The sequence below is a fragment of the Musa acuminata genome, chromosome BXJ3-4 (assembly GCF_036884655.1).
Source record: "Musa acuminata AAA Group cultivar baxijiao chromosome BXJ3-4, Cavendish_Baxijiao_AAA, whole genome shotgun sequence".
Taxonomy (NCBI): Eukaryota; Viridiplantae; Streptophyta; class Magnoliopsida; order Zingiberales; family Musaceae; genus Musa; species Musa acuminata.
Genome location: NC_088352.1, coordinates 41,340,082 through 41,456,062, shown reverse-complemented (window position 1 = coordinate 41,456,062; position 115,981 = coordinate 41,340,082). Strand labels below are relative to the sequence as shown.

The window sequence follows — 115,981 nt, the reverse complement described above, 5'->3', positions numbered from 1 at the left end:
AATGAGGAAGATTGTACGATGTGCTGGCAGATAACCCCTTCTTGGGCCTTTGTTCTTTCTTCATTAGATGCTGCTCAACAAAGTAGAAACACAAAGCAACAAATTTGATGATAAAATTGTGAAAATATCAAAATTCCTAAAATACAATACATCATAAAATAAAAATAAAAATAAAAATAATATATAACATATTTTATGATAAAATATAAAATAACAATGAATCTTATTAGTTATTGGAACTAATTTAACGCATCATTAATGTTATTAGGGACTTAAGACGTGAGTAATCGAAAAGCATATCTACGGCAGACTCAAAAGTTAAGGTTCCTTCCTTCCTGCTGTAATCAACCATCCACTTCCAAGTTAAGATGCCAAGCAAAAGCTTGGCATCGATTCCCTCCATGGATGGATGCTGCGGCTTTAGTGATGCCGAACTTTATGCGTTATATTTCATGTGTTGTACCCCCAAAGAGAGAGCTAACATCCTGCAGAGCCATCGACAACAAGCAAGCTAAGCAACGACCATGGCGTGGTTCTTCGCGGAGAGGAGAGGACCCCAATGGAAGCATGGATGGAGAGAGCAAACACTTGCCTCCCTCTCCCTCCCTCCCCCTCAACTCATCGCCATATTCGCCATCGTCATCCTTTTCCTGTCCGTGTCGTGGTACGGGGACTACAAGACGCAGGTGCGGCGCACCGAGACCAGCTTCAGGTTCCTCCTCTTCCTCCTCCCGGCCGCGCTCATCGTCGTCGCCCGCTACGTGGTGAGGGATAGCTGGTTCGTGTTCCGGCTGCCGCGGGCGCGGCGGGAGTCGATACATCCGGCGGGGAGCTCGCCGTGGGGGGTGTTGCTGCTGGTGCTGGTGCTGCTGGTGATGGTCTCTTACCAATCTTCCTTCCACGCTCAGTGGTTTAGGCCACTGTGGAGGGTGGATTAAGCCGCTGCAGAGAGGTGAATCCAAGTGTGTGTAGGGGATCATGTTTTGCTTAAGAGCTAATTAAGTTTGCATCTTGACGTGCAAATCTTGGAACCAATGGTGTTTAATACATAAATAAATAAAAAGGTTTTGTTTATGCTTCCCAACGGATAATTCATTTGCCAATTCTTAATAATTTAAGTGTCCTAACAAGTTTTGATTAAAAAAGAAATGATCTTCCACAATATTGATCTCCTCTGTTCTTTTTATTAATAATAATACAAGAAATCGGAATAACAATTTCTACCAATAATTATCTATTGTTTGTTTGAATTTAGAAACACACAATATGTAAATACTTAAAAAATTATTAAATACTATTATCATAAAAAAAAATTAAACTGATATACACAATTCTCCCAATTAAGTTCATAGATGATTTGTTTAACAAATATTTAAGATTATACACAATTCCCCCAAGGAAACATCAAGGTAGTCAGAGTTCAGAAACGAGGAAATCACATCCGATTTCGTAGTTCCGTATGCTACAATCAATATCACTGCACTGCTAGTTAAAAACATGCGGCTTAACATTTCATAGAAATTAAGTTTGATCTGACACCATCTACATGATCTCATTATACAACATGTAAAGACCCAACTAAATATAATATTATATATGATATCATTGACACCAATGTATTTTTCCAGCTTAGGTCATTATCCAAGCTAGCTTATGGAACAATGCTTTTACGACAAAAAACCAACAAGGATTGGAAGAACATATTTGGATGCTGCCAAGCTTAAACATATAAAGAGATGCCTAAAGAACAGTGAAAGGTATGCCAAACTTGAGCCGTGAAAAAGATATCTAAAAAGAGATGAAGAATAGCATCAAGGCATAAGCCGCAGCGGGCAACTTTTGCTGTTGGAATGCCCCCCACAAAGTATCATATCAAGCGCCAACACCAAGATCAAGGATATGGTTTATGGCTAGATCACTCGGGAGCAGTACTTTTAACACTTTGATGTTACTAACACCAAGATCAAGTATGCACAACCAAACAAATGCATTGTCTTATCTTCTTTTTCATATAAATACAGTTTGATGTTACTGACAGTACCTTAAAAGATAAGACACGAACCATAAGCAAATTAGATAAACTTAATTCCTTCAATTATGTTACTGTTCTATAAGCAAATTAGTAATATTCTACATCAGTCTCAACATGGAGAAAATTGAAGGATTTTAACAGTAAGTCCTTACTGTATCAACATCAGGATTCTTTGATCCAGCTATGAGTAACCTTTTTTTTTGTTTATTGTCTCGGTGTGTGCATCTCAGCTTCACAAGTACAGCTTTCCTCGTATCAGCCCAAAGAAAGCACTTTCTAAAAAGTAAAAACATAAATAAAACCATATTTCTTATTCAGGTTAGGAGTCCTGGATGCTGGATTGGAGAGAACAAAAGTGAGTCAACCAACCTCAGGTATTAGCCGTTTTCTGCACTGTCATAAGCATTAGATTTGTGTTTAGGTGTAAAAGTAAAGCCTTCTGGAACCTTTCCAAGCAACATCTCAGATATCCGAATCTGCACTTTCCACAAAACCAAGTAAAGAATGAACAGCAAACAATCTGCAAAAAGTTAGAATGGGAATTAAACTCCATACCCAGTCAGCAGCTGAATCAGAAGCCATTAGGGTCTCAAGGTCATCTCGGCCATAGTAGCTGGGTGGTCTCCAATTTAAACGCTGTGGAACTACATCTAATAGGCCCAGTGGAATATAGCGGTATGTATAACTCAACCATTCCAACAGGAAATGCCTCGTTGTCTCCACACCTGGAGCGCATCAAATATGAACATGATATAATCATTTGAAGCAAACAAATACAATGTAAACACATGGATATACATGTTTACTAGCATGTAAGTGTCCAAATTTATTAAAGAAGAATTAAAGGATGTCTAAACCAAAATATTTAAGTGAATCTTTCTTTTACTTCAGCTTAATGCACCATGTTTACAGTAGCATGAAGCCAACCACAAACTCAAAATGATAACAATGTGGCAACGAACCATCTACAAACAACATAGTCATGCAGAAAAGTCAAAGTTGTCACACATGATTACCCGAGCGCTTAGGTTAGAGCCGCAAATATGCCCCAGAAAATCTAGGCAAGCAATGCCTAGACCCATGTACAAAAGAGGTCTAAACAAGAGATTCTTTTCTAGCATATTTACTGATCATTTTCCAATCTAATTGCTTCTATTCATTCGGACCACATCATTTGCTTTTGAGTAAATTATAACACCGCCATTTATTTTTGTTAATCATTTTATACTTAAGCTTAACTAGACATGTAAAATGACATTATTACCCCTTAGTTAAAGATGCATGCAACAGTTGTTTTAAAAGCAAGTTTTACTGAAATATCATGTTTTAAATATTAACAAAATTATAAAAAGAGAAAATTTAAAAGATACAAAGAATCTAAAAAAGAGCCCAAAAAGATTATGAAAAAGATATATATCAAATTGCTAAAGATGGGGAAAGAAAGTGTAAGGATTTATACAATATTAGATGCATTAAAGATGAAGATCAAAATATACGTATTAATGATAATAGATTAAGGAAAGATGGAGAAATTATTTTTATAAATTATTTAATAAATATTCCACATAGATATTAAATTTAACGATAAATAATAAGGGACGAGTGGCTTGGTTAACTAGTTTATTTAACAAAATCATAAGATTCAGAAAGATGTTTGATGAATAGAGAAATAGTTTTTTAGTATCAATTTACAAGAATATGAGTGATATACAAAATCATTCAAATTATAAAGGAATTAAAATCATAAGCTATACTATGAAACTTTGGGAAAGAGTTATCGAAATGAGGATAAGGCTTAAAACAAATGTCTCTGAAAATCAATTTGGTTTTATATGAAGAGCAACTATAAAAACTATTTATTTATTAAGATAATTAATAGAAAAGTATAAGCAAAAAGAAATTACATATGATTTTTATTGACTTTGAGAAAGTCTATGATAATGTTCCTAGAGATTTATTATGATGGGTTTTACAAACAAAATGTGTATCTACTAATTATATTGATGTTATTAAAGATATGTATGCTAATGTAGTTACTAGTGTTAAAACTATAGAGAGTGTGTCTAGTGAGTTTCATATTAGCATAGGATTATATCAAGGATCAACATTAAGTCCTTAATTTTTTACTTTGATAATGGATGAACTTATTAATCACTTACATGATATACTTCCCTAGCATATGTTATTTGTTGATGATGTTGTCTTAGTTAATAAAAACCTAAATGAAATTAATTATAAACTTGAGCTATAGAAACAATCCTTAGAAACTAATGATTTTAGATTAAGTAGGACTAAAACTGAATAAGCAATATTATTTCTGTTTATCTCACGACTCATGTTTGTCATTTATTGAAAACAAAGGTTGTAGGATATGTGAACATACATACAGTCTCTCAAAACTGAGAAACAGCACGATAATATATGTATAGAATGTCCCAGTCTTTGTGGTATAATCAACATTGCCAGCTTGGTACCTCTATAATTGAGCGGTGGTCTGCAGCAAGTAATGTTCAATATGACTCTTTCATAAAAAACATAATCAATACAAATCTATCTCAAAATTGCATATCAGAATATTTACTTATAAAGAATGAATTAATTTGGAAAGTTATAAGTTCTTATTACCCTACTCTCTTGAGTGTTGCATATGAGATTGGTTTCTTTTAGTGCATGAAGAAGCATACCTTTAGTATCGGAGCCCCAATGCTGTAGGCCAAATCGAACAAAATCTTTGAGGATATTGAATCGCTCCCCGGAACTAATATCCCAATGTCTTTGTTCCTTAATCTCAGTAAATATCCAAGGCTGTGATGACAAATGTCTACAAATTAGTGGCATTAACGTGGAAACCACAATAGAAAGATATAGATGTCAATTGTTAATGAAAAGTTAGCACAAGAAGAGAAACCTTGATTAGAGCCCCTCGAGCAATCATGCACGTAGAAAGCTTGGGACAGTCCAATGTGTGTTTAATCCAATCAGTATATGAGAAAATATCACCATTTCCTAGAACTTGCAAACTTTCTGGGGCTTTTTTTGCACATTCATAGATATAATCCCAATCAGCAAGCTTGCTATAGCGTTGCTGTCGTGATCGACCATGTATGGTCAGTGCACCGGCTCCCCAGTTAGATATATCTGAAACTAGAGAATCAATGCGATTTCTCCCTTCAAAATAACCTGTTCGCACCTGTGACATTATCAGACAAAAGATAAGGTAAAAACCAATCCATGTTATTAATTTATTCTGGGATTAAAAACTTTCATACTTCAGATGGAACACATCATAAAAGCAGGATTGGATACTTGTGCACCTTAACCGTCAAAGGTTTAGAAAGTGTAGAAGAAGCTGCTTGAATAATGTTCTTCATCCGCAATGGTTTCGTGAGCAGAGCAGATCCAGCTTGCTTGTTTACAACAATATCAATTGGACACCCCATATTGATGTCAATAAAATCAACTTCACATTCACGATCTATGAGCTCAACTGTACGTGCTACCGTATCAGGATAAGCTCCACAAATTTGTACTCCAAATATGTCCTCCGACGAGTGCCGCCTTAGCAATGCCCATTCTGAAGCTTGCCCCTAGTACCACAAGATATCTTAGTTGCAAGAGAACTTAATTTTCTAGAGAGTATATTCTATATCTACTCCCCTAGTGGGAAAAATATGCTCCAGTTACTTGTTACACCAAGGCATGCTAGTTCTAAATGTTAGCTAGATTTAGTTGACGTATACATACCACTTGCGAACAGACATATGGTCTTCAGGTGAAGGAGATGCTATTATACTATGTAAAAATATGTTTCAGCTATCTAATATGCTTCCCAGAAAAATGGATAGATATAGGAGATGTAAGATGGAAGGGTTCAGCTATCACATGGCAAATTCATGTTACTTGTAGTGAACATGCATATGTTTGTCTTACTTCCCAATTTGCTCACCAGGGATACAGATCTCATAATCAAGTGAGAGCTATATGGGAAAACATCAGTTTAGGGGCATATTGTTATAAGACAACAATAAAAAGAAAAAACAACAATACATTGATGATATCCAGGAATTTTCCATGATTAGGACTGAAAAACGAATATACAGATTTCTATCATATTAGCTACAAGTATGGAGAATAAATAGATACAATTGAAAATTAGAGGGATATCAAAACCAGCAGGGAGAAATTTGAATTTGTCAAATTAGAGGGATATATGATAAAGTCTTTATCATTATTTATAGTATCTGATAAAGTCTTTTAAGTGTCCATTTATCTCGCCTTGTACGATTACTAGTAATTGTTTCATATTCTTCTAACTACACATCTGTAAAAATTTTCCATATGTATTCTTAAAAAATGCAAAATGATTGTGACATAAACTTCATCAGCTTTCCTAGTTCTTAAAATGGCTCGGAGTCCTATGCATCTCCAACCTTGTGTTTTGATGGGTTTGCAAAATATGATTTAGCATTATACACCTCCAAGAGCAAGAAAAAATCAACAAAGATTAGATCATATTAAGCATCTAATAAAAATTGAAGTCTTAGAAGGCTCACCTGCAAGAGATTTGTGCACATAGCCATTTCTCCACAAGTAATATCAGCACCTAAGGCTTTGCAGATCCTTCTGAAGGGAAGATTTCCAACAGTAGTCAGGGGAGCAAGGTATAGCTTCCCTCTAAAATCAATGAGCTTTATTTCCCTTGCATGTGGTTTCAGACTCGGATCATCTTTGGAGGAATATAAATTATCAGGTGAAACATCTTCAAGCCCATTCTGCAAACAGCTATCTTGACTTTCTTCAAAGTTTTCTGCAAGGCATGTGTCCGACCAAATTCTCGTTATTAGTTAAACCAGGCACATTACTCAGGAGTTGATATTTCAAAGCTCAAAATCATAGAGCATAAGTTGTCAAGCATATCATTACTAGTTTTAGGAGAGCTGTCAATTTTATCAGCTTGACTCTTTGTCTTCTTCAAAGGTCTTGAATCATCAGAGATAGACCCATTATCCAAACAGTCATTCTCTAGACATGTTGTGGGGGCTCCAAGGCTGCAAAGCATCTCTTTGTTGTCATCCAAGTGAATATTATTTTCTGGGTGATTTTTCATGTGATCCGCTCCTGAGTTTGCACGTGCACCATTACCACGCTGCAAAGTGGAATAATGAAAGGTAAAAGGAAATAACAGAATACTCTTTTGCTATCAGAAATAACTGTGACATAATAAACAACTTAGGATATGAATTCAAGTTTCTGATATACTAGAAGTTGTGGTTCAGTCTCAGTAGCTTCTGGTTCAAAGTCAACATCAATATAACAGGAACTAGAAGTAGAACCAAAATAAATAGCTTAGATGTTCCCATGCTGCAATCCTGGAGGATATATTTTCAGTGGCTCCATGATGCAGAAATAGACAAACATTAAAGATATAATATAGTTAAACTTTTAGTATACTCTTCCCGGTTCTAGCAACCTATCAGACATGACAGTCACAACATTTTTGAGACCTTTTGCAAGAAAAGATTAAAATAGGTAAGAATTTCTCCCAACTGGCTTGTCTTTGCTGCAAGCACTACATTCAATTTTTCTAGGGACACAGGACGTGCATCATGATTATTCAATGGACTCAAAATGTGAATCGTTAATTTAAGAAAATGCTATTTGAAATTCAAGTAGTAATAACTTACAGAAGAGTATCCAAATTGGTTATATAACATAATTTAAACCCTATAAATATACACCTAAAAGAAATAGAATTCTCAATTGCAAAAATATTCTTTCTAATTCAGCAAGATGGGACAAACCCGTTAATATTACTTCATAAGGAAATGAAAGATCAACATTGGTTCACCAAGTTACGTAAAACTGGAAAATAACAGTTTTGATCTCAGAGATAGAACCAAAAACTCAGATGTAGCCAAGTACCAGTACGACAATAATACTTTCTAAGAAACATAAAAGAAAATAAAATACGAATTTGACCAAAAATAAGGAAAAACAAAGAGCTTTAAGACAAGATATTATCTTACAATTTGTTTATACATAATGGTGATGATGTTGCAAAAATGAAGTGCTTTTTCCCATGATATTACCTACCTCAAGGCCAAGGAGTTTGAGCTGAAGATCTGCATTTGGAAAACTAACTTTGTTCTTCCACAAAAGCTTCTGCAAATCTTTGTTTAGGCTGTTGACTTCAGAGCTCTTAGTAGCAGGTACCGCCAACTTTAAGGATGTTTGTTGTCTGTGTGTACTGGCATATCTACAAGTTATTCCATAAGGACAGAACTCTTCAGCGCTGACGAACGGACATGCCCCTTCTAGGTCAGGTGGTTTCTGTATGCAACAGCATTACATCCATTGCTGACACAGTATGTACATAGTAGTGGTAGAAGATATGGTAAAAATGGATATGATAGTAGAAAAAACATCGAGTAGTATACCTCTGCCAAATAGGCATCCATGTCATGGTTGAAGCGGCAATTACCACGATAAGGGCATGCATCAGCATTGCCACTTTTAGCTACTTCTGGACAGATATTTCTTGTGGACTTTTGCTCCTAAACATTTTTCATAATAAATATAGATTTTCAGATACAACGCATATGCAGAACTAGGAATGAACAATGTAACAGTAAAAAAATTATAATATGTGTATACAAAAGTTGAAGTTAATTAAAGCAAAGTATAGACTCAAGAACATTAAAGAACAAGAGATTGGATAACTAAGGTTTTAATAGGAGGGAATTGAGAAAGAGACTAATCTATAATTTTAGATATATAATGACTTCACCAAAGATTCTCGAGGGTAAAACATATGAAGCCCAAAAAGATACCCAACAACAAATAAAAATTCGACAAATCTACAGGGTACTCCATCAAATGGAGCAAAATTCATAATTAAATGTAACCTGTTAGAATATTGATATTTTGAATTATTTGCTTGTATCAATGTTTGGAACTTTGGATGTGTCAATTATGATACTTCAAATAATTATTAGAAAATCGGACAATTTTAAGCATGATTTCAAATTTCACCCAGACCGGTATGTGCCAAGGGATATTTACCAGTACATGTTTCAACCGGTGCCATGGACCCAACCTGCCTGGTCCAATCTGGTTCATTTTTTTAAGTTAAAGGCTCTCTCTCAAGCCTGGCATCATCCGCCACTGGCAGCCCACTCACCGAATATTCCTCTTCATCTCCTCCTCCTCTTCTTGTCCTTCTCCTCCCCCTTGTCGTCCACCAATAATACGCTGATGTACCATGCATTGGTAGTGTTGATGCGTACTTGACCCATATCAATCCAACCAATGATAGATACGAGGTGTGATATCAAACCTTCGAATCATGATTTTAGGAGACTTCAGGCATACTTCACGGGAGAAAATTGTTCACTTTGAATGTTGACATATTGTTTATAGAAAAGATGGACATACAATCATATTGTTTGATTTTCTTATTAAGCACTAGATCAATGATGTTCATTTGGAATCTCCTTCAAATTCTCGAAGTATTATGTTATTGAGGCTTTTTTTTGTTCGAGTAGGTTTGAGAATCTAGTCTATTACATGTTATTATTTATCATGATTTGCAACAACATATGCTAACACTACAAGGATTGTATTATATATAGTTGTCATATATGTTACTGCCATATTCATATCGTGTTACATTCTATTTTTCAAGAATTGGTGTAATGGTGTATCACACTCATGTTGTACCAGGCTATTAGCACCTTATACCTAAATTCATACAATACAAGAATAAAATAAATCCTACAAGTATTTGCATGAATAAAATGTGTGAAATTATGAAGATGATTCTGTAACTATTTTATAATCATCTGCAAAAACTCATAAAATGATCAAAAGATTCACCGTAATAAAACATAAATTGGAGTTTTCTGGATAAGAAATTGTGAACTATTGATGTAGTGTATATTTAATCTTAACTGAAACTCAAATATAGATAACCAAAAAGAGCAGGAAACAAGTTTGACAGCATTCTATAGAATAGTAAAAACTTAGCATAAGCTTGCTAAGGCCACCTTAGGTTTTCATACAAAAAAAGAAGCAAAAACAGAATACATGTAACTTCAAAAGCATCAGTTGCTCATTACTGTGACCGCAAATATAAATTACAAAGAAGAAATTGACCAAAAAATATTCATAGAAAGAAAACTAAGTATAACAAGATGGACTCTCAATGGCCACCGACAGAGTCTAATACCAGAGGAAACTAAGATGACCAATAATGGCCAATGTCACATTTGAAAAACTGTTTTCAAGACCCAAGTCATAATTACCATTTGATATTGAAACCTGAAAAACAAAAACATAGGATTTATGCCTATACACCAAAACTTTGTAATGTTCCTCTTAATAACTAATAAAACACTAGGGCACAATTTGCAGATGATTCTTACTCTAAAGTTCAAGCCATGTTGAAGATCTATATTCATGGAAGAGCATTTTTACATAACTAATTAACAGTATTATCCATTTTCAATTTCATTTACAAAAATAGTTTGCTACATGGTATACAGAGATACATGATCAGTTAACGAGCTTTATACATCCTAAACATAAAAAAGTGATAACAAAATAAAGAAAAATTATACACCATAAGCTCGTAACGAGTTTCCGATCTAACAAACAAAACCACCAAAAAGAAAAACACCAACCTGCTTCCGCTCTCTCTTGAGCTGCCGCCGAGATTTCTTCTCCTTGACGACAACGTTGGTGGAACTGCTCTTCTTCTCGTTGGAGCCATCCTCGACTCCAGAATCGACGGCAACCGACCTAGAAGGCGGAGGACGGAGGTACTCGGCCTTAACAGGGGCTATTGCTCTGGCTACCAGATCCTCCGGCCTCGGCCGGGTGGCGCCCTCGGATTCGAGGGTTCCCACACTCTCCGAGCCCTCCTTGGCTGGTGCGGCTCCTTCCATGAAGACGGCGGAAGGAGCTTCGGAATGGCTTCAGGTAGCAACCGCGAGGGACGGGGTGGGCGAACGGCTACCACTTCGTGGGGTCACGCAGGGTTTCCTTCGTGGGCGGAATCGAGTAAAATCACAAGTTTGTCCTCTAGTACTGCAAAAAGAAAACCCATTTTCCAAAATAATAGGGTTTGGGAGGTTTACCGGTTTAACTACGGAGGAAAGCATCCATTGGGTATTAGAAATCCAAGGGCTAGTTGTCTTTTAACGTCTTGATCCTTATAATTTAAAATATTATATTAGCATCCCTAAAGTTACGAAAATAAAATATTTAGATCTATTTATTCTAACAAGATCAATTTTATGGACGAAAACATAAAATTAAAAGGTAAAAAGGTACTCTTAACGTTCGGTGGCTAATGACGACGACGGTGGCATCGGTGGTGACAGACGACGATGTTGTTAGCATCGACGTCGACATAGTTGCTTGGTCGCCTATAAGGTCGACTCTCATCGTGATGTCACTTGCCTCCATGAGGAGTGTGTCGTCGACCTCATCGCTGCTCACCCCGTGTCGCTATGCATCTGCGTCAACACTGACGTAGTTGCTAAGCGACAATTATGTCGGTATCGATACAAATGATGGTGACCACTAAGGTGTCTACGACGAAAATGGTGGCCGCCTCGCTATTGACCCGTTGGGCAGATCCCAACCTCGACCCCTCCCCCTTTGCATCCGTGTCAACATCGACGCCGATGTTGAGCGACCACCGCCCTCCGATCCATGCTCCCTTAGCAAGCTTTGTAACATATTCGACCACCTCCCCGACGAGTGGTCTCTACTATTGGACAAGACCATTACCTTCGCCCACGCCTCCCTGATCATTTGTAGCACTTCCCACATCGGCGGTTGCTTCTCCGCCTCAATCGCTACGTTTGCTAACATAATGTTTAGCAATGTTATCAGCCTCTCCTCAGATTCCTCATTCCCGGATGACCTAGGGTCCTCACTGGAGTTGTTCCACTTCTTCTCCCGCATGGAGTGGACCCATCAAGAGGATGTTAGCACCATGCTCTTTCATTAGATCCTAGAAAGGAGTCTTCTCGGTGAGGAGCTCTAGGAGAAGGATGCCGAAGCTATAGACATCGAAGAGGTGGTGAAGGAGGGCTTAGGAAGGTAGGACTTAGGTGCACAATAGAAGAAGGAGGAGGATGTGGTGGAGGAGTGGGCGACGAGATTGTGGGGTGAGGCCGAGGGAAGGAGGAGGGATGGGATGAAAGCATAGCCAGTGAGGTATGACTCAAAGTCTAGGCCAAGCAGGACGTTGGAGGGCTTGACGATGGATGAGTAGCTCCGGTGGAGGTAGAGGAGGTTGATGACCACATCCTCTGCTATCTTCAAGCATGACATCCAGTGCAATGGCCGCTCGACATCTACATCGACGTCGACGTAGATGCAAAGGGGAGGGAATGAGACTAGGATCCGTTTGACGGGTCAATGGCAAAGTGGCCACCATCTTCACCGTAGACACCGTGGCGACCACCACCGTAGATGCAGAATAGCATGGGGCAGGTTGATGAGGTCGACAGCGCACTCCTCTACCTCCATCCACGCCTCCTTGATCATTTGTAGCACTTCCCACATCGATGGTTGCTTCTCCACCTCAACCGCTACGTTTCCTAACGTAATGTTATTAGCCTCTCCTTGGATTCCTCATTCCTGGATGACCCGGGGTCCTCGCTGGAGTTGTTCCACTTCTCCTCCCGCATGGAGTGGACCCATCGGGGGATGTTGGTACCATACTCTTCCACTAGATCCTAGAAGGGAGTCTTCTCGGTGAGGAGCTCTAGGAGGAGGATGCCGAAGCTATAGACATTGAAGAGGTGATGAAGGCTTGGGAAGGTAGGACTTAGGTGCACAATAGAAGAGAGAGGAGGGGGTGGAGGAGGGGGGCAGCGAGGCTATGAGGTGAGGCCGAGGGAAGGAGGAGGGACGGGATGAGAGCATACTCAATAAGATGGGACTCAAAGTCTAGGCCAAGCAAAATGTTGGAAGGCTTGAGGATGGCGTGCATGATCAAAGAGTTGCTTTGGTGGAGGTAGAGGAGGCCGATGATCACATCCTCTGCTATCTTCAAGCATGACATCTAGTTGAATGGCCACTCGACATCTATATCGACGTCGACGTTGATACAAAGGGGAGGGATTGAGATTGGAATCCGCTCGACGGGTCAATAGTAAAGTGGCCACCATCTTCATTGTAGACACCGTGGCGAGATGCAGAGTAGCGTGAGGCAAACTGATGAGGTCGATAGCGCACTCCTCATCGAAGACAACCAAGCAACTGTGACAGTAGTCGGCATCAATAATTTCGATATCATCATCCACCATCAAATATTAAAATTATATTTTTATCTTTTATTTTCATGTTTTCATCGATAAGGTAAATGGGCATAGATATTTCACTTTGATAATTATAGGATATCAATATAACTTTTTAAAGTTTATAAATGGAAACATTAATGATAGCTGACTAACACTATGTAATTAGCCCAAAACCCAAAGATATCCCTAATCTTGCAGTTCTTGCAAAGTTCCCTCTTAAAACCGGTTTCAACAATAAACTATTGAATTCGATCGGACCACTGTCTTCCTTCCACCCCAAGCAAGACGCCTACTCTCCACATTAGTGCATGGAATCTTTTAATGTGCATGCTACAAAAGCATTGGGATAGTCATGTAGATGAATAGCATGAATCAAACTTAATTTCCTCGTGCACTAAACTATTTAAATTTTATTTGAAGTTTCACTTTGAGATCAATATTTTGGAACCAATCACAACTTGACACACACAGAATTGCTAAGTCAACATAGTCTTTTCTGCATGATTGGATATCCAAAATTTTCTTTCAAAGCTCATATCAAACCTCATCTTTAACTTGAGAAGCTTTTGTTTGGCGTATTCCCTGAAACTAGTTTTACATGTAATGTTTATTTATTGTGAGGAGCAAGGCTTTGAGCGATTAAATAGAAGAGCATCCAAACCCTTAACACACGTTGACCTTTAGCAAGTCAGCTAGATCAGATTGACTCGGTGACATGGATCGACGACCATTTCCAACACCAACGCACTTCAGTGTTTCTAAAATAGAAAACTTTTTCTCCATGCAAGCACGCTCTTCTTCAGTTGATTGAAAGCATTATTGCACATTAATTCAACCCACATTGCTTCTGATCTGTGATGCTATCTATGTTTTCAAAAATAAAGGAGGTCATATAAGAGATAAATCTAAAATGTGAGGTTTATTTAGATAATCATGTTCACATACATATACAGTTATGAAATTTAGTTCATTTTATACCTCCTGTTTCTTGAAAATTTCGAAATATTTTACTATTTGTATTCATTGTTTATTATATATAACGTTTCTTAAAAGTACAACATTTTAACCCATAAGGCATGGTTAATGTTACAATTAACTAATAATTTTTATTATTATTATTCTTAGGGTCCTCTCTAGTTCAACCATCCTGAGTTTGCTGTACGGATACCTCATTCAATTGAGTTTAAATGCTTAGAATAATTTATCCATCCATCTTAACACCCTGTTTTGACTCAGCACTGATAAAATTGAACTTCATTAATTTAGTATAAGTTTCCCTACATTAAAGTTGATTATACTTTAAATATCGTAATCTTCCTTTGTCCAATGGACTGCGAAGTTGACGCATGTTCCTCACTTGAGTAACAAAAGAACAACCATTAGGCATTTTAAGGTGCTAACAATTGAATATCAAAACCCATCTCGCTAACAAAAGAGCAACCATTACGCATTTAAAGGAGCTAACATTGCTGATGAATATTTCACATATCATTGCAAAATCCTCAGATGGAATCCCATTTTAGTTACTAATAGTTTGAAAAAACACATTCAAACAAACCATCATCCATTTCTGCACACTAAAAATAAAAATCTGGGACGAATACTTGGGACAATGCACAATAAAAAGCCACCAAAGTTGTTCCAACGGTACACACCCTGCTAATCCAAAACTGGTAGAACCATACGTGAATTACATCCAATTGAGCAGCACCACAAGTGAATTAGAGACCTCTGCATTCTTTGCATTCCAAGTCACATTATGATCCTACCATTGGCAACGAAAAGCTATTTCCAATGCATAATTAAGCAAAGGCCATAAGATCCTTGATTTTGAACTGAAAATGAAGAAAAAATGAGACACTGAACCACTTTTTCAACCTGTCATTACAATTTTACTGCAAAAAGTGCAGTTTGCAAAAGAAAACATTTGCATTACAGCTTCAAACATCTCTCTACAAAAATAAGAGAATATCACCAGGGCCAGATTGGTAGCTTTGAATGGATCATTGAGAAGCTCAAGGACATTCCAATCCTCATCTGCCAAATGTAGTGGCAACTGCTTCCGGGATAATCTATCAAATCTAATAGTAACAAATAATAAACATTATGGTGAACTTCACTTCCAACTCTAATCTATAAGATGAAAAATTAACTCATACAACACTCAACAGCTTCATACCTCAATAATTTCTAAAACAATGTAATAAATGACCTTAGCTTCCTTGAACTATCAATTGCACTGTGAGTCCAGTCTTGGATTATGCTTGTGGGTGGGTATTCAGTGGCAGATCAAACAATTTTGAATCAATGATCACCACCAAACTTCTACGGCCATGTCAACCAACAGCATGATCAGTTAAAAGCTGCAACCCAGCTATCCTTCCACTATTTAAGGTTAAAAGAATCATGAAACAAAAATCAAATTGCTTGCCAATTCAGATTTGCTCTTAAAAATTTGAGGAATCTGGGCTGATCCCTGTTTCCCTGACATCCATCTTGGACTCAACTCCAACTCGCTGATAGAACAGGACATAGGCTGCTGATTTCTTGATTTCATTTTCGTTTACAGGGGAAACATGACTATCATCGAAATGAAACCAGCTGTCTTCTTCAAGTAGCTGTCAAAAGATGAAACCTGATTAAAAAGTAACTATAGGTAGCATTCACAATTTTAGCAGATAAAGTTTGAATTGAGATTATTATTTTCAGCATCTATGTCTTAAGAAAAAAAGATGCAACTAATTATGATGCATTACTCTGAAGCTAACTCAGAATTCAATCATGCTAATGAAAGAAAAATGGGAAAGGACCTTACCTTTGCAAAAGCAGAGTAGTGACCCCCACCTAAGCCACCATAGTGGTTGCTTATTGCATAGAGTTCATAAACAAGAGAACTTGAAGCACTTTCCCTGTGCCCAACATATTTGCTTAAATCAAGGTTATGTACAGGGAAGTTCACAAATGTGTCAAGTTTGTTTTTCATAAATCGGCTGTAAGAAAATCGTTTCAAGTGAACAACCAAAATATCGGGCAACCTCCATAAGTCAAGCTTCTTAGTTGCCTGCCTGTGTTCCTTGCACCTAGGGCAGTACCTAACACAAAAAAGGGAAAAATATTATAATTATCCAGAAAACATCAAATAACTTAAAAATCCTAATGCAGAAAGAGAACCAACCACATATCATCAGGCCCTAGAGGTTCTTCTTTTATAAATGCTTCCAAGCATGAATATAAAGTGATTGCCTCCTGCCGAGTTTTCTTTGACATGAAACCAGACTTGAACACTTCAGGAAGATCCTCAAGGAAACTGAAGTCATAAATTTCATGCTCTCTGTCTGACCAGTTCATCACCACCTTTAGACGAGATACAGGAACAGTATAATCAACATCAACCGTACTTCTACTGATGACCTTCCCATCTGCCAAGGCAAGCTGAATGTCAGGAATACTGTTATGGACCTCTTCTAATTCCATGTCTGATGTTGACAAAGTCTCTTCTGAGCACTGAATACCATTATCCGAGAGTACAATAGAATCCAGGCTTGGCCCAGAGCCACTGTCTCTGCTACTCTTGTCCCCATGTGACCATGTAAGTGCATTTGCTCGCAGCAATGGAGCAAGCACAGAAAGAACAGCAGCATGGATATCTGCTCCAGTTCTGGAATCCACTGACAAGGTTGTAACTAGTGGCGTTCCAAGAAGCTTCAGATGGGCACTATATCGTGGTTCTGATAAAAATCTGGAGAAAGAACGTGCTGGATTGAGTATTTCATGTTACTTTAAAAAAATTCCAACAAACTCTTCACTTTTGGGAAGTAAAATAATCAGGTAAGATAGTGCCCTTTTTTTTTGTTAAGAAATTTCAAGCATAAAATGACATTTTATCATGATGTAAAGTTTAATTAAAAAATGATGTAAAATTTTAATCAAATAATAAAGCCAAATCATTATTACATAGCACTAACCAGCAACCACGGAAATCAACAAGAATACAAATTATTCAACTATATGGCTCAGCATCATCAATATTCATATTTTTTTAACTTTTCAGTGACAAATAATTCAGATAATGATTCTATTTCATTAGTTATAAATAAAAGTGCAGCACCTTAGATTACCAAAACCATGAAAAGTAATAGTAAGCAAGCAGGGGCACGATGTAAGATAACATATGCAGATACATGCACATGAGGGAGTACAAAATCTTACCCTTCTGCTCTCCTATGCAATATCTCTAGTCTCAATAATTTCTCATGGTGTATAGGAAGTCTGTAAGCCACAATATGCTCTTCATCTTTTATGTTAGATAATGATTCAAAAGAATTCTCTAGGTAGCGGTATATACGGTTGCCATAAACCTGGAAATTGGCAAGATATGCATAATAATGTTGATTATCTCCGACACTTAAATAAATAGAGAAAAATGACCAAGGACAGCATCTTACCTCTGCCAGTACCAAGGCCTCAGTGTGCTTTAGGCATGAAGCAGTACTCAGTGCTTGAATTAGATCTTTGCAACAACCATTTTTTGGCACTGTCACAGTGAAAGGCATGGGAAGAGAGCTGCCATCACCACTAAACACAGTCACAGTGATCGTCCGGGTGGCAGTTGAAGGAAGTGGCAGCGACAAGTACATAAAAGGATCAAATGTCACAGAAACTTTGCTGCAGACAGGACATACCAATGTTGACTTATATTGGCCCTGAATCCACCATCGACAATGACACTAATTTAGCTTTTAAGAATAAAACACTAACGATATCTATTATCAGGATAAATTTTACCAGTACAAAGAAAGAACATGTTATATCAATAATGACCAAAAACATCGACAAGAAAGAGGCTATAAATTACTTTGACAGTGAAAATTAAATCACAATCAGAATATTAGCTCAAATGAAAAAAAGGAAAATTTTGTCAGTCATTTGTACATCACAAATACCATGAAGTACAAATTGATTGGACACAGATTGTACAGCAACTTTTAGAAACAATAGCTACAGAATTAAACTGTCATTCAACCAACATATTTCTTAAAAAATATCCTTAAATATTTAGGTACGAACTTGCATACATCCACAATACTAAAATCAGTCCGAGATGTCATTTTGTCAACATTCCTCAGCAAATTCATAATATGGATAATCATGGACCCTTAATAAGCAGAAATAACTTCTATATTCAAGTGTTGCTTCTATAAATGTCAATGTCTTTTCCAAATACTAACTGTGAAATCTCAAGTTCTAATAGTGTTCATGGTTAACATGAGAGTAAATGTCGATGGACAGGATATCAGCAAACATCAATTAGTTCAAAAGGAAAATAATGAAACTAGATTAACAAGCATGCTGCAACTGTATCTTCAAATAATTCATGATTCCAAACTAAGATTCCCAAGGAGAAAAGTACTTGTACAAACTACAAACTGACTGTAAAACCATGCCTTTCACAATCATTTGAAGTTTCAAACAAGAGCTCATAGCATATTCATACTATTGCTATAATATCTATAAAGGAGAGGCCTATTATAAAATTTCAAAAGCTGGAAGAAAAGATTTCTACTATAACTGTAAAATTGAGCCATAGGACTTGGAATGTCTATATGAGGATGATGAAAGGCAAATATTGATGATGAAAGCCACTGTGTATGAAGGCAGAACAACTAGACCAAATGCCATAGCCAACAAAGAACTTCAAAAGTCATCTATGAATAGTTTAACTAGAGAATTTGAATTTATTTAAAGACAATACTCAATGCAAATTTTAACGAAAACTTGGTTTGAACAAACTGAAACTAAAATATCTCACTTGGCAAACATCAACGATAATGGAGTCATTTCGAGCCTTGTGATTTTGCCAACATTCCTCAGCAAATTCATCATCTGGACGACCATCTGCATCTTTTCCTTCTATGTAAGGCTTGCTTCTTACACGGTTTAAATCTTCATGCAGACCATCCAATAGAAAGGCAAGAAGTTCCTACAGATAAAAGATTGAGTCAAAATGGTAATGTCAAAATAACCATGATTCACCTTACCGGTCCGTACCAGTGTACCGGCCAACCATTAGTATGATATGTACCGAACTGAAACGAGCAATACCGACACATGGTACATGGAGGCATGCCGATGTACCACCTATACCAGTCCCCTATCAAACCGGTACATTCCACTGTACCGAGCGGTATGCTATGGTACGATGAACCTTGAAAATAACTATTATAAAAAAATAAACCTATAATATCTTCTGGTGATAATATTAAGACAATAACTAAAAAAAGGAATTACAATCAGTTAACAGTCATAGTCTCCAGTCTCCAATCAGAAAAATAAAAAAAATGTACAGGTCATTTCAACAAGCAATTATAGATTCACGGATCCATTTCCGACAATAGGTTACTGAAATAAAGTCTCTCATATTATGGACTTGGTCATGAAATAGAGTTTCTTATTATGTGTCACTGATCAAATGCAAATAAACATTGCTAGTAAGCAACTAAAAGTGAAACAGTGAAAAATAGACACATTCACATAGTGCTATATATTTCATCAAAATGTTCACAAAGTATAATTTCATTTCACAGGTTCAAATGGCAATATCAACATTTGTGCACAACAAAATCATTGGTTTCCAGGCGACTGAGGAAGTTGAACCACTATGATGCTAAAAAGGCCTAGCAGGTGTTTCTAAATAAAATTCACAAAACAATCAACATAATAACTTGGTAGACCAGAATTGAGCAACAGTTTTTGCCTACTGTAAAGCATATGGTTTTTGCAAAATGTCAGTTTAGATTTGAAATAAATCACCTATCTATGCAAAGCTGATGATTCATACAAAAGCTAAGAATCATAAAATCCTTGATTAAGAACTATATGTGATTTGCATTGAATTAATGATTTACAGAAAGCAAGGTACAAGTTTCTGAAACCTAATTGCAAGAAAGAGAGAGATAGGAAAGGTGAGAAAGATGGTTGTTTTGTGCTTTTTAATGCGATCAAAGTTGGGTCCATGAACTGAGTGGTGGCCTTACTGGTTAGTTTACACCTAGTAGCCAAAGCCGAGCTGTAAGCCTAGTTCACAAGGATTACTGGGCAGTAACTGCTGCCCCAACCCTAGACCACTCATAAAGAGGTGGTCTCATCCTATCCTTCTGGACCAGTAAATATGTTACATTCTGGGTCCTGACAAAATTATATTCCTTGATCCAAACTACCCACCCATAATCACAATAAACTATCGAATGCTGAGTAACCTAACAAACAGTCTATCAAGCAAAATAACCACAATTATCATGTTCTTCAGTTGAAAATGATCTATACACTCAAAAGCTGAATTTGACACTGAATAAAATTTCAGACTACATATGCAGCAACCAATAGGAAACAGAGGCACTATGCAAGTTCCATGTCCCATTTCAATTTTGTTCTTGAAATACTTAATTTGATAACAAATGTGAATGCAGCTAAACATTCAAAATTTGAGGCAAATCCTCAAAATTGATATAAGAACATAGTATATTGATCATGAAGATGGTGGCACCAACCTGAGAATCATGTTGATTATATCCACTAAACTGAGGAGCAAACCGAGCAAGCTTTGCTTTAAATGCACGTGGTGCTACTGATGTCCGTCCTGATGACCATAACTTCCTTAGCAATTCTCCAAAAACAATTGCAAGTTCACCCTGTATGATCAAAACAGAAATTAAAAACTATATGGCAGCAACCATTTGATATCCTCTGATAAACATTAAGAACTCCTTAATGGAAAATACACAAAAATTATCATATGCTAAACAACAAGTTACCTACTTGCATTCCCAAGGGATTTTCCTTGTTTATCTCCTCACTGTAATCTTGAAGAAAATAATCAACAAGGGGAGGTGTATGCACTAAACACTGTAAGGCACTGTTCATAAAACAAGTATTGCCCAGGTTATGCAATCCTGTCAGTCCTTGACCATCAACCTTTATTCCATTATTCAAAACATCATCCCTATCTTCTGTGTCCCTCTGTGAAGAACTAAAATTGCCCCCTTCTAGAAAATTGGAGCGAAATCCAGTTGAATAGCTGTTAGATAACATAGGACCTCCAGCAATTGTAACAGAAGACCTTGAAGGTTCTAAAGGAACTAGAGCCAATTCATTTCCAGCTGAACTCATACTGACATTGGAAGGCCAAAGCTTATCATCTTGGACCTCCAAAAGAACCTGTGTGAATATAGGAATTAACAAAATGACTAACTGATTTGAATTTGAAGACAACTGGATGGTGCAGAAAAATGTCAGTGCTGTCTAAATTTAGTGTCAATAAAATAGCAATGGGAAGCATAAGAATTACAGCTGATTTCAGTTTTCTTAAATTAATTTAGGTGGCAACTTCTTTTCATGTTAATAATAACATAGAAACCAGAGTTTGCCTCAAGAAATATAGAATAAGGATTTCCATAATTATTGCACAAATGATCATATTCTTGATTTGTAAACAATTAGCTTATGAAATATGAAGTCAGAACATTATAGTGAACTAAAGACCAGAACTTTGTAAAGTACTAAAAGATAAACAATTTAGCATGCACTATCAAATGTCCATACAACACAATTTTACAGGTTATATAGGATTGAAGGTTAAGAACATGTGCCATAATGTCCTCACTATTTGAAGTCAGCACCACATGGATCTTTACCTGCCATTAAATTCTGCATAAAGCATATAAAAAATGATACCTATACTCATCCATATATGGACCAAATCCATTAGCTAGCCATGATCTAGAAAGTAATAAACACAACATCCTTACCTCCTGGTCCATAAGCAACTGAGCTTCCTCAAGAGTTTGATCAAAGTTGTTCAAAAACTGATGCTTAGTTTTGTTGTAATAATCCCAGATTGAAACCTTAAATGAGGAAAGAGAAAAGAAAGAAACTTGAGATATAAGTAAATAGATATTATTGATAAAGAAATTTTGTGATTCCACAGTCAGAGGGCATACCTTCTCCTTCTCTAGTTCAAGTAGCATGCAAACCATGTTGTAAAGCTCACGCACTGATGCCTGACATAATAAGCAATTGCAAGTCAGCATCCTGATAATATATTTGTGGTCCCAATAAAGTATAAATCTATAAGAAAGAAGATTATGAGTTGTTTATCTCCAATACAATGTCATTTATATTCTTACCATTGAGGCCAAATAAAGTTCTAGTTCCACTGACTTTCTAAAACAACCCACAGCAATGAACTGAAGACAGCTTACTTAATTGGGAAAATTCATGCCAGGAACTGTACAGACACACATATGGACAAAAGCCTAAATGCAGACATTTGGTGCCCAAAAAGGTCTATATACAGGCATCTGATTGTGCCTTACAATAGGAAGTACAGCCTGCACACAGAATGAGGCGCAAATCCTCTGCGTCAATATTTACGCTACTTATGTTCTCTTATTAAAGGGAAAAAAAAAGAAGTATATCTTATCCTCTTGTTCTGCAGCTAAAGTGGCATGGTATCTAGCACAGTTTCTAAACAGCCTATTGCATGAGGCATGCCTAGACCACTAAATATGATACACGCATATGTATTTTATCCAAAATCAATTCGAAGGAAGTATATAGTATAGCTCTAATATGTAGAATAGCATAATATGTTATACTTTTTATGCACCTGACATGGAAGTGTGTTAGTTGTCCGAAGAAATATGGAAAAGGACCTAAAAAGATCTTAATAAAAACTATAAATAAATATTTAAGTATTCTAAACTTAACCAAGCATATGATTTTTTATAGATCTCAATGGCAACAAAAGATTCATGTAACCGACCCCAAATAATTGGGACTTATGGTTTTGTTATTGTTGTTGCAATCAAAACAAATGGTATTTATAATTCTTTCCTTGACAAATCACCTTCTACATATCAACCCCTATAGAACTTTTGCAAATCAAGAATTGGTTTTCTTTAGTTTAAGTTTTAGTCAAATCAAGAAAGCCTCAGTTTAGATGATTTTTTTGTCATTTCAGTTAATTTAAAAGATTTTACATATAACATAAATTATAAATAACCAAGTATAAATTGCCAACAATGAAAATTTTAATGTTTAAAAATAAACAGATAAGAACATTTATTGCAAAGGGGCAATCAAAAAGTCAAGTATGACTGAGAATAAATAAAATGCATTATATTATAAATAAAGCAATAATAACCATGTTTTAGAGTATAACAGCCAATTTTACAGCTTAGTGACAGTTTATAATGATCGCCACCACTTAAAAATACTATTAAGTATTAAGAATCTACCTCAGTGCTGCTTCCGTATATTGTAAAAGCTACATTCAACCATAAGAAAATCCTTCCATAATCCAAAATGAAGAAATTCATAAGAGTAAAGATACTAGCATAAGTATAACATACTAGAGACTTGTTCCAACAAGTTTCTCTGCAAATTTTAACTCTTCTAATTTCTAACTAACTCCTACTTTGACAAATATTTCAGCACCACTCAAAAGAGGTTGGCTTCAAGCTTTCCTACCACCCTTTTTATTCTTCTAATTCCCTCCCACCACACCCTCTGACCAGAACCAGCAGGCCGCTGACCCACCTCAACCCTGCCCCAGAACACCCCATCTCCTTATGGTTCACAAACATCTTTGGCTGGGTAGCTTGACTGCAAGTTTCCAACCATCAGCGAAGGACAAAGAAGATGAGAATTACAGGTTACTATTTCTCCCGACTACTCTTTTCAAGTGGTTCCTGTTTCTTTCTACTTCCAAATCTACAGGTTGGTGTTTCTCTTTCAACTATCCTTTTAAGCTGCTTCCTGTTTCTTTCTACTTCCAAACCTGTATCAGCTTGTATCGCCTGGTGAATCACGGTATGGCAGTACATACTAATCCAACCAGCTATCAGTATAAGTTCAGGTACATTGAAAACCTAAAGAACCAATTTAGGATATATAAATTGTGCCCTGACAGGATCTTCATTGATAATGAAGATTGCATGTACAGAACTACTAAGGAAATTGATAGGAATATATGATTTAGCCTATTGTTGATGGCTTGAGCTTAGGCAGTTTGGATATTAAGACACACGTACACAACTATTCTGTTCTTCCTTAGCCCCTTTAAATATCGTCTTTAAACAGAAAGAATACGTTCCAAGTATTAAACTGCCATAACCATTAAGAAAAGTAAAAACAATATCACTTGTGTAACAAATTTAACCAATGAATAACATGGCAACAAAAAATAGTAAATTTATGCAAAAAGACTAAAAAGTCCATAAAGAGATTTTGAAAAAAAGAATTAATTTTTTTGAATAGTAAAAGAAAATTTTCATGTTGTAGTATAATAAAGTTAATAGCTTTCCTTATGCACATGTCATGTCTATAAAATTTAGCTAGTATCCCCGAAATTGAAGTTTCAGAGAATTAGAAAGCAAATATTAATCAACATAAAGAACAAAGACCAATATGAAACAGCTGGATTCAACCCCGATTGTGACTTGATCTTTGAGCAAGCTAGCCACCCATTTCACAAAGGAAGCTATCAAGTCCAATTCATCAAAAGTATAGCTTAAACAGCATAAAGAAAGACCTGTGAGATAGCTAATTCATCTAGGACTAATTTCAAGAGACAATACCAGCTAATAAACATGTCCCCAAGTCAAGAGAGGAGAGATCAATTGAAGATGAGCTTTTGGGAACCATTATCAAAAGAGGGACAGTCCTAACCAATACAGGAGGTCGGCTGATTTTCAGCTCTTTATGGACGATAGCAACATTGGGAACCTTCCAAAACATTGTAGCAAAGCTGATGATTGCAAGTCTTTAAAAGAAATCAGAGTTAATTTTATAAAATTTGATGAACTACGTATTTTAATTTATAATCCCCATTAAATACGAAGCTTAGAACACGCATCTTCCTACAAATAGAGATGCTTGCAAGCTCTTAAAGCTCTTGTTTGGATGTATATGTTTTCTTGCAATAAAGTTAGCCTAGCTATTAGTTTCTGCTAGATAGAGAAGGACTGAGCTTTTAGTTTTCCATGTAATGAAACAGTTATACATCTGCCTTTAGCCAACAACAACATTATCACATCCCATTAGCAGCGTTATCACATCAACAGTCAAACGGTAGCAAAAGCAAATCATTTGATAGAAAAGGTAAACAAGGGACTAGCACATTAACTAACAAGAAAAACAGTGAGTACACAAGTTACATAATTAAATGTCTAACAAAGATCTATGCAGATATGAACAAGTAAAATGAAAATATTATCATAAAAGCAGCCATCTAATAGTCTAATAAGGAGACAGCTCTTCAGAAACATATTCTACAGTAATCCAAACATAAACACTTGCACCTTTATTGCAGAATTTCCCATCCACAAAGACATCTTAGAGAAGACAACATTCAAAGAAAAAAAGTTCTTAAACACGGTGAGTTAACAACAAGATATAAAAAAACATAATAATGCAATGATTAACCTAAAGTAAAAAAAGTAGGAGATACTGCTCCGGAATAGGAAATACCATTCTGCTAATCTTTAACGTTCTCTGGGACTTGTCTCTTCCATCAACTAATTGCAAACAAAGAGGATAAACTTCTACATTGAACTTCTTGGTAATAAAACCCTCAGAAATTACTTTTCTAGGTAGTTCTGGTCCCCCTCGGTACCTGTTAAATAAAGTCCAAGCACCATTTACAAATAGTAAACCAAAGAAGAATACTAAACAGAAAAAATGTATATTCAATAACCATTATAGCATGAAACAAAACACTACCAAATGGAAGGTTATAGTTGATCTTTGTAAAATAAGAAAGTCTGGCGGCAATCAATGAATATCGTAGAATTGACATTAGACAGGTTATAGCATGACTCCTAGTACTACAAATTATATGTCGTGGACTGCCTCAGTTCCACGCCGTGAGGCCACAAAAGATAGATTCATGCCTCCAAGTATATCAATATTTCAGGCATATCATAGACAACTCCACTACCATGGTGCACAGCAATGCTTCCTCCAAAGAACACTTATATGCCATGCTGAAGCCACAGTTAACTGTTGGTAATATCAACTGACATTCATTTTCAATTTTTTTTGAGATACAAGGGGACCTTGGCTCTAAAGTATGACTGCTCCACTGCGATGAATTGAGCATTTTCGAGACAAATTATGTAAACAGTCTTTTGACATGGGGTTTTAGGCATGTACATCTAACCCTCTCCAGAAACACACAATAGCAGGAACCTCATGTTCTTTTTCCTTGTGGAAATGTGGCAACACTTTTGACCTCCCATTACAGACAGCTCTTCATATGACAGTTTAAGGACTACTGGATTAACCCAAAAGGCCAAAACTTCATAAACCACTTGTACATCTCAATGTGATAAGTGGTAACCTTTTCCTTGATCCAACCAAAGTCTCCCAACACCTACCATGTACATATGTGTATGCTCTTTGAATTTATCAAGCTACACTAATATGTTGTTAACCTTAAACTCCGAAAACAAACACCAACAAACAATTTTAAACATCTAATGATAACCTAAAGATAAACATCTAAACTACACTAACTTTGGCTTGCTGACTATACTTTGAAGATAATATTAATCTTTTACTTAAAGACTCTGGTAATGAACAACAAGCTTAATTATTCAGGGACATTTAAGAAGAAATACGTCATGGCCAATGCACAAGGCTCTCGTCAATGCTGGATCTAAAAAGGATCAACTTACGCAATCAAATGATATTTGATGATGGTTTTCCAAGAAAATAAAAGTTTCCCAGATGACAGTAGACAAAACAGATTCAACGAAAACGAAAAGAAACAACCAAATATACCATTCTAGAAGCTTCTTCCAAGCATCTTGCGGCACCAAACTGTAGTCTTCTCCTTCCTGCAAAGATCTTTTAAGATCCAATTCATTACCTTCCACAACTGATTCATTCAATAAAAGATTAGAATTATCAATCTCTCCGGGCCTACGAGGGATGCAAAAAATGCCCTCATTGGAATTGTCATCAGACTGGTCTAAATCCACATATTCTTGCCATTCCATCCACCATCTGCAAAAGCAAAACCCATATGTTGGTTCATCCTCAAAAACAATTGTTACAGTGACTCAAAACTTCAAACAAGAATGTAAAAGAAATATAATTAACAGTAGTATTCATCTTAAAGAAACATATATGACAAGATACATCCAATTCAATTGCAAGATATCAAAATAGTTTATAAGAACTAAGAAGCAATAAGTATAAGACTCATTTAAAAATGCATGGTGCATTAATTACATAAACATCACCTAACAAGTACAATTACTAAAGTGATGTACGTTTTTATCAAGCAAAATTTGGAGCAAGATCGCTACAAATATCTTACATGCTTGTTAAGAAACATAATACCAAATAAACCCAAACTATTCAACATGGCCAACAGATTCACTACACTATAGTCCCATTAATAATGACTGTTATCACCATGAACCTTTTCAAGCACATTAATGCACCATCGCACCAAATCTGAAACTCAAAGGAACTTTTGGAAAGTTCCATCTTTTTGACATTAGCCTGGGAAATTTTTTTCCTTGATTATTACTGTTCAAGTAACCATGATAGTTCCAAGGTGTCTCCAAGCCATGTAGAGCTGAAAGTTGAAATCGAGCATCCAGTGAAAAATCTAGCTCTTAATTTATCTTTTGGAAAACTGAAGCTTTAGATGCTAGTTCTCTTTCACAAATCAAAGAAAGACTACCCCTCACATTTCTTCCAACAAAGAAGTGCATCAATGGTATAAGATATGACTTCATGATGGCAGTAAAGTAGCTCCAGGGCAAATACTTCTATTGAAGTAGTTGTGCCCCAACAAGAGACACAAAGCTCTCCGCAATAGAAATTTGTGTGTGTCACAAACAAATAAAATCCTTCCATCCCCTTTCTTGTTGTGCCTCTGCCTATTATTTCTTTGGGAGGGTGCCTTTGCACCACAATAAGGTTACTCCTACATGATTCGAATATGAAAATAGCCTCTTTGGTGGCAAGAATAAGGTTGCTTGTATTGACCCTTCTGAAGCATTGCATTGGCAGAGGCCACATGCATCAGCCCCCCACCCCTCTGTAAGACAACCAGTCAGATGGAATCTCTCTGCAACTAACAAGATGCAGTCTTCTATTCTGATACATGGCATGACAAAATAAAAAACTCTTATATCTTTGTTTCTCCAAAACCCCAGCCACTCACTACCCACCTATTAGTTTCTACATTTTCAATGGGACAAATTCTTGTTTTTGTTTATATTCAATCGATGCAAGTATTTGATCCTAATTGTTTTATATACTTCTTAATAAAACTCAAGATCATCCTTAGTTTATTAACACACACATAGTAAAGAGAAACTTTTTTGGATAAGTATATAATGAAATGAAAATAAATATGTATATAATTTTGCCTTTTTTTTCATCTTACATCCGATTGTTATTACGTTAATGAAAATAGAACAATGAGTCATAAAGGGGAAGATGCCACATACCTAATTCCCTGTATCTACTATTCTTCTCGTGTACCTACTCCTATGTTTTCATCAGACAAAATAAAACCATTGGATATTTTTGCAAATCTTTTCAACAGCTAAAAGTGCCATGATAATGCATGATCACATATAATCAATTGTCAAGCCTTTGACATGCAATTGGCAACTTTTTTATATTTTTTCAGAATCTATCATAAAATTTACATTCAGGAATCACCAAATGATCTCGCAATTATGGATGTTATATAAAGCAGTCGGCACCTGTACGGGAAAATACAACACCAGCACAACTCATCTGACAAGTGAATCAAAGATCATAGTTATAAGATGCAAAATCAAGATAAAAATGTACACCCTTATCCCAAAAGACCCATAAACCTGCTTCGCCAGGCGGGTAAAGAAGACATCATATGCCGCCAGCCGTGGCCAATTCAATCAAATAACATCGAGCATATCAATGTTAAAAATGGGATCCTACAAACACAAGAGGAGGAGGAGAAGAAGAAAGCAAAGGAACTTGATTGGTTACCTATGCGAGACAAGGTAGTAGAGATCGCCTTCCTTGATACTGGCTTCGGAGGATCTGATCAGTTCCATTATGATATCTTTCTCTTCCGCGGGAGCGCGAGGCAAGCAGCTATCCGACGGAAAGAAACCCTCCGAATTAGGAATCGTCATGTTGAATACCACCGCAGTCGGAGCCGACGAGACGTTCGCGAAGGAGACGTCAGGGCGAATCAAAGACCAGCGGCAGCAAGGTATCGAAAAGGGCGACGTACGAAACCCTAGATCACAGGCAATCGCGAAAAGAAAGAGGGAGGTGGAGGTTGTTCGCGAAGATTTAAGAAGAAAATAGGGGAGAGGACGAGAAGCGATGCGAAATCCGCCTCCGACCCGTCTCCTATTTATTCAACGATCGATCCGCGGGTGGATGTGAAGAAACAAATCCGTAATCAAAGCAGTCGCCGAAATGGCTTTGGTCTGTTTTAGTCAATAATAATGACACGGAATGCTCTTCCTGCCGTCGACTCCTGCTCTTCATGTACCTGCCTTGTGATTGGAGGCATCAATGTCCACATCAGCTTCCCATGGAGAAAGCGGGTTTTGTGAAGCGGTACGACACGAAGCGGTGCAGTGTGTCGAAGTATAAAGTATTTCGGATACGAAAATACTTTTAAAAAAAGAAAATAAATTAAAATTTGTTTTTCTTTTCCCTTTTTTAAAAAGGCAAAAAAAACGTGGCGCCATGTGACCGCGTACGGTTAATTTTTGCGGACATTATTAGACCAAATGGGCTCATGGAGTTTTCTTTTATACCAAGCAATCACCGCTAATTCTCATTTAAATATAATCATAAATTATTATGCATTACATTTATTTAATAATGACTGTTAATAAATTTAAACTGAGTTAGCTTCTTCTTCTGAATTGGTAAAACCACTTATTATATATACCTTGCTATTAAATCTCATAACACATTTGATGATGTAATAAAATTTTTTTTCTAATTTTTATAAAATTATCTTTCAAATTTAATTATATTCATTGAATTATTGATTCACAATTAGAGTAATTTGTATTTAATTATTAACTACAACAAAAAAAAAAGCTATTTCCCATTGCTATTGATACACAGTTAGTTGTTTGGACAAATTCTAAAAAAAAAAAATCCTATTTTTTTACTTTTCTTGAAAAGTGTCTCTTATTATAAAATTTTACTAACAACATATTTTTTTTCCTAATAGATGGAAGACTCCTAGCGACTTAATCTATTTTTCCTAATTTTTCTATGGATCGATGCATAGGATAAATCGATACAGTTTTTTTATATAGTATTTTGAATAATAACAAAAAATAATATAATCTGTAAAAAAATAAATACAATATTTTTATAAAATTTGTAAAAAAATTGGTATTTTGTTACAATGTTTTCTTAGTATTGTTAAAAAAATACTATAAAATAATGTAAAAAACACTGTATTGGGGACAGGTTCACCCTATAAATCAGTTTATAATAAAAGAAAGAAAATGGATAGTTGATTGGTTGTCAAGTGAATGGTATTTTAGGTATTAGGTAAAAAAAGGGGGCATTGTTGGGGAATTATGAAAATAGGAGATATTTCCAAAGAAAAAGAAAAAAAATTCTTTTTTTATTTTTTTGTGTTAATAGCATCTGAAAGCAAGTTGGCATTTGAACACAATATTCGATAAGACAATGTGCAATAAGTCGTTTGAATATATCTGATAACATAATGATGTGATTTATGCTAAAGTTAGCATGATTTCGTATGATTTTAAGTGATGAACGAAATCATTATACAATTCTCTTAAAATCAATTGGTAAAAGAAAGAGCCATTAAATATGGTTTAGCAAACTTAATTAGGTACATTCGAACGTAAAGTGCAAAGCATTATAACGCAAGCAAAATACAACCTTATTAGGTAAAGTAGCAAATAAAGCAATAGGAATTACTTGTAGAAACGGACATGCGACGAGGCAGTATATTCCTCTTTTTTTTATGTAATCTATTTGAGATGAGAATTAAACCATAGTCAATTCGCATCGACAGATTTTTCTTACTATAAAATAATAAAATAAAAATCTAACAATAACAATTTCAATAAGGACCCACATGACATTGATTCGGTCTGGTTGGATTTGCCTAACTTATAACAACTTATAACAACAGCAATAAAATTGAGTTCCCTTTATAGATTTGCCTAACTTAAACCGATACTAAAATATAATTTTTGAAATTAAGTTGAGTGGAAGTAGGCACATCACTTCACTCCCAAATAATCTCACAATCCCTGCTATAGGAAAAGACCATATCCAATAACTTTACGTATCACATAAAATTAAAATATTTATTATTATAGATTCATCCTAATTGTTTGACACATCAAGGCTCCGGAGTCCCACGTCTGAGCTTAAGGTGATGTGTTGAGCCGATTAAGCATACAGGGTGGTGTCTAGTCTATGTTAGTGTAAAGGAATTATTTAACCGACTTGTCAAGTCGACGAGGCACTTAGTGGAGTATGATGTGTCACCAGATTGTCCACGTTTTAGAAACCTCATCGGCCCTTATTGTATTTGAATATGTAGAGGGTTGGGACAAAATCTATTTCTTAGAGAATAATCGGGTACAACAAGCACCATTATTTTGACTTTGAATTCATTAAAAGTTATGAGATATTTCATTGTTAGGTTCGGTTACATGATGGTTGAAGGATGTTTGATGGTCAGACTTAATCACATCATAATAAGATATGATGTTTTGCACTCAAATTCGATCATTTTAAATGAGGAACATTTCACAATTAGATTCGATTATATCATAGAGAGCTTCATGGTCGGCTTAGTTGTGTCATAATATATGATCAGCTTGATTGTGTTATAATCGGAGGATGTTTTATAGTTTGATTCAACTATATCATAATTGGTGAGATCCGATTACATCATGCTCAAAGAATACTTCATAATCGAATCCAGTCAAAACATGGTTGGAGAATGCTTCGTGATTAGATTCAATCACGTTATACTTAAAGAATATTTCATAGTCGGAGTCGATCATATCATGATTGGAGGATACTTCGTGATCAAATTTAACTGCATCATAGTCGTAAGATGTTTCATGATTGTTTTAGTCACGTGAAACTCAAAGGATGCTTTATAATTCACTTAGGTCATGTCCAACTTCCATTGCATCATTGTTAGAAGATGCTTCATAACATAATTTGAATATATCATAATTGGAGAATGTTTTATGATTGGATTTAACTACATGATAACAGGAGGATACTGCATGATACAAATTCAACCGCATAATGTTCGATGGATGCTTCGTGATGATCGGATTTGACCACATCATGAACGAAAGATGCTATATGGCTTAAGACTCCAAAAGGGCTCCCAATGGAATCGAGGGTTTATGCACTGTCACCTGCGAAGGGGCTATATGCATGGGACATGCAATCCCTTCTCGTAACACCCACAAGGACATGGTGATGTTATGGTTCCGAGCACTTGGATTCATCACATTGGACTTCACTGTTGATTCTAACTTGTGTTCTATTTTCTAATATTGCAGAGGCATCACGTTGTGACTATGGTGCTCGACCAAGCTCATGACACCTTGGCCACGATAATTGGTCCTTTTGAGAAAAGTGAGAAGAGCTCCACGATAAATTGGATGATACGAACTACCATGCGGGAGAGATAACCAGACTTCAAGCCAAGTTGGAGGAGTCAAAGCAACAACTCGAGGTGGAGCGATGACACGTGTAACATGCGGGAGAGATAACCAGCGCTCGTTGGGTGGTCAAGTCATCCTATGCGACAACTTTGATCACCTGACGAGTCATCAACTCCACTGGTAAGAAGGTGGTGCTCCAGCAAGAGGCAAAGTATTTGAGCCCATAGAGGAGGTTGAAGGAGCATTGAGAGTGAGAGGGGCCAAAGAAGCTGACAGGAAGGCGTTTTGTCTTGGAAATGAGGAGGCTCTAATTATTATTCCTTAGGAAGGGGTTCCCACCGAAGCCAAAGAAGCTTTGAATGCCAAACTTACCGCAATGCCCGAGACCAATGAATGCAATGGTCAACAATATCGAGGTGGTAGAGTTATACAGATGTGTAAGATCTGTAGTGCAGTTGGCAATTGATGAGAGAGTACCAATGTTGATTTCGGATCCTTCGAGTTGTTGTAAAGTCAACTGGGAAAGACCTGACTCTTAGATAATGAATCATATCACCCATCCACGTAGACCTCTTTTGAGTCTATGCGTGAGATTTTCGAGCCATTATTGTTTTTACAAGTACAACATTCTTAGCCATTAAAGATATTAAAATCTGCACATAAAGTCAACACTTAATAACTTACCTACTTCTTCTACAATAAGTGATCTGTGACATATGTTTTTAGTTTCTAAGAAATTAAGCAATGATTTGGATCGATGCTAAGATAATATTTGGCCACAACTTTGTCGATGCTAAGCATGTCACTGTTAAGATTTGGTAATGACACTTAGAGGGGCTGAATTAGTGCTTGTACAAATGTTAAACAAGTTTAATATTTCGATCGAGTAAAGAGCTAATTTATTAAAATATAATTAAATCAAGCAAATAACCACAAGTACAATTAGTGATTCGGTCATCCTTAAGTATATCTTATCTCGATCTCACTTTTGTCGGGGTAATTAGCTTTCACCGTTTGATACGTTACTTATAGGTTATTTATAACCATTTGTTTTAAGGCTTAAGATAAGCCTTACATTTAAAATAATCATCTTTATAAAGAAAAAACCTTTACATGGGACTTCACACAAACTAAATTTCTTACCTAAGCTTAAGAACTCTTGTGAATAAGTGACTATGTTCATCAACATTACGAGGTATTTATAAAAGGTCTACTAGGTGCCCTGTAAGCTAATCACGTATCATACGACACATATTTTTTTATTTATTATTATTTATTAATATTTTATCATTTTATCATGTATGTTGTATATATTCTAATATCAATGGATTTGTGCAATAGGAATCAGATCGTGATAAGATCACGATAATGAGATTAATTCATCTTTAAACATAGACCATAAATAATCTCAATCATAGGTTACTCGAGAGAGACATCGAGATAACCAAACAGAGTGATGTACTGTGTAGCCATCTATATGATGGAGGTGGCTAGTATAATAGCTGCTTATGTGGAGATACTAAGGATATAGTGTATGTGCTCATTGGAGAATGAGTTTACTGATTGATCTGCTCATGAAATACTAGATGGTTGATAATACTTCCTTGTTAGACAACTATTTTATCATCTCAATGATGTATCTGGTTCTTAGACTTGAGATACCAAGGATGCCATGAATGAGTACTCCACTCTTTCATTCCAAACTTGTAAGCCAGAAAGTTTCAGATCTAACATAGTTGGTCATCGGGAGTGACAACCAATCTTACAAGGGCTATTAAGTATCAATAAAGAATCATCTGCTCTCGGTGTCATGAGAGGAATATTTTATGTGTTCTTGCTCTAGCAAAATCCCTGACCAATGTCATTCGGATTGAGAGAGAAAGAGTGATTCGGGAGAATCTGATTAGAGTGAGACTCGAGTAGAAACCGTATGAGCTTGATAGCGCCATGCACGGAATACAGTCTCTAAGATATTAGATATATGAGAGACTATAAATATATGGTAACTGAGAACAAACATATCTAATGGGTTGGATTCTCTTGTATCGTATAGGGACTACGACATAGTGGCCTAATATGTCTATAGTCGATAAGTCGAGTGAATTATTATGGAGATAATAATTCACTAAGTTATGAGTTCTGATAGGTATGACTCACGGGCAACTCAATATTGGGCCTAAAGGGTCACACACATATGGTAGATGTTGTGATGAGTAGAGATTCAGATATGAGATATTCATTGGAGCCCCTATCTTATTGGATATTCAATAAACCCATAAATTATTAGATCTTACGGATAAGATCCAATAAGAGCCAATAAGAGATTATTGTGTAGAGATCCATTAATTCAAGAGACTTATATAGTTGGATGAAGATTCAAAGCCCAATAGGGCAAGATCTACTATGGTTAAGTTGACAAGAAATCTCTATAAATAGGAGGAAACCAAAGAGCTATATGTTAGATCCATTTCAGCTGCCACCTCCTATTCTCCTCTCTCCCTCTCCTCCTCAACCAACAGCCCCTATTTAGGGTGTGTGAACAGCAAGAAGGGCTGACTCCTTGTTCGCATGGTGCGTGTGGAAAGAAAAATTGTGCAGCAATTTGATGAGCGTTTCTACAGCTCTCGCTGTGTGGAACATCACTGGAGAGGAGGACAGTTGATCTTATTCATCCTCTCCCACATATATACAAGTTTTTAAGGATATATGATCTCTCTATGTAACACATCTTTCTTATATGTGTATGTTTTTATTTTACGGGTTTTTACACACCAATCTTCACACAACAATGAAACCTTCTTTTTCAATAAGAAATTCTAAGATTTTATTTTTTTATTCCTCTGTTATGCATGTGATGCTATTACAGATTTTCTAATAGGGCCCAGGCACCCAAGAACATGGAGTAAATCAAGAAAAAGTACCCAAAAATGTGAATGCAAGTTGTATTGCCAAATAGTCGAAATAACATTGCTCAAGCTCCATAGCTAGGGATGTGCGGTGCTAGTCATAAGTGCCCTATAAGTCAATCACGTGAGTGATGACACATGTGATATGACACAGTTTTTTTACTTATTATTATTATGATATTTTCTTACTTTATATTGCTTAGTGCATAAGCATATTGTGATATTCATGGATCTGTGTAATGAGAATTAGATCATGATGAGATCACGATAATGAGACCGATTCACCTTTAAACATAGACCATAAATAATCATGGTCATAAGTTATTCGAGAGGGACATTGAGATAACCAGATAGATTGATGTGTTGTATACTCATCTATATGATGGAAGTGGTTGGTCTGATAACTACTTATATGGGGACGCCATGACTATAGTGCAGGTGCTCATTGAAGAATGAGTTCACTTATTGATCCGCTCATAGAATGTTGGATGATTAATGATACATCTTTGTCAGACAACGATTCCATCATCTCATTGGTGTACCTGATCCTTAGACTTGAGATATCAAGGATGTCATGTATGAGCACTTCACTCTTTGATACCAAACTTATATGTTTGGAAGTTTCAAATCTAGTACAACCGATCATCGGGAGTGACATCCAACCTTACAAGGGCTATTGAGCATCAATAGAGGATCATCAACTCTTGATATCATAAGAAGAATATTCCATGTGTTTTTGCTCAAAAAAATCCTTGGTCAAGGTCATTTAAATTGAGAGAGAAAGAGTTCTTCAAAAGAATCCAATTAGAGCGAGACTCGAGGAGAAATTATATGGGCTTGATAGCACCATACCCAGTATATGGTCTATGGGATATTATATGGATGATGGACTATATGTACAAGATAACTGAGGATAAATAGATTCAAAGGATTAGATTCCCCTATATCGTTTGAGGATTGCGACGTAGTGACCTAGTATGTCCGCAGTCGATGAGTCGAGTGAATTATTATGGAGATAATAATTTACTAAGCTATAAGGAGTTTTGATATATATGACTCACGACCAGCTTGATATTGGGCCTAGAGGATCACATGTATACAGTAGGTGTTGCGACAGATAGATGTTCAGATATGAAATATTTATCGAAGCTCCTATCTTATTGGATATCCAATAAGTCACTGAATTATTGGATCCTAGAGATTCAATAAGAGCCAATGAGTTATTAAATAGAGATCCATTAATTTAAGAGGCTTAAGTAGTTGGATGGAGATCCAATACCCAATAAGGCATGATCCATTAGGGTTAAGTTGATATGGGGCCTCTATAAATAGGAGAAAACCAAATGGCCATAAGCTAGGTTTTTTTGTTGTCATATCATATTCTCCTCTTCCCTTCTCCTCCTTAGATAGTAGGTTTGCAGATTTAGACAACAATTTGATGAGTGTTTTCGCAGGCCCTACCGTGTAGATCACCACTAGAGAGGAGGATGCTTAACCTCCTTCATCCTCTCCCACAGATCTACATGAATTCAAGGATATACGATCTCCCTAAGTAAGACAACTATCTCACACATGGTTTTTAGTCTCATAGATTTTTTTGCATTAATCTTCGTATGACAATGAATTTTTGTTTTATGTTCTTTTGCTGCATATGTGATGTCGCCTATAGATTTCCCTACATGTGGTACCATCGCTTATACTGGGCTATAAATCCCAATAAGGACCCAAGATAATTCAGAAACTAACCAAACAACATAGCCTCATAATGGCCTATTTTAAGCCCAAATACTAACTTAATTGTAACCAAATTAAGCATATGTATGGGCCTAATGATTAAACTAAGGCTAAACATCTCAACATGTGGAATCCCAAATTTTGATGATAAAATCAATTGATGAGTTTATGAACTAATAAGCATTTGAAATAAATGATATAAGAGAAACTTCGATCATATACTTGAACAATCGAAAAGCAAATCATTGAAGTAGGAGACTCGGACGTTGGGTCGGAGAGTATTATGTTAGAGATTAGACATCGGATCGGAAGGATTGAGTATTGTGCCAAGAAGATCGGATATTGTGGGATGTCAATATACCAATGAATCAAGCAATATGCCGAAGGAAAGGATGATGTGCTGGAGGTTCGAACGAAGTGTCGGATGAACAAATGATATACCAGACAATGTTTTGAAGGTTTTATGATTGTAATTAGAGTTGTTAAGTCTTGATTGAAGTCGTTAAGAGTCTAATTGAGTTGGTTTTGAGTCATAATCTTTTCAACTTGATTAGGAGCCCATTAGGCCTGAACCAGGGTCGAATTGGGCCTATTGGAAGGTCAATTAAGTGACCTAGGTTTGGGTTGGGTGGTGGTACCATCAAGCCCAGGCGATGGTATCGCTTGAGAGCTAGAAAGCATTTTCAAGAATCTCGACGGTAGTACCATCCAAGCAGACAGTGATACCGCTAGAGCCCAAGTTCCCAAGCTCTATCGGATGGTATCGCCAAAGCCTATGTTCCTAGGCTCTATACAATGATAGTACCGTCGGTACCCCAAAAACCTAAGTATTTAAAATTTTGACTCTATTTTTTTAATCATTTGAGGTTTATAATTATCTTCCTCATGCTTGCTTGGTAGAAACATGAAACTTATAATTTGAAGTATATAAACTCTCTTGAAAAGTTTTGAGTCTCAACTTCCTTCAGTTTAGAGGCCATTCATCATTCACTAGCTTTTTCTCATCTGCCTTCTCCTTTCCTACAACTAGATAATATACTACTTGGCCTTTTGCAACAACTCCTCGACTAGATAGTCTATAAATTTTTGACAACCGACCAAAACAATGTGAAGGGTGGAGATTGTTGATGAAGGCCTAGTAGTAGATAAGGACGCGCGGTTACAATATCATCCCAAATGCCTTTAGTGATTCACTTCGTCAAGGGTTTCATTTTCCTCCATGAAGAGGTCATAGTCCTCTTTTGCAACTTACACAGTTGAGCTCCAACTTCTTGGTATGATGGTTTAAATAATTGATTTATAAGTTCGAAAGAAGGTGTATGTATTACTCTCGGGCTAGTAGTATATGGCAACGTTATCAAGAAAGCTCAACACATTGACAAGTGAGTGCTTCTATTATTTTGTACACTTCGAAGGTCATGACTTGCTCAGTCGCGGTTAAGCTCTCGTTGAAAGTCTAAATGGAATTTGTAGGAATGAGAGCCACACAGAGAATTTAGACATTGTCTTTCCTTTGTTTGATTTATCACCTCATATCTTGAAAGCATTGATCCATCTCAAAAAATTGATCTCTTATAGTGAGGTAATTCTATTGCAGAGTTGTACTTCCAACCCTCGTGGGGGGAAGCTTGTTTTCTTCTATGAGGAAACGTTAGGGGAAGATATTTCTTGAGTGATTTCTAACAAGACTAACTGGGAATCAACAACAGAGATAGGGACAACCTCGGGAGGGGCATGATTGGGGAGTTGTTTCTTGCCACACAAGCTATGCGAGTCAAAAAGATACAATAGTTTTCACCATTTCTTGCCGACCTGCTGAGTTAAGTTAGTAAAGACTTCCAAACGCAAGACAACTATTAAAGGGTTAATTGAACGAGGATGAAATCCCAAATCATTAAAAAGACGTGTTGCAACTACAGTTGTATTGAATATTTCATAGACCAGAAGCAAGAGTTCCCATTGGCAATCTTGAAACTAGGGTCCTGTGGATAATCCCAAGAAATTTTGGCTCGATTTCCCATCAACGAACTTGTCATAAATCTAGTGTAGAACAATTAGGTTAAATATACATTTGAGGCATTTCCAACAAAAAAAACCCCTTTGATGCTAAAGAAAAAGTGATGAAGCATAATAATTTTAAATTATTGAGTGAGCTAACTCAAAGAGTTCAGTAGGGTGTTTGTGAGATCGTCATGCAAAAAAAATCTTTGACCATGTTTAATTACAAAGTGAGTTGGTTGAATCGTCTTTTTTATACAACGATTAAATAAATAAAATATCTTACGAGGTGCTTGGTAGGGTGCCGCACGTCTCACTAGGTTGTAAATGTGCCAAAAACACCCTAATAAACATGTAAAAGAACCATCTCCAATAACTTTACGTATATACAAAAAAATCTTTACATATTACATAAATCTATTTGACCAATTAGATAGTATCAATTTATGTGTAGCTCAGAGCACGACATAAATGTGCCAAAAACACCCGAATTACCATGTAAAAGAACCATCTCCAATAACTTCACATATACACAACAAATCTTTACAGATTACATAAATCTATTTTACCAATTAGATACTATCGATTTATAGGTAGCTCAGAGCACGACAGGACATGATGACTTGTACCAGTAGGATTTATCCAATCTGCTTTCCCTCTTGGAAAGTCCAGTCTAGAAAAAGAGCACGAAATACTGTAAATTTACTAATCCATAATACTGAAAAAATGTTCCTACAATATCAGGGACAAACAGTTCAACACCAATTGGGAATAAAGTCATACCATACCAAAATATAACCAAGTACAAAATATTTAAAAACCTCATGTTTATTTTGACAATAAAAATATGGTTCAGTCTTCATATAGGATGAAATTAGCCATTGAGCATTGTATACCACTTCACATGCAGTAATGATTTCCCAGTTGCAAGCTGGTTCCAATTCGACCATTAATCTCGAAATTAAGTTCTAACTACAAGTTTACTCAAGTGCCACACACTTAGACTAGTATCTGCCTGCATTTGAAACTAGCAGATATGGTGCGGCTGCAGAGGCTCGTTCATAGCTCTCATAAAATGCTATAATCTTGTAATGTTGAATTAGAAGCAGATATCAAGATACCTATGCCACCATCCGTGGTGCCTTGATGGAGTAGAAAATCTCACAAATCCATTTCTCTACAAAGGCTGCTTGCATCAGGGATGCTACCACCATTGCAACTCAAAATGCCATCACCAATGAAATCCTTCAACAAGTTTACAGGATCTTTTGCTCCACCATGCTTAAGGAATTTTTCTCTAAGGGCAGTTCCAGTGTCGGGGGACAAAGGGTCCTCATGGCATGTATCCCACCATATTGTTGCCGCAAAACACCTTGCATATAGGTAGCTATAATAACCTATGGCCACAGATTCAAACTATAGTTTACTGCATGAAAAATCTAGACAGCAGTTGCACTTGTATATAAACATTAAATAATGCAACATGCTTACCAGCACCATAATTTATAAGGTGGCTAAAACGGGTGTGCCAATGAGTTCCCTCAACATGGTTCCAGCTGGTGTGCTGTAGTTTCAAGTCAGCAACCATCGATACAGTATCCATTGAATCATTGTTTTGTGCCCCAAAGAGTTTTAGATCAATTAATGAATAAAATATCTAGATAGAAAGATGATGCAGAAAATTAGTACTCATCTAGAAACCAGAATGACAAAAACCATACACAAGGTACATAAGAACTTAGTATTTGTTTTTAAAAAAGCTTTTGGTTGCTTTTTTTTTTTCCAAACCTGGTAGCAAGCATACTAGAAACACAAAAAGAAAAAAAAAAGTTAAACAAGTGAATACCTGACGCTGCAGCTCCGTTGCAGAAAATCTTTTCCGTGAATCATTCATTGCCTTCACCAACTTTTCTGGTATTGCATCACCAGTTGTTTCATGTCTAGCAAATGTCTTTAAAACACGGTAATCCCAAGCATAGTACCTGAAATATCAGTTGGTTTAACCAACAAAAGAAAGCAGACAACTATACCTCTTTATCCTTAAAAATAGAAGGTACACCAAGTCCATCATGATAACACCATCAACCATTGAAACAGCCCTGGTGGAGGTTGTTTACGAGGGGAATAGGCCAAGTGGGTGGGCAATCGTCTAGCAATACAAGATTCATTGCCAGTTATTCCACCGATTCAGTATTAATTTCTAACATCATTAACACCAACTTTTTAGGATCTTTATAATATATATTTTATATTTATAATTTGTTATATTTTTATGACATCTTCCCATCCCGGCATGTGAAGAAAGTAGGATGCCAGAAAGTACTACTTTCCTAGAGTTCTGAACTATCACCAAAGTGACGAGATAGATTTGAGAGATGAAGACTTGCTTTGAAACAAAATCCAGGTGCCCAAAATACGACTTCTTAGCACATAAGACTATTTCCAAACCAAGACACCATCAAGAGTATTCAATAGAAATCAGAGCCTAAATTGTTTATCTCAATCATCGTTAGGCCCTACAACACTTAAGTGGGCTCATTAGTGGATCCTCAGACCAAGCAGCACCTCCTAATGACACTTTTAATAATATCCACAAACCTTATCATCACTCCTTCCAATTATGTTTCTGATTTGATAGTAAACAGACACCATTCAAGGTGGATGCTAGCATGACCTTTTCTAATTGGATGGAACTGAATCATATCTAGATCAAGCTTGGAGACTAGACCAAACATGACTCAAGATCCAATTCGAGCCACACCAACTCTTTAAGAGGACTGACCTCCTTTCATAGAGATACCCAAGTCTTATTTGGATTGAAAATTTAGACGCATTTTCATCATTGTTCTTGAGGCAATCTTGGAAGAATTTTAGACTCCAATTTAGAGTTTAATTAGCTTCTAAAAACATTAATATGACTATAGTATAGGTAAGGCTAGCTATTTTTCCTAATTAGACAAGTATCTTAAAAGGTTTTAGTGTCCTATTTAAGAGGGATTTGTGAAGGATAAGAGATAAATTTTCCTTGTATGTAAGCTCTAATTTATTCCCAAATAGCTTAGAAATAAGAGTGACTAAGGGTGACATTCTCTAAATAAATATATTGTAAACCCAAGAGGCATCATAATTTGAGTTGTTAATATATTTTCTCTATAATTCTTAACTATCTCTATTCTCTTTTTTCCATCCCCTTTATTCTCTCTTGTTGCTATCCTATTGGGAAAAAAAGAAGATAAGTCCTATCAAGCATCAAATGAATAGATCAAGGACCTTGAAAACAATGTTCTAACTTATGTTACTCAGAACTTTAAGAATACTTCCTTAGATGTGAACCTAAACAGCTAACTACATAAAACCAATAAATATTCAGGCAAAGAAAAAGAGAAAATACTGAATTGGCATAGAACCAATAAATATTCAAGCAAAGAAAAAGAGAAAATACTGAATTGAAACCAATTAATTTAAACTAAGGATTTTGAGATGATGATTGTTTCGAGACAGTGACTAATAAATTTACAACACATTATTTATAACTCATATCTTAACTATTGTAGTTTATCACAGCATATTAGAAAAAGCAAAATTAATTAAATCTTCTCATATTTATTGAGTATACAAGTAGAATCCTGTGTCTTTGAAGAATTGAAAAAAGCTGAGACAATGCACAGATCAGTCACTCTGTAGTAACATATTCAAGTCTACTTGGATTTGTTGCCTGAAATTGAATATTGATGACTATAATTTATATGTGCAAATTACTATTTCAGAATCAGTCCTTTAAATGTGAAAAATTGCAGAAAACATAAATGACAACAGAACTAACTTGTACTTACTCAAAAAGGTTTGAAGGTATTTCAGCTATATCAAGAACTACTCTGGTACCTGAGAAATGCTGATAATCCTAGGAAGACAGCAAGATAGATTAATGCATATGAAGAAACTACATAAATGGTAAGCATAAACTGAACCAATATATAATACCGTTCTCGAAAGAAGAGAATGAAGAGCATGACCAAACTCATGAAAAAGTGTCTCAACATCAAAATGGTTGAGCCTTGAAGTTGATGATAGAGGTGAACCAACGAAATTGCAAACTAAAGCAACAACCTGTAACAATAATATTTGAAAGTTAAAGATTCCAGGATAGCTGACTAACAGACAATATATTAGTTAATAAATTCTTGAAACATCAACAATTGATCAGTATGAAGTTTTTAAATAATTCCACAATGAGCTTACTGGTGCCTTCTTCCTGTACCAAAATCTGAGCCTAACAAAGACATTTTAAAAAAAATCAAGTGTGATGGGAAAGTCCAAAAAGCATTCAATTTGTATTTAGCATACTAATAGATATCATTCTTAGACATATGTTGGCCCAGTGCAAATTATTACTAGCACTAAATTAGGTCTTTTTTCTCATGAACGATGGTCAAATGTCAATATATAGAGCACCTACCTTGTGGATGATTTAAGTATAATATCCAGACATAGTGAAATCAATGAGAACAGAAAAGAATAAGACCACTGAATGATTAAAGGATATAACCAGAGAGAATTTCAGTGAAGCAAGTCATCTGACATTACTAAGCAAACATACATTATCCAGTACAATGAAAAAATCAGTTAGACTGGAGAAAGGAAGTTCAATGCATAAAATTCGTCAAGATAATAGCATTAGAGAAAGAGATCTAACACTAGGATTTCTTACAATAAAAGCTGTAAGACTATAGCCAAATGTGAAACTAATATAAGTTTGTCCAAGATGCAAAAAAACATTCAGGTCATACAGGAAGCTGGTATTCTGTCTCAGAAGCCCGGCGCCCTCCTCTAACTGCAAAATGAGCACAACCTGGATATTTGCCTTTTCTCGAATAAAGATCAAGATACAGGAAGCCCAAATCACCCTGTGTACAATATAAAAATGCTTTAGTTCTTCATATGGAAGCAATATATGAAACACATGCAAAATAAACATAACTATTTCATGAGTAAAAAACTAAAAAGGAGACAATAGCCAGGTTGTTCGAATAGTGATGTATGTGAAAGTGAAATTAGGCATTTAACTTTTTACCATGTAATATATCAGACAATAGCAATAGTGCCACTAAAAGCAAGCATAGTGAAGAGCTGATACATAAAGCTTCATTTTTTAGTGTTTTTCAGACTTATTGAAACTTAAACAATAGAAAAGAAATAGCATAACACGTGCAAAATGAGAAACAAGGTAACAAATAACAAGATGTGGAGATAAATTTTAATGACCAAAACACAATGATGAAAAGGGACATTTTTCATATAATCTATGGCTTGTAGAATTTAAACATAATTATTCTGAATATTAAACATTCCACGTCTTCTTATTTTGCTCATGGCAGTGCATTTAGATTGAATAAGGCCCTTCTTTATACAGACCTCTGAGATCTTAATTTGGCATTTTGATTCAATTTAAGAAATTTTGTTAAACCTCCATAGGAACCTGTTGAACAGAATGATTGTGTAACAAATTAAATATACATGAGTGAACACCTTTGTTCTGGTTGTAATGATTTAGGTTTCCTATTATCGAAGATCAAGGGACTCATTATGTATTACTTCTGTTTACGTAACCACAGGCAGTAATTATTCAGGGTTACAATAATATGTACATGTTCCTCTTTCTTTATCTAGATAAATTCTCATCAGCCAACTGATACACAACACAAATATGTAATGTTGCATAGCCATAGAGCTGGTGTGGGCTGCACAACTTTCATTATGACCATAAATGTAGACATAGGACCTGAGCATGCTCCCGGGGTTCATCCACTGTCGGAGTACTATCACATTCACAAGGACAGCATGAGGTACAGATATCAATTTGGCATATCCTAGTTCAAGCAAGATGGTGGAAGTGATAACAGTAGTAGCAGCACTAATGGTGCTGGTCCATCCCAATTCAGCAAGTCCTACAGTCTGAGGCAGACCAATGGCAATGGTGCAGAATTCGGTGTTCATAAGATAGAAAGGAGTGTGCTAATGTGAGATATTCAGTCCCATATGAACTGGATAGGGGCATTAGCGGCTTCTTTAGCTCTTTGAACAGGAGAGGTCAAAACTTGATTTTGTTGATATTAATCTCAAGACAATCCTATCTAGACCAAGATTATTATAGGCACAAGAAGAAAAGGGATATAAGCAAGTAACCGCAAAGTGGTTTAATTTTAATGCATCCCTCCTAACACAGCTTCGACACTTACTACAAAACTACCTTTTAGAAGCATGGCCGTGAGATATATCTTTCTATGCCATGTGAGATTCTGAGGAGCTATCATTAAGGAAATTTGCATATAAACAAAGTCCTCAAGAAAATAACAAAATCTCTACAAAGTTACCTTTGCCTATGACAGCTGATCTGGTCCCAATAAAATGAGCATCATCAATTTCATGGTACATTGTAACAGAAGGATCATCTACCACATGTTCAGTAATGCATCAAATTAAATACTAGATGCAAGGTAATATAAAAGGGTTAATAGATATTACAGTTTATGAGATTGAAGAGGGATATATAGTCCATGTCATGATTGATAATTATGTCAACATATCTGAATAGGATTTACCCGAGCTCCATTCTTCGTTAAGAAGCATACTAGAACATTCATGCAGTGATAGGATAGTTCAATGACATGCTTAAATATTACTCTTTACCATATTCTATAAAACTCGCCTCAAATGACAATGCTACCAACAACAATAGCTCCAATAACAAGATGAAACATAGTTGAAACCAAGGTTCGTAATTTCGTACCAGATCTCCAGGTTCTCTCTTTTCTTCTCCCCCTTCTTCAGCTAATACTGCCCGGTAGCGAGCGGTGACGATCGAAATCAATTGTTATCGATCGATTTCGGGCGGTAACAAGGCGGAAACAACCCCAATTGACGGTACCGCCCGGTACAGGCGATATCATTCGAAATTAAAATCCTTGGTTGAAACATCAAATTTAAGAGAGATTGAGACTTGCCTTTGTATTATGTTTTAAGCATTAAAGGATGTGTTCTAAGTCGACACGAAAGCTGACAAATTATGCTGCTGTCAAATTATCAAGCAATAATCTTGGACATAGAAAAGAAAGGATATGAAAAAGGAAGAGAAAGGACTGTAGGAAAAGATGATAAGGATGGTGGTCATACAAATCATCAGAATGAGAGTAGACAAAGAGAATTGAATGGAAAAGATATCAGTCAAAAGGAAGTGGAAAATTTTGAAGTTGGAGAGGGAAGGTTTGAGGACAGCAAAAAGCCTAACCATGGCTAGGGTTCAAAGTATAGAGGTAGTTTCACATTTGGGAAGGATGTGTACTCCTTATCATCTAAATCGGGTGAAACATAGAGTTAGACAATTTGCAACACAATTTATTGATTGGCTTAGAACCTCATCTAAGCACAACAATAACATAGCATAGCATAGAATACAAAAAAATTGGGTTGGTTATATGGATTTTTTTCCACCATTTAGCTCTAATGAACTTAACATCACTAATCAAACAAAAATCAGTGAATAACCTTAATAGAAGTCATAAGACTTATGAGAAGACTCTGATCAGTCACCAAGGCTCACTCTTGTCTTTATTCATTTTGCAACACTCTTGTTACATTGTAAAATAAGTAGGATTCTTTTTTCCATATCCTCGGCCTTAAAAGAAGTATCAATTAATTTCTGCATGCACATTATTCAATACAAAATGCAAGTCTTGTGTCACTTTGAAAAGGATAATAAATGGACCAATATGCTATAGTGAGGCCCTTTGCTAATGGTATAAAAGTGCTTGAAAAGAATGGACAGAAGTTCCTCAGAAAGTCAACCTTTTAATGAGTTTGCCAATAGGTTCTTGACTCTCTACAGCTTCAAGTATCAAACACAGTTTGCACATCAGAGTGGGTCTTAATGCAAGCCATGATACTTAATACAGACTTGGAATGATAATCATGCCACATCACCATATTAACTGTAGCTCAAACAAGATCCTATCACAAAAAATTTAGTTTAGGTCTAAAACATTGATTTGAAACATCAGATTGAGTAGAATATGTAATAATTGAAGAAATGAGAGAATAAAAATGCAGCACATATACTATGTGGGTTTTAGAGATGCCATGTCGTTTGTTTTTCACAAAAAGTTATGCAACCAAGCATAGATAGAGCAACAGTCATGATCTAATGCAAGTATACCTCCTGACGATGATGAAGAGATAGCTTCACTACGTCTGGATGCCAAGATTCACCAGAAGACATGGGAACTTGATAAAATGTTGCCCCAAACAATGCCTGAACTAGTACTTTTAAACCCTCAAGGCACCCAGATAAGGAGAAGTACGATGAAAGGACCTGCTCCAGATAAAGCAACAGCAGAACACTATTGAAAAAAATACAAATGTGCAGAATTTTATTGTTCAAAGCCTCAAAAAGGCAAAGCATCCATGAAAAAAGTCACATAAATGTGACAGTATCTAACTTATAGTGAAAGTAAAATCATGGTTCGAAATTGGACATTGTCAGTAAGGCATTCTGCAGTTCCAAAAGACTAGAAACATATTCGTTAAATGGCTAATGCTTTGTAAAATGAAAGGCATATGATGCGACAAGCTACTGCAAAAAGTAACATGTAAATGTTATCATTATAAATTAGCAAAAGCTAGTACTCAATGGAACTTAACATACTGATGATTCTAAGCCATATGCAGAAGATTTCATCATTCCCGTAAAAAATGTCTCATCCCATGGCTCTAAATCAGCACCTCTTTGATTTAGATATTGCCTCTTGAACTCTCGGATAATATTGAACTCCTAAACAACAAAAGATCAAGTATACATCAAATAAACATGTAACATTAAACAAAATCACAGAAAGAGAGTCTGCAACTATATGTAGGAAACAAAAGGATGATAAGTATCATTTTAATACCTCATCAGCTTTACATCTAACACTTTTGCTCAAGTTAAGCAAGAAAGACATGGCAACATCAGGTGATGCAGCCATGTTTGGACGAATTGCAAACTCAGCATAAGACTTGCATCCCATTATCTACATGAACCATTTCAAATTTAAAAGAAAGAACATAAAGGATTAGAGATAAAAGAGAAAATTAGTAAATGAGTTTAATTAAAGAAAAAAATGATGATTTCAATCAAAACGTTTTTAATCTTACAAACATTTCTGGAACATCTTTGTCCTTTTGATAATAATGACTAGCTAATTATTCATTTATTAGCAATAACTATAAGCTACCATTATTAGATGGTAGCTAAAAACATGCAAGATGTAATGAAGACTAAATAAGTTGCTTTCTTGAATTTCAATATATTAGCAGGGATAAGAGGTATTGTTCATCTAGGAACTCAAGATACTAATTTCTTTATTGGTCTATGTTTCACTCTCTACCTCCTTTGATAAAGACTATAGGATGTTCCTGAGAAATACAAGTCAATTGCTCAACCATATTTTGGCCGTCATATATAGACTTGAAGAACATGCCATTATTTGCAGCTTTTTCATGAACTAAAGGTAAAAGTGTATTCCATATTATAATTCATAATTCTTTTGGGAAAAACAAGTAGCAACATTGAACTAATGGTCTTATTGCAAAGGGGAAAGATAAGAAGCATGGACACGAACTCGGTGACATGCCGTTTTTAGAAAAATTAGGACATAGATACAGCAAGGACATGTGTATCTTTTTAATATATATAATTATATATAATATTTGATTAACACGAGTTTTATACTATTAATACTTCAATTTTATAAATTCAACAATATGAATAAGTAAATATCATCATACAGGTTGAAACAATTAAAATCATCAAATGTAAGTATCCAAAATAATAATCATATAGTAATGTAACCCGCCAACTTTTAGGATTCATAAAGTAATGATCGTGTAAAGAATCATAATCATCAAAGTATCCAACTCTACTAGAGAAGTTAGCATATTCATCAGTGACACATATTCTCTTCTTTGGTTGAATAATATCCTCTTAGACATTTTAGTCTTTCTCGAGAGACCTTTAGATCTCTTTATGGGATCCTCTTATGGTCATTCATCACTATAATATTTATAATAAAAAAATAAATAATATCATCAATATACTTAATTGTGTAATAAATATAACTAAAAATCAAAATTAATATATACATGAGATTCAAAGAATGAGTCAAGCAATAAAGTGAAGTATTGTTCTTCGTCCAACAATTAATAAGAATTTGATAAATAACGTAAAAAGATGAAGAATCGTCTAAATTCTTTCCTTAATGTCTACAATTTTTTTTCCTTCACTTTCTCAATCATATTGTCCTACATGTCATATACTAAATGAACACATGGTTTATTCGTGTCACAAAACCTAAGCATATCATAAATAAGTCCAATGAAAACAAGTATACAATCAATATTGTGTTACCAAATATCATCAAGCACCTTTTACTATACAAATCTTGTACATAACATGACCACTGGTCGCTAATAACCCTTATTACTAATAACCCACCTTTAATAAGTTTAAACATTTTAAACATAACAATTATTGAGGTAAACCTTTACCAACTACAAAGAGTAACTTCCATGGCACAAACTCACTAAATATGACCAATCTCATAGAACGACTCATAACAAACTCAATAATCCATGTTAACTGATTTTGTTCAATATTCTTTGCTACACAAATATGTTGGATAAAGAATATGAATAACACATGGAGTCCAAAAAATATTTAAAAATTATGATTCAATAATCTGTGTTATAATGACCAACCTCATTGATAACTTCTTTTATCAAATTTAAAAGAAAATATTTATTCTTTGTTTCTCCTTTGCAATCTACTACCTTCAGAAACATAGTTCTACCATCAATCACAACCATATTTAACATATGAGACAATATTGATTATATTCTTGATTTCACTAGACCTATTTATGATAGACTTTGATTTTGTGACACAAAGTATATGACATGGGAACGGTATGATTGAAAAAGTGAAAGAAAAAATATATAGAGATGAAGGAAAAAAATTAATGAATCTTCATTATTCTATGATGTAATTTATCAAATTCCAATTGATGAACCAAAGCTGAAAAAAATTAGCTTTACCGATAATGTTGATGAATCATCAGATGGAGATGATAATGGCGTAAAGAATAAGTCTAGTGATTTTTAAATATTATTTGATGTACTCAACCTTTATTTTGGATACTTATATTTAGATGAACATGTATGACAATATTTATATGTTCACATTATTAAGTTTTGTAAAATTTAAGTATAAATAAAATAAAACTCATGTTAATCAAATATTATATGTTAAATATGCACATGTCCTCACTGTGTTGATGTCCTAATTTTTTAAAAACTGGCGTGTCTGTGTGTGTTTGTGTCCCATGTCTGTGCTTTTAAGTGGGTAATATTTAAAAATCAAATTGATATAAATGGTTACTGGTTACAAAGAATTAGAAGCTTCATAATGAAAGTACCTGTGCAAGTTCATGACGACCACCTATAAGCTTATCAAGAACAATAAGATTTGCACGTGGAGTAGAATTTCCCTTTATGTATGCTTGCTTCCTGACCTGCAAAGATTCAAAAAATGTGTTTCTTGTCTGGCTTAACAAGTGATTTTCTAAAATGGATTTTTTAATACTAGCCTAATATAAAATTTTTCTTGGGTGGCAACCACAAAAAAAACCAAATATTACAAAGAATATTAGTGTCTAAAAAACATTTGAGATATTTTTCACAAAATCGAGAAAGAAAAACTTTAACCAAAGAAGTCCTTGAACTAAATAAATTTACACAAAGAGGTAAGAAGTCACAATATCATAAAGTATGCAAGTTTATCTATAGCATAACAAAAATGTGAATGCTGCTAGAGGACCTATAAAGTATACTTATCTGCAAAGCCCAACCATTTTTTTCCCTTCTCTTCCCTTTTCCTTAAATCTCCTTTTTCCCTTTGTCTCCATCATCTTATGACAAGAAGTAGTGGCAAAGTTGTCAATAAGGCTTTAGGCATCAGTGTCCTTTGGCATGAGGGTAATAGGCAATCATGAGCAAGAAGTAAAAAAGTTGGCTACAGTCATATGAAAAGAGCAAGGGTTTGGCCGAAGGCTGTTTGGGCCCTCAAACACAAGGGACTTCAGCACACAAGTTCCATAGCAACAGCTTCAGAACACAACATACCACTGCAGCAGGTCAGGGTTTTTGTTTTGTTATTTTCACCCTCATCTTTTCAGTCCTTCCCCTTCTACATATTTCTGCCTATTGTTTTTCATTACTGACCTCTGCCCCATATTCATAATAGTCATTCAATCCCCTTCTATCCACACCTATTGTAACGGTTTTGGGAAACCATATAAACATAAGATTCTATGATCTTGTCAAAAAAGAGGAAACCATATTACTCAGTAGGTTTTTGGGGAAAGATGACAATATAAAAAGTTAAAAACTACAATCCAATTGCTTCAAGTCAAGATGGGAATATACCTCAGCATCTGATACCCATTTCAAAATTGAGGATAAAGTACTTGAATCTGTAGGGATCTTATAACCCTTTTCTCTTCTTGTATCTCCTACTTTAGAAATTTCATTTGATGCAGTAGAGATTGGCCGATATATGGCATCAAAATGATATTGCATGTTCTTTGGTATGCGTGAAGCTGGAAATATATCCACAAAACCTGGATCAAACATAATATTCTCATTGAACCTGATAAGAGCATAAAAAATAAGCTAGTACCCGGTGACAAGCAGTACATTTGCTAATTTATACATAAAAAAACAAAATGGAAAACAGAAATGCCTAAATATAACTTTCCCATGAGCATCACTTACATGCTAGGTACCATCAACACAACAAAGAATATGAGAACTTATGAACAGTTGAAACATGATAATACAATTAAACTAATGACACCATGTAAGATCCTTGGTTTTCAAGATAAGTTTCATCTAAACAACTTACACAAAAAAAAAGAAAAGGCGTCATGGAGTAAAAGTCATCAGCCCAAAATTCTTTTCTAGGAAATTAATTAATTCCATGTGAGGCTGCAGTATTAAAATCAAAACAATCAATTTTCTTTTGTTAAGCATTTGGTCTGTGTGTTTCAACTATACAAACTGTATTTGGTTGCAGAGCACATCAAATAGAAACATGATTCCGGACAGGCCTGTCACTTGCCAATAAAAAAAACAAATTACTGTTGACCCTTTCATGCATAACTTACAGCCATCTTTTCTTCCAATTCTTTCCAATAACTACATAGAACTTGTTCTATGGCCAGCTCTCATTGCTTAAATGGCAAGTCAACTAACAAGATAAGTGTTTTGGAGGGCTAAGTTATGCCAGATCAATACTGCAATAACAAAATAATGGGGCTGACATATCTTATCCCTTTAACCCCTCCCCCTCCCAGAGTCTTTGCACTCTCACCTTCCAATTTTCCACTCCCCTCTCAGTCCCCCTTCTTTTTGCTGCCCCAACATTAGCAAAGAAGTAGAAATCATAGTGAAAGAGGGGTCAATAACTGATGGCAGCATCCATTAGTGGCATTTAAAGCAAAATATTCCTTTAAATGCCACTAATACTCCTTCCGTTATTTCTCCTACTCCCGCACCCCCCAAGCCCCAACCAAAAAAAAAAAAAAAAAAAAACAGAAATCAAAATTCAAAATATTATTTCTGTTATTTCTTCTCCAACAAGAGGAATGACAACATGCAGCAACAGACAATGGTTGGCCACAACCGCAGCCTGCGTACTCCACTCATTAACAGAGTCAATCAGAATTAATTGATTGATTTGAGCATTTACACCAAGTCTAGCACCTAAGTTTTGGCCACTAAAAACATGTTTTTCCATTCATCAAGTTACAATGAGACTCAAGGATTGTTGCTTCAGCTATTGGGCCCATACCAGTACATGACCACACTGGGTGGTGGACGAAGAAGAATAAAAAGGAAGAAGAGGAGGAGCATTGGCGTGACAGGCGCACGAGCAGTGGCACACCACGTGTGGCAAGAAGTGACCGCGTGGGCAGCAACAGAAGACCATCTAACGACTCATTACAAGGCATCACATCGCGAGCTGAACCCCAGTTAAAAGAAACAAAAATATTATATTTACATATAGAGACAGGACCATGTGGTTAGGGCTGGTCCATGTATCAGTTGGCAGTCAATTGGTAAACGAACCGGTCAGTTTAGCATACCATGGTGCAACTTTTACTTTAAGAAAAAAAAAAAATTCAAGCCTCAAAATTTACAAAAAAAAAGAAATTTTAACTTCTTTAGTTTTAAGCAAAGTTTTAAATATCAAGGTTTGCAAGGGCAATATTTTTTGGTCCAACATTTTGTTGATATATGTAATCAACATAAACCGAGCAGTAAACGTGGGATGAAGATAAAGCGAGTAGTACGCATGGAATCAAGATAAATCGAGCAGTACATGTGGAATCAACATAAACTGAACAGTATGCACAGAATCAACATAAACTGAGCAGCACACACAGAATCAACATCAACCGAGCGGTACACGCAGAATCAACATCAATCGAGCAGTATGTGTGGAATCAACATAAACTGAGCAGTACACAAGGAATCAACATAAACCGAGCAGTACACAAGGAATCAACATAAACCGAGCAGTACGTGTGGGATCAACATAAACCCAGCAGTACGCATGGAATCAACATAAACCGAGCAGTACGTGCAGAATCAACATAAACCGAGCAGCACATGCGGAATCAACATAAACTGAGCAGTATGTGTGGAATCAACATAAACCAAGCAGTACGCACAGAATCAACATAAACCGAGCAGTCCGCAAAATCAAGGTAAACCAAGCAGTACGTGCTAAATCACGATAAACCTAGCAGTACGCTTATAAGACTATACATACAGACATATAACACTTGGTATACCAGTATGGACCAATACTGTACTAATCCAAGCCTTATCTGGTACAGGACCAGAGTTATGAACCTTGCTAAATACCCCCAGTACCAGATTGCATTAACTGGTCAGATGGTGATCTGGCATAGGACCAGTCCTTTTTGGGCCATCTAGCTGGTTCAGGCTTCTTTTATTTAGGACTATATCCCACCTCTGTCTCAATCTATCTCACCCCTCATTATATCCCACCAACCGATTTGGAACCATAGCTTTCATTATAGTTCATTTTACAATGACAATTGATATGGCATATTTTGGCATCGCCCGCGTGGATCTAAGCAAGCAGACACAACGATGTAGACGTGGAACCTCAAGTACGATGTGGCGCACAACACACATGTGGCGGGCAGCCACTTGCCGCCCCCTCCGTATGAACGACATCATCATAGTATAGCCACCCCGGAAAGCTCGGGGCGGCGCCGATCAGTGCAGGTTAGTCAGTGCTCGTACAGAAGCTTAAGTCAACCGCCCGAGGAGCTGGCCGCAATAAATTGATCCCGTACGACTAACTCATCCTCGCAGGTATAAAAGCTAACCCTCCCTAATCAAGAAGGGGGGACATTTCGAACTCTCAACTCTCTCATACATACTATTAACTTTAGCTTCGGAGGGGTCGAGTCGAGAAATCCGCCTCCTGACCTCGACCTGTGTGCAGGAACCCAGCGACAAAAAAGCAGGCCACTCACCAAGAGAGAAGACCGTGCTCGGAGGACGAGGCTCGAACCCGACCCGACATGACGCTCGCCCTCACTACCCGAGCACCCACGTGGGCAACCTTGTACGTCGGGGACTGAACCGAGTCGTGCTAACACCTCGGCCACGGCGTAAAGGTTCACCAACATTTTGGCACTAGAAGGAGGGCCCGAGGCCTGCACCTCGGCCGAGCAAACTTGCTCCCAAGCCGTGTACCTTGGCTATGAGCCCTTAGCTCCCCTACGAGTGGGAGCACTGATAAGGTCATTTAGTCCCAATTGGTTGAAGAGTATGGGAACCAAGGGCTCATAAGTCCGCCAGGTCTTCCTTACCCTCAGAGGCGCCTTTTGGAGCTCACATGCTCCGAAAGGACAAAACCGTGCGGGTACGCCCATCGCCCAAAGTGGACAAGTCCTCGCGAGCCTACGAGCCGCACCAATGGCCGGTCGACCAAATGGTCCCTTATCAACGATCATTTGAGATATCTTTGCATATAAAGGTCCTAGATGCAGGGATATCTGTATGATTATTAGGCAACAAGATCAATTTCATTTTACCAAGATATCTAATTTGAATTTTGATAGCTAGTCCTCACTCATTTGGGTTCGCTTAAGGAACATCTGCTTCCTTTTTGCACTTTGTGGCTTGTCAATTACCTACTTCAAGATGGATACTCGATTCTTTGCATATTGAGCATCTTGTTTTAGTTGTACAGGAGAGATTGATACATAAGACACATGAAGTCCAAAAACCAACTATAGAAGCTTCAAAAAACATACTTTGTATCAATAGGAAATTGATTGAAGTTCAAGAGTATAAGTTAGTAGTGGATGATACGTACTTATTGCCTAGTCTAGCGATCTCGACATTCAATTGATTAACTCTCTGTAGTTTATCTGCGACAAATGAAACACATGACTGTAGATTATAAAAAAATAACGATAAAGAAAAAAGCACCAGCATAAAGTTAATTACCATCAGAAAGATGAATGCCACCATTTTCAAAGTCAACACGCAAAGCATGTGCTGCTCTTTGAGCTTCTTCTGTATGCAAGACACGCTCACTCTCAGCTTTCACTATTGCAGTGTACAAACTACCATTTGTGTTTAGGAACTACAAGTAAAAGGCGAAGATTAACATAGAACAAAAAGATGAGTGCTACTTGAAAAAAAATAAGTCGTTACAAGAAATCTTTGACATAAAATAATAATATATTTGAACATATGCCTAGATCAATGGCTTTTAGGGTTTCTGGATTATATTATGATAAGTTCCTTCATGGCTTTTAATGCAAAAGAAATTACTTCTGCAAACTTCTGGTTGTCAGTTGACACATTTTCAGAATGGCTTCAGAGACAACTTAAAAAGTTATATCCAGGAAAAGGTCAGGACATCCTAGATAACAGAAAACCACAGAGGTACGAAAGCATTGACAATCAAGTCAATACATGTAAAGACAAGCAGGCCAAAGATGCACTCAACCATGGTCATGTCATGCATGGCAATCATCATAACATCTCCATAACAAGTCAAATCTGTTGAAAAAAAGAAACTGGTGAATGCAACAGAATCCTTGACAACTCCAGCACCTTCTCAGCCACATTCTTGTATTAAAGTCTCTCTCAGAGGCTCTAACAGACTCCATATCGAAAAAGATAAGTCTCAGCAGTCAGATGAAAATTTCAGCTTGCAGTAAATGAAGCAAAGTTTTGGGATTAAAGCTATATGTCTTATTTGCGACAAAACAGCAGCTACTAGTTGTTGGAAACTTCCCCAACAGGTCAATAAGTTTATGTGGAGTTTCCAGTTCAATCTGAGCCCTTGTACTCCCTATTGCATCAAATTTGGTCACATGTCATCAACTGATGATAAGCAAGGGTATCAAAAACAAACTGTTGTGCAGCACATTCCTAACATATTTGAAATTAAGAATACTGATCTCATAGACGTTGATCAAATCCTAATTGCTAAAGATGTATGAATGAAGAAGTCCAACATAGCAAAATTATTTTCTGACATCAAAAACCATTCTCTCATGAAAAGATGAAAAGAAGACATAAAAGCTCAATGTAGACATCATCTAGCATGATCCCAGTCCAACACCTTGAGGACAAGGTGAACTTAATGGGTGAAACATTGTAAGAGAGTTGGATTAAACCTAATCATAACCCTACTAAGCCTAAACTAGGTTGGTCAAGAGCTGGACCCAACTGACAAATTCAGGGCCATGTTTGGGTCTCGTGGATTTATGTGTGTCTTTGTGGAATCTTGTTCATGGCTAATACCAGCCAAGCAGGGTCATCGACATGACAGACTCTAATGTTCGACTGAGCAAGGCCTCAGCCTTGCTAGTCACTGAGCATTCAAAAACCATCCAAGCATCACCAACATCACTAGAATCATCTCATTTCTTGGTATGTGTTGCCAATACTTATGATACCTCATAGAGTTTAGCATGCCAAGCATCATCCAAAGGAGAATCCCAAGGTCCAAATCATTACCCTCTGTGGCCAGATCACCAAATTTCAGTGTCCCAAGATCTTAAATACACCAAAAAACAGCATCTTCACCATTTGAACAGCATTTCAAGCTACCATGAGCTTTTTTGGAGCAAACAAATTTAGTCCATATGTTGTGAATAAAACAAAGTGAAACCAAAAAAAATTTTAGCATAAAAGCTAGCATGGGCCAAAAGAACCACTACTCCTGTTGGCTAAGTTGTCTAAAAATAACAATGCTAATAGGTTGCAGCTCAAATCATAATTTAAGTCTTGACCAACCAGAGTAGCAGGCATCCAGAGCCCATTAATGGTGGCATAGTGGGAAGTGCAACCCAAATTCGTAACCTGTGCCTTCAGTTGGGTCCAAGTCATGGTACATAGCATTTCTGTTTAATCATTAACAAGTTTGTTGCTCGGTAGGGCCAAGAATGATACAATGTCCTTTTATGGAAATAAATCATATCCTTTTAGGATAACCATGATTTAAGAGTATGATTTTGGCCCATTGGGAGCTAAAAAATGTAGTGATATAGCATTAAACTCTTCCATAATAAATAGATGAATAAAGAACATATGTATTATGACAATTGCTTTTGTAGGTTGCTTAAAAAGTATAAACCACATTACCCTTAACAGTGATTTAAACCAAGCAAGGGGATCATCAACAGGATAAAACTCACATGAAGATATTCATTTATCCTCATTGATGCCTTGTTTGCTTCCTCCACGTATTCCCTAAAGATGCATAATTGCAAGAATATTAAGTCAATATTAACACATAAGAAAGAAACTGTCTTGAGGAACAAACAAATAAGATCAAAACCATACGTAACGTAAGAATCAGCCCTAACTACTCGATCACCTGTCAGGATGAGTATTCCTGCACAGCTCCGCAGAATCAATAACCGAACATACCTACAAACAAGCATCGAGGGAACTCTTTAACAATTCTCACTACCACCAGAAACAAAAAGGACAATAAATTATACGGAACCATACAGTATCAGAGATCTCGTCCATGGCCCGGATGATCTCCATCGACGGCGGTAGCCGAGAGATATACGTAACGAGCTCCCCAGATCTAAAGATGACATAAATAGACGGTTTAGAGACAGACTGGGAACGAAATGTCTCCGTCTTAAGCATTTGGCTTCGACTTACTTCTGGATGGCCTCGTCGACAAACCTACGGAAGCCTTTGGGTGTCTTGAGGACATCGAAGCCATAAAGCCCCGTCTCCGCGCCAACCGTTTCAGCGGCGGCCATCGAGGAGGCGTAAAAGCTGTTGCTAGCGGAGAAAGCGCGAGAAGGATAGACGAAGAGACAGGCAGCCCATCGGCGGGGCTTTAGCGCCGAAAACATCTCCGACGGCGTTTTCCCCCTTTGCGCTTCCCGTCGCCTTGCTCGAAACTGCGATCGGTTCTTTACGCCGACTGATGAAGGCTTCAAAATCGCCCTACTATTAAAAAAGTATTACTTATCCCATTAAAAAAAAAGTGATATATGATAAAAAAAATATTTATTCACAATTTATATATAATTCCATTGTTATTTGTCAGTTTCTTTAGGATAAATTGTAATAAAGCATATACCAAATCCATCTGTATCAAAAATAAAAATATATGTACGTATTATTTACCCTTATATTTGATAATATGTTTTCCTATAAATGACGAATATAATCATTTTGAATATTATTATGTTTCTTCAAAAAGGTGGAAATAAATTTGTTCCAAATGACCGTAAGTAACTGCGATGTTTCTTTAAATAATTCAAATTGCGCTTTTCATGTTCCTTTTTTATTTTGGATAAATCTACACACATTTACATTGTTATTTAATATTTTTTAATATAAGCAATGAAAATTTTAGCCTAAATATAAATTTTATTAAGTTGACAATACGTATGCAAATATTTGTTTCAATATTTGGAAGATAAATGGATTCGAAAAGTTGAAGCTGCTGTAAAAAGGGTGATTTCTTTTTATTTTTTTGAAGTGGTGCCCCACCTTTCCATGGTCTTCCAAATATCCTCGACGTTACATAGTGTAATTTTTTAGTTCAAATGTCCAATAAACTAACATAATCCCTCATGTAAAAGACTTAACACTATCATCGATTATGGTGATTATCAAAATATTATAATTTTTTTAAATATATATATATTATAATCCATACAAATTGACTCAAAACTATTCGTATTGGAAATAATAATAATAAAATAGGAAGACTTTCATATCAGTAATAATATTTTTGGTACCTCCATCAAAACACCATTAGCTTATTTAAAATTATTATATCCAAGACAAATAGACTCAAAACCTAATTACAACCATCTTATATATAAAAAATAAGATATTGACTTTCGTGTTAGTTATAATATTTTTTTGATAGGATTATAAAACACACTATAATTAAAGTAAATAAACTCAAAACTCATTAGAAATTAGCTTATTAAAGAAATGGAGCTTAAAATATGTATCGTTAGGAGTTTGCAGACAAATAAAAAAAAATCAATTATCATTTTTTGAATAAACTTATAGTATTTAAAAAAAAAATAGTATGATTGAAGAATTAAACTGATTTCACCATTTGAGTCTAAAGATAATTAATTATATAAAAGATTATATAACTAGCCTAACATGTAATTAGCCCGTCGATGCGGTGAGGTCCCAAAACTCGCGGCTTTGCGAAACCAAAAGCTTGAAGAGCGGCGGGACAGTGATACTGCTCGCACTGGGTGACAAAAAACGGGACGACACCGCCATGGGTTTAGGACTGCAGCACTTCGATGACCGCGTTGGCGATGGGATCGGACATCCCCGGTTAGACTCCGAATCCGGCGAGGAGCTGCTGCGCGTCGAGCCGGGCGTCGCCATCGCACTCGGCTCCCGACCTCTGGAATCCCGCGGAACACTCTATATCTCCACCAGGTTTCACCCTAGTTTCTCCCTCTTCCTCGTCTCCTTCCCAAATCATCCCCCGCTCCTTCATACAGTTTCTTCTTGATTGTTTGGTTCGTAGGAGGGTGATTTGGTTGAGCGACGTAGACAAGGTGAAAGGATATGCGGTGGATTTCCTGTCGGTTTCCCTCCACGCAGTGTCGAGGGATCCAGAGGCATTCCCGTTGCCCTGCATCTACGCTCTGGTATTTGACCTACTGCTGAGTCCGGTTCGTTAGGGTTGGTTGGGAATTTTGACCGGGAGGCTTGGTTTTCACCAGAGCTATTTCTGTCGCAAATAAAAGCAGCAACTTTCGATAGCTAGAATCCTTCTTACGCATGAACATAGAATAGAGACCTGAAGGAAGAGTTTTCTTTGTGTCTTTCGGGAAAAGTGTCATTTTTATTATTGATTGTTCCCCATTTCTCTTAACGTCTTCGTAAAAGTCTATATAGAAATGGTACATTCGTCAGTTACATCATTGGGATTTAAACTTTTTCTGGCTGTTGTGGTGGTTCTTGTTTTACTGCTGAGCACTAATGCTTTGAATTCTTATACAGATCGAGACCGAAGACCGTGAGGTGTCTGAAAGCTCAGATTCAGAGCGTCATGACAATTTAGAACTTTCAAATGTCACTGAAATGAGACTTGTACCATCTGGTCCTGGGCAGTGTATCCTTGCTTCTTGATGTCTACATTTGTTTCTTCAAGATAAGAATACAAGTTTTAAAAGTTATGCTGTTTGTTTGCTTTTTCATACTTTCTTTTGTCAAACATATGTTTTTATAGATTGTCATGTCTATATGCTGAATGTTTTCATGTGGGCACTCATGATATGGTATATGGAAAACACACTCTTTGGGGTTCCTATTATGTTAAATCTTATCTTTTAGGATGATTGTCTTATTTGCCCCTTGGAAGCATCTGCTAGCCTGCTAATGTGCTGTTGCATTTTATACTCGTGATTTATTTATTTATTTTGGTTGGATCCTTGACTAAGCTTTATGGTGGATACTCTTTTTGACGCTTTATGTCAATGTGCTGAACTAAACCCTGAGCCTTGTCAAGGTACTAACATCATAATATTTGCTTTTTCACTATGTGTACGCATATGTACATTCATTCTACTTTAATGATAATTCTTCAGAAGGAGAGGAAGAAAATAGCTGGTTTTTTGGCGATGAAGAAACGGCTGATGATGGTAAGTTGAATCAAAATACCATATGAACACTTTGCACTTTATGTTCATTCTGTAGTTTGATTAAGTAACAAAATCCGAAGCAAGTTTTCTTTTCAATTACAGGAAGTGATTCAGAGTGGCAGCTTTCAGAAAATCATGCCAAACCCATCGGTTATGCTTATGGAGATCACGACTTAGCTCATGCAATGCATGAGGTATGTCCACCATGCTATGATATAATATTATTTTTTTGTTTTAGCTCATACAATGTGTCAGTTGTCTGCATATTTCTTAGCTCAGACAATGCATGAGATTTCCTTACATATGGCCATATAATCTTAACATAGCTTATAGAGATGAACGGATATGGATATAATGGAATGACAGTTATTAGAAAAAGGCTGCATGATCTGAACACTACAATTAGTAAATATAACATTTATGAAACTGCTATTATTTTATATTAAGTAGGATTTAATCCAATATTGCAATCTATTGTCATTATGTACATCTCATAAGAAGCATACATCCATTCTCATAAACAACTATCATCCAAAGGACCAAAAGCATGAACAACATATAAGAGAATCACATTTGTTACGATTTCAAGGTCCAAAATTCATTCATATTGCTACTCAACATGTCCAAGAGCCTTTTGTAGAAAGTTTCTTCTATATGATATATTAGCAAATCCAAATCTCGACAATATTTATGTGGGTTCTGAAGTATCTGATAGGTGTCAATATTTGGCATAGACAGAAGGAACATGAACACAATGAGCATTTGAAAGTGCATGTATTTCATGGTTTGTGAACAACTTTGAAGATCTAGAATCAGTGGGCTGGGGAAGTAATATTGTCTACCACAGCTAAGATATAAAATTTACATGTCCAAATTTGACACAGGTGGTATATTTTTCTAGACCAAGAAGATGAGATCATAAGACAAAAAGAAAATTCCTTTAAGGAGCTTACTTAAGAACTAGATTTGCTTAAAATTTGATGCGGAAGGGAAGAAGAAGTAGGGGCGATTAGCTCTTGTGCTGTATTGCCCTATGCTTCTCACTGGGGTTGGGGTCGTGTGGACAAGGTGTGTCTGAGAGGGAAAGTTTATTATGATGTACGTTCTCACAACCCTTTACCCCATGGCATCCCTTCGACCTCATATTCAACTTGCATCTGAATAGTCAAAGTTTTCTCAGACCCAGTTTCTTCCACTATCCAAGGCCAACCATTATTTAATGAGAAGAGCAGTACATGGCTAATTGTGATAGTTTGGAAGGCCTCTTTCTAAGTGGCCTCTGGATATGATCACAGACCATAATTTTGACACCACTTGTGGCATAGATCGTGCCGTTAGAATCTGCTTTGAACAGGTAGTGAGCATCAGCAGGGAATGAAAAGGACAAGGGAAGGTTTCACGATACAAAATGTTTTTTGTCCGGTTATTGCCTTACCCAAGCCATGACTAGTACTGTAGCCACCATATGCCGGCAACTATGACATGTGTCACCTGTTATTATTAAATCAAATAATAATAAATGAAATAGTATTGTACCAATACTGAGCTATATATGATCAATAAATGTTGGTTGGTACATACTAGTCCAATCGATGTTTTTAACATGATTCTGTTTTACATAAAGAAAGGGAATCCGTGTCTTCTTTTCTCCTGTGTTACGGAGCTGCCATAGTAAAGAATGGTGTGTTAAACAGCCCTTCCACAGAGTGAAATATGGCGAGGACATAAATCATAATTTTCCTAGTTCACTTGTAGCCTTGGCAAAGTGCTCCTGTAGATCAACCTTCAAAGTGGATTGAAGATATTCAGGTGGATTTGAACTCATCTATAAATTCCTTAATTTGTTCTTTACAACTGCCTATAGAAACTGATTGTTTTCCACCTGACATGCTTTTTCATATGTATCGCACTTGCAAGCAGTAGGTACGTAATATTTTATGATACAAAACATGTCAACAATAGATATGTCTACAGCTTAGAACTAGGGACGTGAAGGATGAGACTTTCTTCTATATTTATGATGCTATGCTTATTTCTTGGGTATCCTAACTTGCACGTTGTTCTCTTTCTTGTCTTCTTGCAGCTTCAAATCAAGGATCAGCGGTTTGAGGATGCAGATGAAGCGGAAACTGAGTCTCATAACGGTCATACATGAGTTACTAAAGACAATACACGCAGCTGGTAATCTGTGATGCATCAGAATTGCTGTTAACTACAGTTGATAACATTGGATGCTCAGTAAAATGTGAAATTAAATAGGTTCAACCTACTTGAATCTTCATGGAAGATGTCGCTTTTGGTCAAGAATGTGTTTTTGGTACCGGTGATTATTCCATTGTGATTCAGCATCAACAAGAAAGGCTTATATATGCTAAAGCAAAGACAATTTCCCCGAAATAAAATCACAAGTTTCGCAGCTTGTAATAAAAATAGAATCACTTTTTAAACTTAAATCTTATAATATTCGTGGCTGACTAAAAGATTCGGAAATATGGTTCTACATGATGCGCATAATATTCTTGGCAAGGGGACCCTAAACAGTGATTTGCATGAGATTCCGATGGCTTGTGTGACAAAAAAAATAATAATAATAAAGGAAAAAACCTATGATGTTTCTCAGATTAAGCTGAGAATTAGTACGTTTATGCTCCATAAGACATGCAACTTTGGTGCTTTCAATTTTGATGTATCGAGTTTTTTTTTTTTTGAAGTAACAGGGTCAAAAAAAAATAAAAAAAATCTGATACATGAATTTATTAAATCTTAATCATTTAGGTCGATTACATGAATCTTTTTTACTACCATTAATATCTGTAAAAACTCATAAAAATATTTAAATATTTATTTAAAAATATGTCAATAAAATTATAAATTTTTAGATTGACAAATGCCATCCATACAGATTTCAAAAATAGATTTCAAAAACTATCTTGATGGTTTTAATTTTTTCACTCAACCTGTCTTGCTTTCACACTGTTAAATCTCGGAAGTGAGAAACGATTGTTACGAGAGACATGCTTGCTCAACAGCACAATGCCAATGGTCGACATTTACAGATCTACAACCTCAGGCTTAAAAGTCCATCGTAAACATTGACATTCTATTGTTACTGTACATCCAGATCTGGCATGGCGAATTCATTTCAAATCCTTGCGAGCTGGCATTCTTTCTGAATCCTCGTTGGAATACTCAGGAACCCACCAACTCTTCCTGTCACGGCATTATAAAGTTACTGTGCATCCAGATCTGGCTTTGTGGGATATTCTAGTCCTTGCAGAGCCGGCATTCTTCTCAGATCCTCTTCAGAATATAGAGGGATGAACCAATACCTCTTGTCTGCTCCAAACACCTGATCCACAGAAAAAAATTTGAACTATAGCATTCATACTAGAAGGATTGCAAGAGAATAAGTGTTACCATCTCTTCTCATTCTAATGCCAACTTGTTTTTGCTTAACCCATATTTTTATACCTAATCCAAGCTACTGAGTTCACAGGATGTGCTAAGTCTAGCAAATAACTCGTAGTGTCATCATAAACGTATATAAGAAAAGTATACACCTCGCCTATTATTTTAGGTGTCTGTCGTCATTCATATAGCAATTACTCTGCAAAATGTCTGGTCTAGTCTCTGTACCATCATGTTGCTATCGAGTTGTCTTTGACCCTTTAGAGTAATTGAACATAGGAGGGACAAAAAATGATGATGATGCATAATGACTAACCTGCTCAAAGTTCTTCTTTCGGCCGAGATCATACTTCCATCTTGGAGTTGTTTTCTTCTCATATGCCTGAAGACAGAAGGATATGTTTGTCCTTGTAACTATCAGGATTCATCAGTATTTTACTGCCAATACTTACCTCAATAGTTGTGGTATTCTTTGCCACCAGAGATACGTGCATGATCAGAAATCCAAGCACACTTAATGCGAAAGCCAAATTCAACACTAGAACGTTAACAAAAAAAATCACTATCATTCACAACAACAGAGAAAGAAAAAGTTGTTTAGAAACAGAAGCTACTGCATTACAAAATAGGAATATGCATACCGAATGTGAGAAAAGTAGTTGCAAGTGTGCCAGGTGTTCCAGGAATCTCCACGTCTTTAAAGAAGGCAATAAAATGGGGAAAGAGAGAAAGAGTGACAAGAGTTGTCTCAAGAAATGTGTAAAACTGCATCCACAAGAAAAGAATGGTATCAAGATCATAGGCCAAAATTGCAATGAAGCGAAGAAAACATCGTATGGCTGTAAAACTATATCAAACCTTCTAAATAAATTACTTTAATTGGAATGATATCATCACACTGGATATAAAAAAACTGAATAAGTGGAAATTCCATCATTTCAAGCTTCAAAAGAATTCTACAACCAACAAGTAGAAATCTAATAAGCATATTTCTTCAAGTGAGCTAAGTAGCAGGGGAAAAAAAGAGAAGCTAAACACATGTTTCCACCCTCCCGATGAACATCTTTTAAGACCCACCCATCATACAGAAAAGTAGATTGCATACTTTAAAAAAGTGTGTTTCGATCTTTCACAAATATCTCGACCATGACATGTTTCATGGCACACAAATCACACCACTAATGAGTAATTTGATTGACTTGTTTATTTAAGAAAACTTGGAAAATTAAAAAGATATATGATGAATGCAAGAAAAGCCTTCCAAGACCAATTTATAGAAATAAGAGAGAGATTCAAAACTGTTATACTTATAGAGGAATTTCATATTACGAAATTTTGGGAAATATATTGAAGGAAGAATAACACCACTAATACCGGTCCCATGCTCGAATGAAAAAGGTGGAGGGTTGCGTTAGGTCACTAACAACCAGCATAAAACTATGTCAAATCTCATGAATATGGATTTTAATTTATTTCAATATAGAGATAGGACATCATCCGAAAGTGACGCGAGGCACCTTCACCACCTAAGTGTCCCGAATTACAAATGGTGGGCTAAGAGGTCGCTTGGAAGCGACTCATCATATCAGCACACGGATGTGATGCCAAGTAGGCAAGGGTTCTCTAATTGTCTTGGACCAATGAGAGTAAAGAAAGTTCAAAAATAAAAAGTTAGGTTAGTAACTTGGAATACAAGAACACTTTCAGTAAATAAAGGGTTCTCTAATTATTTGATTTTATAATTATATTTACTCACTTTAAGAAGAGAAATGAATATTTAATTACTTATAAGAGTGATCACAACTTTAGTCAAATAGACTTTTTTCTCACTAGAAATGTAGATTAAGTTATTTGTAAGAATTGTAAAGTTATACCTGACGAAAGTTTAACAAATCAACATAGGTTAATGGTATTCGATATTTATTGTTGAAAATGGAAGAAGAAAAAGATAGTAGAAAAAATTATTATAACTAGATGGTGAAATTTTGAATATGATAATGTAAAGACTTTTAAGAATAAGATAGAAGGGGAGGCGACTTAGAATTTAGATGAGGATAATATTAATATCATTTGGACTATGATGGCTAATAAGATTGAGCTTAACAAACGAGATTTTTAGTGAAACTAAAGATAGGGATGTAACCTTAAGAGACAGTTAGTGGTGGTGCAAGAAAGTTCAAAAAATAATTTTTACTAAAAGATTATATTTTAAAGATTCGCAGAATTGTAAAAATGAGAAAAAATTTAAAAGATATTAGAGAATCTAAAAAAAGAGGCTAAAAAATGATTAGTATGACAAGATATAAAGCTTATGATAATTCTTATAATGAATTACGTACTGAAGATGGTGAAAAAGATATATATCGAATTTCTAACGTTAGAAAAAGAAAGTATAAGAATTTAGGTAATATTAGATGCATTAAAGACTAAGATCAAAGAATATTTGTTAATGATAACGAGATTAAGGAAAGATTAAAAAATATTTTTATAAATTATTTAATAAATATATTCTACATAAGAGTTAGATTTAACAATAAATAGTAATGATATATTTATTAATAAAATTAGAGCTAATGAAGTAAAAAATACACTAAAAAAGATGAACATAGCTAAGAGTATAGGGCCTGACGTCTAAAAAATTTTAGGGGACAAGGGAGTAGTCTAGTTAACTAACTTATTTAACAAAATCATTAGATTCAAAAAGATGCCCGAGTAATGGAGGAAGAATTTTTTGGTGCCAATTTACAAAAATAAGGGTGACATACAAAATTGTTCAAAGTATTGCGGAATTAAAATCACGAGTCATACTATGATACTTTGGGAAAGAGTTATCAAAAGTAGAATAAGACTTGAAATAAAGATCTCTGAAAATCAATTTGGTTTTATGCCTAGAAGATCAACTATAGAAGCTATTTATTTATTAAGATAATTAATGCAAAAGTATAGGAAAAAAAAATTTGCATATAGTTTTTATTGGCATAGAGAAAGTCTATGATAGAGTTCCTAAAGATTTATTATGGTGGATTTTAGAAAAGAAAAATGTATCCACTAATTATATTGATGCTATTAAATATATTTATGATAATGTAACTACTAGTGTTATAACTATAGGGAGTGTGTCTAATGAGTTTCCTATTAACATAGGATTACACCAAGGATCCGTATTAAGTCCCTACTTTCCACATAGATAATAGATAAACTTAAAGTCATTTATATAATAGACCTTACTAGTGTATGCTATTTACTAATGATATTATTTTAGTTAATGAGACCTAAATGGAATTAATTATAAACTTGAGCTACAATGGCAAACATTGGAAACTAAAGCTTTTAGATTAAGTAGAATTAAAACTGAATATATAAAATACAATTTTAATGACTCTAGAAATAGACAAGAGAATATTGTTAAATTAGATGGACAAGAAATCCCTTTAAGTAAAAGTCTTAAGTATTTTGGATCAATTATTCAACAAGATGGAGAGATCGATGAAGATATTGTTCATAGTGTAAAAATAGAAGAGTTAATATAACACGGGGTGTCAGTGTCTTGTGTGATCATCGGATATGTTTGAGATTAAAAAGAAAATTTTATCAGACAGTTGTAAGACTAACAATACTTTATAGATCTATATGTTGGGCAGTTAAAAAAAAACATATACAAAATGTTTATGTTGCCGAGATGAGACTGTTAAGATGGATGTGTGGAGTTACTAGGAAAGATAGGAAAAAAATACTTTTATTCGTGAACAACTAAGTATCGCTTTAATAAAGGATAAGATGAGAGAAAACGTTTAAGATGGTATGGGCATGTGCTGAGGAAGCCTCCAAATGTGATAGTCAAAAGAGGTAAAATTATTAATATTAATGGTACGAAGAGAAGTAGAGGAAGACCTAAAAAGACTTTAATAAAAACTATAAATAAAGCTTTAAAAATTCTTAACATAATCAAATATGACTTTTTATAGATTTCAATGACAACAAAAGATCCAATGTAGACGACCTTAATAGTTGGGACTTACGACTTTATTATTGTTATATAGTTGTTGTTGTTGTATATTGAAGGAAGAATAAGATTTTAAGCAACTATTTCTACAAATCAATTTGTAAAATTGACCTATTTATTTATTGATGCAATTAATGAAAAAACTAAAAAGGAATTTTTATATGACACATTATAATGGGTTTTAGAAAAAAAAAAAAAAAAGATATAATAATCATATTTACAAAAGATATCTAAGAAAACAAAATCAAGGTTCAACATAGGCTTACCAAAAGTAAAGAGGTTGTTTACCAAAAACCTTGACCATGAATTAATTAACTTACTTGGCACATCAACCAAAATCCTACAAATATGTTTTTCCTTCCTCTCTTTCTTTACCTTTCTCTATTATTACAAAAAAAATTCCTCTAATTGTCACAAGCTCGTCAGAAATCAAACATATATCCAATGAGTTTTTTGTTTTAATAAACACTATTCATAGATTCACTGGTTGTAGGCTAAGACCATAGAACATATAATGACATGATCAGCAACCACAAAAGTAGATAGCTTTCTTAATGATTTTCAATACATCACTCACAAGTACAAAGTTCTGAATCAAGAATCCCAACATGCAACAACTAGCCACTGTTTATAATATTAGTTTTAAGTTTTAACAAGCAACAAAATGCACACACAATAAGCTTCATACTACAAACATGTAGGAAATTGTATGTTGTTATTTCATGCAGTTACTTATAAATCACAACTAAAGGCACCAAATAGGCAGAACTCTAAAACTTGGAACCCCTATATCATAACTGCAGTATAGGTTTTAACAAAATTTTTATCTTAGAAGCACAACAAGTTGTGAGCTAGAAGTATATAAAAAAAATAGTATATTGATATTGCATTTAGTCACTTAAAATGGACTATTTAAAGAACATAGAACTTAGAACAGCAGTCAACTTGGAAACAGGAAATACGGTGTGGCATCTAGCACCGATGGAAAGTGTAGACATCCATAAAGTAGTTCCCATAATCACTAATCAAAGAGGTTTAACTAGAATTCAAGTATGTTTAATTTGGAGGGATTACAAATAGTTTGCTTGTTAACTTTTCTTTGGGGTGATGGAAACTGTATGTCGAGTCAATTACAGTCCAGTTGAGCAAAATAGTGCCTTTTATTGAAAAAATAGGCTTTTTTATATAATATAAAATGAAACAAGTTCCACAACTCACTGTTCAGTACTTCTTTGCTCTTTTTTCTTGAACCTTCTCTTTTTTCTCTTCAATTGCATGATGTTGTATTCTTTGCTATGGATAATCCAACAGAAGGCTATTGCTTGTCCCCTCTTAGATTTCTTTATTGCTTATGATATGTTGCAATTATAGTTATGAGAGCAAATGAGAAGCCTTCATGTTCCCTTGTCACTACTCAATCGCAAGACATAATCCAACAACTGCAGAGCATTAAAGATTAATCTAGGCCATCAAATAATAAAAAAATTGATATAGTGTAACAGTTGTTTGGAAGTTTATTAAATAACATAAACGTATCACCATCAAGTAATGTTTCAACGAAAGCCATAGTCTTCGCGAGCAATTACATACACAATAGTTTTGTTTTTTCTTCCTTTTTTTTTGGCATGTGTACGTGTGCATGTGTGCATGCATGTGAATCTATTTGTATTAGGACATTTCAATTTGGCCAAATAAAATAAAAGTGAAAAATTGTAATCAAGCATCACAAGAAAAGGTAACCTCTATAAAATCCAGCAGTAGTTTTCAGTAAACATTGAAGGTTCATGTTATCACAACGCAAGAAAAAATTGGATTAGACACTTACCAGAAAAAGAAGAAAGAACTTATAATTTAGAGCCCCCACACAATTTACTACCCACACGCAATGATGATCCATCTTAAGTACACATCTCCCACCTAAGATAAGAATTTAAATATACAATAAAAGATACAGACACAAGAGCACACAGCATACATGTTTAAATAAAAATAAGTCAAGAAGCATGGACTTACAAACTGAACAATGATGACAGCGTGGTGGCTTCAACTGGTTGCACTTCCTGCAGTATCTTATCGTTGGATTTCCTGTTTCTGCAAGATGTCCTTGTTGCAAATTTAGAATATGATTACTGAAATCCAAGTTGGTTAACGGAGCATTTTCTCCTATCTCCTCATCTATAGTAGGCTTCCAATTTGGTGGGACACTGCCAGGGTCTGTGAAGACAACGGAGGAATAGCTCCATAGAAGCAGACCCAACTGTGTAATCATCCACTTTTATTAGATAGACTGTTGGTCACAATGCAACAACGACTGAAAAAATCAAAATTTTCTATTTTCTCTGCCTCCCCCATCAGCTTTCTTTTACTGGTTCTGAGCAGGTACAATTTTCTCGTAAGGAAAAGAAACAGTAGAAGATTATTAAATTTCTAAGGTACTTACTATATGTATAATCAGCAGATGTGCTTTACAAATTTCTTGGGCCCAAGAGATTATACATGCGTATTATTGTTCTTTCCATAATTTTCTTAATCATAAATTGTTGATTGACTTACCCTTGAGACTAACAAAACTTTATTTCTCTTACTTCCTAAAAGCAGATCCTTAAGCTAAAAGTTGATCTTAGCACATAGGAACTTGGTATTTAAAAAAACCAAGAAGATCGCAAGCATTTCACGACAATCTTGAAAAAGAAAAATAACAGTGCATAGATAACATTTCGACAGCTAGATACGCTGATTTAAGAGCAGAGCAATCGAATCTAGCAATAGAGAGATTCGATTTGAAAGAAGATCCATAAAATAAGGCGCCTGACCACTAATCAGAGGATTGGGGATCAGAGTTCCACCAACCAAAAGAAAACTTGGGCGTCAGAAGCAAGAAGCGAGGCGGCGAATCAAGTACCAGGACATGGAAGAGGATCAAGACAGCAAGGGCCAGGAGGGAATCGATCCCGCCGGCGCCGAGGGCAGGGCCGTAATTAGCGACGACCACGGCGTAGTAGCTGACCCCGACGATGCCAAGGACGAGCAGGATCATGAGGGAGCCGAAAGCCCGAAGCGCCGTGCAGAACTTGAACACGTTCCACGCCATGACCACCGGGCCCGATCTGTGCATCGCCTCCTCCGCCCTCAAATAGCAAGAAGGAGACAAGAATTGGCGAAAAGTGGAGGAGAGACGAGAGATCCTCTCGCTCCCCTATGTTGGCTTCTTCTCTCCCCCCTTCCCCCTTCCCCCCTCCCCTTCCCTTCAATTCTATTCGATACAATTCCAGGGTTTTACCACAAGCATGACATATTCCGAGAAAGATTTATTTTAGGAGAAAGTATTTTCTACTTTTGATGCGTTACATATTAGTTTGATAGGGTCTGTTGATGAGTTACGTATTAGTCTGATACGAACTCCGTGCCGTGCCAAGTTTGGAATGTTGTATCCTTCGACGTGAGGAAACCGTTTCCCGCGGACGGGAATCTATGATTTTTATTTTGGATGAATTCTCATGAAAACATCCTCGTTTTGAGTTCTTTATTTTCTGATTGATAATTTTTTTTATTTCTTTCCTCGATGTTTCACATTTTCCCATATCTCAAAATGCTATTGACTGATTCTTAGGATGATTCGACCCACTATTATATCAGTTATAATATTTTTTGAATAAGATTAGATTATAATGTTTACCTATTTGAAATTAAATTAAGATTGATATGTTAGTTTGTATTATACTTACAACTATTTTTTTTTTATATGTTTATAGTTTTTTTTATGTACTATAAGTACTGTACTACTATTCAAAAAATATTTTAATTAAAATAGTGATAAATCGGTTCACCGAACCAATCTAATGCAAGCATTGAGAGTTTTTTTTTTATATTTATCATATTAGAGATATTTTAAGAATATCGAAAAAATGAAACACCGGTTGAGAAAAACAAAGGACACTAATTGGGAAACTTCTAAAATGAAGGATTTTTTTCAAAAATTATCATTTTCTTTTTATATTTTTTCTTAACCCAATCTTAATGTTCAATCCAAAAGGATAAAAAACGAAAATTATTATTCAGAATTATTTCAGCTATTTATTAGAAAACCCTTAGTTTTTATTTTGTTTCACCACAGCGAACCTCTTTTACATTTTCTACCAAACAAAACTCTCGAAAATCCTATTAGATCTGACTCATCATATTTATCATTAAATTTATTATTTCTATTAAATCTGATTATTTTAATTTTTTATCTAATTATCTCTCGATTTTATTTATATAGACATTAAGAACAATTAAGACTTTTTCTCGTTATTGAAACTATGTTTCAATCCAACATTTAATTGTATGATCAATATTTTTTTTGTAAACTTAAAATTTAAATTAATTATATATAAATCATAACATAAAATTTTAGAACTATTTTTTATTAAATTATAAAACATACGAAGTTTACCGACACTAAAAAATAATCGTAACTTATCAATTCTAAATAAAAAAAATTAAATTTCTAAAATAGTAAAAATATAACATGTGTCCGTAAGATCAATTAGATGACCCGTCCTTAGACATAGATGATAAATTCTCACTATTATCAATTTTATTTTAAGATGATTCCTCTAACGATAAATCTTTCATGTACATCTAATTTTTCAAGTTGAACAAAACTCTATATATTATTGATAAAGTAAGTTGAAGTACCATAATCAATCTATCAAGTATACATTTATAATATTTGATTTAAAACATATAAAGGTTAAGTTTATAAAAAAATTTCAAACCAAGCTTTGTCATATATTTTTTTCATTAGTCTATTTTGTATTGTTAGACCTAATAAATTTATTTAGTTGATACACTTTAATCTTTTTTTTTTTTACTAACTCATTAAGTAGTAGCCAAATATTATAAGATCTTTCTTGTCTTGACCTTTTCTAAATATACATACTAATCAACTCATTCAAGTATCATTTATTACGATTTATATTTAATAAATTTTGCATGGGTCAAACTAAAATGAAAGATAATTAAAAATGAATTGCATAAGGAAAGACTCATCCACATTTATACATAATGATTTAAGTTTCACAACTTTATCAGTTATATTAAAGATATCATCATGAATCTCTCCGGTGTTATTATATTGAGCTCCAGTCAATTTTTTTTATTAATATATTAATTAATAACTTATTAGTATATTTAAATTTAAAAGTAAATGCCAAAAAAAAGAAAAAAAATATTTGACCAATTAGTTAAATGCACGTATGCGCAATACCTCCCTTTTCTTTTATAGCTTTCTTTCTCATTGCACCGCCAGATGACACACCCAATCGCGAGGGCACCCACCTTATTGGATTGACGATAGCCTTGTGGTTGTTAACATTGTCGTCCAGCACCCAACCATGCACAACCATCGGGCACGACCATTGCAGCGACGTCCAATAGGGTGGTTGCCCTACTGCACAACCATCGCACCACTAATCGCTGCCTTTGACGAGAGACCGTGTCGTCATGACATCATAGTCGTTCGTTGCACGACGCCTCTATTGCTGCCGCCGACCGCTTCCACCACCCTCCACAAAGTCGCTTGGATGCGGCAGCTTTCCACCGCTTCGGTGTTGTGCCACTTCGGCTTAGCCACCTTCGATCGTAGCAGCGCATATGACATGTGGGAGTACCATGTGCCCTTGTCGTTGCCCACAATAGCAACTACTTCTTATCACAGCAACCCTCAACTATCACCAAAATTAGCGCGAATCAACGCCGACGATCAAGATTCTATGTTTGCGACTGTTTACAACGTCGTCAATAGCAGTTCATGATACCATTTGCATAAGCGAGGAAATCTTCATACGACCGACAAAAGAAACAAAATAGATCAGATTACTTCTCGCAAGCAAAAACAATAATATAAATAGATTTAAACTTTTACGATATAAGGTATTTTATAACAAATACTAATTGTAAACATAAAATCATAATTATGATATCATACAAAATAAATTTAATATCAAAATATAAAATCAAATAATAATATATTAAGACTAAGATGCAGTAACATCTTTATTGATTTATAGAATGCAAGATGCAGTTTAATCCGTAGAATGCAGTAACATCGATCTACAAAAGAAACTAGACTCGATCTCTCTATCTTTCATAAGACTAATAAGAATAGATTTGTAATTTCAATCATTTCGGATATATTCACTATAAAGTCATGTCTATTTATAGGAGATAACACGTGATGTAAAATAAGTGATTAGGAGAATCTCTCCCATCAATGTCATTTGAGGGATCCAACTATAAATAATTTTTTTATTAATCTATAATCATAATTAGAATTCAATCAAGATTATAATATATATTATTCAATTAAAACTATAATATATTTGATATATGAAAATTTTGGTGGGAAGAAAGCAACGTGAATTAATAGACATTGTAGTTTTGCTCACCCATTCCACGTTTAACGTCGACAAAGTGAATCAGAATTCAATAACATTTGTCATGTTCCTCGAGACACAAACATAGTTATCTTACTACTTTATGTCAATTTTATGTCTATCTCATGCATATATTTGAGGGCTGTTGTGATGTAACTATTGGATGAAGCCTATCGTAAGCTCAACGTGTTGTATACGATAATGCAATTTGTGATCCTTAGGATTAATATCCCCATAGTCATGTTCTTCCAACACGTGACCTCTCTAAAACATGATTTGGACCGGTTGTCATCTGGCAATAGATGTTGAACTCTTGATGTTCTATTTCTCTTCAACATTTAGTCCTCTTACCGGGACACTAGAGTTGGAGTAAATGTTCTAAATCGTTTGTTGAGCTCACATAGCACTCGACCCTTCTACAACTTGATATTCTTTTTGATGAAAATAATAAAAGATAAGAATAATTATTGAAGAAGTTTTAGCTTAAATATATTAAGCTGTCCCTCTCCTATTTATACAGATTAAGAGGAAAGATTTTTCGAATATCTTATCTTCTATCACTTTTAACCTTGAAGTTGCTTCAGATCCTTACTAAAAACAAAACAATTTAGTCCGAAGTTTTAAAGCTTCAATTCTAGAGAAGTAAATCAGTACATCATTATTAGATTAGACTAATCTTTGAGGATTGACTTAAGTACATCACCACCACGTACCTAAACAATACTTATATTTTATTATGGCTCATCCAATGTGTTGTATAGTTGATCTTATGACGTAGTTAATAAGCTGATTTCAAGGATTTAGTTATCTACATGGCTGCTCTATCATATCTACGCATACTAAACGCAGAGAGACGTGTTGCATGTGTTGGACTTTGAGATCCGGTAGATAGGTGCAACTTTCATTTGATTTGACTTTCATAAATATGAAAGAGAGACTCCAGTGAAATATATTTCATTCAGCATCATTTTAGTGAGTGACACGGATCTGATGTTTGTTGTTGCATCATTTTAGTCAAAGATGTTAACATTCTCCTCGTCAAGAAAACTACATCTACCTGCTTTCCTTCGAGAAACACACGAGAGTTCTTCTTCCACTAGCGCAGTGAAAGCTGACTGTGGAATTACAATACACACTATTTGCAAGTTTATCTTCTTCGTGTTTCTCGTGATCCCAATTAAGATAGTCATATATTATTAAGAATTAAAAGGATCGAGTGATGCATGCTGGGTTTGATTTATAATAAATTTTATGTTCGATTTTGCCCATATTGATGGAGAGGGAGACCAGTAAGACTTGTCATCATCATCTATTTAAAAATCAAAACAAAGAAAGAAATGCTAGATATTAGCCAAGTGAGTTGGCCTTCGTATTGTCTTGTATTCGGAAAGCAAAAAAAAAAATAAAGTATGACAAAAATAAGAAGAAAAGGAGAAATAAACTGATCCAACAACAAAAGATTACTGTTTCAATTACATTTTTAACATCCTTCTGCTCTTTGACCCATTCGACAAGAAGAAGAAGAAGAAGAAGAAGAAGAAGAAGAAGAAGAAGAAGAAGAAGAAGAAGAAGAAGATGATGATGACACTCATGCTTTAGTAGGATATAGAAAGATGGGGAGGGAAAGAAGAGAGTTGTTTATTATTCCTCTTTCTCTCAAACCAACCGGTCCAATCCTTTATTTTGGAATTGAACCGGCCCAAATAGATAACTTTAAACTGGACCGGTCGCTTTCAAGGGTATAAAGGTCCAATAGGAAAGTTTCGGCTTACGAAAGGAAAACCCCAAAACTACAAATAATTCAAAATCAGTGTAATTTAATTTTATTTTCATACTCCTTCTCTTCTAAGATTTTTTTTTTTCCATCATCGTCCTGTCCTTTTTTTTATTTTTATTTGGCTGCTTAAATGGTATTAGCCTATGGTACTTGAGAACATGAGCTTTATTCATATAATTTTAGATTTTAATTCTCATAGTACACAAACAACGTTGTCATTAAAGACTCGCAGGTACCGATCGATCTTAAATTTGATTCGAGTCGAGTCCACATATAAACGTTGTCGTATAATAATACATAATTTAAAATAATAATAAATTATTTAATATAATAAATAATAATTAGATAATAATAAATAAAGAAAAAGACCCTTTCAGTAGATCGTATAAAATATTTACATTTAATCTTCGATTGCCACACGAGTGGGGGGTGCAGTGATGATGGGGGAGCGACGTGCAAAGCAGACCAAAGTCGAGTAACCATTTGCAGTAAGTAGCTGAATTATTATTATTAATCTGTAGTACATATTAAACATTCGATGGTGCAACACTTTTGATTGCTTGACCACTCGTTCAAATAAAAGAAGCATAAGACAATAATAATAATAATAATAATAATAATAATAATAATACACTCCAGTGGAGATGTCAACCCCCTCCAAACACAAGAACAAAGGTGGTGTTTCCTTGCTGGTTTCTTCACCTGCAGCAGTCTTGATAGCATGGCCTGTTCCTTGAGCTCAACCATGTCGTCCAGACTCTGGAAACGGCATGCGACACCACGGAGAAAGCTCAAGCAGCTCGGTCCTCCACTGGTGACTTGAGAGAGAATCGCAGGGGCAGGCCATTCAATGGCAGCGCAAAAGGTCCAAATTGGATTCCGCTCTCGTAACCCGACATAGACCACCTGATGATGGACAGCATAAAACATCAGCATCGACCGTGAACATTCGTCTTCCGGGGAGGGAAGGAAAACAAGTGCTCGTTTGATGGTTTTGGTGGGTTACCTGTATTTGGTGATGAGGTGATGGAGGAGGACCAGCATCTCCAGCTTCGCTAGCTCATTTCCAGGGCAGGCATGGGTCCCGTTTCCAAATGGCAGGAAGGTGTTGGGCTTGGGAGACGCCTGCAGCAGTTGACCAGAGCAAGAGAATTATTATTCGTCTGTAGATCGATCGAGACAGGGGAGAGCTGTCCTCCGTTTCCTACCTCGAATCTGGAGGGATCGAACTTTTCTGGGTCGCTGAAGTTTTCCGGGCTGTGGTGAATGTTTCTGAAGAGTGGCAACACCTTCCATCCCTTGGGAATCAGATACCCTGCTCAACGAAGTACAGATTGAGACCATGCGAAAGCGATGCGTATGGGAGAATGGTGGAAGAGAAGATGCCAACTCACCTTCGTACTCCACATCTTCCACCGCTTCTCTGAAGGTGAAGGATAAGATGGAGGCCACTCTCATGGTCTCCTGAATCACCCTCAAAGTCAACGGCATCCGCTTGGTGTCGGCCCATGTTAGGGACTTCTCCTCGTTGCCTGCTTCTTTCTTCTTCATTACTTCCTCTTGCTCTTCCTGGCAGAACATTCATCGATCCGACACCTAAATCGCTTCTCTTATCCGTGTCGAAGAAGGCGGAATTGAAGGAGAAGAGAGGTGTCTTACCGTGACCGCTTGTAAGATGCTGGGGTTGTCTCCCAGGTACTTCACGATCCAGGTGAGCACACTGGCGGTGGTGTCTCGGGCAGCAAAGATGACGCCGATCATGTTGTCTGCAATCTGGTCGTCGGAGAGCGCTTCTTTGGCTTCCATGAAAGAACCGAGCAGGTCATTACTGGCCTCGTTTGTCCTCTGCATCCTCCGGGAGGACACGATCTTGGCCACGATGTGGGCCAGCTGCTTCCTGGCCTTCATCGCGCTGAAGAAGAGCGTCCCGGGCAAGTTGATGGGCATGGAGTTGTAGCCCTTCTCGAGGGTGTAGTAGCATTGTTTCAGTTCCTCCAAGTAGGAGAGCTCGTCCTTCCCGAAGATGGATACGATCGCCACATTGAATGCGTACTGCGCGGAAGCAGGGCAAACAAATTTAGCAGCAGCAGCAACAACAACATATGGTCTTACGAGTTCGACTTGGCGAGTCGAATCGAGAAGCTTACCGTCTTCATTTCCTGGAAGGTATTGACGAGACGGCCGTCCCACGACTGCAAGGTCCGGAGGGCGACCGCCTCGATGCGGGCGACGGAGCGGCGGATGGCTTCGGGCAAGAACGCCCGGAGGATGAGGCGGCGGAGTCGGGCGTGGTAGTCGCCCTGCTGGAAGAAGACGGCCTGGCGACCCAGCATCCGCTCCTTGCTCGCGGGGAACGTCGGCTTGAACAGGTGCGCCCGCGTCACCAGCACGAACCTCGCCGCCTCAGGGCTGGACACCATCACGCAAGGACACCCCAGGATGTGGGTCTTAAATATCGGCCCGTACCTGCAAAAAGAAGCAAGTGTGACCGCCGACCAACTCCATGAAGTGACAGCAACACAAGGGAGGAAGGAAACGGGACATGACCGGACGGACCTCTTCTGTTTGAGGGCGAAGAAGGTGTCGGGATTGTTGGAGTAGAGCTGGAAAGTCTCGCCGACGTAAGGCCAGCCCATGGAACCGGGAGGCAGGGGCAGCTTACGGGGCGCTGCTCGCCCGGCGGCGAAGGCCCTCGGGAGGAGAGAGCAGAGGAGGTAGAGGAAAAGGAAGAAGCAGAAGATGAGGGACAGCATGACGAGAAGCGTGGAGGTGATCACGGCTGCAGAGGACGGATACATAGCGGCGGAAGCGGGATCCATTATGCGAGCTAGCTAGCAAGCCAGCTGTGGATGATGGTGCAGATTGGGGAGGGGGTGGTGTGGCAGGGGGAGGAGCTGCTGGAGGAACAAGACAGGAAGAGGTGTCCCTTGTCCTCGTAAAAGGTTTGTTGTGTGTCAGTGTGTGCTGGCTCGGAGAGTGAAGGAGGGGCGAGTATTTATAGAGTAACCAATACAACTTATGCACCCACGGAAATCGATTCCAGCCAACATGCATCATCACAGTCTACAGGGAGAAGGGGAAGCAGCCAAGCGAGGAAGAGAAAAGGGGAGGGATGATAGATAGATTATGTCGGCTTGGAAAATGGAAAGTGTCGCACCAAATCCCAAGTTTGACTTGCACATGCCTGCTCTCCTTCGTAACCCAGCCATATAAAATACCAGCAGAGAGAAAGTCAAAATCTCTACACAAGAAGAATATAATAATAAGGAAACGATTCCTTTGGACGTGACGTGTTTAACATCTACAGCATCACAAGAAAATTAATATTGCATCGTTGCATGAAGCATGTTGTTTGCATACTTTGCTATTCGATCGACTTCCCAAAACGATCAGTAATCCATTATATATTTCTTTTATAGAAGTTTGTGTTCGTGTTTGCGCAACGTGGCTCTGCCACGTGGTCATGATTGCTAAATTTGGGAATGCACGCCTCCTCCATCTTTGATAGCCCTCGCTCGGTAAGTATCTAAAATGGCATGACACACGGTTTACTCGATTCGATATTAAGTGGTGTTGTGTTGGAAACGATTCCTAACTCGATATGACGACCGTTTTCCGAACGTTATTACATCTAACAATCGAATGTGTCGTAAAATCTATTCTTTTATCGACGACTCGTGTTCTTCGAGAAATCTATGTTTTACTATCAAAAAATAATAATCGATAAGACATCTTCGGTATTTATGATAATAATAAAAAAATAATATTTTTTTTGCACTGTTTAAGATTTTAGAATCCTTAATGATAAAATCAAAATATATAGAATCAACACGGATAACACGTCATAACAGGATGACGAGACGCAAGTGTTACGAGGCATGAACGCTTTCTTCATCCACGTTAAATTTCTCGGCATAGAACAAATGTTAAAAGTCAATTAATCGTCACAAGTAAGAATTAAAGAACACTTGGTTGAAAGGTAATATAACTCAGCATGGTGTGTGGGTTTCCGAGACGTCTTTATCCATGACAGACGGAGCATTACATGTCCGTATCAATGGAACACATCATGTCTATTTCTCGGTGCAACTTCGTTTGACAATGCTGGTTAGCCACTGCAATTGACCATGGACATGCCGGCGTGGCATGGGCATCTGCAAGGACAATTGGACACCTTCCCTGCCACGTATCTTCGAATGCCCTATCGATCGTTCAGGTGTGCATCGAAACCATCCGGACCGTTGGCGTGTCATTCGTTTTTTGACTTGAATAATGGTATGCGTCGGAGGTGTCATTTGAATTCTGAGTCTGAGCTAATTTACACGTTTATACTTAGTTGGGAGTTTGGATTCTTCATTTCTTTGAAGTTGAATTATATTATAACTTAGATTAGTAGGTTCTGTAAACGAAACCTAAGAGCCTTTAGCCTTACTCACAAAGAGAGAGAAGAGAATCTATCAAGAGCGAGAAAGCTATGAAATAAACAAAAGAATTGAGTGATATCTAATTCTTCATCTACAAAGATTATGAAACCAAGCTTTTCTAATGTGACATCCTCATGGCGTGTCCTAACGTTTGAATTACTTTATCAGATTTTGGCAGATATATAATTATTAGCTTTGATTTTAAACATTTATGGCCCGTGGAAAATAATTCCATATAGAGAATATTTTTCGCATCCATGACTAACATATAGAGAATATTTTCATGAATATTTTCTATCGCATCAGTAGAATCCAAATCTATTACGTGGAAACTTAGGAGAGGTTTAATTATAAAATGTGAACATCGGCATGATTCATGAATCATATTTTTTCTTTCTTTTTTCATATTTTAATTTCACTTTAGGAGTAACTAGAGTTCTTTTTTGACTTTGATCTTCGTGTAAAATGCTCGATGTCATCTTTGGTGATCAAGATGTAGGACACGATTAAAATTTTAATTTAATTTAAAATTAAATTTGATTAACACAATGACGATCACTAACATCATGCAATACAGATCATGAGATAAAGATATATTATAATATAAAACTATCATTTCATGTCCCCATTTTAATTAAATATATAGGAAAATAAAAAAAAAACTCTTTTTCTTTTTTTGGAGCTCGAAAAATAGACGTGTTAGATCGTGAACAATGTTTCTCTCTCACACACTTCCTTTTCTTTGGCTCTTTTTGAACTTTTCCTCTTATGATGATGCATCATCAAAAGCAAATTTGGCGAAGTCCAATCTAAATCGACGGCATGAAGATTTTTCTTTTGGGCTGGGAGCGGGACCCACGTCTTTTGTGAGCGTTTTGGAAGTGCAAATCTAATCACCACCTCACCCAGCACTCTTTATTCTCGCCGGTAGCCATGTCAAACGAAGAACGAGTATCATATAAATCGTTCATGTCGTATTATTTTGATTAGATAAATTAGATTTTTAGATCCACCCTCGAATTAAATTAATTATTTTTATGATAATAATCCCAGAAACTTAAAACCCTCGCAATATTTCCAACAAAGGATTACATCCGGAAGCCAACTCTTCCACAACGTCGACAGGGTGTGAGACGAGAGGTAGCAATCACATCCAGGGAAGGGAAATGGATGGTACATCGACGTGTCCCTGTCCCTAAAGCTCGTGATAGCAGCAGCACAGCAGTAGAAATTTATGGTACTTGACTTGTTGGGATGACGCGGAGTACTCACACCGCCAGCGAAAGCAGGACGTGTGTTAACGAAGGTGGATGTGGTTGTGTGGAATACGTCTCTCTGCCTCCGCCGCTTATTCGTTTGCCTCGTCACCAACATTGGGACGAGTCAAAGTCGTCGCTTATTCAATTGGAATTTTATTTTTCTAGAATTGAGATTAGAATTAGGATTAAAATTAAATATGAATAAAAGTTATTAGTGAATTAGAATTTATTTATACATTATGATTTTCAATATTTTGATAAATATTTTTTTATATATATAAATATTGATAACGAGTGTTGAATTAATCTAAATATTGACCTTTAATTACGTTCATTACTCATTATCGTTGATTTTGAAGTATTCTCTCCCTCTATAAGATAACTTTATTTTTTTTATATCTCGTTAAGATGATCGATACAAGTCAACAAAAATATTCAATCGTAGGAGTTTTTATTTTTTATTTTCTTTTTAAAATTTTCCATCGATTGTCTTAAGTTTTCTCCATTTATAAAAGATATATATATTTTTTTTAGAGTTCCTATTATTCTTTTTGATTGCGTGGGGACATTTTTGATTGTGTGGGGATATTACGTTATATTTTTTGAAGAAGTGAGATGTTCTTAAATTTGTTATGTAGTGCATCAAAATTATGGTTAAAAAAAGGGATAAAATTGGTTGTTTAGTTCAATGATTTGAGTGAGTTGAGTGAAAATTACTTTCTTATCCATTCCCATAATTTAGAGCTCTTCTATAGGGTAAGCACCAAAAATGGAACTTACTTATGCCCATAACAACTTTATGGTGTAACCTACGTGAATCCCTGTGCTTACTGGTAAAGAACAAAGAAATAACATTAAGAATATAAAATAATATGGTAAAATTATGATAAAAAAAGGGATAAAATTGATTGTTTAGTTCGATGATTAGAGGGTGACTGGAGTAGAAATCTCTTTCTCATCCATTGCCATAATTTAGAGCTCTTGTATAGTATAAGAACCAAAAGTGAAACTCATGCTTATCTTTATGGTATATAACCTATATGAATCCTTTCGTTTACTGGTAAATAAAGTTGAAAGAAATTACATTAAAAACATGAAAGGACCATAATATTATGAGACACATATCATAAATATTTATGACTTTAAAATTATTTTTTATCCTCAAATGATGTTTTTGGATGCAATGCCTCCACAAAGTCCACACACAACATAATCATATCAAACCCTAATGGAATGCTTCCCTGTCATCTTGAGATGGTGAATAATAAAAAAAGACAAAGCCCTCGAACAATCCAAATTTGTTCTTAGAGTCTTGAGTTCAGTTCTGTGTGGAGGAAGCAGAAATCGGGTGGCTCTCATGCGGCCGACATCGCCTGTGGACCATGGCTTGACTTTCTTGTGTCCATGGGTCCCACCTTCTGATTCCCTAACCATTGACTTCTCCAAAACAAAAGCTCTTGGAAAGTCAACCGTCAACGTGACTGCATCATTTGCGATTGGGCGTTACCAAGTAAAGTATGCAAGCGATGGGAATATTTGCGATTCGCCGTACCGAGACAAGCATAGAGGTGATGGGAATACTTGCGGTTCGCCGAACCGAGACAGGTGATCATCATTGACTTGACCTTGACTCGGTCCCGACCGAGGAACGCCGTTGATTCTGCCCCCCTGGATGTCGGTCAACGTGATCGCATTGCATCCGATTCGCCGTACCGAGACAACCTTCCCGCTGTGACCGACGATCGATCCGCGGAGAACAATTCAAAATCGAGACGACCAAAAACAGAGTTGCTATTCAAATATCAACGGGGGAGAAGACTTCGATTACAACCGTCGACTCCGTTGACTTTGTAGCCTCCATAATTCTGCATCCAGGCTCCGAGAGTTACTCGGATGGTTTGCCGGTAAGGATTTGGTCTTATGACAGCATTAGGCGAAAGATACGGTTCGTTGACATTGTCATGTTAGAACGATTGAGTACGTTATGTATGTACCACGACAAATTCATGGAAGTCAACGACTCCTGGTTTTTGATAGAGGCTTTTACGACGATCACAGATGCCGTGGTTTGGAAGTCAGTGACTCGTGATCGATTGATTCGAGAAGCTAACGATCGTCGCAAAGGTAGCGTTTAGCACCGGCATTGGGACCACTAACTACTACGGCTCGAAGAGTTATCACAATATTAGGTGGTGCAATATTGGCATTACTTGGTCAAACTCAAGTCAGAGAGATTCGAGGGAGGATCGATGAATTGTCAAAGTCTTTATCAATCAATCGTGATGAACTGATAAATCTTTATCAGTCAAATTAATTAACACTTTTAAATTAAAAATATATATGCCTTTGAGGTCTAAGGTTTCAAACACCCAACTCAAGTTAATTAATATATATGGTTATGTTTCTTTTAATATATCTCTTCTTTTGGAAATAAACTTCAATAAACATTAAATTTTTTAATCGGATTTTGATGTGTTTGCAAAATGAAATTGCTTTTTAAACTATTTTACCATTAAAAAGGTTTATTTTGAACGATATATATCTTTTACATGCAATAAAAAAAAATTGATAATTCTTTTACATACAAAAACTTTTACGCGGAAAGGACATATCCTTAAAGATATTTGCAAGGAAAAAGATGATCAAACTTAGGTAATGACATTTTTACCTTCACAAAGTTTTTTTTTTTATATTGGATATTTAAAAGTTCTTGAGTAAAAAAATTAATAAGTATGTTTAGTCTGATCGAGAAATAATGAAATCAAAAACTCATGAATGCCAAAGGGTAAAATGATGACTTAATCAGAATTCACATACCTAAAATTTTTTAGTCAAATGAATTATTCACATCAATTATATTGAACTCCTAAATATCGACATTGATCAAAAAAATCATTTAAAAATTTAAAATTATTCAGATTCAACCTTTTTCAATGGGTAACCCCTCTTTTGGTACCAAAATTTCCATTGCATAGTTGTGGAATAAGAACCGGAAAGATTACTGCCTAGTTTTCTCCAACTCTAGCAGTAAAAGCTGCTGAGGAAGCTAACAAAAGCACAGCTTTCAATTTTGAGAAAATAAATATCTGCTAAGCCTGTATTGTTTCCTTTGTTAAATCTGTAAAATATCAAGAGAAATTGAACTCTTGTACATATATATTGTGAATAACTGTCCTGTAATGCAAGACACTAATCTTATTCTGGAAGACACTATTTATTTCCTGCTCATGCGAGCTTGGATTGATGCAACAAAAATAACGTGACAATTAGAAGAATGAATGGAGGAGGAATTAATTGCTATGCTTCTGAGTTGTCCTGTAAAGAAATGTTGTGGCAAGTTGAGTCACAAGGATATGGGCAGTCAATCTTCTGGAAGGCGCTTCGATTGTAAAACCAGTCTCCGACTGCCTCTGCAATTGGCTGCACAATTGCAGAATTCGTCAGAAAGAGTAGAGTAATATTTCATTTTCAACAACAGGAACTAAAGACATGGCAAAGTTAAAAGAACAGCATAAATAGCTAAAAGTAATGATGAGTCGTGACGCTATAAAATTTATGGTGATCATGGGTCGCTTAATTGGAAAGTTTATGGGACTTACTATCTTGTCAAGCATAGGAGAATTGGGAAGGAACCATGTCTCCTGCATTTCTGATTGGCAGTGGGCATAACATGAATTGATGAACAGACCTCTAGAGGATGGGGTCCCTAATCCATTCACTGCATTCAGAAACTCCAGCCTGAACTCTGTTATGCAAAAGTATTTCTGTCATTAATGCTGTTCAACCGAGCAGGTGATTGTATCTCCTTAGTCTAACACTTAAAAGGGTTTCAGTTCATTAAGTAATGCTAATTGGTTGCAACCGGTATGATATGCATAGAGACAATGATCCAACAGGAAGCCTAGAAATTAGAGTACTAACCTTGCATTATTTGAAGTTGAGCTGAAGAGCACAGCTTTATATCAAGCTTGCAGTTATGCCAACTACCATGACGATCAGCAACCGTCGGTACCAAAATATTCTTTATCTGAAATGGGAACGCTTCATAGTCAAGTGAATTCTTACTTAAATGAAACAACACAGAAAAAAGAGAAATGTCAGGCCCATTCCTAATGTCTAAATATTCAATCATTCTTCTAAGTATTATTAGCACTGAAGTATATAAATTACAAAAGAAGGAAGGTCCAACGAAAGGGATTTTGGTGAAAACATTCATGCAAAACATATCATCATAAATTTATAGACGTCCAAGATCACATAAAATTTCTTTCTATTGAGATTCAAATTACAAATGATATAGGTTCATGTTCACCTGCAAAATAGATATCTAAGAAAAGTTGGTGTGATATATGTTTTTCATACCTGCCATGAGTCATAAGCTGCATTTAAAATGAACAGTGGTGACTCTATCTCCTGAGCCATGTATTGTGGGAAAAAACACTGTATTTATATTTGAAGGCATTAGTGAAATATAGCAAGTGCTCCAATGCATAATGATTTTAACGATACTTGCCATCCCAGGTTCAATCATCGAAGTGCATAAAGGCAAGTTCTTTGCTGATCCCTGAAAAGAATGCAGAAACTTGTATCAATGAAGAGTGGTTACAAAACTAATCGTAGACTGAAGTTCATTGATACTAATAACTATAGATTGCATCCTGAAAGACATGTAGAATAACAATCAAGGTCATGCACTGATAATGGTATAGGAACTCATCGCAAGTAATTTGCAATAAGAAGAATACATGTGTTGTCACCACATCATTGTAGAAGGCCTTGATGTGTTCAGCTCCAGAAATATCTTTCCTGCCAATAGCACAACCAACAAAAATTATCCTGGATATAGCCAATGATAACTGAAAACTTAAATGTCCTCAGAATCTTGAACGAAAAGGGTAACGTGATAACATCCTACCTTCATCACTTACCGTCGGCAAAAAAAGAAAAAAAAAAGACAAGAGTGCACAGCTTACACATTTATGAAATAACCAGCATCTGAAAGGCATTTAACCTTGGCACTTGCTGGAAGAAGGTTGCGAAAGCTGTCGCAATGGAGTATGGAAGCCAATCCTCCAGCTGAACAGCCAGAAAGAAGAGCCTGCAGCCACTATGTTATGAATGTAACTGATCGATAGGAACAATAAATTAGCATCTAGAAGCATACATTTTCTGCCTTGCTCATTCCCCTTGCAAGTAGTTCTTCCATCACGGCAAGCCACACTCTGGCTCCTCTGTAATGAAGATTGGTAGCCTAACCAACATTAAAAATTACAATTATTTTGTGATGGCCCAAGTTTTACGATCTTGTTTCGGTACAAGACCCAAAAGTCATATTCAGAAGTAAATTATTGCAGCAGCAGAGGCAAGGTCAGTCAGACTCACAGGATCAACTCTTTCTACATCTCCCGTGAATGATGAACCATCGCAGTAACGAACCTTGACCTTATTCCAGTTGTAGAAGTCTGGATATCATCGGTCCAATCAGAAAATGTTGCAAAAGTATTTAGATTATAAATTGTTCGATATTGCGAGTGTTGGATAAAAAAGCATGCATGATATATACAACAGACTTTAAGGTGAAAATTATTCATTAGCAGAACGAAGTTATGTAATCATATAGTCTTGCAGACATTGTACCTCTTCTATTTGCAAAAGAATGACCCGAGGTTTTCAGTGACAATAATCCTGTTCCAACTCATATTCAGTTATTACAAAGTTCAGTGAAGGTTCTAGTGTAACCAACATAGCCAATCAGCAGCTTGATTGGTGATTACTGATCGTACTTGGGTTGGTAAGTCCTTATGGGCCTTCTTTTAATTTTGACATGGAATGACATTGGAGCATAAAGTAATTCCGTTTAAATTGATCGAACAAATTTTATTATCTTTTTATTCTAAGAGAACAGATAACTAGTTACTCATCACGAGTGAAAAGTTAGTTGTCTTTGTGCAGATTCTGACAACGAACTTAACATTTAAGCATGACCCTTTCTAGGATTGCACATTTATAATAGATTGTGGCATCTATTTAGAAACAAGAAACTGACTTGAATATTGAATATGCTGGAAAAACCAGCCAGTCTACCAGTGAATATTCTTGATTCAACTTACATGTTAAAGTAAAGAAAAGTTGGCAAGGGATTACATGAATCAGTAAAACCAAGGTCTGCCATACCGAATCGTACCGCCCGGTACAGGCGGTACGTACCGGTCCGACAGGCTAGCGGTACGTGGACCGTTCGGTACTGGTCCGCACTGTAGCAGCACTGTATCACTGCTACAGTGCGCGGTGCACCTGAGTGTACTACTCGGTACACCATACCGTACCGGTACCGAGCCCGAATCGAAACACCGGTATAATACGGTACGACAGACCTTGAGTAAAACTAAGATTTATTGTGCTTTATACAATAAGGTGAAGGTAGACCCAAACTCATGGCCAAGCAAAATTATTTCAAGTTCACAGAAACTGTATTTTCAAATTTACTTGAAAATTGGTCAGCACCGATGCTTTTGCTCAGGAAAAACAAAAATCTTGCAAATCTTGAACAACAAAATAGCTTCGTCGTTACTTATTTGGTGAGAGAATTAAATAATAAAGAAAAAGCATTCTTTTCTGAGTAATAAAGGGGATCATCCCCTCCTAGAGAATTAACTAGGACTTGGGTGCCACCTCTACAAGTACCTGAACCCAGAACCTCTTCAAGATGAAAAGAGCAGCCACCTGACCAAGGCACAGTTCATGGAGGAAAGACAATTAAAATTTTCGTACAAAAGCTTTGTGCTATACCTGGATTAAATGATTGGGTATTGCTTAAGATCCCTGAAAAGGCAAGCTGTTTTGCCATTTGTCCGGAAGAACCTAAACGGGTGTTCTTTCGAGCTAGACAAGTTGTTATGTTGTTGCACCACCCTCCTCCCTGAAAATAAAATGAAAACCCTAGGCAGGTTCAGGCACAAAGAACATTACTGATAAGCAAGCATAAATTTGCATATAAGTGGACAAAAAGGAAGTAATATGTCCTATGAACTTGTATAAATTATTGGCGAAGAGTCAATTGTTGCTTTAAATTAAGAGCGCAAAGGAAATAATGCTAACCATATGAATCTCCATAACCTAGTAGTATTACAAATATTAGCCAAACTTTGCCGGCAATGGCAATGGGATATAGTATACCTCAAGATGGACCAACCAATTATTGACACCTGATCCAAAACCTGGGGATAGATGATAAGCTGGAGGGCTTCCATCCAAACATACTGCAAAATAATATCACATCCATAAACTTATTGCATCTAGGTGCGCAGTTTCAATAATTAAAAGGACAGATTGAGTCATCCGGAATATCCAGAAAATGAAGGTAGAAAACCAATTCTCGGTAACAAAATCGCACCTGCACCTTTGGGTATAGCACTTTCAACATATGTAATATCTACGAAGTTTGCTTCTGCTTTCAGGAGTATCAATAAAATAAGAGCATAAGCCCATGTGTAAAAGTTAGCATATAACATCCTGCAAAAAGGAAAGGACACAAAAACACAAAGTAACTAGTCTCTCATGATTACTTCAACAAGGATTCTGAAAAATATAAAACATTTGATTCAACGGCACATATTTAAATCAAAAAGGAAAAAGATATATGTATCAAACAATTTGAAAGAAAAATATGGTAGAACTGAAATCTAGCAGCAGATCCTTGATTTACAATAAAATCTACTAATTCTGAACTGAAAGTGATAAAGTTACACTGTAGTAATATATAATAATTTCATTAGATATCATATAACAGTTACATGTTTAGAAAAGACAGTAGCATCAAACAATGAACTTTTGATTTGTTATTGAAGAATTCAGTCCTATGAAATATATAGTCAAATAGTAGACTTTTGACTATGTCTCTGCTGAATAAACCAAAAAATTTCCCAAGTCTAAATAAAAAAGTAATTGAAATTGACATCAAACAACCAGAAAACTGTGTGCCGTTTTCCTCTTGAACCCAACATATCAGGAAAAGGCAAACTACTATCTGAATCTAAGAACTTCATGGTCACTAATTCAGCTACTTAACCATTAATTAGAAAAAGTTTCTTTTACATGCTAGAAAATGAGAATGAAATATTTTACTCTGGTGCTTGAAACTGAAAGAGAAATTCTTAGATTGCCACTGACAATCAAGCTTAAGAGCAAAAAAGGAGTAGAGAGTAAATGAGAAATCTTCAAAAACCGAGCTGCTAAATCAGATTTTAGAATATAATCTTTTCTACCCAAGGAAGGACAAGTTACAATCCAGCGGGATCAAACCCATGGCAGAGTCTAAAAGCAGAACTTCTTGGCCAACAATGCAGCCGGGATCAGACTACCTTTGTTGCAATAGTTTATCAGAAGAAGGGATGTTCCTTTTCTCCTTCTCTCTTGGCTACATAATGGCAACATGTGAAGAAGTACATCAGCCACATTACATCGAACAAATGGAGTCCGCCGAGCTTAAAAATTATGTGAAACAATTTCTTGACCAGCTTATTTTACCAAAAAATAAAGGAAAATAACCAAATTTCACCAAAATTATGTCTCTCTTTTGGGAAAAAAAAAAGAGAAAATAACACCTTGATTCTTCCTTTGCTAAAAATTTACTCCAAAAAACCTGCCTTTTTTAGTTGAAATCATGACGACCGGCTGCCCCGTCTATCTGACACATCTAGGAGTACCAAAGACGCGAGACCGTCGAATTCCCCGATGAAAAATAAAAAAATGAAACAAATAGTTTACAGCGATGTATTCAAAGTAATGAGACAATTGGTTGCCGAAGGAAGAGAAACAGCGCGAGTAATCTGAATCTGGTACGATCGATTCGAATAAATTCGAAATGATTTAGACGACCTGCAGCAGCTAATTCCGTGTCGACCAGAGACAAAGTGAGATCTCACCTGGAAAAAACAGGCAGATATTTCCTCGGCCGGTTCTGATCACAGTCTTTCGCCACCCAAAAATCTGAGACGCTGCCTCCCCAATTCTTTATATCAACAAAAATGGTTGTATGCAGTCAACAACGAATCTCCTTAATCCCCAATTTAAGGAAAAGAAAACAAAAAGGAAAGTGCTTAACTCACAACTTTTCAGTACTAAAGGCAAGCAGATACTGTAATCGAACACGAACAATGACGATGACAAAAGGCTGCCTTTAATTCGGGAAGGGCGCAGAAACAGCGGACGCTAATAAACAAATCACTGAGGAAATAATGAAGGAATAACGAAACCGCCGACGGCAAAGTTATCGTTCTACCCCTCTCACTTTTGGACATTCTTTTCCGCTGCCAACCCAACATTCATTTTTAGATACTTCGTGACGTGCCGAATCTATCCACAAATACCTTCCAAAATTATCTTGTAAATTCTAAAAAACAAAAAAAGAGGAAAAATATTGTTGTCCCGGGCCAGTGTAAATGAAACACGTGTCTTTGGTTCGATGGGTCAATTAATTTGATTGCATATCTACGACACAAAATATATAATAAATAATTTTTACTTATAGATATAATTTGGTGTACAGTTACTGTATTTATTGTCATTATCACTGTCACAATCATCGTCAACAATACTAACTATATATATATATATATATATATAATTTTTAAAATAAATATATTTAATTTAAAAATATCCCTCAAAATTTTTTATTAAAATTTTCAACTGGTATTTTTATTTTAATTATTTATAATATTTATAATATCATTTATAGTATTTTATTGATGTATTGAAAACACTACAAATAACATTATATTATGTTCTTGGGTTGTTATTGCTTATAGATAATTAAAATATTATATTTTTAGGTTTAAAGTTAGTTTGGTTGAGGTTAATAATCTATTTAGATCATTTATAATGTTTTCAAGTAGATAATCAAAATCCTTATAAAATAATATAACAGATCAAAACACTATAACTTACACAAAAAATTTAAGAGATAATTAGGATATTTTTAAATTAAAGATATGTTTTGCCATATTCCTCAAAATATCTCTGACAAGCCACAACGTAAATTCAACCTTTCTGGTGAATTGGTTCACAGGCTGAATTGATCCGAAAATAATACTCTATAAAAACCAGAATTACAATCGTGAAATATTTTAGGATTATAACAAATAAAGGATAGCAATTTGAAAAAAATGAAAAAAAATTGTGTCCTATATATTGCACGTCCGATAAAAAGAAGACAAGAAAGAGCCGTCGGAAGAACACAAAAAGAAACATGAAGAGCCACTTAGAAAACACTGGTCAGTGGGGTCCAATGCGAGTAGGACTTGACAAGATATTTAAACACGTTTGGTCATCTCGACCGTCCATTTGTACTGTTCTCATTTTTTCCGTTGTCGTTCGTTATTTTGTCGCCGTTCATATTTGTTTACCGCTCTGAACCAACGAAGTAGGGCGCCTCGGCGGTGACATGCTATAAGTATCTTTGAGTTGCAACCCCACGAAAGAGGTGCCGTCGCGTCGTTTTTCGAAAGGGCAGAAGCGACTCCTCTCCCGTCATCTCCCTTTGGACTATAATGGCAACGATGACGGAGATCGGCGGCCTGGCCTCATCGCGGTGCGTCGGCCGGACGTTCCATAAAAATGGAAGGGGACGGCGAGGGGCCAGGCTGAACGCTACCGTCGGGCTCTCCGTGAGATCGATGAGGGCAGCGGAGAGGCGGGACGACCTTACCGAGGAGATCGGCGCTCCTGTCTGCTCGGTGAGTTCTTGACTCCCTATTGTTGATTTCGGTCTGCTTTGGAAGTGTTTGGTTGATTGTGAATGGCATTTGTGGTTTTCATTCGGGAATCGGAGACGCAACAAGCTAGGGTTTGGAAGGTTAGGATGGGGCCTTCGCAGCTATGCCACTCACCGATCCGTGAAGAGGGAGGACTGAGTGGAACAGTTGGATCCTCTAATTTGAAGCTCCATGCTCCAGCTCGATCACTTTTCAGCTGGTTCAAGCTTGCTAGATGTTCTTTTTGTTTGCACAAGTTGTCTTTTTGAATAGCTTATGCATTCGTCTTATAAGGATTCTTTGTATTGACTGCCCTTTGATGGTTACGGACGTAAATAGGTGGTTGTGACCTGTTAACTGATGGTTTGTGCAAGAAGCATTTTAGAGACATCTAGTTTAAATTAATAGCCTCTATCCTTATTTCTGACGAAATTGGGTCTACAATTTCTTCAGGACAAGCTAAATGCATTGCACGAGTTCCAGTTGAGTGTTCCAATTGGGGAAACAAGGCTACCACCTGATTTTCACAGGAAGACAAAGATAGTATGTACAGTTGGTCCTTCGACGAACACACGTGAAATGATCTGGAAATTAGCAGAGGAGGGAATGAATGTTGCACGGCTTAATATGTCTCATGGTGATCATGAGTCGCACCAGAAGATCATTGATTTGGTTAAGGAATACAATTACCAACACAAAGACAATGTTATTGCTGTAATGCTGGACACCAAGGTACAATGTATAATCACAAACATCTCTTTGAGTATTTGATGTCTTGTTTTAGTAAATGTTTCATTGATATGTTTCTCAAACATACTTTATGTGCGTCATTCCAAATTGTATCAACCATTCATTCTTTTGCTTTCTTGTTTTGTAATATGATCACATTAACAAATATAATCGAGACTATGTTTAAAATACTATGTGTCACGGTGATGATTATAAAATGAAACACTGTTGTTTTGTAAAAGAATTGTATCAACCATTCTCTTCCAAGAATCTCTTCATCAATGCATGCCCCGCAGTGATGATTATAAATGAAACAATGTTGCTTTGTGCCTTTGCCATTATCATTTTAAGCAATAGGCTGTCATTAGTATCCACCATTAGGTTAATGCAGTAGGCTGCATCTGGTTTTCAGAAAAGATGAGCTCATGTTCCATTAATCCTTCACCAACCTTATTGAAATTGGTATCATCAATTCAAAAACTGGGCTACGTAACAACACTCCAATATTATTCATCACTGTCTACCCTGGTACCCTGTTTGTACCATGCATCGTAAATTCAATATTATTGTAGTAACAAGCTTGTGGAAGATGATTTTTTAATTATAATAGAAATTTTGATGTTCATCCTGATAGGGCTAAACAAGTTGTTGCATACGAGGGTCACACTGTATAGACTCCGTGGCTTCTTGAATGATTTTATCTGATGGTGGCTTTACATCATCATCAAGATATTTATTAGCAATCTCATTTAAACTAGATTGTTGTATCCCAGGATCATGCTTTTGAATGGGGGGATACCATTGACATTTTGTGACAAACTTTCTGTTTTTTTTTTTTTTTGGTGTAACTATCATCAATCCTATTTGGGAATTCAATCATGTAGGATTCAGATTGGCATAATGACTCCTGTCTGAATAGCTCTAAACACCCACAATGCCCTCCACTTGGGAATGGGCAGGGGTTGACTGCCTCATACTAGCATATATATACATAGCTCATAGGCAACATTGCCATTTGGTTGCTTCACATGGGCACTTCCACATAGATTATGACCATCACTTCTATTGGATTGCCTCAGCAAAAGGTTGGCTGATCTAAGATGGTGTGGAACCACTGTCATGGGCACTACCTTTTTGCTAATATTTGGATAACCAAATTGATGTCTGTGTTTTAAGCCCACATCATGCATGTGACATACTTCAACAATGCATGAACAAAAGTTGCAAGTTTGGGATCCTCAACTTCATTCCCCAACCCTCATGACCATATTTTTCTCGTGCAGGGTCCTGAGGTAAGAAGTGGAGATTTGCCACAACCTATCTTGCTCAAGGAAGGTCAGGAATTCAACTTTACTATCAAAAGAGGAGTTAGCTCTGAAGACACTGTGAGTGTGAATTATGATGACTTTGTTAATGATGTGGAAGTTGGAGATGTTCTCTTGGTTGATGGTGAGAGCAGATTTTTATCAACACTAATTTTCTTCCGTCTCTTATGCTAAATTCATTAGTAATCTGGAACTTGTCTAAATTGTTCGCATAATGATGAATAAGCCGATTGATTCTATTTATCAAACTTGTCTAACCTGATAAGAATAAACTTAGTGGTAATTTTGTTATGTGGCTAGTGTGAGAAGTAACATGCTGCTATTGAAAGAATGAGAATCTGTCTGTAAAAAAATTGGCGAATTAATTGTTGTCAAGTCATGTTTAGGAGGAAAACCAAGAAAATGATATCAGAGTGATCACTAACATTATCTTTTCTTTTGTGCAATCAACAAAACATTGTGCGTGCAAGGAATGATGTACGGTTAGATCTTTATTTTCTTTACTTTTTAGCTGTGATCCTGATAACTTTCGGATAAAAAATGCAGCACCAGAAGGATTGGTCATAGTCTCATACATCTTCAGGGGTAGCTTCTTTTATCATTGTTCATGATCACACTTCATGCTATACCTGTCTAACATAAATATGAATGTACACAAGCTTCTGATGCAATGTTGCTAACTTTACATGATTCTTGACATTCTGGTAGGAGGGATGATGTCACTAGCTGTAAGGGCCAAGACTCCTGATACAGTCAAGTGCACAGCAATTGATGGTGGAGAACTAAAATCAAGGCGACACTTAAATGTGCGCGGCAAAAGTGCTACTCTTCCATCCATTACAGGTTTTCAATTTTCTTCTTTTTTAAAATATTTAGAAATTTCTTCTTGTTGAATTTCTTTTTACTGGTTATGGTGTCTGATAAATATTTCCTAACAGTACTGGTGTTCATGCAGAAAAGGATTGGGAAGATATTAAGTTTGGTGTGGACAACGAAGTTGATTTCTTTGCAGTTTCATTCGTTAAAGATGCAAAAGTGATACATGAATTAAAAGAATTTCTCAGAAGTAAACCTCGAACACTGCTATACTTATATTGTGTCTGTTCACTAATTCATGGCAATCTTATTTTGTTTCATTTCTTCAACTCTGCTGTCAATAAGGTTGCCATGCAGATATACACATTATCCCTAAAATAGAAAGTGCTGATTCAATTCCAAACCTTCAGGCCATAATTTCTGCTTCAGATGGGGTAAGGCATTGTTTGCTAGGTTCTAAGCTTCACTTATTCAATGCTAAAATTATCACTTCTAATTTCTTAAACTTTTGCTATTGAGGCCAAGTTGTAGGATGTAATAAAATGTTGGAAGACTATGTATTTGTCATTAACTTTTTAAGAACCAAATAAGGTGGTACTTCTGTCTTCTTTGTGTTTTTGGAAATTTATGGTGCTCATTCCTTTTCTTTACTGAATGAGGCAAGGTCAGTCTTCCGTGCAAAATACAAAAAACAAGCTCAGTCTCTAAAAGTTTCATTGTAATTTCAAATACTCACACAAATACAAATGTTAGGAGAGAATTATCTCTAGTGGCCTGAATGCAATTTGCATCCCTAAATTTATGGCCTAACTTGGAGTTGGATTATGACCAAAAGTATTAAAATACTGATCAGAACCCAATTTCTGAACCTGAAATCCTGACATGAACATGACTATATCCTCATTGCAGCAAGGACTAAACATATGGTCAGATTGCCTATTATCCTAGCCAGAGTCGATCTCAGCTCAGTATTGGTTTTCTAATCAGAACACAACATGGATTACAAATTAGTTTCTTAAGCTTAAGGAAGTTTGTGTTTGGTCTGTCTTACCTGACAGCCTGGACTATTTGATTGTCCTCATCTCTAATATAAATTTAGAATTGTGACCTGATTGTAGAACATTACAGACTATCATGATTTTTCTGATGATGAATCAATATCAGAAAAAGCTTGAGTTTGACGAGATCTTGAATATCACATATATTGATATCATCTAAGGTGTTCATCACTAAATGTCAATGATGTTCTTGATTATTTATTTTATGGTACTTCATTTGCCAAAAGCAACCAGATGTTCCACAAAAAGCCACATTATGAGCTGCTTCTAGGTTAAGAAATTATCTTTTTAGTTAAACAAATGCCAATTCGTACAAGTTGGTACTTACACATCTGTCTCTTGCTTTGCATGTTTATATTTATGTGCTATCAAGTATCAACCATTTGCATGAATGTATATTCATGTGCTTCTGCATCTATTTCAAAATCTGTTGCTCAATCATCTGTGTAAAAACTTTTTAATGCAATCTGTGGGTCAGCATTCTGTGCTTGAATGTGCTGCTCAATGACTTGATGAATATGTAGGCAATGGTGGCACGCGGAGACCTTGGTGCTGAACTTCCAATTGAGGATGTTCCTCTATTGCAGGTTTGCATTAACTGCTTACATATACAATGTTGTATTTTTACAACATTGTTTTGTTTTGTTTTGTTTGTTCCTTACATTTTCCTATAAAATCGACCTATTTGGAAATGGACTCCTTTGCAGATTATAAGAATGTTTCTTTAGAAATTGGTTTGATTCAACCATCTCTTTCTTAACTCACCAACATGCAACATGAACCATTATTGTATTCGTCAATGATATATTTAGAACATCAAGAAATTAGATAGGATACCAAGAAATCACATAACATCTCTATTATCTAGTTAAATTTATTTATTAAATGCATAAATAATTTTAAATGTATAATCATTTTGGACCCTTAAGACTGTGTCCTCATAACATATTTCAAATTTGGATTGTTTTAACCATATTAAAAAATGTAAGGGCTTGTACAAACACAGATTTATATTTGCACCTGAGTCTCTGCCAAGTCTGAGCAACTTGCTCTACAAGAAATTTTGCCATGTAATTGTCCAAATACAAGATTGCTGATAACGCTAGAATCTAATGGGAAATTTCATGTTCGAACTGGCAAATGATACAAGGCCAGTCTGGTTCAAGGTTTTCTTTTTTCTTTTTTTTTTTCAGTTCATTAGTGTTATAATCTAGAAATTTATGTTTTCTTTGTCCGAGTACTTCTGCTGTCTCATTGTTCTTTGAAAATTAGGTTTAATTTATCTTAACAGGAAGAGATAATCAGGACATGTAGAAGCATGCAGAAACCAGTCATTGTGGCAACAAACATGTTAGAAAGCATGATAAACCATCCCACTCCAACAAGAGCAGAAGTTTCTGACATAGCAATTGCAGTCAAAGAAGGTGCAGATGCTATCATGCTATCAGGAGAAACTGCTCATGGGAAGTAAGTATTCTTTGTATAATAGGTCTTATTGTTTGTGATTTGTGATGGAATGTACAATATCACTAGGATAGACTGTTCTTTGTTGTGAGAGTACTTATGTAACAAATTGCAATAAAATGCTAGAGCAGCAGTTCATACATTTTTATAAATGTAAAAAAATAAAACCTTAAAATGAAGGATTTTGCCAAGGGTTTGTATAATGTGATTTTGTAATGTTTGGACATATATGATTCTCTAGCAGTTTATGGTTTGATGACGTAGTCCTGTAAATCTATTTATTTTAATTTTAATATATTTAGTTGATTTTTGGGCATAGGTACCCATTGAAAGCTGTTAAAGTAATGCACAATGTGGCAATAAGGACTGAATCAACAGTGCTAAGTGACATTCTCCACACAACTGCTGCAGCTATCCAGGTAAGCATGCCTAGGTAAAAGATGAATGGTAAAAATATAATTTTTAATTCTACTTTAAATTGGGAATTTGTCTTAAATTATCATGTTATAACTTTTCTATCAACCAACACTCAAGTTTCCAGAAGATCCACTTAATGCTCACTGGTTGTATTCATTTTTCTCTCCTGTTTTCTGCAGACTGGAGATTGTGGGGATGTTTCTCAAGGGCACATTAGTGCAATGTTTGCATTTCATGCAACCAACATGGCCAATACTCTTGGCACACCTATTATTGTTTTCACTCAAACTGGTTCAATGCCTATACTTTTAAGCCATTTTCGACCTTCTTCAACTATATTTGCATTTACGAATCAGTAAGTTCTCTTTAAGTTCAAATTGATAAATGTGTGTTTTCTTTTAGATTTTATTGATGTCCTCAGAATACCTGTGACGAACATGTATAAGAAATCATCTCAGTTAGGGTGCCTATATATGCACTTACGAATCAATAAGTGCTTTTAAAGTTAAAATTCACAAATGTCTTCTTTTAGATGCCATTGATGTCCTCATGATATCTGAAAGGAAAGAACATTCAACAAGTCATTTCTAAGTTAAGGGTGTAGAAAAATGGGATCTAGTAACATCCTTTCCACTGAGAAAGTAAAAAAGAACATCTTTTGATAAAAGATTTTAAGCATTTTCCCTTTTGTAGTAACTTTAGTAAAATTATTTTTGGCAGGGAAAGAGTTAAACAGAGGCTGGCGCTTTACCATGGGGTGTTGCCTATACATATGCAGTTCTATGAGAATGCAGATGAGACATTCTCTAGGGCCATAAAACATTTGATGGTACTGCAAATGTTGCTTCTGATTTTTCTTTTCTTGGTATTTTTCCTGCTTATATGTGTTGCTCATTCTATGTTATATGTTTTATACAATGGTACAGAATCTCAAGTATCTGAAGCAAGGAGAATCTGTAACTCTTGTTCGGAGTGGTACACGCCCGATCTGGAGATCAGAGTTTACTCATCATATTCAAGTCCGTAAAGTCCAAGACTGATTTGATATCCAAACAGACAATTCTTTTACTTCGTGGCTGTTTCAATTATCATGCTAAATATATTGATTAGATACGGATAGTTTATCAATACTTTAATGACTAATAGGTTCTGATACAGCAAGTATGAAATTTTTTTTGCTTGTTTTGGACAACAGTCTTTTTATGGAAGGCGAAAACCCAAATTTTCAGACTACAACCAAATAAAATTACTGCAACTATAATTACCACCACTAATACAAGACCCTGCTTTTATGGCTCTTGGGGAGATTGTGTTTAAGTGTTGTACACCAAGAGTTTCCTGTGCTACCAGCAGTGTCGTTTCTTTTAGCTTCAGGAACTCCAGGTCCTATCCTTCAGCTCTCTCATACTCGGATGAATAATGGTAGCTCATCGCCTTCCTCGCCTTCAAGAACTGTAAGAACGGTTTATTCCAATCAGAATTTGTTTTTTTTAATCAGTTTACAGTCTCAGAATGCCGTATTTTGTAAATATATGACGAGCGTTTCTAATATGTTTATCTTTTTCTTTACAACCTAGGTTTCTGAATTGATATGTGGATGTCAGCCTCAGCCCTTCGATAAGGTCAAATGCTTAAAACTTATTTGAAGTATCTCCTAGATTATATGACTTCCATCTTCAGATATGCTTAGAACTCATTTTGACTATTTCCTACATGACTTGGGTGCTATTCATGATCAAACTATAACTGAATAAAATCATAATACAACTAAATCTTTCTCCAAGTTGCAATTCTAACCTGTCTTTAAGTAGGATTTAACCTCCAAATCTAACGATCATCTCAGGATCTCGGAAGATCTGATGAATTCTTTACTAGCTTAGTCATCACCGTCGATGTGCATGAAGAGACATCGCTGCCAATGATCAGATACTTCCCGTGCAAACAATTTGACAAAAACTCATCGTCGAAATAACTGTGGAGGGCATCAGCGTTGTCACGCTGCTCCATGAGTTGCATTCATCACGCTGAATGATGGAGATGTAGGCCGTGTTATCGTCCCCTCGTTGATCACCATTAGCTTGCCTTGCCCCGGTGGCAATCTTCCTTTCTTTTTCAAAAATATTGACCTTTCCTCCGTTCTGCTCTTTCCGTGTCACGACTGCATTCCATGATTACTTACTCTCCAAATCAGATATATATTTAGGTCATGAATCATTTAAATTCTTATGATTTACTCATGACTAAAATAATCTTTATATTTTAAAAAAATATAAAATATAAGCTTCTCTCGTCAAACCTAAGTTAATAGATGTTAGAATTTGTTTACTCACAATAAATCATTAATATAATGATACATATAACTTAAGTTTAAAAAAAATTAAGTTTCATTTTAGCGTGGTTTTGGTCATAGATTATTGAAGTCTTTATGGTTTACTCATGTCTAAAATAACTGTTATATTTTAAAAAAATATAATATATAAGTCCATCTAGTAAAGTCTGAGTTAATAGTCTACTTACTGATATGTTAACTCATAGCAAATTATTAATATAATGATACATGTAATTTAATTTTTAAAAAGGGTTAAGATCCATCTTGACGAGGAAGAGAAAATGACGGAGGTCGTAACGATGTACAAAGGCAAAGAGACAGAGGTAGGAGAGGCCAAAGGCGGAGATGAGGAGGAGTTGAACCATCACATCCTAAGTGCGATGGGTGAGGGCACAAAAGAGGACGAAGTGAGAGACGATGGGGATGAAGACGCCCAAGAGGATAAAAAGGGACCAGGAGATCACTATATGCCTAGCATCGAATTGGTCGACGCATATCCGCCTAAGACAGAAGCGGAAACTCTTGAGCTCGTTGCCAACGCCGGAGAGGCTGTGTGCATATGACGCCCTGCTAAATAGCAACGACTCGATGCTATTACTGGTGGTCACTTCCATGACGACGTCTCTTCCCGTCATTAATGGTGGTCTTAATTTTTTTAAAACTTAAATTACATATATCATTATATTATTAATTTATTATGCGTCAACATGTCACACTCTAACGTATGTTAACTCAGACTTAACGAGAATAACTTATATGTTATGTTTTTGAAAATATAAGGATTATTTAGACATGAATAAACTATAAGGGTTTAAGTAATTCATAGTCAAAACCATAGAGGTTAAAATAGATTTTAATTATTTTTTAAATTTAAATTACATGGATCATTATATTAATGATTTATTGTGAGTTAGCATGAGACATAAGCAGACTATAATGTCTGTAAACTCAGATTTGACGAGAGGAGTTTATATACTACGTTTTTTAAAATATATATGTTAGAATAATCTATGACTAAGATTACATGGACTAAAATAGACCATCTCCTATATTTCTTATATGGTATTTTTACTCTTTTGTTTTCTTTCGCGGTTATTATGGCAAAATTAGCATTACATTTAGATGGCTTTGAATCTATTGCTTAAATTAGTCGATCGAGTGAAATAAATTGTTAAGCTTTAATCCATTGTTCAAGCTTCAATAGCAATTTTATTGGACGACAGCAACGCCTACCAACGTCATCGAACGAGAACAAACTCTTAACAACGGATACACTGTTGTTATGAGATGATCATGCACTTGTGTAGACACCGTGATATGGAAGTTGCTGTATTCTCGTTCCCGGACAAGTGCAGTAAAAATACTTAACATGACATGGAAGCCCGTCTCCGTTCACTCTGCTGCTTGGTGTACCACATGGCTCTGGAAATCTTTGCCATTCACGCATGGCTTCTTGTCATCAAATCCCATTTCGATGGCGATTTCATCCGCCTGAGAGAACTCCTTGAAATTTGCTGCCCTGCCGAGTTCTTCCACCTCCTCAATGACAAGCTCCAACCTGGCCACCATCTCCACGAGCAACGAGGCAAACGCTGCAAATGGCAGTGCCTCCGAGAATTCAAGGCTAGTTATTGCTATTCTGCTCAGGGTTGGCCTCAAGACCTTCCTCTCAGTTGACTCTACCCTTTTGCCCCTCCATTCCTGCAGTGATGTGATATCAGACATGGCCGAAGGCAGAGCTACACCGGAAGATGTGTTTTTTTGGGGTCTCCAATCCTCCGCGCGCTCATTTGCTGCGGGACGGGCTTTCTTGGAGCCAAGGAAGAGACGCGGTTGGGACCTGATGGCGGAATTCAGGTCTTGCAGCGCCTCGTGAAGGTGGTCGGAGAGCACATTGGGAGAGCAGTGACGGCGGTTTCTTATGCTCCGCGCGAGCTCATCGAACACCTTGCACACCTCACCAGCGACGCGGCTGCACGGGTCTCGAAAGAGCAATCTTACAGATAGTGGAGTCTACAACAGAGACAACATAGAAAGGAGTAAGATGGGCGGTATGAATGAACGAGGTCCGTAAGACTCGATGATGGCATTCACCCACCTGGATTTCTGATTCCAAACATCCATGAAGTGCTACGGCCGTGTACCCGAAATGTCTCAGAACAGCACCAAGCTTCACGTACTGTTGCCATGGAAAGCTGTAGCAGTGTCTGGAGTGCCTCGGCTCCCAGCTTCCGAAGAGTGCCTGAGAATGCTCATCATCATCATCTTCGCATTTGATCCATAAACAAAACCACATCAGCATATAGATCAAAACTTGGAGGAATCCACCACTTACGAGAGACTCATCACTGGATTTGGAGTCCAACACTGCTCTGCATCCCTTGTATATTTGGTCCTTGGATGACTTGCCGTCATCTTGAGTTTGATCCCGGAAGTACTCGTTCACACAAGCTTCAATGGATCTCGCTAACATTTCAAGCTTGTAGACTGTGGAATTGTGCAGGTCTTCACCGGACCACTTGGGTAGAACGAGGAGGCTCATAAAGAGGCAAATGCCGCAGCCGATGGCAATGGTGGTTAGGCGATCGCGAGTCAACCGCAACACGTTCTGCACGCGGTAACTCGACACCGTTATCAGGTTGAAGGTCAGCAGAAAGATCACCACTCCATAATCGTAGTTCCTCTTTATGTAAGGGACAAATCTCAAGTACGTCGCCAAGAATCCTACAAGATGGAACGCAACACATGTTTCTGAAGGATTTGAAGAAGAAGGTTAGTCAGCGGTAGATTGAGCAAACCAGAATTATACCGACTAAAAACACAGATACTCCTATGAAAACGCCGCGACAAGCTCTGCCTGACTTTTCTGCCATGAACTCGATCACAAATGCAAGAGATGCCGCGCACAGTGTCCCAATTCCTCTGTTTACTCCCTTGCACAGAGTTGCACCTGTGATGCCACCAAGAGAACACAGGAAGCTGATCATATTAGAAGGGAAGCACTCACTCTGCAACCTACAGATCAAGAGAGATCAATCACCTGCAGTGAATTCGAGCACCACAACCACAGTCATCACGGCCCACATCGCATTCCGTCCGACTCCTTCGAACAGTGGTTCCAAGAGGTACAATAAGGAGACGAGTGTCAATGCGACGCCCACCTTGAGGGCATGGATAAGCCGTCTTGGGTCCTCTCTTCCCACTTCCAGTGCACTCAGCCACAGCTTAACTGGAAGCCTTACCATCTTCTCCATCGAATCCTTTGTGAGTAGCTTGCACTTGGTGTTCTTGCCTTTGCTGTCATCTGCAGTTCCAGTCAGTGCCATGTCTACGCGAGGACGATGGAGATACTCGAGAGCTGAGATTTATAGAGAGACAACCAGAAGAGCATCGTATGCTGGTGGTGACTCCACGAAAAGAGGTAAAAAACTGCATGCTTTCTTTCCGTCACAATCTCACGTGTAGGGGAAAACTCAACTGTGCCGTTCACATGTATCCTGTCTAACATAAAGCTTAGCATAAATAAGGTCACAACTCGATGCATAACTAAGAGCAGCTCAACTGATTGGATGATAGTGGAATCAATATTTGTTTTGTCTCCATTCAAATGTCTTAATTGATATGATCTATTGGTTTATAAAATTAACAGTAGACTCGATTAGAGATAAATATTTTCTTTAATGCATGATCCAAAGATGAGTTAGATGATTTAGATAAATATTTTCTTCCGTGTATGGGATTATTTGGTATCACAACGGATCATGAGATTGAAATCAATACTTGTGTAATGCTCTTCTTCTTAATTGACTTGCACCATAAACTTATATTTGATTCATGCATAGCTTGCACATGAAAAGGATTGGCAGAGCCTATGATATATTTATTGCATCCATCTTTCTGCCTTTGACTTTGGCTGTAGGCCTCTCTCATTAGGATGGCAAACTTCTCGTGATGATGCAGCGTCTTTTATGGAGATGCTTGTGGAGTCCGGGAATGCTGGTTGGCCAATTTGGATCTGTGTACAATGAGTGGCACTAAGTGATATGGATCTTGAAACCTATTTAGTATAACATATGTGCAAGTCATTCTTCACAATGTCTCTTCTCCTTTAATCATTTTATACGGTGTCTTCAGTTTCCTGCGATAGCAGCATTCCCACTTGGTCTAGACTTTATACCCTTAATTAGATCACCTGTCCCTGAACCTGATCTGATCTACTTTTTGGTGGCATCACCATGCAATCTTGTCTGTTGCTTGGCCACATAGTTCTATGAACCATCCAAAACTTATACTCTTTTATCTCCACCACCAGTCGTCCAACCACCCAACTTAAATCATACTCCACCGACTTCTGTTTGAAGTCTTACTCATTTAATGCGTGCACAACTCATCTTGCATCTTTTTCTTTCACCTAAAATTTGCTCGGCAAGATTCCTTTTAGTTAAATTTTGATGCTATTCAACTGAATCCGCTTTCTACTCCAATTGAGATTATACGAAACACATTTGATATTAGATTTATATTTAAATCCATATCGGATAGTTCCCAGTCAATAGCGAGGGTGAGATTCAATCATTATTATGATCGAATTTTAGTCGATTGATACCCAAATGACATTAACTTTACACATGAGTACACACACACATATATATATATATATAGATAATGAAAGCCCTATAATTTGGAACCAAGTCTATAACATTGTCATGAAACTGGGAGCCATATGATTTTTTTTCCCATTATTCTAATACAGGAATATAGAAAATGTAATGATAACATGTTTATCCTTCAAATTATGCTAAATTTTACTTGTTTTTTCTAAAGGTATTATTATTATTGTTATCTCCATACATTTTTTTTCAACACTTTAATTATGGTTAATTTACATATTCTGTGAATATGTAGAAGTCCTTTTGCCAAATTTATTAGCTTTATAAATGTTAGAAAGTTTTCATACTCGTGAATTTATTGGGTGATTTGTATCCATGTCTACTTGGATGACTTGAAATGTAAGCGAATTGGGTTGGTAGCAAAAGTGCCATCTTGCTGTTGTTGGTGCATCCTCCAAATGCAACAGCAAAGTGACACCGACATTGATATATACATATATATATATAGTATTAATTATAAATTTCGTATGTATATCGTAACGCACATATATAACATTCTAAAGGCTTATTATTAATTGAAACTATATTCTCTATTAATATCTGTTAAATGTTGACAACGATGAAAAAATATTTATGAATATTTTTACAAATTTTATTTAAAAAATTAAAACTACTTTATTTCACCATTGCAGAAATAACAAGAGGATTAAAATTTATATAAAAATTAACTAGTAAATCAAATCCCCACATCAACAACCAATAGTTTCGATTTTAAACTGGTTAAGTAGAATAAAAAGTAAAAAATATAACAAAAAAATAAGTGTGTGGTATATAATTGTTGAAGTGTTGGTTTTAAATCGAAGAAACTTGGGTTTGAATCGTGATAATGTTATTTATTTGATTATAATTATTATGTTTGTATATCAAAAATTTTTATGTTACTATACTCATTATAGTTATATATTTATTTTTTAAATTTAAAAATAAAATTATAGATATATAATTTTTTTATATTTTAAAATTATTTTTAATAAAAAGAAAAAAAATTAACCGTTCAAACCGGAAGCGATGATTTTGGTTCGATTCGTGGTTTCAGAAAATGAAAATTGACTATTTGAAAATGGAATCAGACGGTTCCGAAACCCCGATCACCCCTATTTCCCCTTCCCTGCCACATGAACGCTGGAAGGCCTTTGCTTTTGTTTTGACTCATTTTGAACTCCTCTCTCTTCCATCGTTTTGATCCGTAGACCGTAAAATTTCCAGCGAGCGGGAAATAAAGAAGGGGAGAGAGAGAGAGAGAGAGAGAGGGGGGGGGGGGGGAAAGAAGACGATGCTTCATTGATCGATCCATCCATCCATCCATCCCTCGATTGCTCTTTCCTCTCCTCCTCTCCGATTCCGACCCGCAACACACCAGCAATTCTACCGCCATGGCCTCCGAGAACTACACCGACAAGAACGCCGTCTTCAAGAAGCTCAAATCCAAGTCCGAGAACAAGGTCATCCGTCCAACCTCGGCTCTCTGCCTGCTCCTTGTTGTTCTTGTGTTGTTTGGAATGCCTTTCTGCTTATCATTTTGTTCTAGGTTACGGAGATCGGTTGCGGTTTCGGGATCTGGGAATGGGAATCCAGATCTAGCGATTCTGACTATGGATCTTTCTTTCTTTCTTTCTTTCTTCGCAGATGTGCTTCGATTGCAACGCGAAGAACCCCACCTGGTCGTCGGTGACGTATGGGATCTTCCTCTGCATTGATTGCTCCGCTGTTCACCGCAGCCTCGGCGTGCACATTAGCTTTGTTAGGTACGATGTGTGTCTCTTTCAGTGATTTGATGGGGTATTGACGGCTTGAGGTTTGTTGTTTTTGGATTTTGCCGATTGAACGCATCTATCCTTCAGAATTATCAATTCTTAACTTCAAACGAGGCCATGCTGCCGTACTTTGATGCTCTTCTTATTTTGTATAAATAGAGAGACTGAAAGCTTTATATAGTATTTATTTCACCGTGATGATCAACAGTTCCTTGAAAGCTTAATAATTGGCAATAAGATCTCAAACCTCTTTGTTTCTTTAATTTTTAGCAAATCGAGCTTCAAACCAGAATAATCTTGTTTTCCTTCAAACCAAGGTAAATATGAAACTCAACCTAAAAAATTAGTTTGGTTTTGTTTTTATTGAAGCCTCTTTTCTTTCATTTTATTATCCTATTGTCATGGTTCCATTTTAGATACATTTCCTCTCCTAATTTCTCATTGAAGTGAGATTGAACCTATGAAAATGTAGCTTAGATGTGCATTCTGAGGTGGATCGTCTCAGCTTCGGTTATGATTTACATGAATCTTGCTGAGATCTGTTTGGATATAGCCGAGATACAAGCAGAGCTAGCCTAGTTGCATAAATGTAAGCTACACACACATATATGTATATATATGTATATGTATATATATACATATATATGTACATATATGTACATATATGTATATATATATAAAGCTAGATCTGTACATATTTGGCCTGCATTTGCATAAAAGTAGGCTATATATAAATGGATCTACAGGTCCATGCAAATTCCATCTAGGTCCACACTGATTTATCTTAGATTTTTGTTGATCTAGGTTAATTACGTATGAATCCTCATTTAAGAAACAAATCTAGGTCAAACCCGTGCTATCACAGACTTATCTAATTTGCCTAAACCCCACGTGACATTTGTTCACAAAGGGACTACCCTAGTTATAACACTCTGCAATTCTGAAGCACCTGCAAGAGAGTTGCTTTCAAATAGCTTGCGGATAAACTGCCGTCATCATGTTGCCCATGTCAAAAATTCGGGATTGTACAAGCATTTACTGCAACATCCTATTGCCATCAAAACAGGCATACGACAAACTGTCTATGGCTGACATTTTAGGTTGCCACACTTAAATGGCTTGCTCAGGGGAGTTCTTGGGTGTTGAGATGACTAATGTTTTGTTAGTTATTTCTACTTAGCATATCTCCTTCTTACAGGCCGAAGATGCTATTTTCACTTGTTTGTGCTTCATGCAATGACTAAATGTTCCTCTCATGGACTGACTTAAACGACTGCAAGGACTGAAGATACATGTCAAAATGAGGCTCCTAGTCTATTGCATGTCTTGTTACCGTATAGATTGTCCATGAAAACGACACTACACAAAAGAATGTGCTGCTGCATGACCATGTTTGTCATCTCTGTGCACTGTGACTGTTGCTTCACAACAGTTCCTGCGTGCATTGTGGGTCTGCAACAGCAGCCCATGACATCCTCTCAACATATTTTCTCGACGCCCTTGTCAAAGCCTTAATGAATGCTACAACTTGAACATCTTTGAGCTGCAACACACCTTCTGGTTCCCAACTGGTATCTTAAATCCTTTTTCCTTCGGTGTATTGCGGCAGTGGATGATAATGTTAATATTGCAACAACGATTGAAAGTGATGAATATGATGATTGCATCGACTAACAAATGCAATAGTAGCAGTATCTTCTCAATTTCACAATTGTTGTCATAGGTTTGTTATGTTTTTCCCCCTTGATCTACCTTCCCTTGTTCCCCTTCTTTCCTTTGACTATTTCTTTTTCTTCTTTTGCTGCTTTCGAGCTGCCTGAAATTGGTTAAATTTGGCCAACCCCAATTGAGCTTGATCTATTCTAGAAATTTTCAATTATTCTTGCTAAAAGGTTGAGCAGTTAAATTTCCAAAATTGAATTGATCTTATACCATTTCTATACCATCATGGCATATCATATTGGTATCATGCAATGTTGTGAACTATGCTTAGCACTTTTCCTATGTTATTTAATTTTTTTTCTTATGGCATGATTTACTTTTTCAGTAGCTAATTGGATTTTGTTTCTGTGAATTATAGGATCTTAAGAAGTTTGTTTCTGTGAATTCTAGGTCTACCAATTTAGACTTATGGTCTCCTGAGCAACTCAAGATGATGGTATTTGGAGGCAATAATCGTGCTCAAGTTTTTTTCAAACAGCATGGATGTCCAGATGGTGGTAAAATTGAGACAAAATACACATCTAGAGCGGCTGAATTGTATAGGCAGATACTTTCTAAAGAGGTTGCTAAAAGCTCTGCAGAAGATAGTTTATTACCTTCATTGCCTGTTGCTGCATCTCATTCATCAGATGCAGTTAGTGGAATTCCTGAACTTAAGTTTGCAGATGCACCCAAGGAAATCTCTAATGGGAAGCATGAACCTGAAACTACACATTCACCTAAAGCTCACACTCATTCGACACTCCTGTCTTCTGCTAGAAAACCAATTGGTGCAAGGAAGACCACAGGCAAGACTGGTGGACTTGGGATACGGAAGCTAACAACAAAGGTAATCTTTTACTATCATGTTTTGATGGACCCATAAATATAGGAATAATACTTATCGAAACATATATAGTTGGATTTTGGTGTCCTTTGCTTTTTATTCAAATTTTCTGTTTCAACTTCTGACATTCACAACTTACCAATAAAAAGGATGCTTATGCTATTATATGCGTGAACCCTATTTCATGCAGGTAACAATTATGAGTCAATAAGACAGAAGATGGTAGAGTGGGCTTTCGCCATGCAGTGATTTAACAAATTGAACCTAAAATATCTCCAGTTTCATAATCGTGACATCTTCTATCCAAATTTGTAACTTGAAATTCTGCATTTTTGTTTCATTTCTGTTTTCTGCAAAGTAGGAACTGAAATAGTTCTTGAATGTCACAGAGTCTGAATACTTGATGCTACATTATATCAGGGAGATATTGATGTCTTAAATGATAAGCCACTCTCTTACCCTTTCATATTATATATTGAAAAGATGTAGGAGTTTCTATGTAATTTCTCAGCTCACTCTCCTGACGCACGCCCCTTGGTGAAGGTGGTTTGCATGTCTGTTTGTCTTCCTATGTATGCTCTAATGAAGCTTTTTATTCAATCTTGTGATCAATTATTATTCTGATTGTAGTCCTTACTTGGCAAAGGTCAACATGTTAACCTTAGGATACTTTTGGTTTCAGCCAAATGAAAGTCTCTATGACCAGAAGCCTGAAGAACCAGCACCTTCTGTGACATCTTTGGCTAACTCTAAGACACCAGGTGGTCCATCTTATCCTTCTCGGTTTGAGTATGTGGAGACCAATCCAATGGAGAGTAGTTCTGGAGGCGCTCAGTTGATTAGTCATATTGCACCACCAAAATCTTCAAGCTTCTTTGCAGAATATGGAATAGACAATGGCTTTCAGAAAAAGTCAAGCTCCAGTTCATCAAAAGTACAGGTAAAATACTCTAAATAATTTTTTGTTAGTATATTCGGTTGCCAGGTGTCTTTTTCTTGTTATAAACTCATTAAGTCGGACAAATTTTTAAAAGTAGAATTGTTCAGATTAATTACCATCATGGTAGTTCAGTCTAAGGTTTCAACAGTTGGTCCAATATCAATAGTGGTTATTGAGCAAGCCGATATGTACCAGTACCGTTGAGCATACCATGTTTCCATATGCCCCTGTGCACCTTTTATTCTACCCTTGGTGGCTTGTAAATCCTTTGAGATGTTTTCCACATTGGCTGGCGGAGAGGGATTAGCTGATAGGAGAGGCTCTGATTTATTTGAGGTTCACCAACATAGGAGTTGGCATGGGAGGTCCTAGGGATGGTGGTACGGTTGGCAATTTGGGGAAAGGAGTCAAAATTAGAGAGGATCTTCTCCAGTTGTACTTATGGTTCGGTTATTCATTTTCTTGGGCTTGATAGTTAAGATGTATTCAGTGACTAAGTGATTTTTATTGATCCCTTCTTACTATTCATAGTTTCTAGACTCTCTGGAGATCTGGAAGAGAAATAGTTTTTTACTTTGTCCAAAGGTCATTTAATTCATCTTACTATTCATTTAACAAGGTATGAAAATATCAACCTTTGTCAGTGCTACAAATATAATCCGGATATCTGATACTTGATGAATGAGTCGAGATAATTTCTTCAATATTTTGACTACTGAGTTATTGATGTTCTTTTAGTTTATTAGGATGTTCTTAACCAGCAATGATGTGCCTCCGTAATTACCTCACTAGTTGTGTTGTTGCCCTAAGCCCAAGCTCAAATAAATAAAATAATAAAAATAAGTGGTATACCGAGTGTACCAAACTGCATGGTCTAAATAAAATACCTGCAGTATCTTAAACCATGATTTAAATATTCTTGAAGATGAACTTGCAGTGCTTTTAATCATGAAATGCGCCTTAAGACTATGTTACTAGTGCAAAAGCATAAGTAAACCATATGGATTTGGATTTTTAATATATCTGTATTGGTTTACAGATTAAAAATTGTGATAAGTGAAGAATGTTTTGATCTGGTTAGCTATGCTTTTTCTTTGCCCCCTCCCTCCATTTTGTCTAAGAAACTGCATCAAATTGGATTATTTGCTTTTCATGAGGAAAAAATGGTAAGCATGCCAATTTTACTATTTTTTAAAAGGATCAGTGGAGCTTTCCGTAACATATGTAGAAGTTGGTAGTGAAGGATAGATAAAAGATCTTTGTAACTTTAAGCATTTTAACTAAATTTGTTTGTGCAGTAATATTTTGTGGAATATGATCCAGAACATTGTCACCAATTATAATCGACTAAAGCAATATCCAGTTGTATCATGGACATGTAGCATTAAGTTGCTATATGACAGTTGCACACTTGTAACCACTTCGATCAGTTGTTGGTCTTCTTAAAGATGCACTGGGTTTATTGTGAAATATACATCCTATTTTTGCTATGGTCCTCAGGTTCAGGAAAGTAATGAAGCAAGGCAGAAATTCTCAAATGCGAAGTCAATTTCTTCAACTCAATTCTTTGGTAACCCAGACAAAGCAACTGATAATGAGGCTCATATGTCCCTTCAGAAGTTTACGGTATGTGCAGTTGACTGTAATATCGTCAATATTGAGTAGGTTCATGAGCAATTGCTAGCAGAAAACTTGTATATGCATCCCGTAAGTCTGCAGACATGATGCATGCCCATTTGACGTCATGAGTGTGTGGCCCAATCCCCGAGAGGAAAAAACTCCAAATTTATGGAGTTAATTAGGATTGTCTGATGATCTGGAAATATTATGTTGACAATAGTAGTCTCAGAGGACAAAGGCCATCCTGGATTTAGATGATCCTTTTTAACCCTATCAAATGTGGCTATGCTTAAAACCCTGGCAGGCAATCCTAACGTGTTTTAAGATGCTCATAATCTTGTCATCGTTTATGTAGGGGTCAAAAGCCATTTCAAGTGCCGATCTGTTTGGTCATGATGTAGGAGATTCTGGGTTGGACCTGACTGCTGCAGATCTCATCAACCGCATCTCTTTCCAGGTGCCTCCTTTTGTCGGATTGCTGATGACCTAGGTTCCAACTTTAACACTTTATATAAGCACAAAATCCCGAAACGTCGTCTTATCTTTTGGGTCTCAGTTTGGTGTTAGATATTGTTGTAGGAACTCTTCTGCTTATTTAGAAAGCTTGTTTTTACCAAAAGTGCTCCTTTGCATTTGTAGGCATCACAGGATATGCCCTGCCTCAAGGACATAGCTGGAGAGACTGGAAAGAAATTGACGACTTTGGCTTCCAGTCTTATCAATGATCTGCAAGATAGAATCCTTTAGTGGTGCTGTATTGAGTTCATATGCATGCATCATCAACGGCCAGCTACTCAAATCATGAAGATCCAGTACGAACACCTCAATAAGTTGTAAGCGCATGTTCATCGATTTCTTGCAGAATATATACTTGTAAAATTAGTCATTGTCGACTTCGTAACTGAAGTCAACTTGGCGCCGAGTGTATTTATTTTCCATCAACACGAGTGTGTATCTTTGGTTGTATTTGTGCGCTTTGAATGCTCCAAAGTGTTTTGTTTGTTTATTTTTGACACCGAATTCTTTGTTTATACTTCCAGAGTTGCACGTGTTTCTCCTTCCATTACTGGAGTTTTGTTATTCTGCAGGCAGGTACTTATGGCATAGCATGTCATTTTTGTTAAGAAAAAAAGAAATTTTTTTTTTTCTAAAATCCGAATTATATTCAGAACATATTTGAAGCATGGAACGTCTTTAGTCGCTTGGTATTATTAACTTAAAAGGCCACTCACAACACCTGATGCAAGTAATATAAATGATTCCCATCCTACATGGAACTTTAATTATGAAAGGTTTATTGGACAAATCAAAATCAACATCCATAATCTTCCATCACATACATAGGTCAGGTGAATCCACAATAAAAGAATGTCGTGAGCTACTACAATGTTTCATAATTATATCAACTATGTTAGTTGCAACATCTGGTTTCAAACGTCTTAAAGAAGAGCCGATGCGACCACACCAAAGCGAACTAAATGGACAGATATTTGATACATACTGAATATTTTTGCAAAACCGTGTGATTAGCTAGCTATAGCTATAGCATCACTAGCCACAATTATTGATGATATTATCATTAACATTGATAAAAGACCACAATTATGTGGCGAACATAACATCTAGAACTCACCCGACACAACCAGACTATTCCAAAGATTGTTTGCCCCTCCAAATTCTAGAGGAATGGTCATTTATTTTGACCAAGTATTATAGACCACAATTATTAATAATAGCATAGCACAACTTGCTTCCAAAAACATTTCAATACAAACTCACATCTAATCCACTAGGAAAGCTTCAATGAGGAAGGCTATTCTTAAATGTAAACAATGAAATTTGGTGACAAAAAAATTAATATAGTTTACTGAAATTTTTAAAGAAAAGATATTACAACGGTGTGAATGACTATGAAACATGAATGTTACTCAGATGTGCAGTTACGTAAGTTGTGAAGTACAGACTCGACATGCAGAATTCTCTGCACCAAGGAACCTCTTGTTTGGAGTCACTAAAAGGGTCTTTGTTTCGCTACATTTGGACCATACAGGAATATGTGTTTCCTCGTTCCTCCATAGCTTGGAAGCCAGCATTTTGAGAAGGCCCCTAAGGTAATTTGCCACTGCTGCAACAATGTTCCTACGTTTTGAAGACAATGGGTATATCATCGATGGAATATGAAAAAATAGAGATCTTAAATTACGTGCACCAAAGTAAAATATCTGGTATTTCACATTCTAAT

At 36.3% G+C, this 115,981-nt stretch overlaps 12 protein-coding genes across 28 annotated transcripts in view; 4 read left to right on the top strand and 8 right to left on the bottom strand.

The window, feature by feature from the left end:
- The first annotated feature begins 469 nt into the window (after nucleotides 1–469).
- On the top strand, nucleotides 470–1,080 carry LOC135634690 (uncharacterized). The gene has a single exon (XM_065145199.1). It carries the CDS (start codon nucleotides 525–527, stop codon nucleotides 936–938), a length of 414 nt encoding a protein of 137 aa, XP_065001271.1. The 5' UTR covers nucleotides 470–524; the 3' UTR covers nucleotides 939–1,080.
- An 888-nt stretch (nucleotides 1,081–1,968) lies between these two features.
- Nucleotides 1,969–11,083, bottom strand: LOC135635499 (tRNA-dihydrouridine(47) synthase [NAD(P)(+)]-like). Its single transcript, XM_065146603.1, has 11 exons — nucleotides 10,714–11,083; nucleotides 8,470–8,586; nucleotides 8,126–8,362; nucleotides 6,956–7,178; nucleotides 6,586–6,839; nucleotides 5,347–5,619; nucleotides 4,941–5,222; nucleotides 4,717–4,837; nucleotides 2,588–2,757; nucleotides 2,402–2,508; nucleotides 1,969–2,308 (listed from the first exon to the last, which is right to left on the bottom strand). Exons 1-10 carry the CDS (start codon nucleotides 10,975–10,977, stop codon nucleotides 2,410–2,412), a joined length of 2,040 nt encoding a protein of 679 aa, XP_065002675.1. The 5' UTR covers nucleotides 10,978–11,083; the 3' UTR covers nucleotides 1,969–2,308; nucleotides 2,402–2,409.
- Nucleotides 11,084–15,192: 4,109 nt separating this feature from the next.
- On the bottom strand, nucleotides 15,193–29,827 carry LOC103983047 (ubiquitin carboxyl-terminal hydrolase 9). 2 transcript variants are annotated; one of them, XR_671546.3, is made up of 14 exons: nucleotides 29,410–29,827; nucleotides 27,193–27,417; nucleotides 25,879–26,023; nucleotides 22,347–22,406; nucleotides 22,155–22,250; nucleotides 21,166–21,564; nucleotides 20,898–21,038; nucleotides 19,160–19,330; nucleotides 17,796–18,053; nucleotides 17,560–17,708; nucleotides 16,526–17,089; nucleotides 16,166–16,442; nucleotides 15,530–15,968; nucleotides 15,193–15,431 (listed from the first exon to the last, which is right to left on the bottom strand). XR_671546.3 is itself a non-coding variant. In XM_065148656.1 (13 exons), the coding sequence occupies exons 1-13, from the start codon at nucleotides 29,556–29,558 to the stop codon at nucleotides 15,798–15,800; spliced, it is 2,805 nt and encodes a 934-aa protein (XP_065004728.1). In that variant the 5' UTR covers nucleotides 29,559–29,827; the 3' UTR covers nucleotides 15,193–15,797. The 2 variants fall into 2 exon arrangements, 1 of the variants encoding a protein (XP_065004728.1); XM_065148656.1 differs by having other exon boundaries at nucleotides 15,193–15,968.
- Nucleotides 29,828–40,510: 10,683 nt separating this feature from the next.
- LOC135636592 (mitochondrial intermediate peptidase, mitochondrial-like) lies at nucleotides 40,511–59,334 on the bottom strand. Of its 2 annotated transcripts, XM_065148407.1 has the most exons (17): nucleotides 59,048–59,334; nucleotides 58,886–58,967; nucleotides 58,749–58,801; nucleotides 58,567–58,621; nucleotides 56,360–56,498; nucleotides 56,226–56,280; nucleotides 52,229–52,451; nucleotides 51,220–51,315; nucleotides 48,658–48,777; nucleotides 48,414–48,539; nucleotides 47,925–48,080; nucleotides 44,503–44,619; nucleotides 43,697–43,822; nucleotides 43,549–43,616; nucleotides 41,562–41,697; nucleotides 41,207–41,372; nucleotides 40,511–41,112 (listed from the first exon to the last, which is right to left on the bottom strand). In XM_065148407.1, the coding sequence occupies exons 1-17, from the start codon at nucleotides 59,245–59,247 to the stop codon at nucleotides 40,877–40,879; spliced, it is 2,154 nt and encodes a 717-aa protein (XP_065004479.1). In that variant the 5' UTR covers nucleotides 59,248–59,334; the 3' UTR covers nucleotides 40,511–40,876. The 2 variants fall into 2 exon arrangements, with proteins under 2 accessions (XP_065004479.1, XP_065004480.1); XM_065148408.1 differs by lacking the exon at nucleotides 56,226–56,280 and having other exon boundaries at nucleotides 52,229–52,422.
- A 1,227-nt stretch (nucleotides 59,335–60,561) lies between these two features.
- On the top strand, nucleotides 60,562–64,415 carry LOC135635247 (chloride conductance regulatory protein ICln-like). The gene is made up of 7 exons (XM_065146203.1): nucleotides 60,562–60,817; nucleotides 60,909–61,032; nucleotides 61,388–61,499; nucleotides 61,836–61,895; nucleotides 61,975–62,028; nucleotides 62,131–62,222; nucleotides 64,112–64,415. Exons 1-7 carry the CDS (start codon nucleotides 60,651–60,653, stop codon nucleotides 64,181–64,183), a joined length of 681 nt encoding a protein of 226 aa, XP_065002275.1. The 5' UTR covers nucleotides 60,562–60,650; the 3' UTR covers nucleotides 64,184–64,415.
- Nucleotides 64,416–65,018: 603 nt separating this feature from the next.
- LOC103983050 (probable protein S-acyltransferase 14) lies at nucleotides 65,019–72,770 on the bottom strand. Its single transcript, XM_009400189.3, has 7 exons — nucleotides 72,342–72,770; nucleotides 71,453–71,696; nucleotides 71,265–71,356; nucleotides 66,078–66,201; nucleotides 65,889–65,974; nucleotides 65,753–65,818; nucleotides 65,019–65,377 (listed from the first exon to the last, which is right to left on the bottom strand). Exons 1-7 carry the CDS (start codon nucleotides 72,552–72,554, stop codon nucleotides 65,258–65,260), a joined length of 945 nt encoding a protein of 314 aa, XP_009398464.2. The 5' UTR covers nucleotides 72,555–72,770; the 3' UTR covers nucleotides 65,019–65,257.
- A 5,404-nt stretch (nucleotides 72,771–78,174) lies between these two features.
- LOC135637209 (abscisic acid 8'-hydroxylase CYP707A2-like) lies at nucleotides 78,175–80,711 on the bottom strand. Its single transcript, XM_065149749.1, has 7 exons — nucleotides 80,192–80,711; nucleotides 79,783–80,101; nucleotides 79,295–79,687; nucleotides 79,030–79,204; nucleotides 78,844–78,950; nucleotides 78,642–78,760; nucleotides 78,175–78,541 (listed from the first exon to the last, which is right to left on the bottom strand). Exons 1-7 carry the CDS (start codon nucleotides 80,452–80,454, stop codon nucleotides 78,427–78,429), a joined length of 1,491 nt encoding a protein of 496 aa, XP_065005821.1. The 5' UTR covers nucleotides 80,455–80,711; the 3' UTR covers nucleotides 78,175–78,426.
- Nucleotides 80,712–86,401: 5,690 nt separating this feature from the next.
- On the bottom strand, nucleotides 86,402–92,641 carry LOC135584925 (pectin acetylesterase 8-like). Of its 4 annotated transcripts, XM_065149752.1 has the most exons (15): nucleotides 92,426–92,641; nucleotides 92,243–92,328; nucleotides 91,679–91,734; nucleotides 90,712–90,830; nucleotides 90,495–90,577; nucleotides 90,108–90,237; nucleotides 88,701–88,780; nucleotides 88,483–88,569; nucleotides 88,292–88,416; nucleotides 88,064–88,124; nucleotides 87,832–87,882; nucleotides 87,681–87,758; nucleotides 87,240–87,345; nucleotides 86,918–87,063; nucleotides 86,402–86,738 (listed from the first exon to the last, which is right to left on the bottom strand). In XM_065149752.1, exons 4-15 carry the CDS (start codon nucleotides 90,827–90,829, stop codon nucleotides 86,616–86,618), a joined length of 1,188 nt encoding a protein of 395 aa, XP_065005824.1. In that variant the 5' UTR covers nucleotide 90,830; nucleotides 91,679–91,734; nucleotides 92,243–92,328; nucleotides 92,426–92,641; the 3' UTR covers nucleotides 86,402–86,615. The 4 variants fall into 4 exon arrangements, with proteins under 4 accessions (XP_065005824.1, XP_065005823.1, XP_065005822.1 ...); XM_065149751.1 differs by lacking the exon at nucleotides 91,679–91,734 and having other exon boundaries at nucleotides 92,422–92,641; XM_065149750.1 differs by lacking the exon at nucleotides 91,679–91,734.
- Nucleotides 92,642–93,785: 1,144 nt separating this feature from the next.
- LOC103983054 (pyruvate kinase isozyme G, chloroplastic) lies at nucleotides 93,786–101,148 on the top strand. 2 transcript variants are annotated; one of them, XM_009400196.3, is made up of 12 exons: nucleotides 93,786–94,051; nucleotides 94,523–94,801; nucleotides 96,082–96,247; nucleotides 96,832–96,966; nucleotides 97,079–97,189; nucleotides 97,285–97,373; nucleotides 98,522–98,584; nucleotides 99,289–99,464; nucleotides 99,781–99,880; nucleotides 100,058–100,233; nucleotides 100,599–100,707; nucleotides 100,805–101,148. In XM_009400196.3, exons 1-12 carry the CDS (start codon nucleotides 93,866–93,868, stop codon nucleotides 100,916–100,918), a joined length of 1,704 nt encoding a protein of 567 aa, XP_009398471.2. In that variant the 5' UTR covers nucleotides 93,786–93,865; the 3' UTR covers nucleotides 100,919–101,148. The 2 variants fall into 2 exon arrangements, with proteins under 2 accessions (XP_009398471.2, XP_065001882.1); XM_065145810.1 differs by lacking the exon at nucleotides 93,786–94,051 and adding an exon at nucleotides 94,101–94,236.
- Nucleotides 101,149–103,393: 2,245 nt separating this feature from the next.
- On the bottom strand, nucleotides 103,394–105,572 carry LOC135635921 (aluminum-activated malate transporter 12-like). 2 transcript variants are annotated; one of them, XM_065147388.1, is made up of 5 exons: nucleotides 105,248–105,569; nucleotides 105,017–105,157; nucleotides 104,543–104,931; nucleotides 104,306–104,449; nucleotides 103,394–104,220 (listed from the first exon to the last, which is right to left on the bottom strand). In XM_065147388.1, exons 1-5 carry the CDS (start codon nucleotides 105,531–105,533, stop codon nucleotides 103,600–103,602), a joined length of 1,581 nt encoding a protein of 526 aa, XP_065003460.1. In that variant the 5' UTR covers nucleotides 105,534–105,569; the 3' UTR covers nucleotides 103,394–103,599. The 2 variants fall into 2 exon arrangements, with proteins under 2 accessions (XP_065003460.1, XP_065003459.1); XM_065147387.1 differs by having other exon boundaries at nucleotides 104,306–104,931; nucleotides 105,248–105,572.
- Nucleotides 105,573–108,052: 2,480 nt separating this feature from the next.
- LOC135584917 (probable ADP-ribosylation factor GTPase-activating protein AGD9) lies at nucleotides 108,053–114,745 on the top strand. Of its 3 annotated transcripts, none has more exons than XM_065145228.1 (7): nucleotides 108,055–108,319; nucleotides 108,504–108,622; nucleotides 110,744–111,182; nucleotides 111,862–112,119; nucleotides 113,620–113,745; nucleotides 114,095–114,229; nucleotides 114,379–114,745. In XM_065145228.1, exons 1-6 carry the CDS (start codon nucleotides 108,251–108,253, stop codon nucleotides 114,227–114,229), a joined length of 1,146 nt encoding a protein of 381 aa, XP_065001300.1. In that variant the 5' UTR covers nucleotides 108,055–108,250; the 3' UTR covers nucleotides 114,379–114,745. The 3 variants fall into 3 exon arrangements, with proteins under 3 accessions (XP_065001301.1, XP_065001300.1, XP_065001299.1); XM_065145227.1 differs by having other exon boundaries at nucleotides 108,058–108,319; nucleotides 114,095–114,196; XM_065145229.1 differs by lacking the exon at nucleotides 114,095–114,229 and having other exon boundaries at nucleotides 108,053–108,319.
- Nucleotides 114,746–115,514: 769 nt separating this feature from the next.
- LOC135634778 (histone acetyltransferase MCC1-like) overlaps nucleotides 115,515–115,981 on the bottom strand; it is a 7,284-nt gene continuing 6,817 nt past the window's right edge. For all 8 annotated transcript variants that reach the window (XM_065145359.1, XM_065145357.1, XM_065145363.1 and 5 more), the window contains one exon: nucleotides 115,515–115,878. In XM_065145359.1, the coding sequence (XP_065001431.1) occupies nucleotides 115,680–115,878 (199 nt within the window). In that variant the 3' untranslated portion in view covers nucleotides 115,515–115,679. The remainder of the gene's footprint in view (nucleotides 115,879–115,981) is intronic.

Coding starts and splice junctions, on each gene's coding strand:
- LOC103983054 (XM_009400196.3), top strand. CDS start 93,866: ATGGCAACGATGACGGAGATCGGCGGCCTGGCCTCATCGCGGTGCGTC. Junction 94,052..94,522: donor TCGGCGCTCCTGTCTGCTCG/GTGAGTTCTTGA, acceptor CAATTTCTTCAG/GACAAGCTAAATGCATTGCA. Junction 100,708..100,804: donor GGGCCATAAAACATTTGATG/GTACTGCAAATG, acceptor ACAATGGTACAG/AATCTCAAGTATCTGAAGCA.
- LOC135634690 (XM_065145199.1), top strand. CDS start 525: ATGGCGTGGTTCTTCGCGGAGAGGAGAGGACCCCAATGGAAGCATGGA.
- LOC135635499 (XM_065146603.1), bottom strand. CDS start 10,977: ATGGAAGGAGCCGCACCAGCCAAGGAGGGCTCGGAGAGTGTGGGAACC. Junction 5,223..5,346: donor CTAAACCTTTGACGGTTAAG/GTGCACAAGTAT, acceptor ATAATGTCACAG/GTGCGAACAGGTTATTTTGA. Junction 4,838..4,940: donor CTCGAGGGGCTCTAATCAAG/GTTTCTCTTCTT, acceptor TTGTCATCACAG/CCTTGGATATTTACTGAGAT.
- LOC103983047 (XM_065148656.1), bottom strand. CDS start 29,558: ATGACGATTCCTAATTCGGAGGGTTTCTTTCCGTCGGATAGCTGCTTG. Junction 17,090..17,559: donor TTGCATAGGAGAGCAGAAGG/GTAAGATTTTGT, acceptor TTCTTTCTCCAG/ATTTTTATCAGAACCACGAT. Junction 16,443..16,525: donor CTAGGGCCTGATGATATGTG/GTTGGTTCTCTT, acceptor TTTTTGTGTTAG/GTACTGCCCTAGGTGCAAGG.
- LOC135635921 (XM_065147387.1), bottom strand. CDS start 105,533: ATGGCACTGACTGGAACTGCAGATGACAGCAAAGGCAAGAACACCAAG. Junction 105,158..105,247: donor GGTGCTCGAATTCACTGCAG/GTGATTGATCTC, acceptor GTGGCATCACAG/GTGCAACTCTGTGCAAGGGA. Junction 104,221..104,305: donor GTTTGGAATCAGAAATCCAG/GTGGGTGAATGC, acceptor TCTCTGTTGTAG/ACTCCACTATCTGTAAGATT.
- LOC135637209 (XM_065149749.1), bottom strand. CDS start 80,454: ATGGATCCCGCTTCCGCCGCTATGTATCCGTCCTCTGCAGCCGTGATC. Junction 79,688..79,782: donor CCTTCCAGGAAATGAAGACG/GTAAGCTTCTCG, acceptor GCTTCCGCGCAG/TACGCATTCAATGTGGCGAT. Junction 78,951..79,029: donor GGAAGATGTGGAGTACGAAG/GTGAGTTGGCAT, acceptor TTCGTTGAGCAG/GGTATCTGATTCCCAAGGGA.
- LOC135584917 (XM_065145227.1), top strand. CDS start 108,251: ATGGCCTCCGAGAACTACACCGACAAGAACGCCGTCTTCAAGAAGCTC. Junction 108,320..108,503: donor AATCCAAGTCCGAGAACAAG/GTCATCCGTCCA, acceptor CTTTCTTCGCAG/ATGTGCTTCGATTGCAACGC. Junction 108,623..110,743: donor GTGCACATTAGCTTTGTTAG/GTACGATGTGTG, acceptor TGTGAATTCTAG/GTCTACCAATTTAGACTTAT.
- LOC135636592 (XM_065148407.1), bottom strand. CDS start 59,247: ATGTTTTCGGCGCTAAAGCCCCGCCGATGGGCTGCCTGTCTCTTCGTC. Junction 56,281..56,359: donor TGGCATTCATCTTTCTGATG/GTAATTAACTTT, acceptor CATTTGTCGCAG/ATAAACTACAGAGAGTTAAT. Junction 41,698..43,548: donor ATACCTTCAAACCTTTTTGA/GTAAGTACAAGT, acceptor CTGATATTTCAG/GTACTATGCTTGGGATTACC.
- LOC103983050 (XM_009400189.3), bottom strand. CDS start 72,554: ATGCACAGATCGGGCCCGGTGGTCATGGCGTGGAACGTGTTCAAGTTC. Junction 65,975..66,077: donor AACTACTTTTCTCACATTCG/GTATGCATATTC, acceptor TTAACGTTCTAG/TGTTGAATTTGGCTTTCGCA. Junction 65,378..65,752: donor GAAAGAAGAACTTTGAGCAG/GTTAGTCATTAT, acceptor TCTGTGGATCAG/GTGTTTGGAGCAGACAAGAG.
- LOC135584925 (XM_065149751.1), bottom strand. CDS start 90,829: ATGTTATATGCTAACTTTTACACATGGGCTTATGCTCTTATTTTATTG. Junction 88,781..90,107: donor TACCCAATCATTTAATCCAG/GTATAGCACAAA, acceptor GATGATATCCAG/ACTTCTACAACTGGAATAAG. Junction 86,739..86,917: donor CTCCTATGCTTGACAAGATA/GTAAGTCCCATA, acceptor GCAATTGTGCAG/CCAATTGCAGAGGCAGTCGG.
- LOC135635247 (XM_065146203.1), top strand. CDS start 60,651: ATGGGTTTAGGACTGCAGCACTTCGATGACCGCGTTGGCGATGGGATC. Junction 60,818..60,908: donor ACACTCTATATCTCCACCAG/GTTTCACCCTAG, acceptor TTTGGTTCGTAG/GAGGGTGATTTGGTTGAGCG. Junction 62,223..64,111: donor TAGCTCATGCAATGCATGAG/GTATGTCCACCA, acceptor GTCTTCTTGCAG/CTTCAAATCAAGGATCAGCG.